At 39.9% G+C, this 144,179-nt stretch overlaps 1 protein-coding gene across 1 annotated transcript; it reads right to left on the reverse strand.

The window, feature by feature from the left end:
• Positions 1-7,138: 7,138 nt before the first annotated feature.
• Positions 7,139-107,040, reverse strand: LOC149323141 (sodium/potassium/calcium exchanger 2-like). The gene is made up of 12 exons (XM_089487835.1): positions 107,005-107,040; positions 105,542-105,565; positions 102,642-103,709; positions 60,230-60,259; positions 56,101-56,209; positions 45,224-45,274; positions 32,136-32,231; positions 30,640-30,719; positions 21,615-21,743; positions 15,108-15,197; positions 13,579-13,745; positions 7,139-11,810 (listed from the first exon to the last, which is right to left on the reverse strand). Exons 3-12 carry the CDS (start codon positions 103,569-103,571, stop codon positions 11,561-11,563), a joined length of 1,932 nt encoding a protein of 643 aa, XP_089343961.1. The 5' UTR covers positions 103,572-103,709; positions 105,542-105,565; positions 107,005-107,040; the 3' UTR covers positions 7,139-11,560.
• Between the last annotated feature and the right edge of the window lie 37,139 nt (positions 107,041-144,179).

The raw sequence follows: 144,179 nt of genomic DNA on the forward strand, positions 1-144,179 counted from the left end.
GCTTGCACTTTTGTGAGCAAATACAAAAAGTGGGGCTAAAAAGACTCCAAGACAGTTTGTAAGACAAGGCACATTTGCCTGTGTAAAATATAATACTTTGCTTTTGCAGAAGTTGTTGATGAAGTGGGTGAATTAATACTCTTAGGCCAGTGGTGGGCAACTATTGTGGGTGCAGGGGCCGATTTTATTTCCCTGGAATTCTCCAGGGACCACAAGGAATGGCAAAAATGCCTCCATCCAAAGTTGCCCAAAATCATTTTTAGAAGCAGATCCTTTTCATATTAAACAGCACAGGGGGTCCTGCAACTTATGTAAAAAGGGAATTGCTGATTTTGGAGACCTCCAGAGAGACCATTCATTATTTTTTCACCGGAAAAAGGATAGTGTATGTATGTGTGTGGGAATTTGGAGGGACTGAGAATCACAGCTGAGAGGTCCTGCATGCAGACCCAGGGCAATATGGGTTTTAGCATCTTCACCTCCATAATATTTGTTGCTGTAATTGCTGTAACTGAGGTAGGACAAAACTGGATGGAACGTCAATTAAACTGTACAGTTCTCATAAGAAAATAAGAAAGAGATGCTACTCTAGCTTTCTATTGCTCACCTTCCCCGTTTTTGAACTACTTTTGGAAAACTATGGTTCCTACAGACACCTCGCTGCCTATCGAGTCCCCCACAAAAAAATTATCACCTGCAGGAAAAGTTCTTCAGACAGAGTGTATGTCATGGGGTAAGCTTAATAATGGCAGATGCCAAACCAAGGTCAATGAGAGGTTTTGGTGACAAGGACAACCTCTTCTTTTCATTGATCGAAAACAAAGTCAACATAGGTCAAGCATTCCCTTTATGCATGGAAACCTCCCTGGCTTTGAGGTCCATATGTTGCAAGATATTTGATTGTTGTCCATCAATTCAGAGGAGACTGCAGGACCACTTGAATAAAAAAGCAGAGGACATTTCACTAAGAGGGCATTTCAGCCTGTAACTTCTTTGTGGCTAAGCAGCTTTAAATCTAAAAATAACCAGGGCCAAATTTGCAGCGGAGAGAATTGGAATGGTACCAGTTTAAATCTAGTGATGCATTCTGTCTGATGACTAAAAGTAATACATAAAAAAACACACACAAAGTAATACATAAAAAAGTAATACATAAAAAACAAATGACGTCTGTCCAGAACACCAGCCTGATGCTAAATTCCTTCCCCACCAAAGTTACAAATAAGTACTTCGGGAAGTGGATAAAAGAAAAACAAAGGCTTGTTGAAATATTTCACTTTTTAAAATGTGTTCATTTATTTTTAATATTTAGAAGATGTAGGTTACACAGAGTGCCTTAAAGGGAGACGTGGGTGCCATTAATACAGAGTAACTGTGTGGAAATGTGTACACAAAGCACAAATATAATTCAGTACTTATAATGAAGAACACATTCGAAAGATTATTTCTGCAACGATTATGTACAAACAGAGCTTTTGCGCTATATACAAACTTGTATTCACAGAGAAAATAGAGATTCAAAATTTATCCCATTTTCATTCCTTGTACAGCATTCAATAAATACACAAAATTAAATTATTATTTGGGGATTGCATATATTAACTTCTTCAAAAACATTATTGAATATAAATAAAATATTAGCAGCTCAAAATAAAAACATTCACCTTAAATCTGAAATAAAGGGATTTTAATTCATTTGGGATTTTTAAAAAAATAATCTATAAAAATAATACGTGGTTGTCATTCATAATTCTTTATCAACATTTTCACCATTAGTGCTTGAACTTCCAAATTTTACTGGCCAAAGTTTACAATAAGTGTGTATGTGCTCAGACAAGATACTAGCTCAAGAGGGGTTTTATTGACTTAGGTGGGTCTACTTTTTAGCAAGTCATTGGTGAAGTACAGCAATGGAATAGAACATATGCAATTTCCCAGATTGTTCCTACAATGAATAAATGTGATACTTAAAACCTTCCTAATACTTTTGTTTGAAGTCAACTTCAAAATTTCAGCTAACTTATAATGTGCTCATCTGAATTCCGAGAACCAAATTGTTAGTACAGTATATGTATCATATAGGTACCTGTCTGTACTTATATTTCCTGGTGCACCCCTGCCATCAGCTTGCAAACAGTGACTTTAGAGACTAGGTTTTGAATCCCTGCTCAGTCATACTGTCTCAGCCTCAGAGGAAACCAAAGGCAAACCCACTCTGAACAAATCAGGCCAAGCAAGCTTTAAGATTGCCATAAGTCAGAAACGACTTGAAGGCACACAACAACAACAACAACCACAACAACAAGAACAACAACAACAGTAATAGCAACAGGGCTGCCTCCACAAAATGGTCAATTCTGTGCTTTTGGGAAAGATTAATGAAGGCTAAGTTTTTAGCAGGCCGCCACTGAAAAGCCCAGTGCTGATGACCACTGGCTCACTCCAAGATGTTCAGTTTATTGGAATTTAAGTTAAGAGCCCTGGTGGCATAGTGGTTAAATGCCTGTACTGCAGCCACTCACTCAAAACCACAAGGTTGCGAGTTCAAGACCAGCAAAAGGGCTCAAGCTCGACTCAGGCTTGCATCCTTCCGAAGTCACTAAAATGAGTACCCAGATTGCTGGGGGCAAATTAGCTTACAGCTGTAAACTGCTTAGACACTGCTTAGGTGGTATGAAGCGGTATATAAATGAAGCTTGTTTGTTTGTTTTATTCACTGATTCATAAAGTAGTCACGTTTGAGTGTACCACTTGCAAATTCCCCACTAGTCTTTTGACAAGAAATGTTCAAGTACAGTGGACCCTCCACATTTGCTGGGGTTAGGGGCACAGGACTCCCATGAAAGTGGAAAAAATGCAAACCCACTATTATTATTTTTTTACCTGAGAGAAAATCTCTTTAGGAATCTCTAGGTCCTTTATGGTCAACATCTGTCAGAAGCTAAACTGCACTAGAGGACCTACAAATGCCAGAAAATTGTTCTCTCTAGGAACCTCTAGGTTCTCCAGTGTGACTTTTGGCCAAAGTTGACCATAGAGTTGCGTTGGAAGACCTAGAGATCCCTACAGAGAGCAAATCAATCAAATCCGTGAATAATCAAATCTCCATGAATAATCAAACCTGCAAAAGTCAAAGTCACAAATCTGGAGGGCCGACTATATAGTCCCCCTTACTAAGTTGGACTAACACCCTTGGCATGTAGAAGAAGGGTTCATGGTTCATTATTGGATTTCCAGTTACAGGGATCTCAGACAGCAAGGCTAGAAGACAAGTTGCACAGCTTTCCAGAGTGGCTGCCTCAATGAGTAAACCAGAAATGGCAACGTGTGGCCCTCTAGATGTCATTGGACTGCAACTCCCATCAATCCTAGCCAGCTGGACTAATGAGGAATGATAGGAGCTGCAATCTAAAACCATCTGGCTGGCCATATGTTGCTTGATCTGCAGTCATCCTCGTTGCAAAAACAGGCCAGATGAAACAATGATATGTCTCAATATAAACCTTTGTTACCTGTTCTTTTTCTCTTGCACAAGCCACTTTTGATACATACTATTGTTGAGTTATCTGCAAACCTACTATTACATAGGAAGTGTTTTTAATGGCTAAATTGCTCAATTTCATACATAGTAATGCATTCAGGTTTTAGATTACTGAAATGTAATTCTCAGCCTAATGGAAGACGGTTGTTCTTTTATAAAATGGCAGGTCACACTATTAAAAACCCCACTCACACACAACTTTAAGCACCTTTTATAGAATGTCTTTCAATGCAAGCACCTGTTTAAAAAATTTTTAAACCTCCATACCTTAAAATATAGTAGTCATGTTTGTTAAAAGATGTAGTTGTTTATGGAAATGCAGGTTGTACATGCTATAATTTACTAGTAATTCATAAATTTTATTAAAATTTGATTCCTTTCCTTGTTAAATAGAAACCAATTAAGCATCCAGTTATTTACAGGATACTGTAATTTTTTTAGTGTTACTCCACACTGCTGCATTAACTACTCTCCTCATCTCAACACAACGTACCTTTTGGGGGATCAACATTGGTAAAGAACAGCACTAGACCTCACCTTCTTGCTAGGCCTGGTGTGGTTGTCTCTATCACAACAACTTCCAACTATCCTGGATTAAACACTACTTCACTTCCTCAGGTGTCAAGCTCTGATAAAACGTCATAACGTATATCTTTTAGTAGTTTCAATAGGAGTTGTATGAGCTTGCATGAAGAACAACAGTGACATATAAGACTTGAAGTTGTTGTGATAAAGGCAATTCTCTGTGAAGTTGGTTTGTTTATTATTCCACTACTAGAGCTTGACACCTTAGGAAGTGGGTTTAATCCAGGATAAAAGATGTGTTTGTGTGATAGACAATTCTTTTCATGGATTTTCATTTTGCAGTTTAGCACTGGTATGTGCTAAGTACTGTTTGTCAGCAAAGTCTATTTTACAGAATCCTGTTTATTACTTTCTGTATATAGAATCATAGACTTGGAAGAGAGCACAAGGGCCATCCAGTCCAACCCCCTGCCATGCAGGAACTCTCAATCAAAACATTCCCAACAAATGGCCATCCAACCTCTGCTTAAAGACCTCCATGATTATTTAAATTGTTAGTTACTTTCTTGATCTCTGAATAGACTTTAGTTACTTTTTTTGTTTAATTTTATATTATATTTGGTACCTTGCAGGGTTTCCCTCACGTTTGTTAGCCACAGTTGTCTTGTTGAGACCCTTCTGTGTTTCTTTTGTGACATTAGAATCAGTTTCTTTTATGTTTTATTTTCTAGAGTAATAATGGATTAGTTTGCACTATACAACCTTTTGAGAAACATGCTTTAAAATGATTAATGAAATTAACATTAACATATTACAATTTGATTTCTGAATAAAGTTTACACTTGGAAACTGGAGTGTAATTTTATTTTGCCTTACAACAAAGTTCTTTGGGGTATTCTTTGTGTAGTCTTAGGAGTAAATCATCCCCATCCCTATTTAATGCCAGATGGATACCTGATGGAGGCAAAAAGGCAGCATGCAAATAGATTCAACAAAGAAAAACCCATCTTTTAATTTTGTATTTGGTTACAACTGTGCTTGCAGATCTGTGTGTGCATATGCACTGGAAACAGCTGTATTTAAAGCTAGCATCCAGACTCAAAATTCAAAATCACCATTTGTTTCTATGCTGAAGATACAACAGGCCAGGAAACTGAAGTTCTGTGCCAATAAAACCTGAATTCTGCAGTTGGGTGTAAGTATATGTATTTGCATAATCACTCACACTACACAATCGGTGCTGATGTTATTAAACCAGGAGGGGAATGAAGAACTACACTAGGAATAGAAACCACACTTTTCACTGTAGGAAATTCAGCCAGCTCTTTGGTTTCTGAGGTTTCCAAAGGCTGAAACACTTTCAAAGATATCTTCACAGCTGTAAAGGCTAGAAAGTTGCTTAAATAAAGTAAGCCACAGCTGAAAGCCAAATTCTGTGCTCAGCATCATCATGCTCTTGTAGAATCACAGAACACACAAAACATTAAATATTGTGAGCTTTGTTATCACATGTCCAGGCTGAGGATTTGAAGAAGCCCAGGAAATAAGGAACCAAAGGTCCTGAAGGGAAGGTGATGAATAAAAAATGGACTGAAGGATGAAAGATGCATGAACTGAAAGAAGGATAAATGCTGTTGTAAGAGCCTGTGTACTATTGTAAGGTATGGAGAAAGCAGAGCTGGTTGTACCATTAGACAGAGTGAGATGACATCCTTAGTTAGTAAATGCAGGGTGTCATGAAAGGGAATTGATTTTTTGGCTATTTACTTTGTGCTTATTGTATTTTTTATTCTCAGGGCTGGGGGAGGACAATTATGGGACTTTATACCAAAATATATTGGCATTATTATGGAATGTTCTGCCCAAATAAGTTGGTATAATTTTAGAAAATTTTACATTTTGACTTTGGTGAGTGGAAGACTCCATTTTCTGCTCTCCCTCAGGCAGCTGACCCAGAGAAGCAAAACTAGTCAAATGTCAGGGTGACATAGGGCCTGAACAGATGGGCTGAAAAAGCCAGCTTCCTCGCAACTTGGGGCCGTGGTGATTAGATGACGAACGCCCCCAAGCCGAAGCTGCACCCAGGTTGCAGAAACCTGGCCTAAACAGGAGCATGTTTCCCTGCTCCAAGTTGGGTCCATGGTGGAGGGTGCTCTTGGAACCACAGCATGTGTTTGTCGTGATCCCGTGGTATCTTGGACAGGAGTGGCTTCAAGCCGCCCCTTCGTGCCAGTCTGTTTCCCCCCCTTAGGTCCAAAACACACTGCAGAAATAATCAAGTTTGAGACTTCTTTAACTGCCCTGGCTCAGTGCAAGGGCATCCTGGATATTGTACTTTGTTCTGGCACCAGAACTCTCTGACAGAGAAAATTAAATGTCTCACAAAACTATAGTTCCCAGAATTCCCTAGCATTGAGCCAGGGCAGTTGAAGTGGTCTCAAACTGGATTATTTCTCCAGTGTGTTTTGGACCTAAATGATTCAAAGTAGGCTGAGGCCTGATACGCAGGAACTTGAGGAAACAGTGGCTTGTGAAGTGTTGGACTTGAAGAAAGGAGCCAAGTACAAAGTGAGCTTGGGACAGAGCATCCACAGGCTGGGTGTCATGGGGGCTGTGCATGGTTCTGATGGGGGAGAAATGGGGGAGAAGAAAGACAGGCAAATGATGCTAGTTGTAATTTTAAACATGGCTTGGAAAAGCTACCTTGGATAAGGGATATTCAACCTGTAGAGGTAAGTTCTGCTGAATGTAGACACTTCTAATATACTTCAAGCATCAGGCTGCAAATTTCTGAATGAAGTTGCACAGAATCAGGCAGCACTGAACTGATTCTGGATGACAACCCTACCCCCAAAGTATACTGCAGTTTAAAGAAATAATGGCAGGTATCTCGTACAGTAATTACAATGTTGTAAACCTGATTTATTATTCCAGTTCCCATTTATGGTCATTTCACGACTGCAACAACCAAACCTAACAGTACCTCTCCAACGTACCATTTCTGAGGCACTGAAATATACAACCATGACAGATTTTTGACAGGACCCTTTTCAGCTGCCTGCGTTGGACTGCACTGTGACCAGGAGAGAGCTACATATGCCCCTCTTCACTGCCCCACCGTCCAGTGTCTCAGAAATGGCTGTGGGGTGGAGATGCTTTGAAACTACAATGGTAGGATTTTGGAGGGTAGTTTTAGAAGATAGCATAGCTATGGCTCCCAATGCAGATCTCAACCAACATATCCATCATTCATGGTTTCAGTTAACTAGCCTGTTATTTGGCTAAAGGTTTCCAGTAACCCAAGAATACAGTGTTATGTTTGAAACAGTGAAGAATTTTGGAGCCATGGAAACCAAGCAGTGGAAAGCACACAGTTTAATGAAGAACACCTCAGTCAAATGGAAGCTCTAGCAATTTGTTGGAACTGTTTGTTCTCGTAAAAGTTCTCCATCCCTTCCAAATGTCATTGTTCCCATTCTGAAGAGCCACCCACCTCCACTGCTTCCTGCACAGCTGTCTCCCCAAATGGTGTTTTTGCAAAGCTAGTCTATTTATTTCTCCATTAAGGGCTAAGCCTGGTTGTTCCTTCAGCCTTTCTTTGCATGACATGCATTCCAAACCTCAATCATCATCATCTTTTGGAACATCTCCAAATTTTACTGGGAATTTTGATCTATACAAAGTAATGTGTGGTGATTTCTTGCCACATAGGCAGAATATATTTTGCATATTCTTATTGCTGGGATGAGTTCGTACCAAAGGCCATGACTTTTACTGGATAACATGTACCATCAAGTAGCTCATCTCAGCCATTTAATGCATATTGCTTTGGTGACCAGGAAATGTGCCTGCCTCCTTTGGTACCTTCAGTAATGGCAGTACTATATACTTTTCAGAAGTAAAGCTACTGCGCTGCAAAGTAAGATTTTAAAACATTTGCTCTGCTAGTTCTGCAACCACTTTCTGCCATTAGACACTATGCAAAATTCTGTACAGGCTTACTAAATAATAAACTCCACCTAGCCCAATGGGATTTCTCCCCAATCCTGTGTTTAGGATTGTAGTCCAAATTACCATACTGCATAGAAAACAACCATGTTCTCAAGTGTTCTTGTGCATTCTTTTATTTAAACTACAAATTGTTGAAAGAGAAATTAGATTTTACTGCCTTCAAAACAGATTGGAAGAAGCCTCTATGGGTTTGAATAAATCATGCCATGAACATAAATCTAAGCATGCCCAGGAACTTGGATGTACTCAAACCACTTTCAACCCTGCTAGTTCCACAGCCAACCATGATTTTTAACACAATTTATAAGAATTTTGTCATGTGGCATGACTATTTGAGAAACATAAATGTAAATGTTGGGTGCATTCTCATTCTTAGGATCCTGGTCCAGATATTTGAACATGGATGTTACTTACATATATAATATGGACTTTACTTATGGCTGCAATCCTATCATATTTAGATAATACAGGTTGAGTATCCCTTATCTGGAATTACGAAATCCAAAATACTCCGAAATCCAAAACTTTTTGAGCTACATATCTTTACTGTATTTGTGAGGCTGGACAGAGATACAAGGATCTGTGAACTGGTGGGAAGCATGGGCTTGTGTCAAATACTATGCTTGGATTCCTGCCATTTCACACATTCTCAGTCTCTCTCCTCATTATGTCTCATTATGTACATGCAAATACAGGAATTCCAAAATCTGAAAATTCGATACAGAACACTTGTGGGCCAAGCATTCTGAATAAGAGATACCCAATAGTAGTAAGTTCTGCTGAATTTAGGGGCTTCAGGTATACTTCAAGAATCAGGCTTTAAATTTCTGAACGAACATGCACAGAATCAGGCTGCATTGACCAACACACTGGCTAATAAAGGGAAGGTGTGTGAGATGGTGTATGCTCACCCCTAATCTCACTGCTTAGTAAAATCCTAAGTGTCCTCAACAGTGTGCCGCTTCCTCATAGCAATGGGCATTATAGAGAACAACCAGAAGATGGGTTGGTGGTTCCCATGACAGAGATTGGTGAATCCACTACAGTATGAACTGTAAATCGGTTACCTAAGGTACTATTTTGGGGACAGTATTTGGCACCTTGGTTAGCTCCAGAGCATTCAATGACATGAAAACCACCAGCTGCCATTGCAACTATGAGCAAACGTCAAACCAGCGAGATGCTGATGAACAAAAATTACTTGCAGAGAGACTATTAGAACAGCAAGGGTGATACAGTGGGCCATTGGTATACATTAGGGATCCAGAACGGATTCTCCCACAGATGTAAAAAAACACAGGATCTCAGCTCCCATTGTTTTTTATTGCTGCGCGTTCCTGCATGCGCACCATTTTAACATCAGAGGGTTGTCATCCGTGCAAGCTTCAATCTGTGGATGGCAGGCCCATGTACACTGCTGGCGCACTGTAGTTTGCTGGTTTTCCTTATTACCACACTTTCCACATCTTCTAAAGAGACATGTTTTGTTTCTGCTGGGGTTGCTTTTATGAGTTCTGTGATTTACTTGGATATAGCTATATAAATTCAGCCATGGACAGATACACTGCATAGAATGAAAGCAGGAGACAAACAAGGAAACTCAGCAATAGCACAATTAACACCAGAGCCACAGCAAAGTTTGTTGAATTCCCTGTTACGCAGTCCTAGATATCCAATTTCCATTTAGCACAGGTATCTTAATACATAAAAAACCGCTGGTAATGAGTCACTCATGGAAACAACATTGCATGAGTTTGAACAGGAGAGAAAATAGAAAACATACAAGTACTGATTAGTGCCAAATAAACCAGAACTGTTGTTTTCCGCAGATCTATTTCATGCTGTGACTTAGCAAATACAAAACCTCTTTCAGTTTTATTCCTTTGATACCAAGCTGCCTGTCTTCCTGTGGTTTGCATATGAACAGGAAGGAACTGTCTTTGTCCATACGCAAGTGAGGAGAGCATTCAACATTTCTTATCAATTTCAGAAATGCCCAATTCAATTTTTCAGGCCCATCATTCCATTTTTGCAGGAATATTTTTCCTTCCCATATCTTCCCAAAGATTTAGCAGACAAAGCAACATGAGAACTGTGAAGCTTTGTAGTACTGCCTATAAAAATGAAATAACATACAAAATGCTTCTCTCTTTTGTCTATGTCTCCTTCATGCAGCAGTTTTGAAATTCTATTTTAAAAGTTATGTGGAAGCTACTCCAGCCTCTCATACGACCAGGCAAATACGCCAATGGATGCAACATTAAAATGATTTAATATTCTTACATTATTGCTGCACTAGTAAAAGGAGTTTAGTTGGTACCTGCATTTTCTACTTGGTTGATAAAGGGACAGCGGAACAGAGTTCAAATCTTTAGTGTGGGTTTTATCTGTAGCTATCTCAGACAGCCTTCTAAGAGCGAGTCAGTTTATATAGAGAACAAAAATGCCTAATCTCTCCTAAGAAGCCAGAGTAGGTCAAGCAGAGCAAGTCAAGCAGTATTATCACTGGACAATGTGGTAGGATCACACATGCATGGATGTTGCTTGCTTACTCATCATCTTTAAATGTGCAGCTGAAAATGTAGACTCTCCATGGATGATACTGTTAATGAAGCAATATAAAGCCCCTCTCTGTGGCATCTGATATCTAATGATACTACCACACATGCAAGGAATCATTTGATGCTGTGATAATGCAATGATCAACATGCATCTGCAAGCTGGTCTAAATTTTGAAACTACAGAATGCAAGATAATCTGAATTGCATATTTTTTGAAAATGTATCTGGATCCATAAATGTTATCACCTCACTTGTTGGGGGAATCAATGCCCCTTGTGATAGTCTGATCCCCAAAACTGCAGGCTTCCAAAACCTGTAGCCTTGGCATCTACACTGTGTGCAAGCTGCACTGGAATAGCACTTTGTCCACAGGCAGAACACCATCCTTCTCTTCTCTGTCATGCTACTTGTGCTGATGATATTGGATAATACCTTCCCCATCAGCATGTACAAACAGGTAAAATCCTGTTCATATAAGGACCTGGGAGATTTGGGCCTCCCAAAATCCAATATTAACATTTCCCCTGTATCCTGATAGATATGGCGCTTCTCCTCTCTTTGAGTGTCATGTGTATATTAATATATAGGTATAGAGAGAAAAATATATGGAAACAGATTCTATGTGTAGCATACATAATAAGCAGAACATCGGTTATACAATACATGCACAATACCTCCAACAGACAAGCAGTGGAACCATCCCAGGAGCATGTTCTGAAGCAGCAGTATTGTTTGTCATTTCTTCAGCAGCAGTAAATGTATCAGCTGAACATGTTCACATCTGACTTCAGACCCTCTTGTCCCCAATGTTTTAAATTACAGGGTTCTAAAGCCACTGCTCATTTTGGGTTGAATGAGATGTTTTCTGTTCTTGTCTGTTCCTGATTTGCTGTGTTGTTCAAGAAACAGAACCTCCAACTTATTAGATGGACACAGGGCATACAATGATTCTGTCTTCTAGCATGACGCTGACGATCAGGAACACAAAATAAAGCCCAAACATGGTGAATCCGAGGATTTTGTTCATTTTCCACTTGCAGGCCGCAATAGAGAGGATGACAAAGAGCAGCATGATGAAGAGCAGGACAATAGCACAGAATAGCCCATTGCTGCTAACTGCCACTGGGGCAAGGTTGTTGATTGAAGCAAAGAGGAGCCACGGGAGAGGAAGGCTGTAGGGAAAAGAAACCATTAGCAATACTGAAGAAGGCAGGCTTGGTAAATGAATGAAAGACTGTGGGTTAAATCCAACATTAGTCCTACCTAGAGAAGGACAACATAGGCTATTCTTTCCTAAATTTGTTCTTGAAAGAAATAATTAGTAATTTCAGCAGTTTTCTTCCTGCTATGAGAAAGTTTTCAAACACAGCAGTTTTCAAAAGCTATTTACAGTTCAGAAATTATTCTGTATAAAATTTGCATATGGTTTTCTGCACAAAAACAGTGTTTCCTGCACCAAAAATAATATTTTTGAATATAAATATTGCTTCATGCACAGGAGATGATATTTTCTGTGCAAAATATGCATATTTTGTGCAGAATAAGTCCCAGACTGCATGGATTCTTGTCAGTGCAGGATCTCCATGTCAGAATTTTCCAACAGTTGAGGAATATGTTTTTCATCCATCTCTGAATATTCTTTCCATCCCCAGTCAAGTCCACTAAAATGAATGGGACTAAAGTTAGTTGTGACTAAAAGGTCCCATTCCAGGTAGGACTACCATTGAATCTGGCCCTTTGTATTTTAAATTCTAGGCAACTATTTGAAAGAATATCACCTGGAACCACTGAAACATTCCTGTTTAAATAAATGGTGCTGATTTCTCTGAATTAGTGGGGACAAGGCAGGAAGCATAGCTAAAACCTTCCAAAGATGGCAATAACAGGAAAACTGGAGTTGAAGTCTATTGCAAGGATGACCAGCTTCTGCAGTTTTGGGGGTCACCCTATTCCAGACAGTGGAAAAAGAAGTGCATTTTGCTAAACAATTGATATTTTCAGTTGTAATTAGGCTACCTGTAGCCAATATTATATAGCACAATGATTATTTGATTTTCTATACAGATAATTTTCCTGCTTCCTACTCACCATTGTTTCTTAGCACACTTGATCTATTACAATATGCCATACAAAACAACTGAGTACTGTCAGACAACAGGTACCTTCTCTGTAGTGTCCACTGAAAATGTTGAAGACTGCTGTGGGCTGATCATGGCGAATTAGTTGCCACCCCTCACTCTCAGCACCAAAGGGACAAAAAGGCTGAAATCTACTGCAGTTGTAGCTTGTATACTTATCCTCCTTGATTCATCCCTTTTATCTGTTAGAATGGGTGAGTAGCAAGACTGCTTGCAGTTGCCCTTGGGTCAGATTCTTCCACAGAGCTGTCAGTTGTTTACCAATGTCTGCCTCCTTTTCTTGAGATTTAATGGTCACAATCCTGTATGTGAGTTATGTCTTCGTATGTAGGAATTAGAATTGGCCAATTTTTTAAAATATCAATTTTTATTTTATTTTATTGGCTTTATTTATATGCCACCTTTCTCCTTCTTTTAACAAATTAAAAACGGTTTAAAAAAACCTCAAAACCAATTTAAAAACACCACATCAAAACAGTATAAAACTGATTAAAACATATCTGGTAGAGGGCTGCTGTTACATTACTATATAGCAGAGCTGGCAAAATGCCTGATGTGTATGGTGTATAAATCAGGCCATCTTGCTGGTGTCCTGATATGCATCTTCACAATTCACTAACCTAGTTTCTTGGTGCCTCTGCTATGTATACTTAAAGTATATGTTTATATGTTAGCTAAGCAAACATAATGTTACATCAAGTAAAAGGTGATATAGGATTCCAGCTATCATTTCTAATCATAGTGTCTTCAGGTTCCATATGGTGCCTTAATTATAGCAGTGTTCTTTAATGTCTGTACTTACCCCACTGTGATGTCAAAGATGTTACTTCCCACAGAGCTGGACACTGCCATGTCCCCTAGCCCTTTCCTTGCCACAATAACACTGGTAATTAGGTCAGGGATAGATGTGCCAGCAGCTAAGATGGTCAAGCCCATGATTTCTTCACTGATGCCAATGGTTTCTCCCACCTAAATACAAAAGAATGCACTGAAATCAGAATAAGCAAGAGTCTTCCTTGCAAACCACCCTTAACTTCTTGGCTGGGGAGGGGACAGGGACTTCCATGCAGAGCTTCTTTTTGCTTTGATACACAAGTTTTCCTTGCTTATTTACTTCTATCAATTTACTTGTATTTATATAAAAAAAAACTATCTTATTTCAAAGGGTCTATTTCTTAGCTGTTCCCCTCAAACAACAAGTTCTCCCACATTAATCTCCCTCTGTGCAAAGATGGTTCTCAGAGGTCTTTCTCCCAGGTGTTTACATTTTTGAGATGAAGGGGATATTTTTGTACTGCTGTATACTGCTTCTTTGCTGTTTTTAGCTATGTTTAATAGTTCTGTTGGGGCTTTAGAATACAGCATTAAACAACAACAAAAATAGTTCCAACTCCCAGTCTTTATCCCAAGCCTGTGCCCTACCTTTCTACACTTGCCAGATTGCCAAGATAGAATCTCAAAGAGCCAATAAGCCCTTTAAAATGCTTAACTATAAAATGAAATGCATAAGTATAAAGACTAGAATTTATCATGGGATTTGCATCTTCATAAGTAATCTTATGTGCATGGGAAATAGAATTGAGTAGTTTTACAATGTCTGTATTTATCTGGGGCTGCCATGACATTAAAATGTATGGCTATCCATTGCACAATGGTAGTAGAGGAATGACTAATGTGCTACGGCCCCAATTTGCAACTGGCATCAGTACCTATTGGGGTGCTCCCAATGAGCGTCAGAGCACAAAAGGATAATGCAATGAGCATAAGATGTGCCCAAAGCAAACCAGAACTGCCCAATACACATTGGAAGCATCCAATTCACATTAGAAGACAGACATGAACATCCCCTTAACTGGGTTTTGTTGCATTCCTGTAACTAATAATTTGTAAATAAGGATGCAATGAAAGCTCGTTGCTGTTCATTAAATATACAGGATTTTGTGGTTTCACCATACTTGGTATTTACAAGCTTTGAAATTTGGCACCTGGTCTGGTGTGAAAATTTGCAGATACATCTTTAAAAAAAGAAGTAACAGGGCACATCAATGAGAAATTCGATGTTCAGGACTCCCCTCCCCCTTAAGTAATAAAAAGTTCTCTTTAGGTTCTCTTTTAAATACATCACTCTCCACAGAGCAGCAAGAACAGTAATAACATTTTGTGCACCTCTTCAGGGATGGAAAAATTAAAGAGAGAAATTTACATCACTATTTGTAAAGTTACAAAATGTAGACTATGATGCAGACTCTTGGCCAAAATAAACATGTAATACAATGCAATGTTCAGACTGAAATCAATGAACACAAGAGGGAAAATCCACCACTAACTTACCTGATGTGCCCACCAGACCATTAGGTATGAAAATACTGCTATCCAAGAGATTGATCCAAAAAATGTGAAAGGAAAAAACTTCCTTGATGACTGAAAAACAGAAAAAATGAAGAAAAAAGTGAGTGCTGTTGTTTGTCAAAAGCTTACAAAATGAAGAATAATATTTGGATGTAGCACGTTCTTAGCACTAGGCTCATTTGTGTTTTGCTCAGAAATTCTAATATGAGCATCAAGGGTTGGCAGCTTTGGTTGATTTGGGGCCAACGTCAGTTCCCCAGATCTTGCTGCAGGTTATGACTCCCAAATATTTTATTAAATTCATTGTGACAAGAATAACTATAATTTTATGATAGTTTATCAGCTCTTTTCAATGTAAGGCTCAGTATTTCAGATTTTCTTCGGTTAACTGACAAGTCTGAGCCAATACTATATACACAGTAACACCTGGAAACTGAGGAGCTATACAGATTGCCCCTAAGGGGCAGCATGTAGCTGCTCCTTCCCTGGCCGGATTGGGGCCATGGCAACCTCACATCTGGGTCCCAATATGATCCGGCCTCTGGAGCTCCTTTTTTCACCCTCCAAGGGGTGCCATAGATGCTTTATGATGCCCTTTTGGCACTGCATCATGTGGATGCAGTGCCAGAGATGCATCATGATGGTGCGTGCATCTAGACCATTGTGTACCAAAATGGCACCATGGGGCGGAGTTAGGACGTCTAGCATCAAGACGCTGCACCTTGACTCCACCCACAGGCTGGCGCTTTCTGCCGGTCTGTATAGGGTCTGAGACATTTTAAAAAGGGGTTGGGAACTGATTCTGCTACATCATCCACAGGCGATTCAGCAGTCATTTATGGCTGTTAATAGCAACTCTTTTGGAGTAATACCGGGTCTCCTCTCGTCAAATTGGGCAATGGCTCCATCACTAGAGCAAACTGTGAAAGGGTAAGTGGACATTCTCGCTTCCTACCCATATTTCTGCCAACAGCGAGAGAATCTGCACTGTATAGGACACAAAGGTTACTATATAAACACAAGTAAAACAAACACAAGTAAAACTAACTGAAAGGTTTTATCCAGATGTTCACAGACCCTTAGAAAGAATTCGATTCAGGTCTACCTGAAAGCTTTAGCATCCAAAGGGTGCTACGACCAAAGGTTGGGATGCATATAAGTTACTGTGATTTTCTAATCGAATCTGACAATTATCTGTTCTTCATAAGCTCATACTGGTCATTGCCTACATAGGAGCTAGCAATATACCCCATTCTTTTCGCTAATATGCTTGTCAACAACTTTGCATCCTGGTTAATTAAATGCTGTACTGGAATAGTAGGATTTAATGTCCTCGGGATCTTTAGTTAGTTTATCTAAGTAATTCTAATTGACCTATGTTTGGGATCACTCCCCCTCCCAGTGGTTGAAACGTTCCATCAGTAATGGAGAAAGTGATCTTACAAATGTTTTATATTAACCACCACTAAAACATCATCAAGACGAGGGAACATCTAATGCAAATTAAATACACATTTAATGTTTCTGCAAATATGGGCTAGCATCCTGTTGGCTACTCCCATCTAGAGTAGACCCATTTAATCAATCATTGAATGGTGAGTCATTACGTAGATAAATCCCACTGATTTAATGAGTCTTCTCTAGTCAGGACTTAAGCCATGATGATCATACAAAGGAAATTCAATTCACAAAAAAAGTTAGAACTTTTCAGCTTATACAAAGAGCAATAGCTGTGTCCTTCATTGCATACTTGACCTTTTAAATAATGTAGTTTCACTAAATTCCCACTGCATCGCACAAAAAAACCAACATGTATACAGTACTTTAGATGGAACGGCAGACTAATTTGCCCTAAATGAAGTCCTGTCTTTCTAAATCTCTTAAAGCAGCCAGAAATAATTACAACAAATGTTCCTGTAATAATCTCCCCCCACCACCATAATTTAATCCTTAATATATCTGAGAACTGGTCCTTGAATTTTACTGAAGGTTGTCCTCTGTCCTTTTGAAACAATGTCCCTGGACCATTTGGACACTGGATAATTTACAAGATGTTATAACTATGTAGTAAGAGAGAAAGTGACAAAACTGTTCTTAAAATGGTCCTGGAAAGATTAGTTGACACTATCAGTCAGCAATTTTCCTCGTGAACATTTCCTTCCAGGAGACATATATGGTTTTTGTAATAGGGCTTTTGTATTAAGTGCATTGGAAAGAATCTAGCATCTCTGTTTTTATGAGCAAGCTGGGCTGTGGTCATGGAAACAAGACATGCTGACAATATTTTTTGTATTGCAAATATCCAATTTCCACCTTGCCAACACCACTTGGATTTGGCTCAAGAGTACATGGGCTCAGTACAGCTGATAAACAATGCTGTATCTGAACAATTAAAATTAGCTTGATGCATTCTGGGCTTTAAATTTCAGAGTATATTAAATTATAACTAACACTTCCACATTTAACTAACAGATTAATCAATTAAAAAGGTCCCTAATAAATTGGGCAGCACATTTTTTTTTAAAAAATTAATCTACAAAATTAAAGGGAAGAGCTTAAAAAATCATGTGAGAAACACACCCAAAGATGAGACATTTGTCTTTCAAAAGTAAAAGAGTTTCTTCTAAAATGGAATGTGCTTTATGCCACCTAAAATCAAAGAAAGATTCTTTCTCTTCCACCAAATGTTTGTTTCTGTTATATAGAAACTGATTTAGATTTAAATTGAATTATTGTTCAAAACTAATTTGATAATTTACCAAATTTAAAAATATACATAAATAATTTCAATTCTTTAAAAGCACACATAAAGAATTTCAACCCTGTAGCCCAAATTATAACTTGTACCTAAATAATGTCAAAACTGCAAACTAGTTGATTCTTAGTGCATATTACTATACTGATCAAAATGAATTAAACACTACCCATGTGGAAATCTATACATGCCATGTTTTTGATGTTATCAGTCAGGACAAAGAGCTTGGTACAAAAACACATGGTCGTCAGTTGATATTAGCATTATAGTGTAGTGGCCATGAAGACTGTAAGGCATTGGAGCCAGAATCTGTTGATGCACTAGGCGAACAGGGTCACACAACAGTTCAAGAAAAGGCAGGAGAATTCTGTCAGCTCCAAGCAGCCTATTTCTCCAAAGCCTTACAACCTTCATTGTCACTGTGCCCAGCTGGGTCACATATGTGGGAAAAACAAACAAACAAACAAAAAGATATATAGACGCCTCATTTCCTGCAACTATTCTCACTTCATTGGCTATTATTGACACCAGTGATGCTCTATACATGCCACATTCCAATTCACCTGTTCTGCCCTATCGCTAGGAACCCTTGGCAAGGTCCAAAATGCATTGCAGAAATAATCCAGTTTGAGACTGCTTTAACTGCTTTAACTGCCCTAGGTCAATGCTAGGAAATTCTCAGAATTGCAGTTTTGTGAGACATTTAGCCTTCTCTGTCAGAGAGCTCACATGCTACAATAAATTACAATTCCCAAGATTCCCTAGCACTAAACCAGGGCAATTAAAGTGGTCTCAAACTGGATTATTTCCACAGTGTGTTATCGACCCTAGTTGTTCCAGGCTCCATGAAAGGATGCATTGTGCTCTAGGTCTGTAACATAACAATCACTGAATCCTGAACATGGATATGAAGAGAGAGCAAATGTGCTCATCTTCATTGGCTTCTACAGATGTGCAATTCTAACAGTGATATTGCTTTATTCCCCAAAGACGTGACTGTTAGAGAATCTCCAAATAATGTATGAAAATGAAGACTTAGAAGACTTTACATGGGCACTGCTGTTTTTATGTGGGGCCAAAGAGTTAGTTTATTACTTGTCCCAGATGGCTTGTACTAGCCCTAACTTGCTGAGAAGAAAAGTTCTCTATAACTGCTTAATCTATCTTGCATGTGCTGAGCTGTACAGTGACTGTGCTGTGCTGTGATCCCGTCTGCTCTTGGAAGACAAACAGGGTCATGTAAGCTAAACTAGCTCAAGCTTGGTCAGCAGTCCTGTGTGGAGGAAAGGGGTAGGTTGGAAGGAACAATCTGAGAAAACAATCCAGGTACTTTTAAGAGGTTCAACCTGCAGCCATATTTTAAAAAATCTGTATCAACTTTATGTTATTATGTGGGGGACTAGCAGCAGTCATCATGTATGCAAATAGCTACTTCAAATATTGCTGTGGGTAGATTAATACATGATGAGAGATATCAGTCCTGTTCCTTACAAGGAGAAACTTCTGTTCTGGCATGTAAGCTGCTATAGTATTTTCCCAGAGCATGAAGTCGAAGGCTTTCATGGCTGGCATCCATAGTTTTTTGTGGGTTTTTCAGGCTATGTGGCCAGGAAGAAACTCTTCTAGAACATGGCCACATAGCCCAGAAAACCCACAAAAACTATTTTCCCAGAGCCTCCCAGTGTTCCTTTGGGAGTGTGTGCTTATCCATTGGGTGTTTCTGAATGGTGGGCTTCTAGCACTACAATTCAAAAAGCGTTGTACAGCCATTCCATCTTTGCATCTGTAGTGGATTTTATTTCGTTTTTGGTAAGAAAAAAGATTTAGGATGTAATAGGAAAACATGGTGCTATTCAACATCTTTATCAACGACTTGGAGGAAAGAATAGGGGCATGCTTATCAAATTTGCAGATGACACCAAATTAGGAGTAGCAGCTAATACCCCAGAGGAGAGGATCAGAATTCAGAATGACCTTAAGAGATTAGAAAGCTAGGCCAAAACTTAACAAATGAACGTCAACAGGGAAAAATGTAAGGTACTGTACTTAGGCAGAAAAAAAAAATGAAATGCATAGATATAGGATGGGGGACACCTGGCTTAACAACAGTGCATGTGAAAGGGATCTAAGGTGTTCTAGTAGACCACAACTGAACAGGAGTCAACAGTGTGATGCAGCAGCTAAAAAGGCCAATGCAATTCTAGGCTGCATCAATAGAAGTATAGTGTCTTGATCAAGGGAGGTAATAGTGCCACTCTATTCTGCTTTGGTCAGGCCTCTCCTGGAATATTGTATCCAGTTTTGGGCACAGTTCAAAAAGGACATTGACAAGCTGGAACATATCCAGAGGAGGGAGATCAAATTGGTGAAGGGTTTGGAAACCATGCCCTATGAGGAGAGACTTAGGGAGCTGGGAATGTTTAGCCTGGAGAAGAGAAGGTTACGAGGTGATATGATAGCCCTGTTTAAGTATTTGAAGGGATGTCATACTGAGGATGGAGCAAGCTTGTTTTCTGCTGCTCTAGAGAACAGGACCTGGAACAATGGATGCAAGGTACAGGAAAAGAGATTCCATCTCAACATTAGGAGGAACTTCCTTACAGTAAGAACTGTTCAACAATGCTGCCTTGGAGTGTGGTGGACGTTTTTAAACAAAGGCTGGATGTTCATCTGTCAGGGGTGCTTTGACTGTGTCTTCCTGCATGGCAGGGGGTTGGACTGGATGGCCCTTGTGGTCTCTTCCAACTCTATGATTCTGTAATTCTATAGGAGGATTAAAAATGACCTGACCCCCTAAAAATTCTGTGAATGACACAGAGTGACTGAACAACAAAAGTCTCTTCTGAAAGTAGAAACAGTCACTTCCTTATCCTTGACTTCTCTGTCAGTTATTGTCACCTTTTCTGCAGAGACCGTGGGTGTGATCTGACCAAAGATTATACACTTAAGGTCTTAAGTGGAGATAGCTAAGCACATGCACCAGCTGAAATCAGTGCGACTTAAAAGTGTTTAGCTCTGGCTGTAATATATCTTGCATTAACTCTTTGTGTAGCACATAGCATCCTCTGGAAACACACAAAAATGTTAAATTGTAGTAACAACACAGATGCTACACTTCAGACAAAACAAAATAAAGTCAGTAAACAAAAAGAGCAGCACTTTAATGGTCAGCCTGCTTGTCTGTGTAATGATATAAAACATATACATTATTAAAGCTGTGATTTGCATGGAGGAAAGCCCAAATGACATTTTAAAATGTGCTTTTTCTAAGAAAGTACTGAGATGGTGTTTGCTTTTTTATGGAAGATACAAAAGCACTTTTCAAAATAAGAACAGAAAAGAATGTGGATGATGGGAGTGAAAGTTAAACAACTCACTGGGTGCCTGAGGAATCTTATGTAAACAGACATCTAAAGAAGCAGCTGCAGGGATCAACATGAAATAACTACGAACACCACAATTTATACACTTCCATTAAATATTTATACAGGTAAATGGCAATGTATTCAGAGCTATTGTCACCAGCCAAGATCTCCAATGGCCCAAACCAAATGTCATTTGCCACGGCACCCATGTCAAGTATTTGATCCACAAAGCTATTTAGTGGGGGCTGAGAAATGAAGAATTTATTATTAATGGATACCAAACCATTTAATACATCTTGAGGAGAACTAAGCAAGATCTGCTCGTTAAAAGAAACAAAGAATACTTGCAGCATATGTTGCTTTACTTACTGGTTTCCTGACATCGGGCAAGGTGACCCATAATGGAAAAACAATAGGAAAAATGACCAGGTAGATGAGCTGCTTGCGTGGGGTGTCAGGCCAGGCCAGGCTGAGTGGCTGCTCTTCATCTTCCTCTTCCTGCAGCAAAAGAAAAAGAAAAAGAAAAGGAAGACTGTTTCAATCACATCCAGGTCAATTCAATTCAAATGTTATTGTATCATGCCAAAGGACACAAAAACAATGTAGTGTGGTGTTGTGGTTTGAGTATGGGACCAGGATTCTGGGGACCAGGCTACAGAAACCCACTGGGTGGCTTTAGACAAGTCACATACTCTCAGCTCCAGAGGAAGGCAAAGGCAAAGCCTCTCTGAGCAAATCTTGTCAAAAAGATCCCATGGTAGGTTCGCCTTAGAATCGCTGTAAGTCAGAAATGACTTGAAGACATACAACAACAAAATGGTCACTGCAATTATAACAAATACAATACTGTACAATACATTCCAGCAGGCATAATCCACCATAAAAGCTTACTAGGGCTAATACTAAAACAATCTTATTTCTAAACTATCTAAAATGTAGCTGTGATACCAATAAAATAAAATAAAAATATGCAAATAATATAGTTAAAAGCCTTTAAAATGAAAATAAGATTGTCAGTACCAAAAAACACTAATACCAATGTAAATTAATGCTTCTTAGTCAAGCTCAAAATGGAGGACATTTTGAAGTTCCTCCTAGATAAAAGGCTGAAATGTGGGGCATGTCCTGGAAAAGAAGGATGTCTGGTTACCCTGGTCACTAGGCATGCAGGGTAAATTATTTGCCACAACACAACTGATGTATTCTGTTGAGAGTGGCAGAGGTGGAATAGAACATACATCACTATTGCACACTTGGGGGCACACTGAGAATTACAATTGCATGTTATGCATTGCATACAGATTTTTCAGCAATTCTGGTTTATTTAGCACACAAATGGATGGATTTATCCTGCACACATTACGACATAAATAAAAAGGAAATAGTGGCAGTAGAGACCACCATAGTGTGATTCAAGAGAGATGACTAAAAAGCCCAGAGATCTTGTAGCACCTTTGAGACTAACTGTGTGAAAGAAGTTGCAACATAAGCTTTTGTAGACTTGGTCTACTTCTTTAGATGCATAGAGGCTTTTGATGAGGCTTGCTTCCTGCATGTGAGGAAGTAGATCAAGTCTATGAAAGCTTAGACTTAGACATCTTTCACTCAGTCTCAAATGTGCTAAGATCCCTTTGTATACTGATATTCTAGACAAACATGGCTGTGTTTCTAAAAAGCCCAGGATAGGTGCCTGTATTTATTCTATTAAATCAGAACTGTCTGTTGTTGCAACTTCTTCAGAGAAAAGGTGCCCTTGCCCCTTTGGTTGGCATTACACGTGCGTGATTGTTCTTTCTCTCTAACCTCCTGTCTTGTCTGACATTGTAAACTTAAAAAAAAACAACCATGGTTGTAATGCCTCCGACAGAGATGTGACACATTCTACAAGTATGATCACAACCCACTAGTTGGAAACTAATTATTTCCAGAACCTCTAAGCACATATTCTCACTTCCTCAGCAATAAACTGTGTCCACTGAAATTCAATATGCCCATGGAATTAGACGATATGGGGGAAATGGCCTGCTATTCAGAGGTGAAGTGCAGGCTACTTTGATAAAGAGGTCACATAGTCATGAAAAGAGACAAATGCTGGAGACATTTCCCCCCTGAAATAAACTAACCATGTGTTGCTCCTCTAATATATTAATCTAAACCTTCTTTGCCACAGTTGTTCACTAAGCTGTTTAGTAATCACATAGAAAACAATAAGGGTTTAGGATTCCTTCTTTATTGGATCTAAGGTGCTTTTTCTTTTCACTTAAGATTATCTTTGCCATGGTAGGCACAAATAATTCTTTTCTGATTTGGTTTCCATAGAAACTGGTAAAAAAGGAGCATGCCTGAGTAGGAGGTGATGTTAATGTGAAACTGAATGTTATTTTTAGGAAAGCCATGGGTTAGAACAACTACAGTTGAACTTGGTTAATTGCCTACCTAACCAAGGAATGATTATTTTTCAAAATGTATATACAGTATAAAGGTTCTGGAAGATCAACCTAAAAAATATTCACAGAGAATCTCCTGTAGTCCTCCTAGTCTATCTGTCATTCTTCCTCTTTTATTGACTCCATTCACTGCCAAGCTGTAAATATGCAATATTATAGAACAGGACAGTCTAATACCAGCAAGAATAAAATACATGTCTAGGAATGAGTGGCAACCTTTGGAAAAATACAGCTAACCTCACATTCCCTTCACTGTTTGAAAAAAATATAAGTCTGTAGTATTATACTCAGACCCAAGAGAAAGGTCCACAGAATTAAAAGGGCTCCCCATTAAAATTCAAAACATTCCCCAGTCAGACTATTGTCCAGGATCACTAAGGATTCTGAGGACTGTAGCCTAAAAGTAAGGCTTCCAAGCTTTGGAGTTTACTCCTGCGTAGACATGAATATGATGATACTAAGGCGCTTTCCAGACTGCCCAAAAGGGTGGTCTGCAAAGCGCCTTCATTTGCTGCGTGGAGGAGCCAAATCCATGCCAGAATATATGAGTTCTGTGAAATGACCTGTACCCCCCTCCATACCAGTCCCACTTGCCCACACACAGCATGTATGCAAGACAGCCTTTGGGTTTTTTCCTTTGTGTGGTGCCTTTTGCTGTAGAATTGCTATAGTAAAAAAAGCATCCCATTCATATAATGCTTTCAATGAACTAAAAAACCCATCATATCAAAAATTTCATGGCCAGAAAGCATGTCTGTGGTGGTTCCAAAACCTGGCTTTCCAGGTGTTTTTGGACTACAGCTCTGAGAACCCCAGTCCAGAACAACAAGAGGCGAGTGCTCCTGAGCATTGAAATACAACAACATCTGGGGTCTGATGGCTGGGAACCACATATGTACACCATTCCCTCAGATAACAGAATTCCATAGAGAGTCCACTACAAAGAGGCTCTGGAATAGAATGCATGTCACAGAAAACATAACTGATTATTTGTTGATACAAAAAGACATAATTTGTCTCTGAAAGGACTGAATTTGATTTGTACATTCTGCTTCCAGCCCAAAAATGAAACTTGCTTTGTTTAATATGTGTGAAATAAGACCCTTAGAATGATGGCAAACCAGGGACAAAGTTCTCAGGATTCAATGACATGACATCTCTATATGGTTACACTAGGAAAATGAGCCAGCATGATGTAATGGTTTGAGTGTTGGACTATGACTCCAAAGTTTGTCATTAACACCAGTAAACATGAATCCTAAAAGTTATGAGATCAAGTCTGGCTTACAATCTTGCATATACTGAACAGACACAGCGCCAGGGGACCGTTGTGATGCCACACACCGTGTGTTGAGGCATGCGGTGTCACGCCGGCCTGGGAGTGGAGCTGGGGTGTGTGTCATATGGACGCCACACCCCTACTCCGCCCCTAACCCAGCTTTTCCTGCTGGTATGCACAGCCCCTAAGACTTCTAGATCTATTTGACATGAACTGTCGTCTAGCCAGGTGTCTCCTATCCTATATCTGTGAATTTCCTATCCTGTATCTGTGAATTTAATTTTTTCTGCCTAAGTGTAGGACCTTACATTTCTCCCTGCTGAAGTTCATCTTGTTAGCTTTAGCCCAGCCCTCTAATCTGTCAAGGTCATTTTGAATTTTAATCCTGTTCTCTGGGGAATTAGTAACCTCTCCCAGTTCAGTATCATCTGCAAATTTAATCAGCATGCTTTCTAGTCTTTCATTCAAGTCACTGATAAAGGTGTTGAACAGCACAGGGCCCAGCACAGATCCACTAGTCACTTCCCTCCAGGATGAAGAGAAGCCGTTGGTGAGCACACTTTGGATTTGGTCAGTCAACCAATTATGAATCCACCTAACAATAGTACTGTCTAGGCCTCATTTTACTAGCCTATTTGCAAGAGGATCATCGGGAACTTACAAATGGTTTGGTTAATGATCTGCTCTAAATCTTTCCAGATACTGATGTCAGGCTGACTGGGTGATAATTATTTGGGCCCTCTTTTTTTCCCTTTTTGAAGATGGGGACAACATTTGCCCTCCTACAATTTGTGGGGATTTTTCCTGTTCTCCAAGAATTCTAAAAAATTATTGTCAGTGGTTCTGAAATTACTTCTGCCAGTTCTTTCAATCTCCTTGGATGTAGCTCATCTGGCCCTGGAGACCTGAATTCATTTAGAGTAGTGAGGTATTCCTGTACTACTTCTCTACTTATTCTGGGCGGCATTCCCCCCACTACACCAAATGATCCTCACTCCTCAGGTTGCGCACTATTTTCCTTTTTAGAGAAAGCTGAGGCAAAGAAGGTGTTGAATAGTTTTGCCTTTTCTTTATCCCTAGTTAGTACTTGGCCATCTTCTCCACACAGCGACCCTGTCATTTCCTTATTCTTCCTTTTTCTGCAGACATAACTAAAAAAATGACTTTTGATTGTTTTTTATTTGTCTGGCAAGCCTAAATTCATTCTGTGTTTTAGCTTTTTTAACCTCCCCACTACATATACTGACAATATGCTTGAAATGCTCTTTGGTGCTTTGCCCATTTTTCCATTTCTCGTACATGTTTTTATTAAACACTTAACTCAGTTGAAAGTTCTTTAGTTAACCATTCTGTTTTCTTTAGACACCTCCTATTTTTCCTTCTTACTGGAACAGTTTTAGTTTCTGCCTTTAATATCTCACTTTAAGAAACTCTCACCCATCCTGAACTTCCTTCTTTTTCAGTATCCTTTGCATAACTCAAGAGGAGTGTTGGCAACTGTCTGATAACTTTCTTTTGTCACTTGGACCTCAAATTTTGAATTAACATCAGCAAAATAATAAAAAAAAGAAGGGGAGAGGAGAAGCGTAACGATAATTCTGCAAATTAACTAGCATACTGTGTAAAGGAGTTATAAAATATTCTTTTTTTTTAAAAAAATGCAAAATACATTATTCTCACGTTTCGACTGACGTAGGACTGGCAGTTGGCAGCATGGTCTAGTTATATAAGTTTAGTGTAGACTTATGAACTTTCAGTGATTGAGGATCCTTCTTAGTACAGATTATTTGAAAGAAATCAATCTCAACACTGTACAAAGATTAGAATTTCTGACTCTGCAGGTGTTTCCAGTAGGCTTTGAAAACACACCAGCCTGAATATTTTATGAGACGCAATTGTATTTCCTTTTGCCTCTCTTCTTCCTGAATAATTTCTGAGGTATAAGCAACAGGAAGGACAGACCACATCAATTTATTCAATACTAGGCTCTACTGTGTTTCCTGTATTTATTTATTTATTTAAAAAAATCCTTGTTAGATTAAGGGCAAATTCCAGACAACATTAAGCCTTCTTAAATCCCATTGAGTCAATGGTAATTCTAAGTGCTGAATTCAAATTAAAATGCTTGATTAGTCTCAATTTAGAACAAAAATAATAGAATAACATTCAGATTAAAAACTGAACAGTTATATCCTCTTCACTCTCTTTTTTATGCTTTGAAGATAGTCTTGAATTGGTCTGAAAACAAATGCAAGCTACTGGGACACATCAAAAGGAGAAACAACCTCATGTTAGCTTTAATTATTAGTTCCCTTGCTATTTATAGACTCACAGGTAGGAACCTGATTTTCAAAAATCACTCTGGATCAAACATAACTGGCCAAGATCATGGATCATCAGATGCAGCTTCAATTATGGAGTTTTGTCGCTTTAGGCACTTCTGCTGATGCCACCCCTTCCCACAAAAACTAACTCTTAAGACAGACAGCATCACATTCAAAGAGTTTCTGAAATGCTGCAGATTGAGGTGCTGGGAAATGATGACTGCAGCATTTTCCCAATGTAAGGGCACACTGAGATGGGCAGCTAATAGACCCCTCGGTGTTCTGCCGAAACTGCTAGTCTCAAGGTACCTTGCACCTGGGAGACTGCTACAGTTGTCTCCCTACAACAAACTACAATTCCCAGAATTCTATAGTACTAAGCCATGTCAGTTAAAGTGGTGTCAAACTGGATTATTTCTCTAGTACGGATCCTCTGCAGTGCCTTGGAAACTTTTCAGTTGCGGTGCTAACTGGGTTAAAAGTTATGTTTTTGGGGTCATGTTTGTCATTAACAACAGTAAACATGAATCCTAAAAGTTATGAGATCAAGTCTGGCTTACCATCTTGCATATACTGAACAGAATACTAGCCAGTTTTGTGTGTAATTGCTCTTCCAAGCAGACACCTATCTCATATTTCTTCATTTGCTGTAGGTCCTCAAGACCACCTAGAAATTGAGGGTTCTTTTGGCGTCCCCAGCCTACACAGCAGCTCATCAAACAAAATTTCATCCTTCAAAAGGGAAGATTAACCATTTCAAGGAAGGTCTCTCTGTCTCTCCCCCTCAACTAACCACTGGGACAAATAATTCCCAGCTCCGTTCGCTTAACCCACATCCTAATATTTCCCATTTTCACACAATGGGGAGAACGCCAATTTTCTTTATTCCAGATGCAGAGAAAGAAAAAAGCCCAGGGACTCCCAGGAATGTGGTAAAGTCTTCCGTCCGAGCAAAATGGCGTTTCTCAGCACTGAATGGGAATGGCTTGGTGCCGGGCGACAGAATGGGGCCATTTTGAGGACACTTTGGTGTGCGGTAAAATGCATTTTTTTCTCAGCCTCATGTGTCCCCGAGCATCCCCTTCCCATGCCCATAATGGGAGAAAATGTGTGTGATAAGGTGCCAAGTTAATGTTTAAATCTGAGCCTCTCCTTTCCTAGACTTAAACCACAGTAAATTTGTTAGTTTCATGACATTTTTTTTGTTGTAATTAATCTTTAAAGCTGCAGTCAGCTTTAAAGTCCATGAAATCTCACAGAAAGAGTTGGCTTACAATGATTTCAACTCCTGTTGTATCTGTCAATACATCTTCACAAGAATATATTCTTGAGGTATGTTCGCCTAATGGATTCTGCTTGTTCTTCATCTAATGATGTTAGCCACTAGAGAGTAAACTATCCAAACAAAGCAGGAAGCATATGAGTAAGAGCACTTCCATGATCCTTTTGTCTGACATGTAATGTTCACTTCAGAAAGAAGATCCCAAGGGAAAACCTTTCTCCAAATATGTGTAATTTACATCTACAGAAAAGCATGAGTAGGATTTTCTATCTGTTCCTATCTCTGCATTTCTCTACACTCTATTCTTACGAACTTCCTCCTCTGGCCTCCTGATAACATGTCAGAGCAAACCCACTGCTAGAATGTCTAGAAGTAAGGAATGTAGGTTAAATGGCAGAACTTGCAAGAATATCCTTTTATCCACCCTGTTAATCACAGTTGACAGGCTGTGGCCCTAGGAGACAACATTTTTCTCAGTACAACCAAAAACAGTTGCTATTAATGGTGCCGGGGGTGTGCATGTAATTCCCTAGGCAACATGCTAGAAATATATCTTGGAAGGAAACATTGCTGACTTCGCCCTTGCCTAGGATAAAGTGATAATTCAAGAGATAGTATATGTTTATTTCCATATGCTATAATCACAATGCATTGTTTTATGAGTTTATGTGAAATCATAATTTCTCTTTAATCTCCAAGGCAAATGGACTTGTGGACAGATTTTTCCTCTTTTAGTAATAAGAAAAGATTTTCATAGACTCAAATCATCAGAGAAACAGAGTTGGAAGCAATCATAGTAATCCAGTCCAGCTTCCTGGCATGTGGCCATCTAACTTCTGTTTAAAAACCTCCAATGCAGAAGAGTCCACTACCTTTTTATGTAGTTTATTCTGTTACTGAGCAACTTTTACCATTTGGAAGATCTTTTTAATGTTTAGTTGCAATCTTCTTTCTTGTTATCTGAATTCATTTGTCCTACTTTCTGGAACAGCAGCAAACAAGTTCACTCCATCTTCCACATGCCAACCCTTCCTTTTTTCCTTCTCTCCCTCTCTTTTTAAAGAAGTAGTTGTAAACATCGGAGCTTGGCAGTTATCTTTTTAGCTACAACCCCCACAATCCCCAAGCCAGCATGGCCCATGGCTGTGGGGTTCTGGGAGCTATTTAAAATAAAGGAAATTTTTCAAAGATCCTGTGACCTTAAATTGGAAACCACGGCATTAAATATCTATCTAAACTTGTGATCGATACCCAATTTGAGGTAGTGAATTGCTACAACTATCATGAACTGTATGGTAAACACACTGGCCCCTTGGTATCTGCTGAGGTTTGGTTCCAGGATCTCCCATGGATACCAAAACCCATGGATGTTCAAGTTCCTTTATATACAATGGCTTAGTAAAATGATGTCCCTTCTACAAATGGCAAAATCAAGGTTTGTTTTTTGTTGTTGTGGTTGAATATTTTCAAATCATGGCTGGTGGAATCCATGAATACAGAATCTGTGAATACCGAAGGCCAAGTGTATACCACCAATGGATGACTCTGAGTCCTAATATTGAAATAAGGACCAGAGTTTCTCTCTTGCCTAATTGTTCACAATTTTATGCACCCCTACTGTGTGGGTTGAATCTCCCTTATCTGAAATGCTTGGGACCAGAAGTATTTTGGATTTTGCAGTTTTTCAGGTTTGGGAATATTTGCATATACATAAAAAGATATCTTGGGGATGATATCCAAGTCTAAACATGGAATTCATTTATGGTTTTTATATACCTTATACACATTGTATATACCTTATAGAAATAATTTAATACACAATATTTTAAAAATATGTTTGTGCATGAAACAAAGTTTGTGTACAATGAACCATGAGAAAGCAAAGGTGTCAGTATCTCAACCACCCAAGTGGACAATTGAGTTCAGAGTATTTTGAATTTTAGAATTCCAGATAAGGGATACTCAACTTGCACTCCTTTGTGGAACTTTTTGGATAACATGGAATCAAGCATAAACACAATTAACAGAAGTGGAGTGGGGTAAAAGGATATAAATAAGTAACCTCTTCTGCTCCAACAGCAGCTCCATTCTGCACAGGTCCAGGACCATCATTTGGAGGTGTCACAGCCACTTCAATTTTTTCTGAAGCATAACCCAGAAAGAATCAAAAATAGAAAAGAAAAAAAATCTGAGAGCAAATCATTAATTTAACCTCATTTGTACTACAACACCAGCAAACATATCAGTTTAGATATTTTTAATTAACTCATTTAAAAGTTAGTTTCAGATAAAAACTAGCCCATCTTAAGTTGACTAGAGTCAAAAGATTTTAAACATTACAGACAAATCAAGAACAACATTTTTCTAATCAATTATTTATGCCAATATCATGGCAATGAATTTATGTTTCTTGTTCCCATAGCTGCTGACTCAGAAATAATAATAATTTTTGGTCTTGCATCTACCTAGACCTGAAAATTATTATTTCAGACTAAAACTCCTAGGACTTTCCAAATAGTATAGCCAGTGATTATGGAGGCTGAAGACCTTTCCAAATTCTAAACAAACAATGTTTCCCAAAACGCATCAGATTCTTTCTGATTTTGGAAGCTAAGCATGGTCAGCTCTGGTTAGTTCTTGCACGGGAGACTGCCAATGAATACCAGGTGCTGTAGTTATATTTCAGAGGAGGAACTGGCAAAACTACCACTGAGGATTACTTGCCTAGGAGAAACTAATGAAATTCATGGGGTTGCAATAAGTTGTCAAGTAAACTACACATGTGTGCATATGTGCGCGCATACACACTGTTTCCAAGCTCTGCCTTTTCCTTGGAAATTTATCATGCAAGGTACACATATGGCCATCCTCTTGAAGCTTGGGAGAAAATTGTCAGGAGGCAGGGTCCCCATGGCCATTAAATAAAACAAGACAGACTATTTCCCCTAATTGGGCATTGGAACTTTTGGATCACTCTCCTTGGCAATTCCATTACACTGTTTGGTGCAAAGATATCCCAGTAATGATATTAATAAATGGCTGAAAGCAAGAAAATTAACAATTAACAGCGGTCTTTCTTCTGCAGGGTGTCCTTGACTACCAACACATTTGTTAGAAGCCATTATGGACGGCTGGGAGTGTGACTCCTGTTCTTTATGGGCGATACACACCAATACAAATCAAATAGATAAGCTGCAAATGAGCCAATAGATTAGCTTTCCTCGATCTATGAGACTGACTAAGCTTAATAAATTGAAAAAGAGCCTGGCAAATGAACACTGGTTATTTCTATTTATTTCCATTGTTGGGTTGTGATCTAGAGACCGAGATATTTGGGACACCAAGATGCCTAATTCACACTGTGCTGTATATGTAAAAATTTCAGCCAAAACAGTATGTACCACAAAGAGGTGTGCTTATTTTTATAACGTATGTATAAAACTGTCATGGATAATCTTAAATGTCTTTTATTCAGTAAAGCATAACACAGTATATATACAAATATATCAGAAAAAAATCTCGTATGGAAGAAAGAATATTATACTCTCTTATACATACCGGCGTGATTAGCAGTTCCATTCCGCTTTTCACCATCCTCCACCTGGCACTTTTTTGCCATCTTATGAAGAATTGATGCCTTTTCTTTGAACTTTCCTAGGAGGAAAAGCATCCATGTTAAAACACAGCTATTTCTGGGCCATTGCGTCAACTTCTTATTTCACTCCATAAAAGTATGCCATACTGAATTGTTCTACGTCAAAGAGATTGTGCCCCTCTCTTACTCTGCTCTTCTAACCCCTTTTTAGAAAAAAATAACAGCTTGGGAATTTCTGTGTCTCACAGAATTTCTGTAACTTTGAGGGACAGTACTTGTGGGTTAAGGAAGCATACTGATTTAGATCTAATTAACTCTGAACAAAGTGAAGCATCAGAATTAAACCATCTTTCAAATTAAACTAACATTTTATTTTCCTATTCTTCAGAGCCCAATTTTAGAGAAGATTTTTTGTTTCTGTTGTTCTGAAAAAGCAACCTAGGGCTTAGTGATGTATATGTATTCAAAATAAGTCCCACTGAATGCAATGTGCTGAAGGCTAAAGTGGCACCCTAAAGTCTAAAAAAATAGCATTGAGTGTTTGCATGCTGGCAGGAACTGCTTTCAGAAGCTTGAAAATACAAATTCCCTTTGCACTTAAAAAAGCCTCCAGTCAAGTACTTGTTAACCCTGTAGGGCCTTTATGTAATTTGGAGTATTATCAACATATGTGTATGATCTCAGTATGAGTCTTCTTCAGTTTATTTTCTCTTTTTAAATTCCAAATAGTCATCTTGGGCTATAATGCCATAACCAAATGCCCCAATTAAGACTTAATGGCAAGTCATGCTTTGCAGGCCTGGGAAAGAGATTTTGGTTCACACTTCCTATCAACCCCTTTCCTCTTTTTTATCAGAATATGGAAAAGGATAGCTAACCCAAACAGCCTCACCTATAAAATAAGGATCCATTCCATGTTGGATACACATAGATTTGTACTCTCATTTCCCTCTTACCTTTGGTCAAACTGGTTTTGTACACTTCTGAAACAATGCAAAAACCAAAGTTGGTCCATAACAGGTGAAAATCAAATGAATGTATGAACCCTAAGTGGCTACACTTTTGTCAGACTTTCTCATTGACTACAGGGTTGTCATCAATTAATACCCCCCAACAACAGAATGGCTTCAATCAGTAAATGAGAATGGGGGAATTATAGCCTCTCTTTCACGCAACTCTCTGTATACATTTATTTATTTATTTACTTATATTCCACTTTTCTCCCTATATAGGGACTCAAGGTAGCTAATAACAAATTTAAAACAGTACAAATTAAAAACAATGCAAAAACATTAAAATATAAATATAAAGTTTAAAAGAATTAAATAATTTATAAAGTGAAAAACCACACACACCAAAAATATTAAAATTCATTAAAAACTATATACAAACCTTGACATCTGAATTGCACAGCATTTAAAAGCCTCATCAGTCTGAAAAAGGCTGATGGCATGAGAGCAAGGACGGGGCCATCCTGGCCTCTATAGAGAGGAAGTTCCAGAGTCTGGGAGCAGCCACTGAGAAGGCCCTCTCTACCTTGTCCCCACCAAACAAGCTTGAGAAGGTGGTGGGACAGAGAGGAGGGCCTCTCCAGATTATCCTAGTAATGAGTTCCTAACATCTGCTCTACAAGGTTGGAGGACCTTCCAGAGGAAACAGAAAAAAAGGAATGGGTACCTGAATGGGAAGAAGAGCACCTGCTGTTCATGACAGAGTCACACTATTGGCTTCCATCCACCATTATGACCTGCACATTGCCTAACTCTCTGTTCTTGGGCTAACCTTACTTTTACAATTATTTGAGAAATGGGTAAGAGAAACAGTCAATTATAACAATAGTCCGACAGCAATGGGGGACAGCTGCTCATCCCAATACCTGGTGGAAATATGACTTCCATTTCCATTTTCCCTTTCTTTATGTTTCTGAGCTACAGGTTACCTAATTGTTTCCCTGAGATAAATCAAGTCACAAAATATTAAAAAATCAGATTGCAGCAATTTATGAAAATGTATTATTTTTAGTTTTCTGAGAAACTACCTGGGTGCAATAAGGCAAAGCATACTGGGAACAGAAGCACCCACCTATGAGAGCATAGACCTTAGACACAAGCATTTTATGAAATAAAGGGACCTTAAAACAGAACATCCACCAATAACTTTTGTCATATCGTTGGAAGCTGGATCATGAACGCATTCAGAATTGCCCTTATTTTACTATTAAAGTTTCAGAGTAATTTTTAAAAAATCTATCACTTTTGTGGCCTAAATAGCTTAAAGGTACCCAATTCCACCTGATCTTAGAAGCTAAGCAGGATCAGACATAGTTAACACTTGGATGTGAGACTGCCAAAGAATACCAGATACTATAATTCAGAGGGAGGATTTTGCAAAACCACCTCTGAGTATTTGTTGCCTAAGAAAACCCTAGGAAATTCATAGGGTTGCCATAATTCAACATGCAACTTGACACACACACAACTCAATAGGCAATTCAACACACACACACACACACACAAGTTGTACAAACAACAATGTATTTGGTATACACAATAATGTGAAAGTATGAGCACTGTTCACAAGAGAATGCAACAGCAGTTCACATGGAAAACAAACATCAAAAATTAAATTGAAAGAAAGACTGTTTAAGGAACCATTACAAGGAAGAGGGGTGATGAAAGAAGCAATTAATGAAACAATAGTTCATACATTGGCTTATCTTAATGCAGCACAAAACTTAAAACTGAAATAATTCATATCCTTTCATATTGAAGATAGTCAAATAAGCACATGAGCAGAAAAACAGGCACCTGTCTTGTATGGAGACAGAGATAGATGTACACAAGTCATTTGTTCATGTTGTAGCAAAGTAGATTTACAATCTTATCCTATAGTTAACCAAAGATGGAGAATCAGACATGTTGTTCTTGCAGATACTGAGGGAGGTGTACAGACAGCTGCTCCCTTCCCCCCAACATGTCTTAGGGCCCATTCACATTACAAAAAAAATCGGTTCTGAAACCGATTCAATCACGTGAAGTTCCTACTTACCCCGAATCTCACACAAGCGAATCCGGGGCTTGCACACCCGTTCCGTGTTAAATGGCCCCTAGCGCGGTGTTTTTGAAATCGGCGCAAATACCGTTTCTTTTGGAAAACCCCGGGTCCTGGGAATGAGAACTTGGCCTCGATCACGATCGAGGCAAATTGAGGGAGGGATTTAGGTCAGAGGGTGGGCAAAGGGCAAGGCATTTCCTCCCCTCATCGGAGGGGAGAGGGAGGAGGAAAGAGCCCTGGGAAGAAGGGAGCAAGGGAAGGCATTCTTTAGGAGCCTCTTTTCCCTGCATCCCCTGCCCAAAGCCCTCTGTCGCTGGGCATTCCTTCCCTTGCAGGAGGAAAAAATTCAGGTCACGAACGGAGCTCACGTCAGGCAACCCCCCCCCCCCTTTTCAAATTCAAACAATTTTTTTGGAGCAAATATGCGCATTGAATACATTATGTTTGTATTCCAGAGGCAGATGGAGCTGGGCTTGCACTTTATATCCTTGGATATAAATATGCGCATGGTTTGTCTTCTTGAGCAGATACAGCAAGGGAAGCAAAGGGAAAGCTAATGTTGCTTTTAAAAGCATAAAAAAAATGCATGGCAATCCCATCCTTTGCCTGGGACAGGGGCAGATCTGACCCAAAAGCCCACAGGTTTATAAAAAGAGAGAGAGAGAGAGAGGCCTCTCTCTCCCTGCTTCAGCCGCTGAAACCCCTGTGCCTGGCTCTTTAAAAAGGGAGGACACTTTCCCCGATGCCCTGCAAACGTCACCATGACGATAGCTTGATTGGCAGCGGCCACCTCGCCAGCAGACACAGAATGCATTCGATTTCTAATTTGCAGGTCAAAATGCATTCGATTTCAAATTTGTAGTGGGCACTTGCTAACGGAGCGATTCGGGGGAGGGGCATCCGGATCAGCCCAGTTCCTTCCAGGTCTTTTAGACCAGTATGAATGGGGCCTTAATGAGACTGGCACTGCCAGGGCCATAGTGGGCACAGGGGAGAAGAAAAGTGATGAGAGTTACAGGCCTACATTCTTTATGTTGTCAGTTAAGATAGGCTAGAGGGATATCAATGTAGGGTACTCCTCTTCTTGATTATATGGGGACTGAGTAGAAAGTGCAGTAAAGGACATGCAATAAAATTTTATATCTATTAACAGCAACAAAGAAACTTCCACTGAGGTCCAGGCAATATTCTGCTCTGTGCAGGGCTAACTACTCATTTCTTAGGCAGAGAACATTTAATTGCTAAACAAGTCTATGTATTGTTACTTCTGTAGGCTTGCCATATCCCGCCTGGGGGCGGGACTTTCCCGGTTTGGGGCGGGGCCACACGGTCCCGCCCCAGTTTAGCCCCTCCCCCAGGACCTCCCCCCCCCCAGCAAGGCCCTGGAGGCAGCTCCAGCCCTTCCTCCCCATGGCTGTGTGCCACGCTCCCTGCCTGCCTGCCTGTCTTAAGCCTAGAGAGCAGGTCTTAAAGACATCTGCCACTCAGAGCTATTGCCAGCCCACTTGGTATATATACCCTGCAAAAGGCATTACTTTCAGGTTACAGTGAGCAAAGAAAAAAAGGCCATCAATCGTTCCTGTTTCCCTGGGAGTCTAAATGCCTCCTCATCTTTTAAATGTCTAGCACTCAGTATTGTTGTAATTCTTTATCACAGGGTCGTTTTTGAGGCCCTAAACACCTTTCCTTGTAATATGCAAATTTCTCCGGAAGCTGACCAATGGGAAAGAAGCAATCAGCCCCCCCCCCCCTTGGGTTGGTTTTCAAGGGCTTGGAAGGAAGAGATTTTGCCTTGCAAGTTGCTGGTAAATAATAGAAGGCTTTGGGGTAGCAAAGGCTGCAGAAATAGTTTGACCCCCCCTTAAACATCCATGGCTCAGTGCTATGGGATTCTGGGAATTGTAGTTTCTTGTGGCACCAGAGTTCTTTTGACAAAAGGAGACTGAATGGAGGCGTTGCCTGGCTGGGGGCAGAGCCTCTTGCCAGCAGTGAGAAGGCTGCGATGATGAGGAAAAGCAGGGGCTCCTCTGGTGGTCCTGGCCACTTCCCTTGGCTCCCTCCCTCCCTCCTCCTCCTCCTCCTCCTCCTCCTCCTCCTCCTCCTCCTCCTCCTCCTCCTCCTCCTCCTCCTCTCAGAGCTCATTCACACTCCCTGGCTTTTCTCTCTCCCCCCCCCCCCTCTGCACTTTGAGACCCCTTTAACTGCCAAAGCTCAATGCTCTGGAATTCTGGGGTCTGTGAGGCATTTGGCCTTCTCTGTCAGAGAGCTCTGGTGCCACAATCAACTACAATTCCCAGGATTCCATAGCACTGAGCCCTGGCAGTCCAAGCAGTGTGTTTTGGACACAGAGATCCTCCAAATGAATCCAGTCCCTAACTTTTATATCTCTCTCACACACTGCAAGAATAATAACCCACTTTGAGACTGCTTTAACTCAGTGCTAGGGAATCCTGGGAATGCGAGTGTTTGGGAGACATTGAGACTTCTCTGTCAGTGATGGCTCTGAGGCCACAATAGACTACAATTCCCAGGATTCCCCAGCACTGAGCAGTCTCAAACTGGACCATTTCCTCAGTGTGGATGCACCTGGGGAGGAATTCTGGGCACTGCAGTTCAACTACGTTTGGAGGGTTATGGGACTCCCTGTCAGAGATAGCTCTGGGGCCACAATGTACTACAATTCCCAGCATTCCCCAGCACTAACCCAGGACAGTTAAGTCACTCTCAAACTGGATTATTTCCTCAGTGTGGATGCAGCTTTGGTGAGGAACTCTGGGCATTTCAGTCCAGCATTGTTTTATTTCTGCAGTGTGTTTTGGACCAGAGACAAGGTGACCAGGCATCCTCCTCCTTTTCCAGGACATGTCCTCCATTTGGATCATGGCTAAGAAGCATGGATTTATAATTACATGGGTGTTTTTAGCTTTTATTTACATTTTTTTGCTTGGGTGCCCTACATTTTGGGGTGAGGGCATTGGTCACCTTGGTCAGAGAGCTTTCCAGGGGTTAACTGCCATTCTGCTGTGGTGCTGAAACAAACCACCATTCCCAGAATTCCATAGCATTCAGGCAAGACAGTTAAAGTGGTCTCAAACCAGATTATTTCTCCAGTGTAGATGCAGCCCAAGCCTTTTGCCTCTCTTATGCCTGAGATTTCAAAGCCCAGCGTTGGCACCACAACAAACTACAAATCCCAGGATTCCATAGGATGGAGTGATGAGAGTGAAAGCAGTGTGGCAGCAGCCTAAGTGTGCTTAATGCAGTTCTTAACATGGTTCACCTCTTGCCTACAGAGTCTCACAAGACTTTTTTGTTGAACAACTCGTACCCATTAACTCCATTTCATGTCTCCTTTATTTAGTGGGGAGGAATACGGACAAAACAAGTCAAAATGAAGAAAAACCAAAGTCCCTTGACCAAAGGGTTTGGTTGTGGAATAAGCCTCTGAAATATGCAAGAGGCAATGTTAAAATAAAGCCATGTTCAATGCCCAAATGTGCTGTTTGGAATGGGGAGAGGGGGGTGGCCAGAAAAGGAAGTACATTTCTGTGATCTGTCTACGAATAATGTCAAAATGTCCTCCATTTTGATCATGCCTAAGAAACATGGATTTATATTAACATTTCTAAAAAAGCCTCAATTTTTTTGCGTGTCCTCCATTTTTAAAAATGTGTCCTACATTTGAAAATGTTGTCCTGCATTTGTCCTACATTTGTCCCGGTTTGGAGGTCCTCACTTATGGCAACCCTATATTTCTGGAAAAATGTTCAAGTGTTGCATAGGTAAAATTAGACTGGCATAGTGGCTAAATGCCTGTACTGCAAGCCACAAAGTTGTGAGTTTGATCCCAGGGGTCCAAGGTCCACTCAGGCTTGCATCCTTCTGTAGGTCGCTAAAATGAGTACCTAGCTTGTTGGGGACAATTAGCTTACACATTATAAACTGCTTAGGAAGTGCTTAGTTCATTGATAAGCGGTATATAAATGTACTTGCTATTGTTATTACTATTGCTAGTGCTGAATTATAACTGTGGAGACCAGGGTTCAATTTCCCTTTAGGGCCTGAACCCACTGGGTGACCTTGGACAAGTCACATGCTCTCAGCATCAGAAGAAACCAGTGGCAACCCCCCTCTGAATAAATCTTGCCAAGAAAACCCCAACATAGATTCATTCATGCTGTAAGTTGGAAAATACTTGAAGACACAACTAAAGGAATGGGCACAGAGTTCATTTCAGTGCCCAGGACACATGAGATTCAAGTGATTTTTTTTAGTGCTCTGGCAGGTTGTAGGCTTATAAGTTATGCAACCTGAACACAGCCTGATGGAAAATCAGGGGTAGGACAACTTTGCCAGGAAGACAGACTTCTTCATTCTTCTCCAGGGATACTGCTGCAGTGCTTCTGTTCCCAAAGCAAACCTTTGAGTCCACAAAAACCAAGGAGGGAGGTGTAATTCTATGCATTCTAATGATTTTGTGTAGCTAACAAAATACTAACAGGAAGGTTTACCCTACATGGCATGGGCATTTTGAATAACTGTGATTGGACAGAGTCAGGGGAAGCAGATACACCTTTTAAGCTTATAGGTTATCCATGGACTTGGCACATATTAAATGAGGTAGCATGGAAATACCACCATGTACTCTTTAAAATGCTATATATAAAAATCTAAAGGAAATATGAGATATAAGTATAGAAGTTATGCGCAAATATTACAAAGACTATGGTACATTGCTACACTGCATCTCGCCATGGCTTACAGGAAATGGGAGTCACACTTTGTAGCTTTGTCACTTTCCTTTTCTATTTCATATCTATTCAACACCAAATAATATCACCTAACATGAATGTGTAAGGAAGCCTCCCCCCCTTAAAAGGGTCATATACCACTTGTCCTTTCCAAGAGTGGAATTCCATGTTGTACAGGTTGACTATCTCTTATCTGGAATTCTGAAATTCAAAATACTGTACTTCAAAATTGTCTATATGAGCAACTGAGATAGTGACACATTTGCTTTCTGATAGTTCCGTGTACACAAACTTTGTTCCATACACAAAATTATTAAAATTATTATGTATAAAATTATCTTCAGACTATGTGAATAAGGTGTATGTGAAACATGGGCGGGATACAGATGGGCAAAAAGGGGTGTGTTCATGACGTCATGAAGGTATAGCCTTCAGACGGCCCTTACCTGAACGCCGCCATGAACACGCCGCCCGCACGCCCCAAGCGGGAAGAAGCGGCATTAAAAAGGTGCTGCTTTCCCCCGCTTCTTTTCTATATACTGCGCAGCTGCGCATCTCCGTCTGTAAGCTGCTGCACCGGTACGCCAGAATTGTTACGCCGCTAATTTAAGTTGCCCATTTAAAGGCTCCGTGTCTGCTGCGTCGCATAATGAGTCGGGGTCCTGGAACATGCGCAGTTTGCACCAAGGCTAATTAGAGCGTCAGATGCCATGCAGATGTGGAAGCTGCAGTACAGCTGCACTCTATTTTAATGCTCGTAACCCTAACCCTAACCCTAGAGCAACATGTACACATGCGCTGCTAGAATTGGGGAAAGTTTGGAATGTAAAGTGAACCTCTACACACATACCTGTGCCATTTTCACCTAACAATAAAAACCCCTAAAACTTTAAATATTTACATATGTACAAGGGAGGTGATGGGGGATGGCAGGGGGACAGCGGTGGCAGCGGCGACAGCTGTGGCTGTGCATTGCAGATTCAGCAAGAGCGTGGGGACCAAAGGAGAGGAGGCATCCATGATGCTGGTGACACTACCAACGTGCAAGCGGACAAGGATGCCAACACCAGCTGATCACCAGCTGGCAGGAGACCACCACTGTTCTTGGGCAGGGCGAGGGAAAAAGTTTAAAGGGGCCTGGGTGCTTTAAATGTGCACATAGGCTTTCTGCTGCCGGTGCTGAGCGCCGCAGCTGCGCAGCTGCGCATCCGCCAGCCGGCAAAAGAAAAAAAAAGCCCCGTTTTTGGCCGCCCGTGCAGAAGCTGCCTCTCTCTTTGCAGCGTCCTCCGAGGCGGCGGTATGGAAACTGCGGGTCAGAAACGGCCCCAGGTGAGGCGTCTTCACTGCCCCCCATGTGGAAGCCCCATCACCTGAGCCATGCCCCCGGGGCGGGCGGTCTGGAGGCTCTGTATTCAGCAGAATACACCTCCAAGACGTCTTCCCCTGCCCGTCTGTATCCCGCCATAAATTGATTTAATGATTAGACTTGAGTCCCATCGCTAAGATCTCTCACTGTGTATATGCAAAATCCAAAACACTTCTGGTTCCAAGCCTTTTGGATAAGGGAGATTCAATCTGTATCAGCAAACAAGTGTTTTCCAAACCTACATTAGTTAAGATAGAATAGGATCAGCTGTTTTTTTCTCATCTGTACAGCCTGAAACTGCAGATTTAGAAAAGCACTAATGAGAGATGCAGCATCAGTGCTATGGAAACTGATTCATTCTGGTTCACTAATGGCTAGAAACATGGCATGGCCAAGACTGAGGCTTGCTCACGATGACACTGGAGAAATCAACTTGCTACATTATACCCTCTTTCTGTTTCCATTGGAATGTGGTCAAGAACAGGGTTATGGGAAACGAACATTCTGATCACCGAGTTAAATATACTTCTCATTCCTCAGTTTTCCATTACTTCAAATGCTTGTACAGTGGACCCTTGGTATCTGCTTGGGTTTGGTTCCAGGACCTCCTGTGAATTCTAAAGTATATGGATGCTCATGTCCCATTATATACAATGGCATAGTAAAATGGTGTCCCTTATATAAAATAACAAAATCAAGGTTTGCTTTTTGGAATTTTTTGTGGGTGTGTGTGATATTTTCAAGCTGTAGATGGATGCATCCAGAGGGCTAGCTGTACAGCAAAAAGGGGTACGCATGTTCAAGGAGACAATTTACTGCCCATGAAGACCAATCCTTCCTAAAATTGCAAAAGAGAAATAAAAGACTAGTCCACATTTGGTTCCTTATAAAACACCTTTTTTTGTGGACTGTTGGAGGAAAAAGCGAAGAGCAGGGAGACTTGCTTTTCCCTCCAACATGTTTTTAATGTAAGACCACTCCTGGGAGTTTGCAAGAAAGGTTTTCGCCCCAGCAAGAGACACTTGTCATGCCTCCTGCAAGTGGGTGGCAGTACTACAAAAATGGCCTTCAAGGCTACATGTAAGCCATGGAATTCTGACCCCCTCTTCTAAAGTGTGTGGCCTGGGTCAATCTCCTCAGAACTACTCCATTGCCAGCCATGGAAGATGTGGACTAATTTCTACTATCTTTCTCAATAAATTTTATGTCATAATACAGCTGCAAAGAGTATTTGAAAACTAATCCAGTCCTTCAACTATCAGGTGCTACTTTCTTTCCTGCTATTAAATAGAATTTAAGGAAGCAATGTGAAAAAAAATCAAAAAGGTCATTCTTAATGTTCCCATTTGGGCTGACCTTCAGGCCTGAGTCCTATTAGTTAGTCCCAGCCAAAGTAGACTGACTGAACCAATTGTTGAATGCTGGGTCAATACTTGTATAAATCCCACTGATCCAAGATCTGTTCTACTGTGGGGATGACAATCCATGTTTCTATTGCCATTCAGGCAAAGAAACTGAAAATATTGATTACATGACCACTACCACTTTGTTAATATGAAAAAAAATTAATCAGGAGGAAGCAACAGATGGTGTGTGGGTAGGACATACTGACTCCCCTGCAACAACTTTAAAGAAAACTGCCAAACTTGTTGCTACACCCATTTTTGTACATTTTATTTTACATCAAAATGTGCTTTCTCCCCTAGCATAAAGTACTACAATAATACAGTCATTAGCATATCTGCAAGAATTACTTTAGGGTTTTTTAATACGTCATTAGCCATCCACACACCAAACAGTAATTTCATTTGACACATGACAATGTGGCTGATGAATTCAACCACAAGCACAACTAAAGCCAAACCTATTGCCAAAACATAAACCCAAAAGGCTGTCAGCAGAATGACTTGGCATACGCTCAGCAATTTACATGCATTTACAACAGTAGGGTTGGGCAAACGGTGGTGTTCCAGATGTCGGACTGCAATTCCCAGCAACCTTAGCCAGCATGCCAATGCTGAGAGAGTATGAGAATTTGTCCAACAACATCTGGAAGGCTGTACAAGTCCCACCTTGTGCTACAGAATCCCACAATGTTGTAGAAGATCCTTAGATTCTATTATCATTCATGGTCAGGGTATAGAAGACAATAGGCAGACTTGGAAGACCACACCATGTCTTTACATGAACTGAAAATACTGTTAATGAAATAACCTGGTATTTTTTTCAGTGCAGATTATAACTGATCTCATTGAATAAATCCTGATAGGCTTTCACAGAACTCAAAGGATTCTTTGAATACAGTTTGAGTTTACTTAGCCTTTTTACTGATTTTACTTAGCCTATCAAGATGACTAAACTGACACCGTCATACTTTGGCCAGATCATGACAAGGCATGACTCACTAGAAAAGACAATAATGCTTGGCAAGAAAGAAGGCAGTAGGAAATGAGGAGGACTGCATTACAGTTGGACAGACTGAACCAAGGAAGCCATGGTGCCAAGTGTACAAGATCTGAGCAGGAGTATCGATGGCAGGGTGTCTTGGAAGTCTCTTATTCATTCACGGGGTTGCCAAAAGTCTAAGTTGACTTTATGGCACTTGACAACAAAAACTAACAAAACAAGTGTTTTCCAGAATATTTGGGATACTTCCACTGAAATTAAACTGAACCTTATTTTAACTACATGTGTGTATTATACACTGTTATCAATCATTTTAGCAAAATCCTTCAAGTGATGCTTTTGGGTATGTAGATGAAATGGCAAATAGTTACACATACATGTTTGCAGAATCAAAGTGTCAACTGATTTTAATAGGGTTTTAATTTTTATTGTCAGGTTTTAGATGATTCTGTTCTTACTTTTTGTGAGCCACCTTGAGAACCATATCAACAGAAAAGTGGCATATACACTTTGCCCTGCAGATTCGTGACTTCGACACTCACAGTTTTGATTATTTGCGAGGTCAGGGTTGCTATGTGCGTGCACTCCTGCTCCTCCTCCCTCCTCCCGGGCTTTTCTCCTTAGGGAAAAAGCCCAGGAGGGACAAGCCAGGGAGGGTGCGTACACCAACCCCACCCCTTTCTCGGTCCGATAGCTGCTTTCCCCAGGCACCGATCTGCCCAGGAAAAGTGAGGGGATGGATCCATCCCTCCAAGCTCTTTTCCTAGGCAGATGGCTGCCTGCCTTACCCAGGCAGCCATCCACTGCAAAAGGGGTTTGGAGGGATGGATCCATTCTCCCTCCCAACCTTCTTCCCAGGTAAATGGGTCTCTGGGCAAGAAGGTAGCCATCTGCCCAGGCAAAAAGTTGGGAAGCCAGTTAAAGGGACAGGAGGGCTGGGGAAGAAAAGGAGCATGTGCACCTGCTCCTCTTCCCCCCTCCCTTTAACTGGCATCTTTATGGGGGGTTATTTGCTATTTTTCACATGCGTGGGGGTCTTGTGCTCCTAACCTCCATGAATTTGGAGGGCCGAGTGTGAAAGTAATAACTAACTAAATAAATAGCTCAGAGAGGAAACCAGCATTTATGATTTTTCTTGAAACTTAGTGTTAATAATTAAAAAAAATTGAATTAAAAATTATTATTTAAAAATTTGTGTACAGTATATCTGTGTTATTAGTCAAAATGTGGGCCATGTTAAAGGAAAAAAACTGTATTTGCTGTACGACAATAAAAAGAAAAAAAAATGGGGAATGCATGTTAATAAAAAAATTCAAAAGTACTTAAAATGTTCATATGGTAACACAGCACAGTATGTCAGTGAAATCATGCAGAGAGGAACCGAAAAACCTCAAAAAGAAGAAAAGCATAACAATAGATTTGTTTAAAAAGTAAAAAAAAAATGATTATACAAAAATTCTAAAGTATTTCTTACCTTCTTCAGTCATTGTGTCATAATATTTTAGCTTTCCATATGATCCAAGCTCTACAACATCATAGTAAAAGACACAAAGATAAGGAACCAGCAGACATTCAAGGTAACTGACATCCTTTCACATATTTGGAATAAATTCACAGCAACGATCAGTAGACCAACACAAGTTGTCAAAATTTGAATTTCATAAGAATCACTTCAATAATTAATATATACATCATATCCAGAAAGATCTGAATACAAATTATTGTTATCTGCACCAGCAGATAGTAATATTTGGATGGACTTCGGGAATTATCTCTTCATCTGTTTCAGTCCTTTTTATGTTAAAAATGTGCACAATTTTATTGTTGCATATTACAATGAACCTAATGCAAATAGAGGTATATTTTGTTTCTGTGACATGGCAATGGAAGTACCACATAGGCAAATGCAGTGTAAGTGGTTCTTCTCCACCTACATGTTTCTCAGCCAGGAGAGCAAGGCTTGTACAGGAGGCAACTAAAATATTGGTGGCTGCTATTATTCTGATACACATACAGGCATACCTCAGTTAACAGGACCTCTGGCAAAGAAACTCCTTCAGCTAGCAAGCCTTTTCTTCCCATCTTCTGTCTAACTGGAAGGTGTTTTTTTAAAAGCAGCAATGGCAAGGGGAGGGGAAGAAGAAGTGCTGGAGAAACACAAGACTTTCAGTACTGGGATGCAGGCATGCAAATAAACTTGAAATGGGAAAAAGTAGAATTCTACTCTAGCCAGTCCCAATGTAGTTATGTACACCTGCCTACAACAGGCAAGATAAACAGCAGCTACTTCCAGAATCCCTCCCCGAACATGCATGGATAGCAAAACAGAGAGAAAGTGGGAAAACGGATAAGCCTGCCTCACAAACTACACCCAACATACTTTTTAAAAATGTAGATCTATGATTGGCCATCAAAATGGAAATCATAAGAAACATGGAGGCTGCTGAAAGGACAAAAAACACTGTGCATTTCAGAAGAAGTCTTCAAAATGTTTTTGTCTGTTTAACCAAGGCCTACCTGACCTGGTTGTTTAATTTCACATGTACATACTGTTAATTCTGAAGCAAATGTTTGCTGAAATATGTTGAGCTGTTCTTTTTTGTGATGTAGGAACCTACCCCTTTGCTTTTCATGCTATTTCTGCCTCAAGTGTGCCCCACTGTTAAACAGCTCTTACTGTCAGGAAGGTTCTTTCTAATGTTGGGGTGGAATCCCTTTTTCTGAAGTTTGAATCCACTGCTCCCAGTCCTATTCTCTGGAGGTGCAGAAAACAAACTTGCTCCATCTTCAGTACGACATCCTTTGAAATATTTAAACAAGGCTATCATACCACCTCCAACCTTCTCTTCTTCAAGAAACATACCCAGCTCCCTATGTCACTCCTCATAAGGCATGGTTTCCAAACCCTTCACCATTTCAGTCACCCCCCCCTCCCCTCAACATCCTTTTTGAATTATATTGATGCAGCCTAGAATCACGTTGGCTTTTTTAGCTGCTGCATCAGATTGTTAACTCATGCTCAGCTTTTAATTACTGTCTTAAAATCTCCAAAATGGACTCAAGAAGATTCCCTAAACTCTGCAAGCAAGAACAACTAGCTATTGGGAATTCTAATTTTTGGGTTAGTCAACTATCCATAATTTTTTTCCAATTAGGATTTGGGCACACAATCCAGGAATCTATAAAACAAAGGATCTGGGATATCAGACATAGCATCATTGGCTGGTTGCAAATCCTTAAATTGGTTAGCTAAGAATAAAACTGTATTTGGCCTAGAAAAATATCTTAGGTTACTCATAACACAGAGCTAGGGAACAGCCTTCACCAGAACTAGATTTGAGCAATTAAACTCAATGGTAAGAACAGGACGGTTCCAAAAAAATACCTTATCAAGAAAGAACATGCATTTCTGGTGTTCCTGCCATCAAGGACATTACACACATCCTGTTTGATTGTTGCTTATATGATAATGAGAGAGCCCTCCTTTTACAACCATTTTTGGTTAGACTGACCTACTGGGACACTACTGTCAAACTGTCCTATTTCCTTTCCGGTGAGAATTTACATCTAGTGTGCTGTGTAGCAAAATTTATTATAAAAGCTGCTTGACTGACAGATAAATTTATCATGCAAAACAGGGTTCCATGCCACGGTGATGAGTTCATTTAAACATTTCCAACTATCCCTTCCTTCCTTGTTTCCCACTCTGATATAGATTGTTATAGACTATAGTTTGTTTTACATAATTTGTTTTTATTTAACTTTTACTTGTATTTGTTTTAATTTTTTAGTTAATTTTATACGAGTTTTTAGGTGTGATTAATTTTTTATCCTTGTATGTATTTTGATATTCTAACATTTAGATTTTGCATTATGTATCTTGTACTTTGTCTTCTATTGATACGGTCAGCTGACTAATCAATACAATTTTTTGTTGTTGTTGCTCAGCTTGTGGTCTACTAGGACTACTGTTGCATGGCAGTTGTGAACTTGGCTGTCTTACATGAATTCACCCTATTCTTTTCCAAGCCATCAGACTGATTACCAATTACTGATATGATCTATGAATCACTCCTTGTCAGATCTAATCCCACACTGTTCTAATAGTGTCCAAGGAGCTACATCCAGTTCCTGGTTAGGTCACTGCAACATATGATACATGCAGCTGCCTTTGAAACCATTTCAGTTACTTCTATATAGAGCTATAAAGTTCCTAACTAATCAAATGTGGCTTCAGTCCTTTCCTAGCTGCCCTGAATTTTAGTCAGTTTCCAAGTTTGAGCTAGAAGTCTTTCCAGATGCTGTTTTTCAGATCCCCCAGCTGAAGGATGTTCAGTGGATAGCTATAATCAAGACAGATCTCTCAATCATGTGGCTTAGAATGCCAATCCAAAGGGGGCTGAAAAGCCAGCTTTCTGGTAGCAGGACAAAAAACTTTTTTCCCCTCAGGTATTTTACATTCCATGAATGGCTGTTTTTATGTATTTTCCAGTGTCATATTAAGTGTGTTACATTTTACTGTGCAGTGCACCTGTGTTATATGTGGGTGCAGCTTACACGGCTTCCAGCATATGCTGCAAGCCTGTGGCAGAAGAAGCCTTGGTGTGCCAGGAAGAAGTAAAGGGGCGTGCGCCCGCAGTGCACACCCTGCCGCGTGCATGAGCCCCATTACTTTTAATGGGGCATGAGCATACATGGTTTTTCCCCTTACACAGGGAGTGGGGGTGGTTCCGGAATGGATTCCCGTGTAAGGGAAGGGCGCACTGTATTACATTGTGTTCTTTTAACTTGTTGCAATCTGCCCAGAGAATCCCTTTGTTAGTGGGCAAATAAATAAATAAATAAATAAAGTTGTTCGCAGGAACCCTACTGACTACTTAGCCTGGCACAGTAAGATACTATATAATTTGCCATTCCAGCATGGTTCTTCCATACGTACTAGACCTACTGATTTTGTGTCACTTTCCCTCTCTTTTCAGTTCTTTCAGTATGCTTAGCATGTGACAAAACAGTGCCTCATGTAGCCCACTGAATAATATCAGTGCCTCCATCCATGCTTCCAAACCAGTGTAAACAGGAGTGTGCAAATAAAGAAGAGGCTTAGATAAACTGATTTTCTGCCAGTTTATTTAGCAAACAAGACTGTCCATCCTGCCAGTTTTCAATATGGTTCTCTTATAGAATGTCAGTGAAGTAACTACTACAGCACATTCCTTTACATACAAGTGGGATGGGAATAAAACATTACCTATTCCTACTCTTGACAATAAGACCTCTGTACAGTAACGCTTCTTCTCAAATTCTTTTCATACTGCAAAACTTTCACAGAAATAATATGAAGTTTCATATTATTATTTATTGTTACTGTTGCAGTTCATAAGTGAGATAAAGATGTCTGTGTCAAGGAGCACCATCCATTTGTGAAACCGACAGAAAAATCTTCTGTAAAGTTAAGCAATATCCTCTTAACAACAATGTACTAAAAGCAATGCATTATGTAACCAACACTATCCACTATTCAATTAAAAGAAAACTATCCACTATTTAACTAAAATGTTCACCCAAACTGGGAATGTGATCTTGTTTCATACTTTTGTTCTGAATGATTAAAAGAACTCTCACATGGAAACACAGGGAAGTTAAATAATTAGAAATTAAGAATACATGTTAAATGTTCATATAGACACTTCCCCATCTCTAGCTTCTAGTAGTCTTTCACTAGAGCATTTGCCAGTGACTATCAAAACAGAGAATTTAGGGACTAATAACTGAACAGTAGAATTGTCGAAGTTATTTCTCTCCCTAGTAATGGAAGCACTTCAAAAGTAATTATAGAAGCACTCATCAATCATTTTGCTCTGAGTCTATTGTTTCAATAGTTCTTGCCTGCTCTCTTTAAAGAAATGTTCCTATTTCAGGAACATTTCCAGATCACTCTCTTTTTTGCTTGTGCATGTAACAATAACAATAACAACATGGGTGTGACATTTGTTCATGTTTTGTGGCTCTTACCTTAAGTATGTTTGGCCACCCTTGGTCTACCTGCAGTACATCTATTCAATCAGAGATAACTTGATAAATCAACATTTATATAGGTTCCATTGGTTCAGTAGGGTTTATTCTATGTGGGACTACCTGTAAGTTTTTCCCCAACACCATTAAATACAGTTCTAGATTCAACCCATGATTATTACAGCACATTGGTTAAATCTACTTGTTTGTTCCAAGTAAAGCAGCCACATTAAATTGACTGGATGTCAAGTTCACATTGATTTAATAGGCCTGCAGTAGTTAGAACTAACAATTCGATTCAGTCATCCAATGCAATAGCATTTTTGCATTTGGCTGGGCAAATTAAACATCCTGATGAGATTTTGTACAAAGTGTTGGTTATTACCTTTAAAGCTCTACATGGCCCTACACAATCCACCCCGCACTCTCAGAATAACTGGGAAGAATCTATTGGATTATCCAAAGACCAGACTAAGATCTACTTCCCATAGGGCATTTACTGCTATGGCTCCCAAATTGTGGAATGGCTTGCCGGAGGAGATCCATTTTATTACCACTTTAGATGCCTTCAAGAAGGCACTCAAGATGGATCTCTTCGGGCGAGCCTACCCCCCAGATCTGCTATAACAGCTTTAAGATGACACTTCATTCGGAACATGTATGGGAAATTAGATGCTGATTGTTTTAAGATTTTATATCATGAGAATGTATTTTAACTAACTGCAATTTTAAAACTGTGCTGTACTCCCACCTCGATCCGCAGGGATAGGCGGAATATATATAAATAAAAATTATTATTATTATTATTTATTACACACATTTCTGTTTCATTTATTTTATCATGAAACCATACTATAAACAATATAAATTATCACCCCACCTAGTACTCAGGTTATTTTAACACTGAGGTCATAATTAACAGGTGCATTGTGGCTGCAACTTAAAATTGACAAGCACATCTTGCTGTTGTGCCTCACTGCAACATACTGTCTGTGGAAAAGCTACTACTGTATGTAAGTTATTTTTAGCCCCAAATTGCTAGTCATTTTGTCCTTCCCAGCATCAACAGCAGTAAATCAGGCAAACACCCCACACGCTGGATCTTGTATCATTCAGCATTTGTGACGTTCAGAAATAGGCACAAAATTTGACATTCATGACCATTCACTAGCAGTCCATCATAAATTGACAGTTTTATTAACTGGATAATGCAACATTTCAGCTTTCTCTGATTTCAAAGCACTTGGAAAAATCAAATCAGAGGATCAGCGAACTATGGCATATTTTAAATCACCATGAAATACAAATTGGAAAGTTAATAACATCCAAAGAACCAGTTTCTGTCCCTCTAGGAGGGCACACATACTTTATCTGCATAGTGATTTAAATAGAGGTACTGGTGAAAAATGTTAGGATATTAAGTTTTTCCCCTTTAATATATTCCAAGGGACATTGTGGCAATTGTCAATATCACACTTAATCTAAACCAGGAATGGGAAACGTCCAAGGATAATAGTTTGCATTATAGGCACACAAAACACTATCCCTGCAGGTGATTCTCACTCCTGCTGCGGATTCTGCTACAGTGGTAAAATAGCCACATAGCAACCATCATCCAAGTATGTGAAACACTTCAGCATGCCAACAGATTTTGACATACAACTAGATGTACAAATTAAGCATACAAGTTTCCACTACTCGTCCTGAACAGATTAATTAATTTCTAACCTTATATTTGTGTTGGCTCCTTTTCTTTTTCTTTTCTTTTCTTTTTCTTTTTTGCAAACAAGGGGGGACTGACAGGTACTCAAAACAAGCATTTCAGTTCACGTGAATGTCTGTTTGGGTACCCAGGAATACCCTTGATTTAGGTCAATTCCCTCCCACCCCAAAAAACCCTGAGTCATCTTATCCATGGGTCAATTTAGGTACTGTACTTTAACTCTTATATAAAAAAGAAACCATCCTCTCATGAAAGACAAGAGTGTAATCTTTCTTGGAAGTACTCATCCCCCTCTATTCTCATCCATCCTGCCTCAGTTATGCCTGCTGGAATTTGTATGTTCTTTGACATTGTGTTCCTTTGCTTTGTCCCTTACATCCTTTGATACATGCCTCTGGGTTTACCCTTGACCTATCCATAGGTCATATCAAAATCCATAATTTTGGCCCCAAACCTGACCTCATTTTATACATGAGGTCAACTTATAGTCGAGTATGCAATCTGCCCTCTACATTTGTGGGGGTTAGGGGCACAAGACCCCCTCAAAAGTGGAAAAAACACAGATATGTGGGGGAAGTTGTGAGGTGAATGTACATGTGCTCCTCTTTCCCTGGTGATTTGGCTGGCTTCCCCCAGCTGGCCAAAGCATGGGGGGAGGCAAGAGGGGCAGGTGCATGTCTGTCCCTACTACTCTCTCCTGGGCTTTTTTCCCTGAGGGGAAAAGCTTGAGGGGGGGGAGGAGCATGGGTGCATTTTTCATAGCCATATCATGGGGAAAAACTCCCAAATAATCAAATCCACGAATGTTAAACCCGCGAAAGTGGAGGGCCGACTGTTTATGCTTTTTAAATTGGTATTTTCAATCAACTGTAGCCACTGTTGTTTTTAAATGTTTGCATTAAAAAAAAATGAAATATATGCTTCTGTATCATACTGAAGTGGTATACCTTAATATAGTTCTAACAAAAATACGTTGGTACTGAAACACAGAGAATGGTGCAAAGACAAGAACAGATATACTAAGTTCTCCTTGACAAGAGCTGAGGTGGGAAGGTTTTTAATTTCCTTCTGAAGAACGGATGAACTTGCAAATATCTGAGGGACTATTTAGCTGCAGTGGCAGCTTTTCTTCCTGCAGGTGTATCTATTTCTGAAACTGTAGGTGTTGTATCTTTCTCAAACAGGGTCTACAGTTTCTATATATCGAAGGACATGTTTTTAAAAACCAGCACTGTGAAATAAGTCAACAATCACACTTGAGGAGAAATAACCTGTAGTATCTACCCTTGAGAATCTGCATTACACTTACAGAATTGATTAGCCAAGTTTATTGGTTTACTCTTTTACTGTGAACTGGTTGTGTAGTATGGTCTGTTTCCAAATACAACTGACAGTACTGCTGGAGACCTCTAAAGGTCCGGGCTGTTGGAAGAACCATATCTTACCATACGAGCTCTAAGATCTTCAGATGAGTTACTTCTCTTTATCCCATTGCCTTTACAGGCATATTTGATGGGAATGTGGGCAGTACGTTCTCTTGGGCTGCTACCAGACTTTGGACTCCCTCCTTAAGGAGGTTAGGATAATTTCTCCTTTACTGTCTCTTTGGCTGCAGGTGAAATCCTTTGTGTTTCAGGAAGCCTTTAGGAACTGATTGTTAACAAAAGGAGAGCTTTTATAGTGCTGCTGTTTTAGTAATAGTAGTAGTAGTAATTGTAATAGTAGTTATTGTGTGCCTTCAAGTTCTGACTTAAGGTAACCCTAAGGCTCCTCCTTTACAATCTCATGCCAGGTGAAATATTTTGTGTTCTTTGTTGTTTGATTTATATTTAAGAATTAGTTCCGCTGGACTACTAATTGTGCTTTCTTACTTCTACCTCTCTTATTGCTATCTTATCACCAAAATTGTTTCATGCATATTTCCTGTGTGTGTATAACTTTCAGTCATTTATTTTCAGTGGGTGGGTGGATGAAAAATGGGGCTTTCTTTTTTCTAGAGCTTAAAAGGGGAAAAACAGGGAGGAGATATAAAATATGGATTGGATTTTTCATCATTTTAGTAAGGCTTTTAGTGCAATAATGTAATGTACATTTAAACATCAAAGTATAATTAATCTTAGTGAAATAAGCATCCAATTTTCAATGTAGACATACTCAATATTAGAATGTATATTTAGGCTATTTAGTTCAAAAGTGTCACAGTGGCACCTTTTCATTAATTTTCTCTGTTGCCATATTTCGTATTCAATTATTAATTCACTCACAATATTTACAGGTTGCTCCATAAGTGAATTCACTGTGAGCACACCAAGAAAGAGCCAACTTGGTCTAGTGATTTGAGCACTGGACTAGGATTCAGGGGACCAGGGTTCAAATCCTCACTCAACCATGGAAACTCAGTGGATGAGCTTGAGTAAGTCATATTCCCTCACTCTCAGACAAAGGCAAACCCCCTTTGAATAAATTGAGTCAAGGAAACCCTGTGGTAGGGCTGCCATAAGTCGGAAATGACACAACACAACAACACACAACAGCAACAAGAATAGCAGCAAGTGCAGATGATTTTTACCCTGAGGTTAACACTGGTGGTTCAAAAATCTGCAATACACTCACATACTAGCAGTGTTTTTCTGATTGTAGGGCTGAAAATATCAAGGGCCTGTCAGGGGCAGATTAGAACCCCAGGATTCAAAACCTCATTCAATATTTTTGTTATGTACCTATATATTTTAGGTGCTGAATTACATCAGATAAGCTGGCATGGTTATTTTCCTTCCCATTGCTCTCAAACAATGGGGGCAGGATTGAAGCTGACAGGGAAAGTGACCCCCACTGCCTTCACCATACTGAGCAAGCAGTTCTGTGGAAATGGTGCTTCCTTTGCTACAGAATTTGAACCACTACTGGCATCTGATTTGATAATCTGGTTAACGTGCACCATGTGTTTGTTACTATACATATATTCAAGATCAGAAGGAACTCACTGCATGAGTAACCAAGCTGGCAATAGGCAGGCTGAGGTCTCCAGGGTCTACTGACGCAAGTACTGTGAAAACCAAATGTATACTCACAGAATTAGGTGCTATCTACATGTTACTTAAATTGGAAACTAGGCAATAACTTTAAACTAACTTCCTCCCCTTTACGTCTTTGTCTTTCTTTCACTCTTTCACTCTTGTCTTCTTTTCTTTTTATGTATACTTTACAAAAAGATAGTGGCATTTTCACAACTAACTTGAAGAAAAATCTTTCTGTATTAGTCATGAGTAGTAAAACTACTTGAGCCTTAATGCTGGAACTGAATTTCTGAAATTTCCATCTAAATCTTTTTATAACAACATAGAAATTGAAAAGTGTGCCTATGTAATAAACTATGTAATTAATAAAAGCTACTCCAACAATACACTGCATTTACTCTGAGTGTTGCTTTAGTGCTGATAGAGACTGAATGCTCAGATATGCCTTGAACAATGGAATAAGAATGAGGCTGCAAGTCATAAAACCAGGTCAGATGTCTTGCTACTCATTTAAGATGTCAGGATACTGTTCAGTCACTTGTAATTCATTAAAATTTTATAAAAACAACAACATTCGAATGACAAAGTTGTTATTATTGGCACATTCAATACCAGCTGTGTATGGATGTTCAGTGACTGCAGCACAACTTTGAAAACACAAAGGCATCTAAATTTGTTTCTGATAATATATCAATAGATGTGCTTCTTTGAGCACAGACATGGTGATAGAACATAGAACACAGAACACAGAGGACAACAGAATAGCACACTCACTTTTTACTCTGAGTATTGGGCCTGAATAGACAGGCCAAAATAAAGCTGCTTTGGGCCATTTTGGAGGTATGCTGTTTAAATGACACATGCATCTTAAGAGGCCAGAAGCCGCACCAAAGCTGTGCTTAGGACTGGAGCGTGGCTTTGGTGCAGCTTCCAGCCTCTTAGGATGCATGCATAATTTAAACAGCATACCTCCAAAGTGGCCTGAAGCAGCTTTATTTTGGCCTGTCTGTTTGAGCCCTAATGTTAACTTTTTAAATTCAAAGTAAAACTGATAAATAAGATGTTAGTTTCAGAGTGCTGTGGCACTCTTACATTTTAATAAGAAAATTTAAAAGTTTATAGATGGAACCTGATTCCCTTCTGCTTCTAGTAAAACAGCAATTTTTGGAATAATTTCAATCAATGTTATCTGTAGTACACAGACACTTCAGTTTTGTTGAGAAATGCAACGTTTACAAAGGCAAGCCTTATTCCAAGAAGACATATTTTAACTGTAAGAAAGCTCAGGTATTACCTCATAAGAACCCCCCTTCCCCATGCACAGAAATTATACATGGCTACATTTACATATTTAAACCTAGCTGAAGGGAAAGGAATGATTTCAGCACGAACTATATTAAAACAGACATTTAAACAAATATTCACAAATGAGGTTTTATAGATGTGCACGCCTAACTTGAGATTTAAGAGGAAATATGCATTTATGAAGTGTGTCCTCAGAGAACAGAAGAGAAGAAGCACTAGCTGCAGAAGGTAATTTGAAACAGCATCAACACACAGAAAAAACCAAACAGGAAACCATTATCTTTATAGTGATACCTTCAGCAAGTGGGTCAAGTGTGTGAATCATAAGTTGGAAGATGCTGTTTCTCATGAGACTGTTGTGCAGAGATGCAGAACTTCCACCCCGCTGGAGACATGGTTTAGTCTAATGCAGTGAGAGAAAAAAAGACTATTTGAGTCCTTTTTAGGAAATATATTTCATTGCATTATAAAGCCATGACACCTCTCATCCACGTTTCCTTCATATTTGAGGCCAAAGGATTTCAGTTAGATGAAGATTTGTGTAGTCCCACCATCTGGCTCCATCCTATCCCCCTGCTTTTAAACATCCAAATGAAGCTGCTGGGTTGCATTCATTTGTGTTGTTGGAACAAAGGAGATTATCAAACGGAGAAAAAGAACGGGAGAGAAATGGCATGTTTCCATCCTTATCGCATGATTGCATGAAGATCATCACGCGATGTCCCGCAACATCCTGTTCATCCCATCCTTTTCCTGTCAATGAAGAGGAATGGTCCTGTAACTTTTTATTCAAGAGAAACTTCCATGAATAAGTTATGGGACCATTCCACTTCACTGACGGGAGAAGATTGGAATCAGTGGGCTGTCACAGGACATCATGGTCTGCCCTGGCCCTGGCCCTGATTTAGAGGCATAGTCAGAAGACTCAGACTCTGGGGCTGCTTGGATCAGAAGTCCCAGACCAAGCTCAGGACATTGCTGAGGGAGAAACAGTGAGAAACAGGTATTGTGTGACTCTTGGACTGAACTCTGGACTACTCCTTGGTATATTCCCCTGCTGTGCTGCCCTCAATAGAGGTGAGCAGGACAGTGCAATAGTGTGATAAAGACAAGAGCTTCCTGTTTCTCTCCTATCCTTTTTCTCCATTTGATAATCTCCGTGGTGCCATCTGTATGCTGACAACCCAAATCTGTTATTGCTCTTGGTAAGGCAAGGCTGTTGAGGTGTTGAACAAGAGCTTGGAAAAGCTGCTTCCTGGATCACAACTCCTAGAATCCCCTAGCCAGAACTGCTACTAGAGGATTCTGGGAGCAGTAGTTAAAAATAATGTTCCCAAGATGATTTCTGCATTTGTTAGATGTGATAAAAGATTGGTAGAAGGCCAATAAACTGAAGCTAAATCCTGGAAAGAGTGTGGAACTGTGAAAGAGATGGTTGTCGAATAGAACAAATTAGTGTACAACTTTTTAAAACAGGAGGTTTGTACTTCTAAAAACAGCAGGATTTGTTGGGAAGTATCCTTGGACCCACCTAAGTGGCCGAGGAGGAGGGGGCTGGGACGCATGCCCAGCCTCCTCCTCCTCCCGGCTTGCCTTCGCTCGCCGAGAAAGGGCTCCATGGAGCCCTTTCGTGGCGAGCGAAGGAAGGGCGAGGGCCCTTTTGCCGGCCTCTGACAGCCCCAGGAGGGACCCTCAGGGGCTGGCAAAGGCCGGAGGACAGCGCACCGTCCTCCACGGCCCTTTTGCTGGCCTCTGACGGCCCCAGGAGGGACCCTCAGGGGCCGGCAAACGCCGGGGGAGGAGCCAGAGGCTCCCTCCCTCTGAAAAGGGGGCGGAAGCCATGCCACACCCTGGCACCCAGCCCCCATCCTGGGGGTAGAAGCCCCGCCCCTGGCACGCAACCTTAAAAAGGTTTGCCATCACTGCCCTAGACATTTCAAATATATTGAGAAACAGAGTGATTTTATTTGTGTTTTATTGTTACTTTAATTATTTTTATTTATACACTTGTCTCTCCACATTTGCAGCTCTGACTTTTGTGGATTTGATTATTCATGGATTTTATTAATATGTTCTCTCTAGGAATATCTAGGTCATCCAGCACAACTCTATGGTCAACTTTAATCAAAAGTCACACTGAAAGACCTAGAGATTCCTAGAGAGGACACTCCACTAGGCATTTGCAACTCCTTCAGTGCAATTCAGTGGTCTATGTCTGGCAGATGTTGACCACAGAGCTGCACTGGAGGACCCAGACATTCCTAGAGAGGTGTTATCTTGGGTAAAAACATAGTGTTTTGTCATTTGTGGTTTTTCCACATTTATGGGGGTCTTGTGCCCCTAACCCCAGCTAATGTGGAAAGACGAGCGTATATAACATAGCCATGATAACAGGGGAAAGGGTGATCTGAATAAGGAGGTAAACACAAATTTGGTAATTCTGTGTCTCATAATATGTAGTACAATTCTTTGAAACTGGGGAAAATACACTAAATATTAAAAGTATTAAAGTAATTGGCTACATAATATTTGGTGGTTTTTGTCACAAAGCTCTCATATAGACCTAAATCCCACTTAGTCAGAGACAAATAAGTACAGCGATCCCTTCTCTTATGCGGGGGATCCATTCCAGACCCACTCTCCCAGCTTAAGGGAAATTCCATGCATGTTCAAGCCTCATTAAAAGTAATGGGGCTTGTGCTTGTGGCGGCAGAGCACGCGCCATTGCTCTTTCCGGCGCACAGTGCCACTTATTCCGGTGCAGCTTTCAGCATATGCTGAAAGCCGCGTATATCACACCCGCGTATGACATGGGCACACTGTAATGATTCATTGCAGAAAACCTAAAGACTGAATAAATATATGTGGGGGAAAGATGTATAAAAAGAGTCTTTTGTTCTTTCTTTCTTTCTTTTTTGAAGCTTATACAAGGCCACTGTTCCCAAGTAATCAGAGAGGTAGTTCAGGTTTATTCGGGTATCACAGGCCTGGTACAAACCGGCCTTTCCGATGCCCTCATCACATGCTAGGGTTGCCTGGGGACGGAGCGCCCACACGCCCCACAACCCTGGCACGTGATGAGGGCGTAACAATGGTGTTTCCCTGCATACATGCGCCGTGATATTTGTTACACCACCGCCACAGCTTGAGAGGAACCTACTTTTTGTGGGTTTTTTCCCACTGGCAGGAAGCTGCATGATTTGGCGGCTGTGGCTTTCCTCAGGTGTAAAAACAGGTGCCGAGAAGCAACCCTTTTTGGGCAGTCTGTCCCATGCCACTGTTAATCAGTAAGGCCTGGAAGCTTCTTCCATAAGAATAAATTAAAGAACAGAGCAACAGTTAGAGTTTACAAAACAGCTGTAGTGTATTTATCAATAGAAAATAACTTCTGGCCAGCACAAAATGGGTTGACAGCAGATCTTTGTTCAGTGTTAGGAAGCTAGATTCATCTGATTTGGAGACACCTAAATGTATTAAAAAATGAAGAAAAGTAAGGTCTACTTATTGTAGTTTATTCTCCCACCTATACCAAATATTTTAAAAGAAAAGGCTGTAATGAATGGGCCATTCAGAACTATAAAGAAAAGCACCAAGTCATCTGTACTTGAGTATCAAAGCTATGGTAGGCTTAAATCTCTTAGCATTGACAAAAATAGACCCACTGAACTTCAAGTCATTTCCAATTTATGGCGAACCTATCATGGGGTTTTCGTGGCAATATTTTTTCCAGAGGAGGTTTCTTGACTTCCCCTAGGCTGAGTCGATATGACTTGCCCAAGGTCATCCAGTGGTTTTCACAGCTGAGTAGGCTGTGGTGGTATTCACCACTGGTCAGATGAAGCAGTTGGGGCTTCTTGGCTGAATAGTAATTCCATGAGTCTCCCTTCCACATCACTTGCAGAATTTCCTTTCCAAAGATCAGGTTTCCTTTTCTCATTGCAAGCGAGATAAGAGAGGCTTCTTGGATACTATTCAAGTAGAGATCTTGGGAAAGTTACTTTTTGGATTACAGCTTTCAAAATTGTTCAACCAGCATGGGCATGCTAACACAGATTGTGAGAAATGAGGTAAAAAAATAACAACTTTCCTAAGGTCTGTTCAGAGGAAGGGGCCAAAGGGGCCAAGACACATAACCTGCAGGAAGAGGGCCATGGAGAATCTCTTGGGTACAAACTGAGAAAGGGGAATATAGGGACAAGTGTCCTTTTTTGGCTTGGTGACTATGACCAGCCTGACATTAAAGACCTTGAGTATACACATTCATTTCCTATTAAAATAAATATATTTTTAAAAAAGGAAAATTTGAGAATTAAATCTGGGACTGAAATTTCCAGATTTGCAATTATATCACTACACACGAACACATTTTAGAAGCAAGTTATCTCTAGATTTCTCACAAAATAAAAAACTAGTTGCTGCCTACCGTAAGTGTCTGCTCTTCCCCAAGGTTTGACTGCATGAATGGAGAGGAAGGTAAAGACAGAAAAAACAAAACAGTAAAATTGGTGATGAAGCACAAAAACATTTTGATTAAAAAATAATCAAAACCAAAATGTTAAGACACAACAGTAGTAATTTTTGCACATTCTCTCTAAATAAGATGCTACAGGTTGAGTTCCCTTATTTGAAATGCTTCAGACAAGAAGTGTTTTGGATTTCAGATTTATTTATTTATTTGGATTTTGGAATATTTGCATATACATAATGAGATACCCTGGAGATGGGATCCAAGTATGAACATGAAATTCATTTATGTTTTGCATACACCTTATATACATAGCCAGAAGGTAATTTTATATTTTTAATAATTTTGTGGATGGAACAAAGTTTGTGTATACTGAACTAACAGAAAGCAAAGGTATCAGTATCTCAGCCACCCATGAAAAAAGTTTTGGTTAAAGGAGACTCAACTTGTGTTTCACAACTTTAGAAATACATGTTAGTGCAAGAAAAGATTCCTATTTGAACGTCATGAAACTCTTGGCTATATCTGAGTCATTTTTTTTTTAAAAAAGAAAGTCTATGTAAAATTAAAAATCTCAGAGTAGGCTGCAATAAGTGGAATGGTTTGAAAGAATTATGATTATATTGAAAGCCTGAAAAATAAGGCTGATATATCATTGATATTCAGGGTCTCAGGAAACTCCCTTGAAATGGGACAGAGCTTCAGAGGCACAGTTATTTGTCATGAGCCTGGACAGCGAATTATAGTGTTGTTGAACTCTCCCTCTCCAGCATCCAGAACCTGCTCACGCTGCTGCCCTTACCACATCCTTTTACCAAACTAAATGAGTTTGGCCTTTAGAGTTTAAATTGTTACAGGAAGCTACATTCCCACGCCTTACTAAAAGTTCTGTAACTGGCCAACCACTGTGTGCCTGATCCAGTAAAAAATGTTACTTGGTCAATCTTGATTCTTCCTCTTTTTGTGGAACCAGTCAAGTCAACCTGAAATCAGTTTAGTTTACTGAGTTGCTGTTTTGCAAACAAGAACAGAAATAATGGATGGTTTTGTACCAGTTGACAATAATTAGTATGATCCTTATGAAATCCCATATCAGTACATCCTAGTTCATCTGGACTAAATGTTGATATAGAAAATTGCAAGGATTCATGTGTGTTTTCAAATTAACCAAGGTAAAGTATCAACAGTTAGGATTTAACAGTGGTGAATGGTCCTCTACATGCAGAACTGGTTAAAAATAGATTGCATACATCATACCATGCTACTGACAAACAACTGTGAGACTCACTGTAACCATATACTATTCCACTTTTAAAACAAATTTGAGCATGACAGTTAAAGTGATATCGAGCCAGATGATTTTTACAGTGCTGATCACCTTTCAGTACCTTACAATAGCTCATAAAGTACAGCATAAAACTGACTTCATAAAACTACAGTGGAACCTCGGGATACGAAATACCCGGGTTACGAATTTTTCGGGACCCGAAAAAATCCAATTGGAAATTATTGATCCGGGTTACGAACGTTTTTTCGGGTCCCGAAAAAACTTTTGGTGCTTTTTGCCGCGATTTTACACCAAATCGCGGCTTTTCCCCATTAGCGGCTATGGGGATTCGGCTTGCGAAAGCCGTTCGGGTTACGAAAGCGGCCGCGGAACGGATTATTTTCGTAACCCGAGGCTCCACTGTATATTCAAAAGTAACACTTGCACAAAAGCTACATGCATGCAATGTTCTAGTACAATAAGGCCTACTTAATTACTCTGTTTCCTACTCTGGAACAACAAATGATATATACTTGACAGTACAATTCCCATAATAAAGCATATGCCTCATCCTTTTGTTATAGATCAAGAATAAATATCTAAAAACATTCTTTAGGTAAGTAAATTTAATCATTAAGGTTAAGGAGATGAAAGAGGAATATGAACATAAACAAGACCATGAAACAGGTCATTCCTTTCCCACAGAAAATAATGAGTAAGTTTAAGTTTGTGTCTTTATCTGCTCAATTCTATCGAGTTTTGAACTTCAATACAATTTAAAAAAAAAAAACACTTGTCTTTATCTATCAAAGAGAGACGTGACGAGAATGGTCCCAAAGAAGCCAGGAAGGGAACGGAATGAGTGGGGGGCGCGTTTTACTGCACACAGAGTCCCTCACTCATTTTGTTCCCTGCCCTTCCGTTCCCTGTCCGTTCCAGAGAGGAGGAGATTTTTGAGAACTCATCCCTCACTCATTCCAGGCCCCTTCCGTTCCAAGAGCAGTTCCTGGGAGCCCTGGGAGATAAAGTTCTACATTGAGTCAATCATGGACTGCACATGGAAGCCTCAGTTAATAATGCATCTGACATAGAGGCTTCTTTTTACAAAGTGTTTACAAATGCCCATGAGTCCTTTCACAGCATACAGCCAGCTGATGAGTCTGCCTCATCCATCCTAACCTCCCTTAGTTGGTTAGGATGGATGAGGCAAATTCAGAACTGGCCTTTCATGAGAGCTTAGATTGCTCTTATGATTCTATTGATTGGCTGGTTCAGTTTGAAGTGATACTCCTGTTTTAATAGTTTCTGGGCTTCATTCAAGTTTGATGCCTGCAATCCACTGCTTCATTTCTGTAAATTGTTTTTATATCAACAGAGGAGCACAATAAGTATTTGAGTATACTTGAAATAGAGTGAGATAATATGTGAGCTTTGTTTTTCTTTGGAACAGCTTTGTTTCCTTGAAACAGTGAAAATAGTTTTTTGTGGGTTTTTCGGGCTATGTGGCCATGTTCTAGAAGAGTTTGTTCCTCTTTTAGAACATGGCCACATAGCCTGAAAAACCCACAAAAACGATGGATGCCGACCATGAAAACCTTCGACTTCACAGTGAAAATAGTGTTGGGTTATGAATCTGGGAAATCAGGGAATCAAATCCCTGCTTGACATGGAAATGGATGAAATGAACATCTCTCCTCACCTACATCCATCACAGTTTGGAAAAGTTATGTTTTTGGATGATGGCTCCCTAATTCCTCAGCTACTGTACCATGCTCACTGAGCAGTTCTGGAAGTTGTGATTCAAAAAAGTAACTTTTCCAAGTCCTGATGTCAAGCGGCATGCATGGAGTGACCTGGGGGAGAAAAAGGGGGAAAAAGAACTGGGATTTTAAGAAATGGTTGTATTCCTTCCTGTTGTTCAGAGGGAATCCTGTTTTTTAACTGCTCAAAACACTCAGAGAAAGGCAATGGCAAACACCTTCTGAACAAATCATGCCAATAAAACCCCATGATGGGTTGACCTTAAGGTTACCATAGGTCAGAAAGGACATGAAGGGAAACAACAACACAAGGACTGAGAAACAAAACAAATTAAGTTGTATGGGCTACAAACTGACTTGCTGAACACAATGTTTAGCACTATCTAATTCAGTACAGTACTAACTCATCACATCCCCTTGTGACATTTATTCAGGAAGATAACTTTCCTTAGCATTGCCATGGGAATGCACTATAATGTTAACTTGGTTGCCAGTTAATCAGAATGAAGCTGCACAAAGCCTGAACAGCAAGTTCCTCATTATAGATAAAGTGTTTCACTCCTACTGGGGACTGCAGCTTTGTCTCACCTAATTACTTCTGGCACTTTATCTATCAAACAGAAACGGGAGGGGGAGCCTCTTTATTTCCTCCTCAGGCATCATGCTATTCTGCATTAATCAGAACATGACAAAGAGATCTGATGGGAAGACAATACATGCTTCTTTCCAGAAATGTTACATTTTTGAACTACAACTCCCAGAATTATGTAGTCAACATGGTCAAAATATAACTTTTCCAAGCTTGCCTGCCTACCTTCCCATCCACCTCCCTCTCTTCTTCCCATCCTCCCTCTCTCACAAAACGGAAATAATGCAAAGTATGATATAAAGCAATGCGTAGTCATGCTGTGAATTACTTCACAAATGGATGAAATAATGTCTCTTGCTAAACCCCAGTTGTCCCTACAAAACATGCTATACACATATCCCAAGAGCAATAATTAGAAGAGCCTGAAAACAGGATATGTAATTGCTTTGTCTCAAAACTGGAAACATGAAACCTGACTCAACATTGGTCATCAAGTTGCTAAAAAACAGGCCAGGCCACATAGTTAAATTCAAAGATGCTGAGGTTTCTGATTACTCAGTTGAAACAGGTCCTAGATGTATGAGGGTGGGATTTTAGGTGAGAGTCTGATATGCTATGAATGTAAATTGTCTTCACTAATGTATAATTGTTTGGGGTTTACACAGCTTGTGATTTTACAACATGATATCTGGAATAAATACTGAGATTTTGTCATGGGTGAGAGGATGTATGGATCAAGTCCAATGTTGCATGAGCAGACTTCTACTTGCAAGGCAGGTCTTTCCCCTATTTCGTCTGCTGTCCCCTTCACCACTCAAAATCTAGAGGATCTGGACTTTGTAGGATAGAATATAAGGGAGTGGCAGCCTAGGAAATGGACAAGAATAAATTTCCCACTCTCTTCCACTAACAAGACCCTTCTATAAGCAGAATAAAATGATTGGATGCAAAGCTATGTCTGCAGTGGCATGTCAACCTTTGAGCTAGTCTGAATTCTAGGTGTACACAATGGGGTTATTCTTCCACTGGCTCGCCAGTATCATTTCAGTGTCTGATTTATTTTTTAAAAACTGTATTTAAATACAGTACAAAACAGGCTACCTTTACATTCAAATAAATTAATGTTGGATACATGGATGTTATTTCAAGTTATCCTATGTAATCTTCCATAATTTGCACTAAGTCTATAAGTGAAGTTCGAAAACAATTTCAAACTTCACTTCACGTTCTCCAGCTCATTCTAGAATTAAAAATATACATAAGTGACAGAACTAATTCAAAGAGTTTAATTATCAAGTTCTCAACTTCCAGTACTAACTGATCACTATATCAATAAAAATTCAAGGGCTGCAGCTACACTGCAGAATTAATGTAGTTTGACACTTCTTTAACTATCATGGCTCCATCCTATGGAATCCTGGGATTTCATTCTGCGGTGTAGATGCAGATTAGGCTTAATTTACTCCCCCCCACACTAAACCCTGCCTTGTAAGGTTTCTGTGTAGACACCAAAGTTCCACTTTCCACAGCAAGGGAAGCTTGCTGGTTATGCTTTTTTCTCCATCAGGCAGACATGCAACTTGCTGCTGCACAACAGTTTAGTAGTTTTCAATAAACATGCTTATGACTAAATCTAGTTAAATATTTTAGTATAACTGTTGTTAAACGCCTTAACTAAAAGTTGCTAATTCCCTTAACTATTATTGCAAAATATGACTTTATAAAATTATGCAGGACCTCTTGCCTAAATCTGACAGAAATTAGCAAACCACATAGACATGGATTATTTCTATATGGGAAGGTTTGGTAGCTCAGGTCTAAAGTTTTTGAGAGCAAATGCATTATAAGCTCAAAAAGGCTTGTAAGAGTAGCAATCCTTAAACCCTATTATAACCTATTAAGGGAACCAAATAAAGCACCCTGCATTTTGGTACGGGTCCAAAAGAGCTATTAGATTTATGCACTTGTCTCTTGTACAAGCTGGGATCACATTTCTCTAGTCACTCCAAACATTACAGAAATAAGAGATGACGACTCTAAATAAATAATCAGCTCAATATCAATGTGCTTTCTTTTCTTTTTTAAAATGTTATATGGCATGACTAATACGTTTTATTTTTACATCTAAAGGATGAAATTGATATCAAGCCTCCTATGGTCTTTGTGACTTATTCCCAACCTGCACTCTGTCCAAAATGGCTTCCCATATATAGTCCATATTGACTGCCCTAGGACTCTCTGAAGTCCAACAAAATAGTTTGCATCTTGTTCATGAGTTTGTAAGCCTGCCAGTTGTACGATCTTATTGAACAGTGTAACAGATGCCACATCCAAACAATTGTTATTGCTCAGGTTGATTCTCTGATACAAAATACATGCTGTAAGCTAATTTATTCTTACTCAGATATCTCAAATATATGTGGGGTTCACTGCGTGCCTAAAAATCATGTTTAAGAATAGTTTTTATTTGTAATCTCCGATTACATCTCTGAATAAAGAAACATTTCTACACAAAGGATAACAATTCAGTGAATGATACAGAAGAACAGTGTGATGCTACGTGTTATTCTGACTCAGTGGAAAGCCATCCTAAACAGCAGGGATTGAAACAATATTTTAAGATCCTAGAAAAAATAGTCAAAAATGTGTTTTTCAAGTGTAAAGAATCTTGCTCCAAAAATGGCATCATTTGAAGGGCTACTGCATAGAAGGATGATGCCTTTTGCCCTTCTGGCAGGAAGGAGAGATACACAATGATATCAACACTTTTTGATGAGACATAAGGAGGGCTACAACAGAACAAGGGGTGTATAAATCCCTGCTATGTATCAGTTTGATTTTCTTTCCATGTTTATTGACCTTAGAGTTTAGTAGAGGGTTTGACTGCTCACCTTTTTGGGACAGGATAGGAATTTTAATTCTCCCTTTGTATTTACAGGGGGAAAGGTCTTTTGCCTACCTTGTACATAATTCACCATGGGATTATGGGGAAATTTGCTTTGGGTGGTGCTTTAAATATTTAAATATGTTTGGGCCTTTTACCACCGATGGTGAACATGTAAAAGAGTAAGAAAATATTAGTTAAAAATTAGGATGAAAAATAAGTTTCTGAAAATTTTGAACATTTTACACTTTTTGAAAACATTCTTGACATGAGAAGAAAATTGCTAAAACTTTTGACTTCAAATGAAAAAAACTACCAAAGAATTATATCCCTACTATATAGATTTACATAACATTAATTAACAATTGTCATAAATGTTTGACTTGAAGAATGCATCTATTAAAAAAATTGCATAATGAACCAAACTATTTCTCTCATACATGAGCATCAACTGGCCATCAACTATATAAAACATTAATTCATTTCAACCTTGCGACTTCTCTCTTCCAGACCAAGCAAAAATATTCTAATTAGTTCGAAAGGTGAAGATAATAATTGCATCCCCACTGAATGAAACAGTAATATTTTGTCATTTTTGCAGTTAGAAGCAAATAAAGGGTCTGTTTCCATGGCAAAACATAACATGAATGGTTCAATGTCGATAATGATGGCTCATGTTGCAAAGAAAACTAAAAACAAAACCTGTTACCTTTTGGTAAAAATTAATTTCAGGCTAGTATTCTATCCAACTGCTATTTTCTTCACTTCCTTGCTTGGCCTGATTTGTGACCAAATCAAGTCAATTTAATTAGAAAGCACAACAAACTACAGAACTTTCTAACTTTTTTTTTTAAAGAGCAAAAATCAAGTTATTAATATTTTTTTCTTATGGGTAAGTTTTAAAATGCTAAAAATTTCAACATCCTGGATCATTAAGCAACCAGAAACAAAAATAGACTTCTGTATCTTGCATCACTATTGAAAAAATATACAATTTTTATGGACCTCTAAAAAAGAAAAAAAAAGCTCTTAAATCCAGAACCAATCATAAAAAAAAAAACAACAAACCTTCCCCTATACAGCATTAAAAGTCTAACAACATTTATGTTGGGTCTTTAACTGATCACAGCAATTGCCAGAGTGAGAGAGGAAAACAGAGTAATGAACTCAGTTACACTTAAAATGGTTCAGGATTCATAAGTCAAAACCAATCTATACTTCAGCTACATTCATTGCAGCTGAAGGCATGAAAACCAGCTGATGAAAAGCATTACTGTGAGACACGGCTGCTAGAACAGATCTAGAAGTATTGTACACATCCTTAAGCATATGCAGAATGACTTGCTGGCTGGTGCCAGAATTTATCTCTGATACTTAGAACAGATCCTTCATCTGGCTACTAAATATGAATTAAACTCACATACTATAATAAGTAAATTAATAACTAACGAGATCAGACACAAACAACTGGAATAAATATGTGTCACTTTATTGAACTATTTAAGTGGGTTGAATTTGGGAATAAGCAGAAGAGAGGAGTAACCTGATCCCGGTCCAGCTGAGACCAAGTGTCAACCTATGACCACCTCCTTATCTTTCCCTTGGGCAAAACACCTGACCCTGAGGGCAATCCAATATTACAAGTTGCACCCTAGCCAGTATTGGAGGGCAAACTCAGGGCATCTGCTCAAGTGCCAGGACCTTATACAAGAGAACAAACTCAGGTAAACTCCATCCCCAGATCCCAGGACCTTTATTCGCTGTTCCAGAGCCCAACCCTTCATAAAAGGGGTGCCAGAGTGTACACTGAACTCTTACATTCTCCCCATGCTACCTGCAAGTGAGAACATATTTACATACATCACACATAGCCAAGTTCCATAGATACAGTATGTGGTGGGCAAAACAAACAAACAACAACAAAAACAGGTAAAGGGGAAGAAAATTCCTGCCCCATCCCAAAGTGACCAGCAAAGCTCACACTATGTTGAGGGTAGGTCACAGAACACAAATTTTAAGAGGATGTGTGAAGGAGTGCCATGGCCTTAAATGCCCTCTGGCTCTATCCCCATCACATCCGGTCTCTGATTGTGGAGGCCCTCAAAGTGCACCCTTCCCCACAGAGTAGTTTGCCACATAGCTTTAGGTACATATTATCTCAAGCTCACAGGAATGGGAATTATGTGGCCCTCCTGATGTTCCTGAGTTGCTACTTCCAGCACTTCTCATCTTTGGCTAGTGGACAGGGCCAATGGCAGTCCAACAAAATCTGGAGGGACACATAATTCCTACAGGACAAAAAGGGAGTGGTTATTCCAGATTATGGGAGATCATTGGTTCTTTCATTAAGAGTCTGAGGATCACTAGTGACCCTGGTGGTTTTCCTGGTAGTCCTTGGGCTCCCTGTGCATCCCAATGAGCTGGCTCTTTGTCCACTTGCTACATCTATGTGTCCATTAACGATACCTCCTTGAAAAATATATTCACCATCAGCTATGTGTTTACTTTGAATCATTTATATGTAACTTGATCATCTCAGCTTTCCAACGTTGTGGATGGCTTGGAAGGTATTCAGTTGCTTGTAAAACAGATTTCTGTCTGTTTACCTTGGCTTATTTCCATTTCTGGATGGCCCTTGTGGTCTCTTCCAACTCTATGATTCTTTTGAAAGGATGTAAATTTGTGGACATATTCCAAATGTCAGGCTTAATACTACAAATCAGTTTAATAGATATGTGAAAAGCACTACTGGGTGTACCAGATCTTGAAATATGCAAAAATGTAATATAGCAGCTGCAACAGATTTACAGATGTAACAGCAGCTGTACAATATCTAAAAATAGACCAAATCTCAGGCTCTCTCTCTTCATTAAGAACAGTCCTGAATCCACTCCCATATATGATTGTAGTCAACATTACAACAGCCCTGCAGGGAATGTTACTTGTGGGGCTTAAAAGCAGAGCTACCCAGAAGATCCTTGGTTAGAGTGAGAGGTGAGCCAAGGACTTCAACCAGCTCACAGCTAGTTATCTCATTCACTAGGCTACAACCTTATGCAAGGATGCATCACCAAATAACTTTCTTTACATCCATCTGTATAAACATTCTAGAATGAATGAATTTTTTAAATGCTGCCAAGCAAACATCATACAGGTTGAGCTTTCCTTACCTGAAATGCTTGAGACCAGAAGTGTTTTGTATTTTGGCTCTGCCTGGACTTTTAAAAACACAGTTTGAAATTGCTTAAAACTATCTTGAATAGCATAACTATAAAGCATGTGCAGCTTGCATAAAATTACTTTAGCCAGAAGGCTTTGATAAAAAGCCAGGTTTTAACTTGGTGCCAAAATGATTCCAATATTGGTGCCAACCAGGCCTCCAGAGGGCCTGGAGTGGGGTGCCACCACAGAAATTCTACAAGTAGGGTGCCACCATAGAAAAGGCCCTCTCCCATGTCCACCTACATGTATTACCCTACTGATGGGACATAGACAAGAGCCCTTCCAATAGATCTCAATTCTTAGGCAAGCATATATACAGATAGGCATATATACAGAATGTATTCTGTATGTATTAAGGTCCCTGATGTATTAAAGTCACAAGCCATTTAGAGATTTAAATGTTATTGGCAGTAGCTTGAATTCAGTATGGAAATGTATTGGCAGCCAGTGAAGTTTCTTCAGAACAGGTGTTATATGATATCTGAATAGATTGAGAATAGCTGCTGCATTTTGCACTAGCTGCAATTTCCAAGTCATCTTTTGAGTGCATTGTACTGTCTAATTGGGAAGTTACCAGTACATTATTACTATGGCTCAGTCATCCCTGTCCAGGAAACAGCTGTAGCTGACAGACTACTTAAAGCTGCCCCCAAGCACTGCAAGCTACCAGATTCTTGGCCTCCAGTGACAAAGATAGATCTAGGATTACAACCAGGCTATGCACCTACACCATCAGGGGCAGTGCAACCCCAGCCAGGGCAGGCTACTCAATTCCCAGACTCAAAATCACCAATACACAGTCTCTGTCTTATCAGGATTCAACCTCAGTTTATTCATCCTCATCCTGCCCATTACAGCATTGAGGCAGTGCCCCAGCACCTCTACAGCTCCATCCAAGGTGATAACTAGGAAAAGTAGAGCTGGGTCATCATCACCATACTGATGGTACTAATCCCAAAACTCCTAATGACTTCTTCCAGTAGCCTCATATAGGTGCTGAATAGCAAGGGAGATAAGCACAATGACAAAGGGGCTGGGCAGAAGTCCCCCAATGCCATGCTCTGGAACTGACCACCCAGATAGGAGCAAAACCACTCTAAAACAGTGTCCCCTATGTCCATCTGCCAGTCAGTCCAGCAGGATGCAATGATCAATGGTGTCAAAAGATACTGAGAGATCTTTCCATCTTATTCTTGTTTATATTACTTATGAGCCCTGAACACTGTCTTGTGAAAATGCTTACATTTTGCACTGATATCTCCCCCTTCAGGTGTAAGACCTTTGGCACTAATTAGTAAAAATGAAGAATATCACTACTTTCAGTTATAACAGGCTGTGATGCCAGTCCCAGAGCAAGCAACCTTTGGCTCATGCTTTGTATGGTTAACACATCTATGCGATACAAACAATAGCAATAGCATAGCAGTTACATTAATATACTGGTAGAATTCAAAGATATACAGTAGTTGTGTTAGTCTGTAGAATCAGTATGTAGAAATATCTTATAGCACCTTTGCAACTAACTGAAAGAAAGAAATTACCGCTTCATTGTGAATTACGCACGCTCTAAGTAGTTTACAATGTGTAAGCCAGTAACAAAGCCAGAAAGGTTACATGCAAAAGCAGTGTTGCCATTGCAAGCACTGTGCCATTTTGCAATGACATCAGTAACAACATTCCCATGATCAGAAAGTCTGGCAAGTAAGGAAGTACATACATTAAGGAGTTCTCTTGCATCTAAAAATATAAAAAATGAGACGCAGTGACTCTTTTATATAGTTTAAAGTAGATAAATGTTTTTCCTTCTAAAAGACACAGAGGGCTTACTTGAGAGCATTGGATGTCAAGATCAGCTTCTGTACAATTGGAAATAATTTGAAGTCTCTTCTGTATTGAGAAAAGACCTCTTTCATTGTCCTGATGACAAAGAATACTGATTGCAACCTTTTCTTAGTATGAAATGGCAGCGTGTACAGTTCATTTCTGAGTAAAGTGGAGAAGAATGACGGTACACAGATTTTATACAGGCTGGTGCCTGTATGTATGTATGTATGTATGTATGTATTTATTTATTTATTTATAAAAACCCAGCTATTTATTTATTGCTTATTTACTGCCAGTAAACATATAAAAATTCAACCAGAAAACTGTATTTTCATTTTCAGCTTCTTGATCTTCTGACATCTCCTATTGATACCAATAGTGATTTTACCTGAAGCAGGTAATCTGGCAAATGAGTTTTTAAAAGGAGGAGGTAAAAGTAATGTGCGTCTGAACATATGGTTCAGATTTCTAAAATAACAACTATTGTTTCTTGGGATAATTACAAACGGATCTTGTAGTACCCTTGAGCTCTTGTAGACTTGGTCTAGTTCCTCAGATGCACTGATAGGCTTGCTCTGGATGCTGTACTATTAGCTGATTCATTGGCACATGACATTATAATTAATGTGCTACACTGGGAAGCATACTTTGATAATTACTTAGGAAAAAGCAAAAAGTGATGAGCTTAGTCAAAAAGTGTTATGCTATTAGTAACAACAACTTTGAGACTGAAATCCTGATTCAAACACAACTTTGGACAGAAACTTTTTTAGTGAGTGACATTTTTGGCCTTAGTTCCCATAGCCCAATCTGTGAAGCATGCTGAGAAGGCAATCATAAGGACTGTCAAGGAAATAAATTTCCAGGGTTCATATATTATGAGGACAAACTTTGTCTATTTCATTGCTCTGATAACAAGTTTTTCCCTCTTTTTTTGACTCTACTGAGTAAATCACAGGATAATATGTTCAAGAGATAATGCAATCTAAATTTAAAGCCATCGTCCCACACTGTCTGCTATCTGATTTAGAGCAGGAAATTATCTGCACAATACCATGCTAACACAAAAATAATTGGTAGCCATTCAACTGATGATGTATTTGTAAAGTTTCATGTAAATCTACAACAAAATGTAATTGACTTAGAGATATAGTTGGTTGATAATGGATGCTGAGCATTTAAGATAAACTATGGCCCTCTTCAGACTGGCCTAAAAGGGCGGCCTGGAGGCAGAGCCGGGACATTGCGTCCAGATGATGCATACCCCGACTCTGTCCCTCTGGGTGCCCTGACGCCATGCACCGCTCCACACAGTGCACAGCATCATGGCACTCCTCTGGCACTGCGCCCATATGACACAGCACCGAAGGGGTGCCATACAGCTGTGGCAACGGCGCCCTCAGAAGGCCAGATCGGGACCGTGGTGTGAGGTTGCCGTTGATTTGTTAAAAAGCCAAAGCACAAGAAATATATCACCTGAATTGCATTTATGATTTAAGATTTTCCAAGAAAAATGTTAATCACTGAATATGTCAGTTTACATTTTCAAAAACAGCATATGATGTTTAAATACCCTGAACAGATAGCATAGCTTAACAGCAATGAACATATCATAGATTCTTTCCCAGACAGCCATTTTCAGTTACAAAACAGAACTGGGCCATGATAGATGGGGAAAATCAACTGAAGTTTTGCTTTTGTTATATAGTATAGTCTTCTGCATCTGTCTTACATAAATCCTTTGGCTTGGCAGGGATTTCCACAGCAGCAGCAGCAGACTGCTGCTCTCCGTGGTACTGAAGCAACTGTTGTCATCCAGTTTTAAACAAAATATTGGCAGAAAGAATGCACTTTTATTTTTATATTTCATTTTTTCCACCTTGCTTGCTTCTTTCCAGCAAATATTTGTGGTAGTATTGAAAAGCTTCCATCAGCATTTTGGAAACAGTTAACAAATGTGTCAAAAAGGAATACAAGTGTTCACTTTGTCTTGTTGCCCTCAAGTGACATCAGCATGTAGCCAAACCTGACTGGCTACTTAACATAATGCTGTTATTCAGATTCTTATAAGATTCCTGATAGGCCAGGATCATCTCTCAAGAAGCACTGCTGTTGCTTTGGCTATGTAGCATTTTGATAACATTCCTACATGAGCTCTTATTGACTAGTCTAACCATGTGGTCAAATTAAGGAAAGACATACAGTAATCAGGTGAAAATTCAAATGAACAACAGAGAAGCGAAACAGGTTTGTAAAATGGCAAATATCCTCACAGTTATTGTTCAAGAAATATTTTGCCTCACTTAAAAACAACTGCAGATAATTTGCTTCTCTTACTTATGCAACCTAACTAGTATTGTATGCCACCCACAAGCATGGCATATTTGTGCAAACTGCTTAACTTGCATTAAACCATCTGTACAACAATAAAGTAACCAATCTCAGCCCTTACTAAAGAATTGTTTCATTCCACATTCAAGATAGGGGGGAGGAAACCCAAATGCTTCATGCTGAAGGACTATAAAGAAGGCAACAAGAACAACCTTGTTCCCTTTCTGGGAGAAAGGCAGCAGAGAAATGAAATGCTGTTGTTGTTCTTCCTTCACGTCATTTCCAACTTATGGTGATCCTATGACGGGGTTTTCATGGGAAGATTTGTTAAGAGGTTTGCCACTGATTTCCCCTGAGGCTGAGAAATAAACAAACAAAATAAACAAATATACCTCCCAGCTTCAATTGACTGATGGGAGGCTTGTGGGGGGTGGGGGGTGGCAGGAGGTGATCTGTCATACCCAACTCACCCACACATTTTGTAGCATGAGAGATAAGGTTAAGCATCTACAACCCCTGGGGCAAGTCCACTCTTCCACACTTTAAGCTCTGGTAATCAAAACAGATGCTCCAAGGACATTGCTGAAACTTCACCCAACGTGACAGCATGGTGGTGGTGAGAAACAAAATTCTTCTCATGTATGAAGAACAGAGGCAATTTCAAGAAAATACTTATTTTATCACTAGTGAAGCACGAAACAGCTGCCTCAGATGATGATCATTAGTCCCTACTTATTCAGTAATCAGTCACTATCTGATTCACATTTTGGAACTGCCTCAGTTTACTCCGGCAGAACGATGCATTTCCAGCTAGCATTCTCAGGTTCCAAGCTTCCATTTTAACTAGTACAGTATACACACTGCCCCAAACCCTTGTTTGAAGTGAAGGATTATAAGGATTGATGTCACACTGTAAAAACACAACAATCCACCATCTAATAGCAACTTGAATGATCTTAACAAATACAGACTCTGGCATCATAAGTAGAGATGTGAAGGCCTGTGGAAGGCCCATTTTTGACTGGGTTTTTCCTGAATCATGCTAAAATAAAATATTCCATAATTGAATTTCTTCCTTTTTTTCAATTTTTCCTGTTGTCAACCTACTTTTGGTTGATTGAGGTAAATCTCCCATACAGGACCTCAGTGTACCAGCAGATTATACAGGAGGAGGCAATATACAGTTTCAAAGAATATTTAACTGGGGCCAAAACCGTAAGTAGCAAGATGTTTAAGTGTAGTAGTAAAACAGAGCCAGCACCAACATAATGATAAATATCTGCTCAATAACTTTCATAAATTTACCTACAAATCACTTGCACAATTTACTGTAATCCAGCACAAAAGGGTATATGTAGTCTGTAGGCTGGGTAATCTCTAGTTACACAAATAACCCTGAAATGAATCAGATCTCCAGCACTGGCACATGGAATCTGACCTAAATGTTTAGTCATCGTTAGAACTGACCTAATGCATCTGAAAATACTACTTTGAATGCATCATTCTGCAGCTTGTTCTCTCTAACACAATGATCCTGACATTCATATCATAACAATTAGTTCATTACGGTTAGATACAAAGATAGACCCACATAGAATAGATCCACTGAAATGAATGATACTTGCTGATCATTCTCAAAGTAGACCCACTGAAATCAAGGGGACTTGTAGGCATCATTGATTTCAATTTGGGGCAAACACCAGATTTGAACAATAGTCTGTAAGGAGATCTAGAATTTTAAATATTACTATTGGGTATATAGTAGTATAGATGCCATTTAACTAATGTCATAAAACTGATTTTCTCCAAATCGGTATATGCCCATTTTTTAAAAAACTGTTTTTAGCTTATTGTTTAAATTAATTTTTTCTACACTGTTCTGAGATCCTTGGATATAAAATGAAAATATTTTAATTAGCAGCAGCAGCAGTAGCAGTAGCATTCCCATCATTAATGTTACTGTCATTGTCATTATCATTGTCAGAATAATAGATGTATTTCAAACTGGAACATCACAGACATTTCTGCACTTACATCATACAAATAACTAGTTGCACATATCTGTTAAAGATAAAAATTAACACCACTCTGAAAAGCTAAAAGGGCTTCTGAACATCCTCATGAAATTAAATATTAACCCCAAAGATAAAGTTGTATTTGTTATAATAAGTGCATATATGGTATTAAATCCATTAAGATTCCAGTCAGAAATAGCATTATAGCATTTGTGTAGAGCAAACAGACTAAACATTACTTGGATCAAAAAAGCAAAGACAGCTCTTTTCTCGGATATGTTATTATTCATACAAGTCTATAAAACTTGTTGAAGATATATATGTTTTTAATACTATTGTCAATAAAACATATTAGTTTGCAAGCTTTCCTAAGCTCCTGGGGAGGGGGGGAACACCCACTTTATCTTCCATAATTACAAAATTCAGTGTCAGCTCTTAACCTTCTCTTCCCTGGGCTAAACATACTCAGCTCCCTAAGGCGTTCCTCATAGGGCATGGTTTCCAGGCTCTTCACCATTCTGGTCACCCTTCTCTGGACATGCTCCAGCTTGTCAATATCACTCTTGAATTGTGGTCCTGCAACTGGACACAATACTACTATCAGCAGAAAGCCCAATTTTAGCCATAACTGTTATGCATGTTGTCCAGTCATAATCTATTGAGATTACCATTTGTCTTTCCCATTAGTTGATCTTGGCCTTGAGCCAGATTTGTAGTGGAAGGAAGCCTTGAAGTTACCAGTCACCTTCTACATTTTCCCAACCTTTGTTAATGGTGCTAAACAGGAAAACGAGCTTCCCTTCGAAATCATCATTTCCTTTGGGTTTCCTCACTTTCTAGTTGAGGGAAGACACTCCGAACGGGGCTTCCCAATGCTGGTACCAAGACTCTGGAACTACCTCTGAAGGTCTGTTCATTCTGTCTCATTCTATTGTCTTTTCAGTGCCAGAAAATGCAAGAGCCTTACACTCTACTTGAGAAACTCATGTCTTTGATTTTGCAAGTTGCTACAGTCAGTTTAAATTTTAGGCAGTGCCCAGATGCACAGTGTTTTGCTTTGGCTTTCTGGTGGCTGACTACTCCTTAAGCTGGATTGTAATAATAACTACTGTTTCTTTAAATAACGAAATCTGTTGTGCGACTGCATAATGGTGCTTCCTTAACACCAGCCATGCATTAGGCTGAGCAGCTTTTCCTACCTAGCCAGAGAGTGACTTAAGGTTGGAGGTTAGAGAGGTCAATCCAGCATTAGGAACATTAGTATTTTTATGGGAACAGCTTGCAGCAAAATATGTAAAAAATTATTATATTTTGATCTCTGCAAAGGAAGGTAATGAGATAAAGATTGCAGACCTCCAGTCCACAAGCTATTGAACTATAGTAACAGGTCTAGATAGATACCATATATACTCATGTATAAGTCAACCTCATGTATAAGTTGAGGGCAGTTTTTGGATCCAAAATCATGGATTTTGATATGACCTGTGGATAAGTCGAGGGGCAAACACTGGAGGATGTTACAAAAGATCTAAAGGGGGTGGGGTAAACAAAGCACAACTTCCCTCCCTATATCTCACTCTCTGGACCTCTCCCAAGCATCAGTCTCAGCATGGAAAAGGGGAAACAAACCTCAACATGCATGTGCACGTGCGCACACACACACTCTTCCCCTTACCAAAAGCATCTCCAAGGCACATGGCTTGCGAAAAGGAGGACAGACCCCACTGTCTCTCTGCTTTTCACCCCCAAGACTCCCAAGGCTCATAGCTTGCAGAAATAGAGGATAGGCTTTTCTCTCTCTCTGCTATTCACCCCTAGGACTCTAAGCTCATAGCTAGCAGAAATGGAGGACAGGCCTTTCTCTCTCTCTTCTATTCTCCCCTAGGATTCCTAAGCTCATAGCTAGCAGAAATGGAGGACAGGCCTTTCTCTCTCGCTGCTATTCACCCCTAGGACTCTAAGCTCATAGCTAGCAGAAATGGAGGACAGGCTTTTCTCTCTCTCTCTGCTATTCTCCCCTAGGACTCCTAAGCTCAGAATTAGCAGAAATGGAGGACAGTCCTTTCTCTCTCTCTCTGCTATTCACCCCTAGAACTCCTAAGCTCATAGCTAGCAGAAATGGAGGACAGGCTTTTCTCTCTCTCTCTCTGCTATTCACCCCTAGGACTCCTAAGCTCATAGCTAGCAGAAATGGAGGACAAACCTTTCTCTCTCTCTACCTTTCACCCACAGGGCTTCCAGGCAAAACGGGGTACAAGCCAGGGCGTGTTCCTTTCCTTAGCAGCAACTTGTTAGGTCTGGCTGCGCGGAAAGCAGAGAGGGAAACACACACACACACACAGGGGGAGAGGAAGAGAGTGGCGCCGGGGCTTCAAACAGGGAGCCGTTACAAGGCTACAGAGAAAGGTGGGCACTTCTTCTTTCACAAAATTTATTAGCATTAACTCATTGACCCTTCCATAAGTCTACCCAGGATTTTGGAGTTCATTTTGGGGCATAAATTTTTTGACTTACAGTTGAGTATATATGGTACCCTTCCTGGAGAGCCAAACTAGGCAGCATAATATTCATGAAAGCAGCAACTATGTAAATAACTAAATGGGAGCTTTACTTCCTAAACATCTAAGTAGCTTCTAAGCCTTCATAATTTAGTTTGCTTATTCCCAATGTGCTGCTATTTTTCCCCATTTCTTTTTGAATTGTTGAGTTGTTTTTCCATTGATTATCATCGTTAATTCGTCCATTATTGCATATTCATTTTATTTAATTTCCCATTCTTCCTGGCTGAGAATTCTAAATGCCCTCCTTAAACTGCAAATCCCAGAAAGCAACAGAAGGCAGTCAGAGCAGTTAAACTGGAATAGCACCACTATAAGAGTGTAGTGCGGTAATCTAGCTAGCTCTACCCTCTGTGGTAGCAGAGAACAAGCTGTGCCCTCCTCTTCATGGCAGCTCTTGAGGTATTAAAAAAGTCCAATCAAATTTTCCCTCAATGTTTTCTTCACCAAGCTGAACATACTCAGCTCCTTTAACCTCTTCTCATATGTTTTGCCATACCTCTTTTCATCCTAATTGCCTTTCTCTAAACTTACTCTAACTTGTTGCTATCCTTCTTAAAATGAGGCACTCAGAACTGAGCACAGTACTCCAGATGAGCAGAATATAGGGGGACTATTATAGTCAACCCTTGGTATCCGCAGGGGATCCCTTCCAGACCTCCCGCAGAAACGAAAATCCATGGATGCTCAAGTCCTATTGATTCCAATGGTGGTGCGGCGACACAGCCATGCCATCATTGGGGACAATGGAACTGAAGTCTTCCTTCCTTCCCTCATCCTCCAAGGCTTCTGCCCTGGAGTTGGTTTTGGGAGCAAAGGTTGAAGCCCCATTGGCCGAAGATAGCATTTCTGCCTTTTTATTGTAATCTATTAGCATTTTACCATCCTTGCTGAGTAGCGGTCATCATTTCCTTAGTCACTGTCTTACTTCAAGCATATTTGAAAAATCCTTTTTTGTGGTTCCTTGCTTATCTAGCCAGTCTTAGTTCATTTTAAACTATAACTTTTCTTACACTATTCCTGCAAGCTTGGTCTACATATCTGTATTGTTTCTTGGTGTTTCGTCCTACCTTCTATTCTTTATACATGCTATTTTTTTTCTTTTCACTTCCTCCTCAAATTTACTGGCTTTTTCAGATTAGTTCCTTCTTCCTGAAATCCCACTCATGTTAAATGTCTTTTTCCTTTAGCATCTCCCCCAAGGTGGCCTTGGGAAAGAAGACTTTGTGTGTGTGTGTCTCCTCAAATGGCAAAAGTATCAAATGAACAGAATTCCAGTCAGTAGATGAGTCTTCCAAAGTGTTAGGATCCAGTTTTTGTTTGCTTTTTATCTATACACTCTAAAACATTCAGGAGATATTCACAGATCTGCATTTGGTTAGAAATTATGGCCTCTTTCAGAGTCCCACAATTATAGAGCTGGGATCTGGAATCTAGGGAGGGGGATTTAAAATTCTCAGACAAAATGCTTCTCTAGTACCTCACCCAACTGTATCAATTCCATAGGATGCAGCCATGGCTGTTGTCACAGCTCTATAATGTGTAGTGTGGAATGGCTGAGTATTAATTCATGGTTTTGAAGTAATTAATAATCTAATTCATTTTCATCTCTTCCTTTGTTTATTTTTATCAAGTGAAAAAAGAGATATTCTCAAGCAGACTGTTTACTATAAACGGCTGCAGTTTGCGATAGTACAAAAGTGATTTATTCAACAAGCATATATTTTCCTTTTCTTATTTTATCCTAAGTGTTTTATATGCATGGAAAACAAACTTTTGAAAATACTGTATGAGGAAATTATCCCTGCTTCTGACTCATGGGCACAGACTCCCATTTTCTCCTTCTACACTCATGCAGCAATTCAGGAAGAACAGAACCAAGTGGCATTTATATCTCCTAAAATGATATGGCATGGGAAAATTATAACAAGATACAGTTGTTGACTGATAAAGCACCTGAATATTATTATGGACTGATATTTTACATCAGCTACAGTGGGCCCTCTCTATCAGTGGGAGTTTGGTTCCAGGGGGGCCTTCACACACACCAAAAAACACAGACAATTATGCCCCATATTATCTGATGGCAGTGACGTGAATGCACTCATTCTGAAGCATACAAATTTACATTACCACCACTGAATAATATGGGGTGTCATGATATGCAGGTAGTCAGATTAGCAGATCTGAAGCCTTCTAATATGAAGGGCCCACTGTACTTACCTATGTATGTATAAGCACTATCTCCTGACTTCCCAACTCCACCTTAACAGCCAGCAGGTGCACTGGGCAGAGGATCTATTCAGCTGTTGAGTGGGGTGAAAGGAAGATGATGTTTCCAGTACCCTCTCACCAGTGAAAGAAAGGGGAATTGAGATAGGACTCCTGCTTCTGATTGTCTTGGCCTTGGTTACTGATGGGAGGGGGGCTGGAAGCATCATCCTCCTTGCTTCTGATCAGCAACTGAACAAGCTTCCTTCACCCTCCCTAAACTCCCAAAGTGGCTAGCTGTTACAGAGGCATTTACAATCATGAAAATAGCACCATGGTCATGACTATATAGTCTATTACTGCAGTACAGAATTACAGTCTGTTGTTGTTATTATTTTTATTGCTACTTCTGTTATCACTTGAATATGATAACAAGATATAACTGTCAAATTTACATTCTAAAAACATTTGAGCTCAATTTGTGTGATCTGAAGAGTAAACAAAATATCTGAGTACTTTACTTTAGTACAAAACCAAGTGGAAATAATCTTCAGAGACTATCATATGTATACCAGCCTAACTTCAGAATCAAATGCAGTAAGTTGCTGCTGTAGACGCAGGTTGGTTGCATGGTAGGAATATAACAAAGTAAAAGAGTTCCGGAGGAAGTCAGTCAGGCACTTCTCAGGACTGTCAGAACAACCACCAGGGAGGCGTGGGTGGGAATTATATGCATTTTTACAAGAAGAGAAGAAGGGTGGCTTAAGGAGACTTGAAGTGGAGCAACATGAGGAGGGAAGAGGGAAAGCTTAAGAAACAGGTATTCGTCTAAGCAAACTTTAATATGATTGCTGCTTGTCAGTCAGGAGAAGAGAAGAGCAAGCACAACACTTTTTAAAAGCTATCTGAGCTAAAATTACCAATGATTACCAAGGACAAAGAAAAAGGGTTTCTGGATCCCATCACACACATAGGCCACAGTTCAACATCCCCTCAGTGTAGCATCAAGAGCCACATGTGGACCTTATGCTTCACTTATGCAAATTCCACCCTTTGACTTACTTTTAAGCCCTGCAGCTGCCTGACACAGGCATTCCATGCTGTAACATGTTCAGCAAGGATCAGAGATGGCCTGACTACACCCCCCTTCAACAGCCGATGCACTACGATGACATCAGGGCTGAGATTCAGGGGAGGGGCATTCGGAGTTCTCAATGCTTCTATAATCATTGTGTTTCTGGCTTGGGGGCACCATTGCCAGAAACTTCTCCAGTCCTGCATGCTCATGATGAAGCATGGAATGTTTGTATGAGGCAGCTTTGGAGCTTCAAAGGAGGTCAGAAGGGGGGCTTGGAGGTTACATGGCAAGAATGGGAATTATTGTCATTAACTGCCTTTGAGTCAACCCTGACTCATGGCGACTCTGTGGATAAGACATCAAGTCCCCCTGACTTCAGTTTTGCTTAGGTCCTGCAAATACATACTTATGACCCCCTTCATTGAATCTATCCATCCAGCTGGAGGTCTTCCTCTCTTTCTGCTTCCCTCCACCTTTCATAGCATAATTTCATTTTCTAATTAATCATGCCTTTACATGATGTAACCGAAGTATCACAGTCTCAATTTGATCATCTTGGCTTCCAGGGAGATTTCACGCTTGATCTTTTGTTTGTTTGCTTTTTGGCTGTCCACAGTATTTTCAGCATTCTTCTCCAGCACTAGATCCCAAATGAATTGATTTTTTTCCCTGTCCATGGTCTTCATTGTCCAGCTCTGGCAATTGATAGATAAAGAGACCAGGGTTTGAATCCCACCTTATCCACAATCACCCACTGGGTTATCTTGGTCTTGTCACACTCTCTTAGCCTCACAGGAAGGCAATGTCAACCTTCTCTAGAGAAATCTTGCCTAGAACAATAGGGTTGCCATAAGTTAGAGTTGATTTGAAAGTGTGTAACAACAGCAAAGTAATGTAAAAGATTTTGTATTCTAATTTTAAAAATGTGTGCTGGAGGACAAACATAATTCATGAAGGTAGATGAGGGAGATTTTTTAAAGAAAGCATACTGGAATAAAGGCCCAGTGGTGGAGACAGAATACTAGTGATTGAAAAACAGCTAGAAAACAGCTTTAAAAAATAAAAAAGAATCTCCTCACAAAATCACTGAACTTGCTGAGCTCAGTGGCTTTGCCTTCAACTTGCTTATTCATACAGCTTGTTGAACTCCAGTGGGAATTTCCTTACATGGCCATTGGTCACCTCCTCCCATCTCTGCTTTTTTGGACACTTCAGCAATGATAGGGAGTTTAGTGAGACATGGATCTTTCTGGAGATCGTTTTTTGTGGGGTTTTCGGGCTATGTGGCCATGTTCTAGAAGAGTTTCTTTCTGATGTTTCACCAGCATCTGTGGCTGGCAAAACATCAGGAAGAAACTCTTCTAGAACATGGCCACATAGCCTGAAAAACCCACAAAAAACTATGGATGCCGGCCATGAAAGCCTTCGACTTTCTGGAGATCATTCTAAAAGGCCCTCTCTAAAGTGCAAACCCCAGAATTCCATAGAATCATAGAATCGTAGAGTTGGAAGAGACCACAAAGGCCATCCAGTCCAACCCCCTGCCATGCAAGAAATCCAAATCAAAGCAATAGGATGGAACCATGGTAGTTCAATTTAATGACATAACCATTAGTCTGGAAAATCAGCATACAAAGGGATCTTCTAGTAGCACCTTTGAGACTAACTGAAAGAAAGAAGCTGGTAACATAAGTTTTCGTAGACTTGAATTTACTTCCTCAGATGCAAGTCTACGAAAGCTCATGCTACCGGCTTCTTTATTTCATTTAGTCTCAAAGGTACTACTCCTTTTGCATGCCAGTCCAAGTGGAATCATGATGCTACACTGGTGGAATCTGAATTCCTCTGGTCTTCAAATTATGTTTTAAATCAAGTTGCAAATGGTATCCACATATGTCATCCAGTGCCATAATGCATGGGCCCTTCTGGCATAATGCTTTCCATCTTTTTCCATCTCTTCTTCATCCTTTTTTAATCAGAAGTACCAAAAATGTATTGAGGATGGATTCTATCTTTTTTTTAAAAAAAAAGAATCTTGTCACAACAAGCCTGTGCATTAGTTTCCTGTGGGTAATGATAGCTCTGGCAAATGATTTCTTGCTTCAACAACAAAATCTCTCATGGGTATACAGTTGGTTTTCCATACCCATGGATTCTTTGTGCACATATTCAACCATCCATGGCTTGAAAATATTTTTAAAATATATAGTTCCAAAAAGCGAACCTTAATTTTGAATCTTATATAAGACACTATTTCACTACACCACTGCAGTTAATGAGATTTGAGTATCTGTGGATTTTAGTATCCATGGGACAAGCTGGAACCAAACCCCAGTGGCTACCAATGGCCCACTGTATGTAAATCAAGATGAAGGGAAATTATGTGAGGCTCTACTTTTGAATCTAGCAGAGTGAAAATAAACTCTTATAAAACAGCTAAAGTAATTTAAGTATCAGATATCTCTAGCCTACTGAAAAAATTCATTTCACAGGCTTGATTTAGTAGTACAGCTTCCTCCATGGTGCCTCCTTCCATGCTGTTACCTACATGTATAATACATACGACAACTTCCCCTGAAGAACCTAAAATATTTATTGTGAGGTATAAATCTACAAATGAGAGAAATGCCTAATCCACCACTAGGAGACTGTAATCTATAGTCACTTGCTAGTCTCAACCAGTTTAGATCCAATAAATCAATTGCTCGATGGTAAATCAACATTTACATAAATCTCATTTATTTAATAGGTCAATAGTCTACTCTTAGCAATTGGATTTAAGCTAGTAATGCTAGAGAAAGTCCACTCCTATGACCCATTGTGTAAACATATGAAACATAATGGCTTTTCTGACTATAATGCAACTTGACCTATTATGCATGTACTACAACTTGGGATATGCATTAGAGCCACATGATACATTTATGTAACTCTGCCTAGAAGAATTTCTTACTAGATACATTACTAGTATTTTGCTTCAGACAGAAATTATACCTTGAATGACAGAGCATATAATTGAAACTGAATCTTCTTTAACTGCATAGTACATCACACAGAGAAAATCTACTGGAAGCAGCAAATACTGTCATCAATTCAAAAACCAAGTATGTGTGTGTGTGTGTGTGTGTGTGTGTGTGTGTGTGTGTATAATATTTATATCTATATCTATACATTATAGATGAAGTATGTGATATTGGCGGGGTACAGACCGCCAGAAAGAGGCAGCCAGGAGCCGCCTCTCTTTTCTGCGTAGCCATGCTGCAGTAACCAAATCGCCTGGTGCGGTTGTGCGAAAAACAAAGGAGAGCTGAAAAACTGCTGGCAGCAGCGCGAGCACGTCACTGCTGCGTGAGTCCAACTGGACAGTGTGCAGCAGTGACGTCATAGCTATGCACGCAGTCTGGATGGTGCCACACAGCTATGGCGTCATGGCGACGTGCTAGAGTTGCGGGGCGTATGCACGCACCACCCTGAGGCAACCCTAGCACGTCACGATGACACCGCAAAGGGCCCATCTGTCCAGGGCCAAAATTTCTATAATCATTGACATCACGAAAGGGGAATGAGTAAGACCCTTGGTCCATCTAGTCCAGTTAACCTATGTGTTTTTATTTGTTGGACATACCCTTTGGAATATTTGTGGGCTGAGTGGCAATAAACAACTCTAAGGAGCTGCTTATTGCCTCTCAGCCCACAAGTATTCCAAAGGCTATGTCCAACAAATCAAAACACGTAAGTTAACCATTATATGTGGATCAACCCAGCAGCCCAACCTCAATCTCCTGTGAATGATTATAGAAATAATATCACCTACTTCTTTTATATGTCCTGCATAGCATTATTAAATGGAACTGTCTTATCAGTATCAAAATGTATACTTGAGAAATTATAATAAATTGCTTCACTTCTGTTGGACGAAAGCAAGCAAACATTGTTGGGCAGACCTGGGTTAATAATAATGATATTCCATATCATCACTTCTTCTAACAATATCCTCCAGTAGTGAGTGACAATAGGTTTACAACTAATGAATAAACAAATCTGGGATTTGCAGAAATGTGAAACATTAAATAAATAAATAAAAACACCTTAAGAGAACCATTCCACTTCAGAATCCAACCCAAGGTATCTACTGATGTAGCTTCTGAACAGGAGAAAGACCTGTTGATATTTTGAACTGTTAGGACACTGGTTCTCAACTATTGGTCTTCCAGACATTTTAGGATTCAGTTCCCAGAATCCATGATCTCTGGCAGTTAAAGTCCAAAATGTAAGGGGGATCAATATTTAAGAAACACAGTGCTAAGGGGTGAGAACTGAAAATAACATCTGTTGTACATCAAACACAAGACTAGAAAATAATCTTTTCTGAAATTCAAGACAGCCATTGCTGGTTATAGCTTATGGCACTGGGCTAGATGGACAAAGAGTCTGACTCAGTACAAGGCAGCTTTCTATGCTCAATATGGTGTTTGCTACACAGCAGAATTAATGCAGTTTAAACCACGTTAACTGTTGCGGCTCCATTCTGTGGAATCCTGGAATCTGTAGTTTGTTGTGGCAACAGAGCTCTCTGACAAACAAGGCTAAATAGCTCACAAAACTAGATATCCCAAAATTCCACATCATTGAGCCATGGCAGTTAAAGCGATGTCAAATTGTGTTAATTCTACTGTGTAGATGCAGTCTATATTATATATAATTTTAAAAACTGTTCCAACGATAAAGTTAAATCTAGTGACTAACCTTTTAAATAGCAGAGGAGGCAGGGGAGGAACCACAATATCCATGTATTCCATCAATCAATGGCATCATTTGCTAACCAGAAAATAACAGTATGAAATGGTAAGCCAGCAAAACAAGGAGATAAGGGGGGGAAAAGATCAGAGCCTGCCATGGTGTACCAGTTTGGCTGATCAGACAAACTGGTACACCATGAGCTATCTGGAGTAACAAAATGAATATACAAATTTGGGGTGATTAGGCCTGCCTTCCAGACATAATAAAGAGTAGGCAAGGAGTCAATCAGATCATCACATATCTGGTAACCACAAATGAAATTGGGAACTGTTACACATTGGCCAACAGATTACACATTCTTCCTCCACACTTGAAGATACTATGATACTATTGATGAAATCCAACCGTATACAGGCAAGCTTCTATTCACATCCTAAGACTATACTTAGCAGCCTCCCATCTGCTCCAGAAAAAATTACAATTTTACAGAGTAAATTTTCTAGAGCTGTGTAAAGGGAAAAGGGAATCTTAAACTGACTCAAACAACAACAAGCTCCCTATAACTTAGCATTTCTGACAGCTTCCCAAGAGACCAACTGATTGATGGTAATGTATCACCACTATACTCAGGCCCACAGAAAGCAGACATTTTGTTTGATATACTCTTCTATTTGACTTTCTGCAAGTCTCTTGTCCCTTCTCTGTACATTAACCAGCAGGTCACAATATTCACCAAAAGTTTATAGCATCCCTGTATGCCCCCCAAATTCATCAGCATCCTACCCACTTTTGGCTGTGGCCCAACTGATCAACTAGACTATGGGGGTGGGCCCATGGCTGGAATTGCTGCTTATCTAGTAGAAATGGGCAAACAACTATCTTAGAAGTGATGGGGAGGTGAATGGGAATAATGTGAGATGTGTGTGTATAAGAAGAATTTGTGGTCTCTACATATTTGCTTGTATGTCCCTATATGCATACACAGACTTGCCCCCTACTACTGCAACACATCTGTTAAAGCTGGAAAAGTTGTACACTTCTGGTAAATAAGACTTGTAAAACCTGTAAAATGCTAAAATTCCACATTTGACCTTTGATTTTAAGAAACACCAAAAATCCATTAGTGATGACTGCGTAAAGTGATTGTCTAGATCTGGGCAAAACATACTCAAATCACCACACGACCAGTAAAAAGCTACTGTTTGGCCTTTAAAAAGTCTCAGTCTCTTGTTGTCACCCTAGACTATTGTGATTTGTGGCCATATTGTACACATATTGAAGAAGTGTAGTAATGTTAGACAATGGCATTCATGCCTTCATTTCCTTTTCTAATATTTATAATTTTGCTCATGCCATTGCTTCTGGGTATAAAAATAATATTCTGAGCCTCAATCTGAATGGTAAGTGCTAGATTGTTTCCATCCATTCAAAAATATCATTTGGGGTTTGGAGCCTGGAGGGAGGAATCTGACCATGATGTTTAATGTGATGTAACTACATGCTGGGGTAGCCCAGAAGTCCACTGATATGGTTCTTATCGGGAAAGTGCAAATTCTGTTCTCTTTAGAGAGCCTTCCTCTGGGGCTCAGAGAGTATGAGTTGTCCAAGGGTTTCCATGGCTGAGCGGGGATTCAAACCAAGGTCTCTAGAGTCATCGTGCAATGCTCAAACCACTACACAATGCTGGCATTCGTGACAGTTCATAAATTTGATGAATACACACCACACACACACACACACACACTGAAGGGTTATCAAAATTAAGTCCTGTATTTCTTTAGTCCAACACAAGCAGATAATGTAGACATAAATGTCTCTTTGAAATTTCAACCAAGCTGAATGAATCTCCAGTTTATGAAACCTTACATTCAGGCAGACTACACAGATTATTATGTCACCTATCATCTGCAGTTTGTTACTTTGCTACTTATTCGAGCTCAGCAGTTACTCTGCAGTTGCAAAACTCTATGAAGCATTTAAGAGCCATCTGGTAGGTATCTTCAGCCCTTATATATGACAGCTCATCAAATATATCATAATATTCTCCTCCAGCCAGAAGCCACAGCATATTAGCCACAGCATTTAGGGCCTGAAAATCTAACATGTGGCCTTGCTTAGCTTATCTTCCTGCCAAAACATTTAGACTTAAGGTCAGAGCTTAGAAATTTCATTTTAAGAAGAATGAATATAATGGCATAATGAAACCACCCATAATTGACAATAGGAGAATAATGCTCTGGAATCAAAAACATCCAACATACCACTGTTTGCTGTTGGATGGCTTCAGCCTTCTTGTCACTTAATGGTACTTGAGAATAGTCATTTTTCTTGAAAGGAACTTTCCAAACTCTACTTATGTAGAAGGTTTAAGAGAGAGTTATACACAGGGACAAAACCATATGCCTGTACCTCAAAAAGTTTAGTTTGTGCCTCTATAGTTCTAGTGCAGAAAAACTCCACTAAGATGTGTCAAGATTTTATAAGCCAATGATCTTTCTATTGGTTTCCTTAGGTGCACTAATCCTTTTAGAAGCTGATGGCTTTCAAGCCTGGAAGACCACATTCTTGCTAAACTCTGTGAAGCTTGCTTTCTCACTGCCTGATTAGAATCAATAAAGGAGAACCATTAGTCTCATAAATCCTGAACTATCACATGTATATGGAATGTATTTCTTGCTTATTAGAAGTGGGTTTCCTTTTCTAGTTCCAGTGATCTGTTGTTTAAAGCCAGAAGTGGTTCATTTAGTTTTACAAATCCAATTTTCCTTCATTACTTGAAAGAACTTTGCCACTTCAGTTATGTGGGAAAGCTCCAGCACTCAACCCTCTAAAAAAACTAAACACAATAACCCCCAAAATGTATAAATGCACAAATATAAGAGTCTACGCTTGTTTAGCACTCCCCATGAGTAGTAACAAACTTTCCGTGCATCTATGCCACTGAGAGTGGTAATTGTAAAATTCACAGAGCAGAAAAACTACATGCAGGCTTAGAAGCATGGAAAAATTCATTATTATTTATGAGGAGTGCTAAACATGTGTAGTCCTTGTGGCTGACAAAAAGGATTAATACAATATATGAAGGATACAGGATAAAGACCAAATGAGTTGAAATATCTTGTTAAAATCTCAGGAATGGACATTGTCATTTATTTCTGTCAACAAACCATTTGAGTTTTTTTTACATCATCATTGGTTATCTTCATCCATCTGAGCCTTGAGTATGTTAGTTTGGTCTTTATACAAGATCTTTATAATGATCTTATACATTATAGTTCTGATAACTAGTGACATTGTGGAATTATTTATTCTATGTTTGTAATTATGCATAATCCCAATGTGAATTGTATGTTCCTTTTCATGATAGCATCACCTGGTCAATTTATAGTGTATTAAAGCTTTTCTTATATTTGTGCATTTATAAATTTATGATTATTCTATAAACACTCTACTATACTTTCTGTGGGTTATGATGTTTAGTTAATTTAGGCCTGTTACAGACTGCCAAAATAAAGCTGCTTTGGGTCTCTTTGGAGATATGCTATTTAAATGATGCATGGGTCCTAAGAGTTCAGAGGTCGCGCCAAAGCCATACTCCATTCCTAAACACTGGAGTGCAGCTTTGATGCAGCTTCCGGATTCTTGGGATGCATGCATCATTTAAACAGCATACCTCCAAAGAGACCCGAAGCAGCTTTATTTTGGCGGTCTGTAACGGGCCTTAGTATCTTTCATTTAATGTTTTTTAAACCTCACTTCCTTCTTCCCTGAAATATACTCAAAGTAGCTTTTGGACACTTTTACCAGCATTGAACCCCTTCATATCTCCACTTCTTACTGTACGTTTCCTACCAGATATTACAGTAGAAACGTCAATGAGGTATACATATGCTCTCAAGTCTGCAGCTTTTCTCCATGTGGTTGCCATCTTTTCATTTGGCGTATCATACAGACTGCCCAGTCATTCACTGATTCCTGATCTGACTCCTTAGAGTTCTGCCAAACTTCAGTTAATGTGTTGATGCCATTGTTTTAAAATCTTCTGGTTGTTTTGGTCATAAGGAAAATGAGCTAGAAAATTATTTAATTTTTGCTTGTACATCAGCAGCAAAACTACTGCTACCAAATCTTCAGTTCTGTGCTTTGATCTCTTTGAATTTGTTGGTGTGTGTGTGTGTGTGTGTGTGTGCCCCTTGGGCATATTTTTCACAGTTGTGATAGTAATATACAGAACTATGGTATGCCTCAGTCACAAATACCAGACTTCAGTCTTGTATGATTTTTTTTAAAATCAGAATCCTCCAAATCCATTGATGTTTTCTAAATTTACAAGCTGTAGTACATACTTAGAATCCTTTGAACAGTAAGGCATAGCTTTGTTAAGTGATCCTTAGTATGTATGCATGCTCTTTTGATTAATGTAAGAAATGTCTTGCTGGGCTGTACCATGTTCCATCTAGACCTGGTCTCCTTTTTCACTACACAAATACAGCACTATTTTACCTGCCATGGCAATGTCCTATGGAATCCTGGGTTTTGCAGTTTAGAGAAGGGCATTCAGGATTCTTAGCTCCTCTGTGCCTCTGATCAAACTACAAATCCCAGGAATCCACCAGATTCCACCATGGCAGTCAAAATGGAACCACAGTGCTATATTAGCATTGTGTGAAAAGATCCCAATTTTTTTGTGGGTGTGTGCAAGAATCCAAGAAATAAATAGTCATTAGTTTTTTGTGGGTTTTTCGGGCTACGTGACCATGTTCAAGAAGTTTCTTCTTGATGTTTCACCAGCATCTGTGGCTGACATCTTCAGAGAATAGTCATTAGATTGTCAACCAGGAATACAAGTCTTTCACGACCCAGATTTTGGCCATATCTGACTCAGACTGCTGATTTGAAATGTCCAGGTATGTTAACTGGGGATACTTAGAGTGTGAGACTCAATTAGGAATATGACATGAAAGTGTTGCTTATTGCTGGGGCATGCAATTTTGATGGCTTTGAGATCCAGCTGTATTCCTGCCTCTAAACATCTTTAAATTAGTATTTCTTTAATCAGTAACATGTTGAAGGCACACAATGACTTGAAGACACACAACAACAATGAATGAGAGACCTCTATGAGGATATGTCTTACAAAGTTAAGAGTGGTGGCATCATTTATTCAATTAATCCATCTGTAATGCATTCTTCCACTTTTCCTACTGCTTTCCACTTTACCTTTTCCAGTAATTGAAAAAGCTGGACTATTTGTTGTTATGCGTTATTTCATGGATTGCATTTGTCATTAAAGCATCAGATATTACCATAATCTCTAAAAACACAAAAAATGATTTGTGTGTGTGCTTCTTCTTTCTTCTCTTTTTGAAAAAGACCTTTGCAAGTACTCCTTGAAATATACATCTGTTTCTTCAGTGGAAAACTAGTTTGTCTTTCTTCTTTCTCTACCACTTCTAAATGTAAGCATCTATCCTTCATAGAAGCTGTTAATGCTACAAAGCCTATGTCTTTAAGCCTATTCCAACACTCACCTTAAAAGAGTTATTCAAGGTCACAGCTATTTATGGCTTCACTGCTTAAGAAAATAAACATTTAAAAGTGAAGAACAGAGTGAAAGAAACTGACTAGGAAATGATCAATAAAAACAACTATTTCTTACCAATGAAAATGGGGAGGAAATAGTTCTTAATTTGTCAGCATTTGAGATGCCTGTAAAATTGCCAGAGTACACTTTCAGTTGCAGCTGGCTCAGGCTGGAGCAGAGAGATATTTTTAAGCTGCTTTGCAAGCAATGTGACTCCTGAACCTTGAACCACTTCAGAATCAAACAGAATCAGAAAGGGCATGTCTCTCTGACCTTAAAATAGGGTGGAGAATATTTGTCTTTTCCAGATGCTGTTGGACTGCAGTTCTCATGGTCCCTCACTACTGGCTATTCAAACTAATACTGATGGGAAAGACAGTCAACAACATCTGAAGGGTCATACATTTCCCACCTCTGAGCTTGGAAGTAATGCACTGTAAGGAATGTAGTTACCTATAACAAGTTCTTTCTTTCAGTAATCAGGGAATATCAAGGGCAGATTCTAACAGTAGCATAACGAATGGGAACATGATATAATGTAATAACTTTATTATGTTTTATGCCATTGTTTTATTAATCTAAGGTTTCCCCCATTTAAAAAAAGCAATAGAAAGTAATAAGCAATGCCATGAGTAGCTTTTTAAACACCACAGTGAATAAAACACTAAATTATTTTTAGACACCATAAAAAGTAATGGGGATGAATTACTTTAAGATACATTTCTAGGCTATGTCCCACCCTGCCTTAGAAGATTTCATTTCATTTTATTTATATCCCATCTTTCTCCCAATGTAAGACTAAATTATAAGATGCAGGCATTGGTACTGCTCTCAGGGGAATCAGTGAGTAGTTTTACAGCAACTTTCAGAAGAGCAAGACTCAACTCATCTAAGATTTACTGTATATCATGCTCTTTAATGTTGGGTTTTTACTGGCAACCATGAAATCTTTCCATCAAACACCACAAAAAGTGCCAGAACAATGAAAACCCCCACTCTTTTCAGTGATACCTGCACAAAAGCTTTGCTTACAGGGCGGCAGACATCCATTGCAGTCAAGAAACGACAAGCATAGCTGAAAGCTTCAGTTCATGGATGTCCAGACCTGTCCATACTGGCAGATATAGGGATATTTCTCCCATCCTTCCCAAAGTTGTTTGGTTTCTTGCTACAGAAACCTACACAGAGAATCTAATTTCCTCACTCGCTCAAAGGGGTACGGATATAGAAATTCTTAATATCTGCCAATGGAAACATTAAGTCTGCATCTGCTTCAAATGTCATAGCTCAATGCGATGAAATTCTGAGATTTATAGTTTTGTGAACTATTTAGCCTTCTATATCAGAGAGCTCTGTTGCCTCACCAAACTACAAATCCCATGATTCCATAGGATGGAGCCATGGCAGTTATAGTGTTGTCAAACTGCATTATTTCTGCAGTACAGATGCAGCCTAAGACCCCTTTGTTTGGGCTATCTTAGAAAAGTGCTTGCATATTTTTTTTGACTGCACAGACCCTTCCTCCAAAAAAAATATGCTGCCATTGCTAAAACAATACCCAGCCTGTGTCTTCCTCCTTAGCAGATAAGAGTTAAAGGCTTTCTGATAGCAAGCAGTCTGGAAGAAATCTGTGGAATGTCAGTTCTGTTACCTAGTCTGAGAAGATAATGTTAACATTTGGTCAGAATGTTAGTTCAATGGAAAGCTACTATGGCACACATGCAATGTAAGGTGACCTGGCATCTCCTATATTAGACTGTACAGGTTCTGAACTCAAGGATCCCATTCTGTTCAGATTCTAATCTGTTGGAAGTGTGGAACAAAAATGCATTCCATTCAGTAAAGTTGGATCTTTGATTCACCAGCATCAAGCATCATAATTTCTCCTGGAATCACCAAGGAAAGAAATTCTCCTTCAGAATAATTTCCTAGAAATATTTACTTCTGCCATACTTGTATGAAATAGAAAACTGAACTGTGATGTGAATTGGTGTTATTCAGAAGAAATTATTTACTTATCAATATGTTTGTTGAAAAGTCATTTTGAAGATCAGAAGCATTTTAGAAATAGGCGCATTTCCCAAACCAATCCTGAAAGTCCATTATCCCATGCAGTTGTGACAGTCTCCAGTATCTGGCACACAAGAGCAAAGTTCCCATCTGCTTGGTTTCTCAACTGTCACAGATCGTTAGACAGACAGAGAGTATTCAAAGAGACAGCCATGTTAGTCTGTTTTAGCATGAATATACATCAAGGCATCCAGCAGCACCTTTGGGACTAACTGGGGACATGTCAAAGCCAGATGCCAGCTATCTTTCTAAATCTACTCTGGCAGTAACATTACGGATCCTAATAACATCATGCATGCCATCAGAGATACCAGGCTATGTGCCATTTTACGCCAACAATGTCCCTATGCTTTCTGCACGGTACAAGTGGACATTATCTACACTGAAGGATAAATGGTCAGAAATCTGATATTACAAAATGGGAATACCAAAAAATAGCCTTCTTGGATATTCTCTTTATTATTATTAACCTTTATTTATAAAGCGCTGTAAATTTACACAGCCTTCAAATAGTAGTTCCTGAACAAAACAATAAACAAACACAAAATTAAAGAAGATTAGAAATAAAAATGGCTGAATTAGGATATTCACAAATTCTAATCCATTAGTAGTAGTGTGAACACACACAATGAATGCCAAATTCTTCTCAGATAGTCTCAAAGGTGCTCCTGGATTCTTATGTATTTTTTTAACAGACAAAAGAGGATATTAGCATACACTCTGCACTAAATACAAAAATGACACTTGCAAACTAGCTTAGACTCCAAGGAACATGAATCATTACTCAAACACTATTGTCTCTAAAGCAACTCTCACTAATAATTGCAACAGCACTTTTCCAGAGTAAAAAAATTGCAAAGAAGCAATTAAGAAAAGGATTTCATATTGGAATAGGGTAAAGTTACAGTTAAGCATAATTCCTCCCTGGCTTTATGCTTAATAGTAACTGGATTTCTGTAACTGTAGCAGGGTTTCATACAATTGTGTATGAAGTAATGTAGCTATGTTACTATAGTCCAGCTTTGTTCAGAACTTCTGACACCTGCCAGTTACCCTGAATTCCTGTTTCTAGAGTCAAACGTATCTTTCTATTTCTAAACTTCAAATTCTTTTTGAAGAAGGACCCCTTCTCACACTAATGTTCCTTTTATTCTTACCCTTTGGGGATTTACTCACAATTTAAGCCCTGAACTCAGCCTCAAGTAAAGCTTGTATAAATACAGTCATCCCTCCACATTTGCAGCTTTGACTCTTGCGGATTTGATTATTCACATATTTGAGTAATATGTTCGCTTTAGGAATCTCGAAGTCCTCCAGCATGACTGCCAGAAGTTGACTACAAAGTCATGATGAAGGACCTAGCAATTCTTAGAGAAAACACTTGTCTATGCATTTGTAGATCCTCCAGTGCAATTCTATGGTCAACTTTCAGTCATTTAATTACAAGAATCCTTTGGGAGAAAATGCTGCATGCTGATCAAGGCTTCCAGAGTCATAACCCAATGTTCAAACTAGTATACTAAGCTAGTTCTTAAAGTTATGCCTATACATATGTAGATGTTAGTTCTATGGAATACCAAGGGGCTTACTTCTGAGTAAGTATATTTAGGATGCACTGTGAACTACATCTAATCAATTAATACTCTGAGGCCATCACTTTAACTGCCATGGCTCAATGCTATGGAATTCTAAGAATGGTAGTTTGGTGGGACAACACTGCTTTGCTCTGAACTACCATTCCCAGAATTCCACAGCATTAAGCCAAGGCAGTTAAAGTGGCATCAAATAACTAAGTATTAGGATTCCATACTAAATGCTACACTTCTTGAAAAACATATGAAATGGATACACACATGTACACATGCAGGTAATTTTCACTATGACTTTTCATAGAGTGCCTTATGTAAACGGCCAAGTATTCCTACCACTATTCAGTCCAGTAGAAATCAAACTGAAGTATAGTGCACTGTCCACATATTTAATCAAGACATATAAATTAATTCTATCTTTATGGTTCATCTTTTCTGTTTACTTGGGGCTGGACAGATGGGCAGAAAGGGATGGCAAGACGCTGCCCCTTTCTGCCCCGGATGGAGGCCGCAGCAACCAAACGCTGCAGCCTCTGGGAGGCCTAAAAAGAACCCACTCCCAATGTTCCATTATGAGTTCCATTTTGGTCGCCAAATTTACAGATCTATACTTTTAAAATTGTATCTCTCTGCTTTGCTGTTCACATATGCTCAGTAAGGAATTCCGGAGGCAACTGCTGTTTACCATGCCTGTTGTGGACAGACAAATATGGCAAGGATCAGTTAGAGATGAAATCTGCTCTTTCCCAGCTCAAGCTTTATTGCAATGTTTATGGCAGACAAGTTGCTCATAACCACTAGTGAAAGGTGATCTTTTGTCAGAGGTTTAAGGTGCATTTACATTATTGAAACAATGCAGTTTGACACCACTTTAACTGTCATGGCTCCATACTACAGAATACTGGTATTTGTAGTTTTCTGAAGCATGCACACTCTTTGGCAGAGACGGCTGAAGACTTCGTAAAACTACAAATCCCAGGATTCCATAGGATTGAGCTACAGCACTTAAAATGGTGTCAAACTGCATTATTTCTACAGAGTAGATGCACCCTTGGTTAACTAAGATATGGCAGTATTTACAAGGAGTTGTATCTAATTGATGTCATTCTGCTAACAAAATGCTCTTTGCTCCAGTAAAGGCTTCTCTCAGTAGAAAGAAAAAACATTTTTCTCTCTTTCTCTTGTAACCTCCCCCCCCCCCAATACTTCCTCCCATGACGCACTCACCAATAATCCAGAGCAGATTTTGGGTTTGTGGGGGGGGGGGATTAAGTGGGAGAGAAATCAACAAAAGTTCTTTCTTTACTTATTGCCTTTTCCATGCAACATTCAGTTGTCTATTCAAAGCTGCAGGTAAAACATGTTTGAGCAGCAGCAAAGGGGAGGGCTCAAATATCCACTTACAGTGGACCATAGTCCATTTACTCTGGAAGAAGGTTTTCAATTGAGTAGCTACAATAACCAGTCTTATTATTCAGATACCTCAAATACCGTTTTTTGTTTTTGTTTTGTAATCTATAAAGGAATTACTGAGATTTAGAAGAATATCACACCACACTGTCATAGCACTATTATTCCACTTTAACGGCTATGGCTGCACCTGTGGAATCCTGGGATTTGCAGTTTAGGAAAGGGCATTTAGAATTCTCAGCCAGGCAGCTCTTGGGTCTCCCTAAACTACAAACTCCAGACTTCTACAGGAGGCAGCCACAGCAATTAAAGTGGAATAACAGCACTATAACAGTGTAGTATGATATTGACCACTGTGGAGATACCTAGTATTTAGCTGAAAGTTTTAACCCAGAGAAATGTGTCATCTGCTCAAGAATATCCTGGCTATAAAGGTTCTGTTCAACTATGGATTTAAGCATTTTTCTTATGAAAAACATGTTCTTTAATTTTATGTAAATAATGAACTGTCCAAAGATATCTTAAAGGCTAACTTCTTAACTTCATGTCAGAAACAATGTAATACTTTCACCACTTTGCCACGGCAGGTATATTTTCTTATTTCTCTTTACCTCGAAGAACATATTTCCCAAAATTAACATATATGATTCTCCAATCCAAAAACATTAAGCTGAGCAAGCAAGAGCATTTTGGGCCATCTTACCCTGAACTTATGTTCCAAAAACGCAAGCTTCCACAAAGCATCATAAATTATTTGACAAATTACTACAGCATAATTTATCACAAATACCAGTCAAAACACAACAGTGAGCTTGCAATCTTTTGGCAACAGTGAAACTGCAGACATGTCAACTTTGCCAGCGCATGTTAACATTTAGGAAGGTATATCAGAACTTCCAATATAAAGCTACTCTACATTCCTATCTTTTGAAATGTAACCAGTAACTTTCCTGTTTGCTTCTGCTCTAGTCATGTGTGTTGGACTGGTTTTCCTTCTCCCTTTTCCTCTGTTTCTATAAACTACTTTAAGGCTATTTTTGCAAAATCTGTGTCTGACAGATGAGAAGAGATCATGTTGCAATAAACTAGCTCTTATGAAAAGCAGTATTCTTATTGCTAGAGCAAAGCTGAGCATTATAAAATACCATTTCCCCCCACTATACAGAACACCATAGATTACCCAAACTTGAATCCTACCGTACAAATCCTGAGGGGGGAGGGAGGAATCATGCAACTGTCCAAATGTTGTTGAACTGCACTTCACTGCATTTTCACCATTGCTGAATTGGGCTGCTTGGTAGTTGCAGTCCAACAACCTCTGGAGGGCCACCCAATTCCCATTACTCTTATAGATGCTTTTCTGGGAGCAATTCTCATTTAAGAAACCCCCAACAAGGTTTACTTTTGAGTAGATACACATGGAGCCAAACTGTTGTGACAGGTGGGAATTGTGTGACCCTCCAGATCTTATCAGACTTCCACTCACAACAGCACTCACACACAACACACAATTCCCACCCCTGTGTTAAAATACATCAGGGCCAGGGTTCTACTAAATGAAAAGTCTATTTTGCCACATAAACTTATTCTTCATGCATTTAATGAAGAAACATCTTTATAATCATGTTTCTTGTACCCATAGTTTGGTGCAACAACACTCATGTCTTGTCCTCTGGCCAATGTTCAGAGCCACTGTAGAAATGTTCAGATTCAAAAGGGCTTTTAAATAAAAGTTAACTAGGACTGTGTACATTTCACTGTTTGGGACTGGGGATTTGTTGCTAGGATAACCCTTTAGCCCTCCAGTTCTTTATTTAGGTCTCTCAGAACTCCCTTGACCTGCTGTCAGATTACAACACAAAGTCTTAAAGATAAAGAGGAGGGACAACAGTTTCCTTGACTGACCACTTTCCAGCTTAACAATATTAAAGCTTATTTTGCATACCTGAAGGTAATCAAGACAGAGACGGGAGTGAGAATTTTTCTAATTAGTCTTGCATATTGTTAATGCCTAGAACAACTATTGCTGAGAAAACTGTTTTATTTCTATGATGCACTTAATGCATTCACACTAATGTTGTCTTATTAAGCACTCCAACAGGGAAAGAGAAAAATACCTTGCCCTAAAAAGCAATCATCTTTGGCTCTCCATTAGAATATTGCCCTTTGGCTATGGTACCTTTTTTGCAATAGAGGGACAAAACCTTCTGCAAATTATAGGTGCTATAACAAGAGGCTTCTCATTGAATGCAGACCAAGAATACCGCCTCTGCAATGCTTCTAATCTCTATTGCTTTTGAGAAGCCAGTGTCCATGTGCCATTAGGATTAGTCATTTAATGCTTGCTACAGATGACAGAAGAATCTTGCAAAGTGCTTTATGAAACCATTCTACGAATACAGCCAAACTCTCAACACATTTCCCTAGAGGTAACAAAAGTAGCCTAAGGTTGCAGTCCTAACAAACATCTACACGGGAGTAAATCCTACTGGATTTTAGAGTATTTGTATAGGCGTATATGGGATTGCAATAAAAAGGTCTTTCATTTCAACAAGTAAAACAAAGTTATCGTCTCGCCACATACACACCTGATGAAATGACTCACATATTGTATGAAAGCATCATAAGAAGGAAGCAAAGTGCATTGTTGTAGCAAATTCAGTTCTCAGATCACCTTTCCTTATGTAACCAGTGCCATCACCCATTCTCAAAACTGAGGAATCAGAAGACGTGGTGAAACCCCAAGGTGCAGAGGACTTAATACAAACCAAAAAACAGCATTGCATGTAGTGGGACAAGCATTCTGGATTCCTACAGCTAGGATATCACTAATTATTATTACCAGTCTCCACATCATTTTGTGAACTGTACGCTTCACTTAATTTTGAATTCTTCATATATCCCATAGAGTCCCCTTGTCCTGTGCTCATGCACATTTAACCAGCTTTTTGGGGTAGGGGTTAAGAAGCAAATAAACAGCATCACGATGATAAGGACATTTCCAAAGGTTTGTCTTTTCCACCAAGACTCCTGTGGGACTTTAAATATTAACCAATTAATTGGTGTCTATAAATATCACCATGGCATAGAGCTGAAATTCATTAATTTGTTAGTATTTAATTGATAGTTTTTAAATATTTGGCTCTCTGAAATCATCCTGCTGAGATTGGTGGGATTCTTACACATCGTGGTTGCTGGCACAGGGAAGTTCATAGGCTTTTCGTCCGCAATAATTCCTTCTTTCTAATACTGTGATCACGATCACCTCTATGAATTAGAATTTTCTATACTAGGAATTTTACAAGGGCTTGCACAGATGTAGCATAGACCATCCCTTAAACATGGCAAAGGAATGGGGTAATGGGCCGCAGAAATGTGTGTTCCATCTCAGCAGTTCCTCTTCTTTCTGATATAAATTTGCCTCTACTGCCTTGCTATCCTTAACCACAGTTAACACTAAGTATGGTCTGCAGTGAGGCAATGGCCCCATACAGACAGGCCAAAATAAAGCTGCTTCGGGACACTTTGGAGGTGTGCTGTTTAAATGTTGCATGCGTCCTTAGAATCCAGAAGTCACACCAAAGCCATGATCTAGTCCTACGGACTGGAGCACAGCTTTGGCGCAGCTTCCAGACTCTTAGGACGCATGCAAAATTTAAACAGCATACTTCCAAAGTGTCTTGAAGCAGCTTTATTTGGTCAGTCTGTATGGGTACAGCGTTTTCTATGTTAAGGCTTACAAGGCACTACTCTTAACCATGGTTAAAGGTGACTTATGAATTCACAGGAAATGAAATACAGGGTAGTGAATGGAAATTCACACCCATCTCTTGTGTTTTAAATATAAGGGATATATTATAACCATCTTAGCTCAGAGTGGAAGAATTCTACCCAAATGCCATTATAATTCTGACAATAAATACAGATGTAACATACAGTATGGCATTTCCAAATTGCATGAAATGATCGTGAGTAGCTAACCTAAACATAAAGGAAGAACCCCTTAAACAACTACTAGAGGATTGGGCATTGGACAAATAATCATGTTACACTGACTTACTAGATGCATTTCTATGCCTTTCCAACAAATAATAACTGAATTAAGTCAGTATTGAGAAAATAAGCAAGATATATGCATAAGTTAATCAACTCTGTAACTCCAAGTATAATTGCAATAATTTGTTCATTGGTGAACCTACACATTTACAGCAGCCCTCAAGAAAGCATTTCTAGACTAATGCACATGACTAAGACCAAACTAGTGGTTCCTTCACACAGGCACTTAGGTTGCCAGTGCAATTTATACCATCATAAAAGCTAAAAAAAAAAAGTTAAATCCCAGAATTATAGAAATTGTAGAAACCACATATGCAGTGCCCTGTAACAATACTAGTTCACATTTCTGATATCACCTATGAGCCTGAATGATAAGCACACTTCAGAGACACAATGTTTTGACCTTTAAAGTTCATATTCTTCTTGTATCTCCCTTACCCCTACTCTAAGTTGCTATCTCAAATCCTGCATTTTGTTTCATTGCTATCCAGAATGTAGCAGTTTTGTCACAGAAGTTAATGACTTTTTAAAAACAATTTCATTTTAAACAATTTCATTTGTCATTTTAAACAACATTGAAGCCTCCATATACATGAAGAAAAAAATAATAAGTCCAGATAAAAATTATTAAAAGAAAATAGTGGACTGTCAGCAAATATAAAGCCCTATATGCCCCAGGTCTGGGTTAGTTTAAGGATTATATCTTCCCACAGGAGCCTGACATCTTTGGGGAAGGCACCTCTCTTGGTCTTGCTATCCTCACAGGTGCATTTTGTGAGAACATGAGAGAGGCCTTCTTGGTGGCTGCTCCTATGCTTGGGGTTTCCTTTCTAGGGAGTTTAGGCTGGCTCATTTCTTGCTGTCTTTTTATTAACCAGTGTAGACATTTTTATTTGAATAACTGGCTATTTTACAAGAAATGAGTGTGCCATTTACTTTTATCCTTTGCCTTTAAATAAATGTTTTAATTCTATAGCCAGTTTAATGCCAGTTTTTGTATGTTTTTATCTCCATGTGTTTTACTCATAGTTCTTTCTATTTTGCATGCCACTCTGAGATTTGCAAAAAATTGACAGGGTATAAATAAAGCAATACCATACAAATCAAGAACAGATTCAAAAGCATTAATGACCCAGCACAATTTCATATGTGATATAATTGTTTCTTTATATAGTAACTAACCTTTCCTTCAGGTTCTGGTGCTACTTTCTCCACCTTTTTCTTGCTTAATACGCCTTTCACCCATTCTTCCACTTGCACATTGAACTTCATGAAAGTCACATAGGTCATATAAGCAGTCAGCAGGGTTAAACTCTCCCACCACATAATGAAGTTATCCAAAAAGAAGATTATTAGCAATATCAAGTCCATGATGTAAAAAGACACATCCCGAAAAAGTGGCCACCAAGTAAGGTGCAAAATTTCTTTAGAAAATAAAGCACACATCCCGATCACAAACAGGATATTGAATACTGCAGATCCAACTATTGTTCCAATGCCAACATTGCTGTGAGATATAAAGACTCCTATTAAAGAAGTAAAAAGTTCTGGGGCAGAGCCACCAGCAGCCATGAATGTTGCCCCAGCCACATCATCAGAAATTGCCAGTTTTTCTGTGATGACTGTCAATGAAGGGACAAAGAACTCATCACAGACAATGGCTAAGGCTATGAACATGTAAACCATACCAAGAATATGAAGGATTACAGCACCCTTTCTTCTTTCCTCAAGAGAAAAAAGATCTTCTGGATACTCCCCTTTGTGTTCCTCAGTGTGGTTTTCCCCTTCAGCTCCATGTTTCATAGAAACAGATGAACCTGAAGTGCCATTTTGATTCTGTTCCTTAAAGTCCAACAGAGTCCTTTGCTGTGTGTGTGCAAACTTTGGGCTACCTAGGCTGCTGGCTGTCTCTGAGCTATAAGGTTCCAGCTGGGAAAAGGCACTAATGGAAAGAGAGAGAGTGCTCACAGCCGTAATACCTAAGAAAAGTCCCAGTATTCGTATGAGTCGCTGTTTTTTCCTGACATTTCGGTGTTTCTTACAGCGGAGGGGTAGATCCTGCCGACACCATTCTTCGAGAAAATGAACAGCAATGTTTTTACACTGGGCCATCTTGAGCTCTTTTCTGTGGTCCAGCAGCTTAGTGTCAGATAGATTGTTTGGTCATTCTTCTTTCACTGTTCAGGTAAGTGGTGGTGTTATGGAATCAAGGATTTTTATGCTTCATTTGGAGTTCACACCTTGGTTGTGCTTTTAAAAAGACAGAGAAATACATTCAGGAGTTTAGTTATAGTGCTGAGTACTGAATGTATAAAATTTAAAAAGAAATAAACAAAACTTTATACCCATGAGTACCTGGAGAAATACCCTCTGCAGCAACAACATACTCAATTACTGTAAGTGTTGGAAAATCTGGATTCACCTACACATATACACCCAAGAGACAGCCATTTTGTGATTCATCTGAACCAACAGGCTATATCTAATATTTAAATCTGTGCACCTGTTTACCATTTTCTTCAAGGTAAAGTCAAATCTGGCTACTTCATGATCTCAGCACAGTTTTCATTTGTGAACACCTGCATTCCTTATCCTAGGATGCTTGATCAAATTTACTCAGATGTATACAAGATGTGTGGAAGTGCGCAAATTCATTATTAGGTATTAAATAATGGGATTGAAATTTGAGGAAAATGAGCACTTAAGCAAACAAAAATTGAAAATTAGTCATGGTAAAGTGAAAAGAGGGATATTCTGTCAAAGAGCTCTCCACCTCCACTGTCGTGCTAAGGTGAAACATTAAGTTTAAGCCACTTTAGTGAGTTAATACCCAGTGCAGTGAGCTGGCTTAAATCCAGGTGCTTCCGCTTAACTAAACTGTGCATCTATCAACAATTTAGTATATTAAAACATTCAACTGCAATATACCTTTTGTACTGCCAAAATGCATAAAACAAGCAAGCAAGCAAACAAAAAACCCTACCAGCAAAACCTTAATCTTTTCCTTTAGAAGAATATTCAGATGTTTAATGATGTTGCACTTCGTAACTGCAAAAACACTATTTATTTCTACTCTAACAGAGCAAAGGGGGGTATCGTTGAGATGTAAAAGCATCATTTTTTTATTAAAAAAGAAAGAAAAGAAGGTAAAAACCTTCCCACCCTGACTTTTGACTTTCTCCATCCTACTGTAGCACCTGGTCTGCCTGGTAAAGACAAAATATGTACAAAGAATATAGCTGTTCTTTTCCCTAATGGACACCCCATCTTGTAAGCAGTCATGATATACTTATGGCTGAGAAATTAATTATGCCCTAAGCTTCTCCTTGCTCAAGACACACTGCTGTGCACTTTTCCTAGCAAACTGATCTTATTACAGTCCAGACTGAGGGTTCCTTATCTTGCCCTATATTTTCCTTTCTACTGCTCATTATGGTGAAGCTGGAAGTCTTTCTCCGTAAACACACTTCCTAAACTCGGGGACAGGCTGCGTATGAAGTGTGGCTACTTTTGCCCCTCGGATTTTGTTTGGCATTATCACATCTCTCTCTGAATATTTTAAAACACTTAAACAAAATGCACTGCAGATCCCTCAACTTGAAAGGATGCAGAAGAAGCACACTGCTAAATTGTGGTTGCATTCCAGCATACGCCTAGCTGAGAGAAATCCCCACTGAATTCAATCGCAGTATTTCTCAGCAGCCACTATAAGACTCTACTGTACTCGATTTCTGCATTAGAGGGCATACTTTTTTTTTAAAAGGAAACTAATAAGCATCATCTGAATATCTGCCATATTTTAAGAGAATGCTTCCTTGCTGTGTGCATTTTACTTCTCACTTGATGTTAGGAGCATGGAAACCTTTGTGAAAGGTGGTGATTATCCTTTCAAAACAATCAGTTTTAAACTTTCCTAATAACCCCCTTTCTTCTTCCCTACCAAACAAGGTACAGGGCAAACCTGAGGTGTAGATATGTGAAGGGGTTAAGGAAATTCTTCCTTCCTCCCAATTTAAGATTTTAAACCAAAGGTAGTAAGGCTAACTAGTGATCCTGGCAGAATTTCCAAGGCAATAGCCTACCTCCATGGAGCAGTTGTCCTTGTTCTTCCATTTGAATAAGAAGGAGGAGAAGGAGGAAGAGGAGAAGGAGAAGGTGGTTAGGAGGAACAATAATAACGAGGTTAGTTTGGGAGAAATGAAGATTTTCCTTCATGCCATTGCATCCCATCACTTCTGCCTTACATATATACATATTGTAGAGTTCTTGTAGCACCTTTGAGACTAACTGAAAGAAAGAAGTGGGCAGCATGAGCTTTCCTAGACTGAAGTCTATTTCCTCAGATGCTTTTGCAAAAGCATCTGAAGAAGTAGACTGAAGTCTAGGAAAGCTCATGCTGCCCACTTCTTTCTTTCAGTTAGTCTCAAAGGCGCAACAAGATCTTTCTACATACTGATTCTACAGACTAACCCGGCTATATCCTTAATATGGACACGTTATTGGGGTGGTTGTGTGGCTTCAAGTTGTTTCTGACTTATGATGACTCTAAGGCAAACCTATCCTGGGGTTTTCTTGGCAAGACTTGTTCAGAGGAGGTTTGCCCTTGCCTTCCCCTGAGGCTGGGAGTATATTACTTGTCCAAGGTCATCCAGTGGGTTTCACAGCTGTGTGCAGAACTGAACCCTGGTCTAACACTCCAACACTCAAACCACTATGGCACACTGACTCTCCCACGCACATATACACACACTTTATATATTGTATATAAAAAGCATACTTAGATTTATAAATACAGGAGAAGACAATGGTAACCCCCCCCCCCCCGTGAACAAACCCTGCCAAGAAAACCCCATGACAGGGTCGACAGTTAGAAATTGAGCCGCTGGCGTAGTGGTTTCAGTGTTGGACTGAGACTCTGAAGACCAGGGTTCAAATTCCTAATTGGCCATGGAAACCCACTGGGTGACCTTGGGCGAGTCACACTCTCTCAGCCTCAGGGGAAGCCAGGGGCAAAACTCCATTGAGCGAACCTTGCCAAGAAAACCCCAGGATAGCTTCACCTTAGAGTTACCGTAAGTTGGAAATGAAGACACACAACAGCAATATACATTATGATGATGATGATAATGATGATGACTGAGCCAGCATGGGGTTATGGTCTGAGTCTTGGGCTAGGACTCTGGAGACCTGGGTCTGAATTCTAGCACAACCTCTGGGTGACCTTGGCTGAGTCACATTCTCTCAGCCTCAGAGGGTGGCCAGGGCAAACCCTCCTCTGAAGAAACTTGCCAAGGAAATTTCCTGAGAGGTTTGCCTTAGGGTCTCCCTAAGTGGGGAACGACGTGAAGAGCTTGGGCGAGTCACACTCTCTCAGCCTCAGAGAGGATGGCCAGGGCAAACCCGCCTCTGAGCCAGCCTGGCTAAGAAACCTCCATCCATAAGGCGCACAGCCACCCCAGTCATTTTCTTTCTTCCTATCCCACGCCTAGAACTGGGTCTCCAAGGAATGAGGGGGAAATGGGGGGAAAGAAAAGAGAAAGAATACCTTGATGGCAGAAAGGGAGGCTGCCCAGAAGAGCTGCCCCCTTCCCCAAAGGCTGAGTCCAAAGGCTGCAGACGCATCAGGGACAGAAGCCACCCTCTCCTCTCTCTCTCTTTCAGGCTCAGCCAGGCTTTGCTCCGGTGGAAGGGAAGGGAAGCCTCTCTCTCAGCTGCTCCTCCTTCCTTCCTTCCTTCCCTCCCTGCCTCCCTCCATGGAAGGGCTGGGCGTGGAAGGGGCCACGTGAGGAAGAAGAAGGAGGGAAGGAAAGAAGGAGGGAGGGAAAGAAGGGCTGCAGTCCAAGGGACTGCCCTCCCTGCGCCCCTGGGCTGCCCAGGACTCAGGGAGAGAACCAAGCCCTGAGAGGAGGAGGAAAGACAGAGCTCAGGCAGGAAAGTGGGGCAAGCTGGGAGGAACCAGGGTGGCCAGAGAGCAAAGGGCACTGCCAACTGGAGGGTATTCAAGGGGGAAAGGGGATGTTAGTAAGGCAGGGCCAAAGAGAAGCTCATGGAAACTCAGGCCAGGCTCAGATTGAAAGACCTTCAAGGAAACAGGGAGGGCATGGCCAAAGAAAAGCTCCTCCAAACACGAAATGTAAACTCAGGCTTCTAGTCAGGGTCAGAATGGAGGACCTGGAAGGAAACATGGAGGGCACAGCCAAAGAAAAGCTCCAAACACTACTATAAAGGTAAATCCATGCTGGAAGTGGAGGACCTTCAAAAAAACATGGAGGGCATGACTGAAGAAACGGCAAATTCAGGCTAAGTCAGGCTCACAATGGAGGACCTTCAAGGAAACAGAGAGGCCATGGCCAAAGAAAAGCTAAGAACAATAAATGTAAAGTCAGGCTAAGTTAGGCTCAGAATGGAGGGCCTTTAAGAAAACGTGGAGGGCATGGCCAAAGAAAAGCTAAGAACAGTAAATGTAAATTCAGGTTAAGTTAGGCTCAGAATGGAGGACCTTCAAGGAAACATTGAGGGCATGGCCAAAGAAAAGGTGAGAACACTCACAGGAAGCTAAACTCAGGCTTCTTAGTCAGGCTCGCAATGGAGGACCTTGAAGGGAAACAGAGGGCACGACCAAAGAAAAGCTCCAAACATTACTTTAAAGGTAAATCCATGCTTGAAGTGGAGGACCTTCAAGAAAACATGGAGGGCATGACAAAAGAATAAAGGTATATCCGTGCTCAAAGTGGAGGACCTGACCAAAACATGGAGGGTATGACCAAAGAAAAGTTCCAAATAGTCACAGAAATGTAAACTCAGGCTTCTTAGGTTCAGAATGGAGGACCTTCAAGGAAACACAGACGGCGTAACCAAAGAAAATCTAAGAACCGTAAATGTAAAGTCAAGCTCAGAATGGAGGACATTCATGAAAACATGGAGGACATTACCAAATAAAAGCTCTAATCACTCATAGAAATATAAATTCATGCTTCTTAGGCTCAGAATGGAGGGCATTCAAGAAAAATGGAGGGTGTTCACCAAATGAAAGATAAGTTGTAATACAATGTAGAAAATATACATATGGAATTATGTACTGTATAAAATTCATTCTATGAACTTTAGTTTCAATAAAAATTGTTAAAAATAAATTTTAAAAAAGCTTGTGCTCAAACTCTGTGGAGCTTACTCTTGTAAAAGCCTGCATATTGTTTATTCAGAAATACGTGTGTTGCTTCAAAACCAGAACTACTTACTTCTTGTTTGAGAAACACACTTTCACTACCTCTGCAATTTCCTCCTTTGCCCCTGAATGCTGAAAATCCCTGCCCTTCTAAAGGGGATGAACTAAGAAGCGCAGAGCCAAGCAGCAAAATATCCCACTAGCATTGCTCAGCATCCACTGCCATTGCTCAGCACCTCACTTTCTTGCCCTTGCACAGGTCAAAAGGATTGAAATCTCAAGGAGGAGAGGAAGAAGCTTGCAGCAAGAACATCCAGCTGTGGGGGGAAGTGGGAAAAAAAATGAGCAAAGTTGTAATCCCTTAAATAAGAACTGGGATGGCGACAATATGTTTTGGAGGCTGCAGAAATGGACCTAATGAGACTTATATTTTATTGTTTTGTGTAAATTGCCTTGGGGATCCTATTGAACTGAAAGGGAAGACAAAAATCAAACTGGTTCATGTTGTGTGGTAAATACATTTGAATAGCAACCCAATGTGAGCTTCAGCATTCTGCACATTAAGATGCAGCTAATGACTTCAGAGCATCCCAGGCATTTGGTCAGCTGGAAGCCTTTTCATCAATAAAAGGATCCCAGAGCAGCTTATGATTATTATTATTTTTAAAGAGAAAAGAAGTTAAAGGAGAAAGTATATGGCTCATGAATACTGCAAAAACTCATAAACAGAAAAGCAACCTTAATAAACCTGTGTGGAGGGGTTAATAATAAGTACATAGATAATGAACAACAGGCCTACCATAACTTTGAAAGTAATTTTCACTGAACTCACAAAAATATAGTGGCCTCTGAACTCACAATGTCCATGAAAGCACACTGCATATCCCATGTTATTTTGGGGTATAAGCATTTTGTCATATTTTGTTATAAGAGAGGCCAAAAAGCATGAACCTGGACAGGTCTTCATGACCTTTAAGAGAACTTCTCATGTGTGGTCACATATACCTGACAGTATGTGTAAAGGACCTGTGTAACTTAATGGCTGTGAGGATGCTGCTGCCCAACCCCCTGCCATGTGCATTTTCTCTTGAAGGTCAACAATAAAGAAGTCTGTCAGCCTAAAGTGGTAAGCCAAACTGACTCAAAACACTGTTTGTCCCATAAATACTCCTGATTGGACACCCTCAATTTAGTCCAGTTTGGAATCAAGCAGAAATTCTGTGTGATTCAAGTTTGACTCCTCAGTACTGTTGTCACTTTGCAGTACACACAACAGCAAACTTGGGGCCGGAACAGACTGGCTGGTAAAGCTGGCTTCCATGCGGCTTGAGGGGCAGTGGCATTTAGATGCCACCCCCCAAGATATCTGGAAGCTACCCTGGCTGACCAGACGTGGGTGGATTCAAGACGCTCCAGGGGCGAGGTGTTTAATGCTGTCAAAGCAGCTTGAATCCACCCTGGGGTTACGGCTGGGCCACCTAAGGCGGCTTTTTACCTGCCCAAATAGGAATTGATTTTTTTCACTCCAATTTGGGCCAGCTCCAGAGTGGATTGTGGCCATATGGTTGCCACAGCACTAGGCTGAGCGGTGCCAGGGCAGCCCTAATCTGCCCTTTTGTGATGGTCTGTTCCGCCTGTAGTCACATTCAATTCCCAGTTTTCCCCTAAACTGGACCCTGGCTTCTGGAACTGGTAAGCACTGCCCACTGCAATCTTTTAATTTGCTATCCACTCCCACTTGTTAGTTCTTGTGTGTGTGTGTATAAGTGCTTTGTGTGAATGTTGTTATCCCTCCTGTTCAAATAACAGAACTGAGTTGTTCTTAGCACTTTGGAGTTCTAGTGTTTCAGAACCTGTAAACATAGGCCTATGTTCTGACTAGAGTTATCCTGGCCCTCTCATTGCTAAACTGTTGAGCTAAATTTATTTTCCAATTGAATTCAGTTTGTGGGTACCCTCCTGGGACCCTAGGTTTTTCGGTAACAATCGGCTATTGGTTGCAAGGTGTTACAAGCCTCTTCCTGTTCTAACTAGAACTGGAGGAAAGGTGTTATAAGATTATCTTCCTGTTCTTTGAAAAATTGTTTTAAGGAGAGTTAGCCATTTTAGTCTGTTGCAACATAAACAAGAGTGTTGTGGCACCTTAAAGACTTATACATATTATTATTATTATTATTATTATTATTATTATTATTATTTCTTCTATCGTGTCCCAGATTGCAGTTCAAAGTGGCTTACAACAATTAAAAACATTGTTAAAATCCATAAAATACAAAAGTTAAAACACAATTAAACAATCAGAAAATACAAAAGTTAAAACACAATTAAACAATCAGAAAAACATTAAAACCAGGTTTAAACATGCATCATTAAAACCCACACTCCAGTTTAACAATTTTACCTAGTATAACATCTTCAGATCCGCAAATGTGTATGCCAACCTCCCAAAAGCTTGTTAATCTTTCAGGAAGCATAAGACTCTCATTGCGTTTGGAAAATAATAACTAAATGACATCTGTCCTTATCACATAAATATGCACAGAAAAGCAGAGTGTGTTGTTTTTTCAGTTTGAATGAATGAAACTAGGTACTAAAATCACAAAGGAATGTTGTTCATATTTTCATTTCTTCCAAAAGCCTCTTCCAGTGGTATTAATCAGAGCATTATTATATTTTTAGATAGTTTCTATGATTGTTTTGTTTTGGAGGTACATGTGCATAAGCATCTTAGCATACGAGATGGGAAAGAGAATCATGAGGACACCTGAAGGAGTGAGAAGCAGCAAATTCTAAAACTGGAACATGTTGGTGAGGAAAATTACCATGACTACAAAGGCGGCATATTTAAATACAAATTGGTACTAGGCTTTTAAATGCTAATTGCAATAGGAAAAAGAGGAAATGGTTGAAATTGCAATCATTTTTCTAGCACTTCAAAACTTGTGCTCTATTTTAAGAAGGAGGCCTTTAAGAAGAAGGAGACTGGAGAAAACTAAATGCAAACTTTTTTTAAAAAAACAGATTCCTATTGCAATCAGTTCTCAGCTCATAATAGGGAAAATACAGCATCTTGTACTTGTTCAGCATATCAAAATATATATCCGTTTGTTATACGCAATACAGAAAGCACAAATAATTGGAATCCGTTGCTGAAAACGTTGTATTCTTATAAAACTCTGTCAAATTCACCTTGTTGAATGTCTTTCTTAGATAAAATAGGATGCTTTAGCTTTTGAATTTACCATATCCAATGTAGAACTGACAAGGTTGCAGCCACACTGCAATTAATACAATTTCACACTGCTTTAACTGCCATAGCTTCATGGGATTTGAAGTTTTCTCAATTATATCATATAATTTCATTACCCATTCTTCCCCAATAGGGTATCTTTCAATTTCCACTTTTGAGCAAAAGTAATCATAAATTACTTTATGATAATACAAGGTGTTGGTTAATGCAAGCCCTTTATGGCTTGGGCCCGAGTTACTTGAGGGACCGCATCCCCCCCATATAATCCGCCCCGCACACTCGGAACATCCGGGAAGAATCTGTTGGAAGTCCCTTCATCCAAATATGTCTCCACTTCCCAAAAGGCCTTTTCAGTGGCGGCCCCACGGATGTTGGGGGCTCCGTCTGACGACCCCCCCTAGAAACATTTAAAAAGAGATTGAAAACCCTTCTCTTTTGTCAAGCCTTCCCCCCTGAAGAATGAAGCTGTGTATTCTGTTGCCATTGATTCTCTGCTTTACCCTTTGAATGATTGTGTTGGAGATTTTAGTGTTATATATTGTATATTTGTAATATGGATTTTTCTGAGATGTGTTGTTCTTGGTTTTATCGACTGTAAACCGCTTTGATCTTTGGAAAAGTGGTATACAAATAAAATTTATTATTATTATTAATCCTGGCTATAGTAATCATATAAAATAAAGTTTTCCAAATTTTTCCTCAACATTGTCTTCAAACATCCCAGGTAGGGAAAGTTCTGGTTTCATCTCTAATTTGATATTCAAAATATTACTAATTATAGTGTTAATTGTTTGCCAGTACCATCTAGCATATTTACATGTCCACCAGCAGTGGAAGAAGGTCCCTGTTTCGCTGCACTTCCAACATCTGTTTTCCACCTTTTTATAAATTTTGGCTATCTAGTCCAGGGTTAAGGGTCTTGGAGTTTTCTGAGATATTTAGCCTTCTCTGTCAGAGAGCTTTGGTGCCACAACAAAATATAAATCCCAGGATTCCATAGGATGGAGCCATGACATTTAAAATGATGTCAAACTACATTAATTCTGCAGTGTGGCAATAAGTCTTGAAGGCTACATACAATCATTTCCAAAGAACAGTGTAGGTTAGAAAGCCATATTCCTATCTGCAGCTGCTTTCTCGAATCAATGGAGTAAGTGATATTAACTACACTATATTGGCCAGTATGATACCCAAAAGATCTGTAGTTTGCCTTTCAAAATTTTGAAGGTTAAGGGAAAGAAGTGCATAGGCAGAAGCATCCACCTGTGACAATACCGAAAGGAGCTCTACCAGGCAAAATGGAAGTAAGTGGCACTTTCAGTGGCTTATAACCATTTTGGAATCAATATATTTTTATTTATTTTTAGGGATCGAAAATGATTCTGAAAGATGCAGTGCAATTCTGTATCTGAATACTTAAACATAAGTGCAACTATTAAGACTTCCTTCTGGCCTACTGTTGATGGGATTGCAATCTTAGATCTTACTGAAATAAAAACCTCTTCCTACTTCATCTTGAGAACAGTGTTTGGAAGAAGACCAGATTATTTTTAATGTAGCTGCTAATCTTGGAAGTTGCATATCTAAGCATAATGAGAAAGGGAAGGAGCGAGGTTTTTGAGTGGATTGATGGTGCTGAGATTGTATGAGGAAACAGTGAATCTTTTGCACTGATGTATGTAATTAGATGACTATGCAGCTGCCTCCATCTTCGCCAGATCAGGGCCACAGAGCAGTATTACTGTATTGACCCATATATAAGTTGACTTAGGGTCACTTTTTGGGCATAAATTTTTGGACTTATAGTCAAGTATATACAATATTTGTGGGTTTGATTAATATGTTCTCTCTTGGAATCTCTAGGTCATCCAGCACCATTCTGCTGGAAGTTGACCATAGAGTTATGCTGGAGAAGCTAGAGGTTCCTAGAGAAAACACTTCTCTAGGCATGATTCTAAGATCAACTTCTGGCAGATGTTGACCACAGAGTTGCACTGGAGGACCTGGAGATTCCTAGAGGGATGCTCTCTTAGATAAAAAGAATATATATTTTTTTAATTTGCCATTTTTCTACATTCACGGGGCTCCTTCACCCCTAATCCCAGCGAATATGGAGCGTCCACTGTACAAAATAAGCACAAAGCAGGTTGTGTAATTCCCTGACAATGTCCACCGCAACCTTTACTCAGGTTAGAAAGGGTAATAGTTAATGTTTCAAAATAATCTGTTTTTGAATTGGCACATCTTAGCTCTGTACCTCAGCAAGTTCACAAACAAGCAAATTAAGGCCTTTGGGAGAGATGACTCTATTAGTTCAAAGGCATTGCACTCAACTATGACAAGTTTATTACGTTAGCAGTAATTTAGGCAGGTATAATATAATTATCAGAGTACCACTGTTCTGTGTATTATATAAAAGTGGCCCATTCTTGTAGCCGAAGAACCATAGCATTATGGTTGGAAGCCAGACCGGTACTTTAGATCCCCTTTAGATTTTCCTTTGTTTAATTTTTGTCTTTAAGCAATGATGATAACAATGGTAAGAACTAGCCAAAGATAAAACATTTCAAATTCCCACTGTGTAATAAGAAAAAATTCTATAATATGCTAAAGTCTCTCCCACTGTATTCAGTCAAAACCACTGAGCTCTGTACCACCTTCAAAACTGACACACTGATTATAGCATAAATCTTTGTGGATTAAACACAAGTTATTAGGCTGCATTCTGCCACAATAAATAAGTCAGACTGTAAACATCCCCATAGAAAAGACACTTTAGTCCCCCACAGTCACATTTTGTTGTAGAATTCACACATAACTAGATTTGCATGGAAGGTGTTGTATGATATCCCCCCCCCCCAAAGAGTTATTAAAAATGTTCCCATGTTTCAGCCACTTGTCAAGTACAGTCCCCTCTCTAAAATCTATTTCTTTTTACCATTGGAGTATTTTTGTGTCCGAGACAATGTGATGTATGAGAGGGGGGGGAAGGAGCACCCAATACTGTTTTCTGGAAAGCCATGATGGTTCTAAGAAGCAGAAGCCACATATTTTGGGTTTCACTAGGTTGCCCTATGCAGTTCATGGGGATGCCATAAGTAGACAGGAAACTTCACAGACATGTGTGCACACACACACACACATACACATTTCCAGGAAAGGCAGAAGATTGGAAATTTCCATGAGTTCAGAAAATACATAATGTCTAAAGTTGATTCGGAAAAAGAAACGTTTAATTTATAATTCTATAAACACTTTTTGGCCCTAATCATACATGTTTAGCAGCAGTTTGATGCTCTAAAACTTCTGCAGGTTAAACTCTTCCTGGTAAGGGTTCACATACACACACACACACACACACACAGAGAGAGAAAGAGAAAGAGAAAGAGAAAGAGAAAGAGAAAGAGAGAGAGAGAGAGAGAGAGAGAGAGACAAAACAAATTTGATCTGCTAAAAAATTTTGTCCAACAATATTTTCATAAAAGCACAGGAGCAAGACCAATAAAAAGGTGGCAACCTGTTTTTATCTCCAACTCATAAGGGAGAATCATTTTAGAAGAGCTAAAGAGTTTTTAAAAATCAACAAAATCAAATCAGAAGAAACCTGCTTGAAAGCCAGTAGCTTTAGGGTTAGATGTCTGAGCTTCTGTTCTACAAAGTTTACATAATACATTAAGGGTAATCCCCAGGAAACAAAAACGTGGTACTTTAAAATATTGACAACTCAATGGAATGTATTACAATAGCTTTTAGTGATTTGCAGAGCATGCAAGCCCAATGCATTTGGGGATAATCTACATTGTGTCAGAATGATTCCAGAAATGCCTGTGTCAGGTTCACTTTGATGCGGTTGTTTTCAGCCTGTGGCCTGGTTAGGTTAGAAAACCGAATGGACGAAACAGCCATGGATTTTATACAAGCTGCTCAATTGTCTATTGAAAAGTTCCTGATCAAATGACACAGCAACTTGATGTCACAGCAGCTTTTCAACAGTTTTTTTTTAATTTTATGCATGTTTTTGGCATTTAATTATTATGCTATTAATTAGAAAACAGAACTCCAGATTCAGTGACACAAACAGAAATGGTTTTTATAATATAATCACCAATTATTGATAGGATTTTTTTTAAAAAAAGAATTATTAAATACTGTTGCAGTTGTTATGTGCCTTCAAGTCAACTCTGACTTATGACAACCCTATCATTGGCTTTTGTTGGCAAGAAATATTCAGAGGAGGTTTGCAATTGCCATCCTCTAAGGCTGAGAGTGTGTGACTTGCCCAGGGGTTTCCATGACTGAGTAGTCAAGGTGGCGCAGTGGTTAAATGCCTGTACTGCAGCCATTCACTCAAAACCACAAGGTTGCGAGTTCAAGACCAGCAAAAGGGCCCAAGCTCGACTCAGGCTTGCATCCTTCCGAGGTCGCTAAAATGAGTACCCAGACTTTTGGGGTCAAATTAGCTTACTTGCTGTTCACCGCTATGATCTTTGGAATAGCGGTATATAAATAAAATAAATTATTATTATTATTATTATTATTATTATTATTAGTGATTTGAACCCTGGTCTCTTGGAGTCTTAATTCAACACTCAGACCACTATACTTGATTCCTTAAAGATATGCCAAATGAGTGTGTATTGGGCATATAATGTGTTGTAGATGCCTGGGCTATGTAGTTTTAATCCTTTTTGTGTGTGTGTGTGTGATTACTGTAATACACTTGACACTCTGGGCTAAGTTAAGCTGATCTATGTACAATTCAGGTACAGAAGATGTACATTTTTTTGCTAGCAAAGAGCATGTAAGCACATATAATAGTTATACACCAGGGTCTAAATGCAATTGCTAGTCCCAGTAGAGTAAACCAAATGAATCAACTGAGTCTACTCTAGTTGGGTCCAGCAATTGGACTGTGGCCCTCCAGATGTTTTGACCCACCTCTCCTGCCAGCCCGAACTAGTTAAACCAACAATAAGGAATTATAGGGGTTACAATAAAAAAATACCAACAGGGTATAAGGAATTATAGGGGTTACAATAAAAAATACCAACAGGGCCACAGTTACCTCTTGCTGCTGTACACCTTAGATGGCAGAGCATGTCAGTCTTCCCTCCAAGTAGCAGCTCTTGAACAATTTTTAAAGGAAAATTGGAAAGAATAATTAATGAATTAGGATATATCCACAAATTCCAATCAGTTGATAGAGGTCTGAAAAGAAACAATGGTTTCTTGGCACACTGTATATGTTAAAAAACTAGTTTTCAACAGAGGTACACACACAAAAGAATTCTTCCCAAGCCTGCTCTATGACAATAATTTACTGGTTCTATGCACATACCAAAAGATTGCACAAAAGTTGTTTCTACATTGCAGAATTAATACAGTTTGGCACCACTTTAACTGCCATGGCTCAATGCTATGGAATTCTGGGATCTGTAGTTTTGCCTTGAATCCCATTTTGGGAGCAAGTTGGGATATAAATCCAATAAATAATTAAATAATAAATATTTAGCTTTCTCTATCAGAGAGCTCTGCTATCATAACAAACTACAAATCCCTGGATTCCATAGGATGAAGCCATGACAGTTAAAGCAGTGTCAAACTGCATTAATTCTACAGTGTGGCAGCAGCCATAGAATTTCCTCCATTATACATGTTTACCTGCTTATTTGAGCTTATATCCAGAACCTGTGTCCCATCTTTGTCCTTTTAAATATTTATCACCACTCCAATATGTTTTCCATTTCCACTACTTTTCACACTCTCCTCCCCTTAGTATATATGTCTGTTCAGAAAGGCTCCATTTCATGGATCTGGTAAAGTTGATTGGGTTCACAAAACTTATGCCAGAATTTTTCTTCCTGGTTAGTCTTGAAGTGCTAATGGTTTCCTTTTATGTCTTTTTAAATTAAAACAGACTGATGCAGTTCTTTAAATCCTTAACATTGTTAGAGGAATCTGCTGGATTCTAGCCCTAAACCTTGCTGCAGGGCTGACCCAAGACATTTTAGAGCAGGTGCCTGGCAGCAGGGCAGAAATGTTTGTTCTCTGTCACTAAATCAAGGTACAAACTGCCCCTATCACTTAAAGCAGAAAGCTTTACAAGCATCTTTCCTTCATCTTTATATAAGTGCAATGATAATAAACTATATGTCAATATCCAGCTCTTACATGATACCCTAAACTTGCTCCCTACGGTGGTTGTGTACTTCTGCCAAATGATGAGGCTGGCCCTACTGTCAAAAGCCTCCAAGCCAATTAGGGTGATCAGATGAAACAAACATCTGTGTCCCGATTCCTTTCAAAGTCATACAGAACAGAGATTTTAAAAGTGCACATTGCAATACTGTAGTGTCACATGCTTTCAAAATCCACCCTCCCCAAGCTGAGAATGTTACTTTTTGAAATGAGGAACGTCCTTTATTCATTACTCCGATCACCCAGTAGGTCATTACTGTGGTTTAGAATGACAACTCACTGATTTCTAACAAGTTAGTATTATTGTTATGTTGTGCTATTAGAAAATAACAGAAAATGCTCTCTGGCCCCCAAAAGTGGCCAGTTCAGATACTGACGCCTGGAATTTCTAACAAAAATGCAAAAGCCATTACAAGGAATTCTTCCTAGCTGCAGCAAAGGTCAGACAACCCATTCTTTATTAACTTCAGTGAATAATCCAAAGTATTTAAACATTATTGTAAAATAAGTTACAAAGAATGACTTGTACTCATGGCCATTTACTCCATGTCTGTACTTATCACTATAAAGAGGTATTAGCTACTTCCTAACTCTGAATCCCCCTTCAACAAGTTCTGTGGTCTTTTCCTCTGCTTTTACATATATTGTGATTTATCCAGCTCATAATCACACTTCAAAAATCTACACTGGATTTTAGTTCAGATGTTAGATTTTCATATGTATTCTTCTGCAGTAGGGATAGGAACACCCCTCCCCCCCCCCATCACTGGTTGTGTTGGCTATGGAGTTACAGTCTAATAGCATCTGTATGGCCCTTCCTGCGTTATTGCAATTTTATCAAAATTACCCCGTGAAGAAAAATGCTATCTCACTCCTTCAGAACAGGGGGCTAATCACACTCTTTTTTCATAGCCAAGTGTTTAGTTGCATTAGTAATACCAAATTGAATATATATATCTCCTGGGGTAGGGCAAATTCAAAGGAAGTTATAACCATGACATTGAAGATTAGTAATGAAATTACTGTAGCAAGCTCTGGACCCATTTTCTGCCATTAAGGGTAGGTCATGAGCTAATCAATGCTCATTTAGCAAAATGTCAGCAAGGTGGAGAATAAATGTGGCATAATGTGACAGCAAAACCTGACAAGGCCTGAAATTCATTAACAGGGATGTCTGCAAATTGTACTCACAAAGGGAACCCAATAAAGAATCATTACCCTACAGTGACACTTGCTGTTCAGTAAAATATATTTGGTATTATCAACCAAAAACCCTAATGGATATATAATTCCAGTCTAATGGAGTAGGTCAAAGGGGTGGGTGGGAAGCAGATCAGAATAGAATGAGAGCATTTTTTCTGGTAGTGGAACAGAAATGACAATGAACCAACCATCTTATGACCTTTTCAAACACAAGGCGAGTTTATGCCTCGGTAATTAGCAATATGACCAACCTTAGGAAATGCAGAGGCATGCAAAACATTTTGGAGGTTTGTCTGTGTGTGGGGAAATGCTGCCACAATTTTCTCTGAAATAATGAAACAATGCTGGAGCAATAGGAATGTTCAAACTACATCCCATACATTACCCCAATAATGGTCACAACAACCCAGACAGGTAGATAGTTTTATTTTGCAGACAAGAGATGAGGTAGGGTTCAGAGAGTGGTGCTTGACTAAAGTGACTGTGTCAAAATGACAAAATAAGATCAGAGCTTAAAGGGTTGTCAACTGACAGAGGCGAGAAGGCAAAATCCTGGCCTATTCCTGTGATTATTTTTTAACAGTTTCATCAGCAGAAAGCAACAAAGAGTATCCAAAGCATTATCATCTGATAATCTTTATAAATAACAATCACATTTCTGTTAATGTTTGTGGAGTCACTCAGTGGGGCCACTACGGGTGTGTGGGGGTTATGGACCACACCAGGGTGACACCCTAAGTGGGGTGACAACACTGGTCCTCAAACACCCATCTTTTGGTAGAAACGGGCTGTGGCATTCATCTGCTTCCCTTTAAAATGCTTTAAAAGATGGTGATAATGGGGTGAAGCTCAGGGGGAGGAGAAAGGAGAGGCCCCGGAATTTTTTAAATTGAAAACTTCAAATTTCAAAATTTTTAATTTTTTAAAAAAGATTACAAAAATATATTTTTATTCTTTGCAATTTTTCTTTTAAAAACACCACATTTTAACCAAATGTTCACTATGTATAAGTAAATACATTTAGATTGTGCATATGATATTGCAATTTGAAGGTATGATTTTAATGTTGCTATTTGTTTCTGTCACAACTATATTAGCATTACATTCAGTGGTATAAGGGAATTACGATTTATGAGTAATATTAGTGCAAAAAAGCATTACTAAAGATTCTGTATGGTGTGAAACGGGAGGGGGTCAATTGGTGTGTGTGTGTGTGACACCATGAGTTACATCACTAATAATGTCACTGGAGTCACTTTATAAGCCAGCATGGTGTATTGGTTTGAATGTTGGACTAGGACTCTGGGAGATGTGGACTCAGCCATGAAAACCCACTGGGTGACCTTGGGCAAATGACACTCTTTCAGCCAAAGAGGAAGGCAATGGGCAAGCCTCCTCTGAACAAATCTTGCCAAAAAAATCTGCTATGATAGGTTCACGATAAGTCAGAATCATCTTGAAAACACGTAACACCAATAAGGCAATTGTACGCTCCAAATGTTACTGCAGTTCCCATTGATTTAGCTCCATTGCTCAAACTGGCTAGGACTGATGGGAACTGTAATACAGTACAACCACATCTGGAGGGCTGCATGATTCCTGGCCCCGGGCTTTAATCAAGAAGAGAATCTCAACCAGAGGATTCAATGTCACATCTCTTTAATCCAAAGGCTCCAGTTAGCTACAGCAGCCAAAAGTTGATAACCTAATTAGGAGGACAAGTGAAGTCAAGGGAGCTATTTGAGGTCATATTTGCACGTTTGTCACCTTCAGTTGGGAGGCAGACATATGCAATCGTGCAACAATCTGAGATGGGAAAGCTGTGTTTAAAATATCTTTGGAAAATGGTTTGGATCCCTCCTCTTTATGGGAAGCCTCTGAGTTCCCACCAAAATTTGCAAAAGAGCTGTGCGGGAGGGTGAATTCTTTCGTGCTCAGAAGTGATCCTCGCCAAGGCTTCAGCTCTAATCCCATTTTAATCTCAGTGGGCTATATTAAACAAAAGCAGAAGGTCTGATTAGCCTGACCTCAGAGATCAGACTGAGTAATCAGGTGTACTTAGACAGCTGCTGGGAACAGTTTCGCCTTATGCCTTGTAGGATACATTCACTGGTGAAAAAATAAATAAAGCCGAAACCTCTGTCAGCATAACAGAATATGTATAAATAGTTAAACAGGTAACTAGAGCACTCTAAGGCAGGCTTCCTTAACATAGCACTTACCAAATGTGTGGGTCTGCAACACCCATCATTCCAAAGAGCTCATATCATATTGGCTGAAGATGATAGGCACTGCAGTCAAACATCCCTGGAGGGTGCAGGGTTGGAGAATACCACTGTATACATAAAGCATCTAGTTCCAACACTTGATCTGGAGACTATCAAGGAGATAGGCTTTCTGCTGTTTTATTAATCTAATGCTCAGTCTTAGCCTTGAAAAAGGGACTGGTGACTGAATGGAATAGCAAAATCATCAGCGGTTGGGTTTTTTTTATGAATGGTTTGATCTAGTTGTGTTTTAAAAAGCAGACATTAACACAGGGGATGGGCAGTTTTAGGTCCTGGGGCTGAATTTTGCTGTCTTGGGGTCCTAATCTGGCCTACTTGAAATGGCCATACTCCCTTTTCCACTGTCCTGTTCTCTGGTAATTTCCCAGTTTCTGTATGAGCTTTTCCTCATGTGCAAGAAGCTGAAATGCCTCTCAACCTCTTAGAAAGGAGGAAAAGCCCTTATAAAAATGGGGAAGTACCAGAAAATAGGGGGCTATTTGCAAGGTGAAAATAATCTGGGGTGAATTTGGGTTGAATCCCTGTTCATAAAAACCCTGAATGCACCCAAATCAGTTGGGGGGGGGGGGCTACCAAAAAAATCCACTTAACTCGGGATAATCAATACCAGGTTTTTAAATGATTTACATTGTCAGCAGTGTGAATAACAATGTGAAGAGATTAAACTCAGCATACCTGATTGCAATTCGAATATACATTGCTGACTCCTGGGGGGGGGGGTGAAGCTCCTCCTGGCCAGCCTTACAAGGAGATCCTCCTTCCTTGTCCTCCTTTCCTCCAGACCCGTTGCTCCAGGCTGGCTTTCAGTGGCTTCCAGTGGGAGGAAAGCGTCATCTCCCCCCCACCCAGACCCCTGTCCTGCCTCAGACATTGGCTCTTGCAAAAAACCCGAAGACATGCGGATCGATGCCATTTCACAGTGAGTAACAAAACCAGAATGCATGAGTGTGGCTATTTGTACCATTCTGCTACAATAAACAACATGTGAATTAACATATTGAGACATTACTAACCAAACACAAGTACGTTTCTGTCTCAGCCACCCTAAACTGAGATTGGAATCATGCAGTGTTCCTGCTGCGGTAGGACTGCAGTTCCTAGCAGCTCTAGCCAGCATATTCAGTGGCAGTCCAATCAAATCACTGGCCTGCATGTATTTCGAGCTTTTTGGTCCTGTTCTTCTTATGAGTAGCTGGTGGCCCTGACATCCGTGCAGTGCTGTACCTGCTCCAGCTTTTAGCATACCTTAAAGAGGCCTGGGTTATCCTTTGCATTTAGGGAAGAGGTGAAGGCACCACCATACTTTCTGGCTAGAGCCACACCATCACTATCACCCTTTCTGGTAGGTGATAAACAAGCAACCTGTGGGTCACATGAGGCCCACAGGGATATTTGAGTAGCCTGTTTTGGGGGCCTAATCTGCCATTGCAGACATCCCCATGCAATTCCTTTCATCATCTTCCCTGCAAGAATCAAAAAACAATTTAGTGAGATGAAGGGAGTGCAGTCTAAATGGGTAATCACAAGACACATGGACCCTGATGCAAGTCACCTCATCTCAACAGGTAGAGATAGAGAAAAGGAAGAAGATCTGTATGCACATGACTCTGCATTTGGACACATATATATGAGTGTATGCCTGAATATGTAGGTACACATGTACATGAGTGGACAACTCTGCATATAAAATGGCTATCAGCATAACAGTACAGTCCTTTGGCGTAAATCCCAATTTGTGAAAGGTTCATTAAAAAAAATGACACCTTATTTACTTAGCTGTTTTGTCTCCAGATCAAGTGTTGGAACTAGATGCTTTCAAAAATGTGTTCTGATCTAAGTTTAAAACAGTTTGGATCTAGTTTCTAGCAATATCTGGAAGAACTACAGCTGTAAGACTGAACAGGAACATGTACAGATTCTAAATGGAGCAAGCATTAAGACTGTGTTCTTCTGTATAAGGTTAAAATAATTTGAAGATTTCAGAAAATGTAATGCAATCATTCCTCATCCTATAACAGGTGTATGGGCCCTTCCACACTACCTAATTATAGTGCTATGATTCCACTTTAATTGCCATGGCTGTATCCCATGGAATACTGGAGCTTGTAGTTTGGTAGGTCCTTAGAGCTGTCTGACTGAGAATTCTATATAGCCCTCCCTAATCTGCAAATCCCAGGATTCCATAAAATGTGGTAGTTAAGGTGGAATCATAATGCTACAACTGTGTGCTTGAAAGGGGGCTAGATGATTTAATACAGATTAGAAAAATATGCTAAAATGAAATAGAAAGGCATAAAATACTTAAATCACCTAAGATGACATCTTTTACTGACTCATTTGATTGGGGGAAGTACAATATAGGCATATTTTGTTATATCTTCTCTATATTGGCCAGCATTTTATATCAGATATTTAACTAAGGATACCTTACTAAATAACCTCTTCTGGTGCAATACCCTCCCCAGACCTAATGAAAACATCATTCACTTGTGCTCCAGTCTCAGGGTAGTAGTTGGAGGGAGAGTTACAGTCATGGCAATCGTGCCACAATTGTGAGTAAGGTCTAATCTGCACTGTAGAAATAATGCAGTTTGACATCATTTTAACTGCCATGGTTCCATCTTCTGTTTCTTTTTAAAAACACCAACCATTTTAAAATAGAATAAACTCATTTTGTAAAATGAACCTATGAATGAATATATTCAATAGATATGTGTCTGTTTTTGAAATGGAACCAGTTTGGAAAGCCAGTCATTACACTAATACACAGTCCTTTAATTGACTGCAGCACTGTTTGCTACACTGCCTTATTGCACCTGGGCAGAATTTGTTTTACTAGTTAAAAGAAGTGTTTAAGCCAGCTGCAATAGTCTTGTGCTACCACCTAGTGGACACATGTTAAATTATCAAAATAATTCACTTTACTCAATATTCATTTCCCCCAAACTTAAGCCTGCACAATTTCCTACGATTCAAAGATATAACCGTGTTAGTCTGTAGAATAAGTATGTAGAGAGATCTTGTAGCAACTTTGAGACTAACTGAAAGAAAGAAATTGGCAGCATGAGCTTTTGTAGACTTCAGTCTACTTCCTCAGATGCATTTTCCTAAGAGTGATCCCAGCTGAACACAATTGCATTAGCTTCTGAGTAGATAAGCACAGGACTGCACAGCAATTCACTTTTCAAGGCAGCTTTTTAAAATTAATACCTTCAGTGCAGCAAGGCAGCAGCTGTAATGGTCTGAGCATTGAACAAAGACTCTGGAAACCAAGATTCGAATCCCTGCTCAGTTATGGAAACCCAACAAGTGACCCTGGGAGAAGTCACACTCTCTTAGCTTTAGAGGGAGGCACTGGCAAACGTGAACAAATCTTGCCAAGAAAACCCCATGAAGGCATAGAACAGCAACAACAAACCTTCAAAGCAATCCTCTGTCAAACACCAACCAAAGAAAAAATGATTGTACATTAATTTGTACAGCGCTGTGTAAATTTACAGCGCTTCATAAATAAAGGATGATAATAATAATAATAATAATAATAATAATAAATTTAAAAGTTGTTTGGTCTTCAAGCTTGAAGTGGTTAGTTTGGTCACACTCATATTTATTTATGTATGACAGACAGAAACAACTGCTTTGAACATCCTTTTTTCATTACAGACATGTATGAGCGAAGTGTTGGACTGCAACTTCTATCAGCCCCAGTCAACATAGCCAGTTACAAGGAATTCAACAATGGTGTAGTGGTTTGAGCGCTGGACTAGAACTCTGGAGACCAGGGTTCGATTCACTGCTTGGCCACGAAATCCATTGGGTGACCTTGGTCAAGTCACTTGCTCTCAGTCTCAGGGGGAATGCAATGGCAAACCTCTTCTGAAAAAAATCTTGCCAAGAAAACCCCATGATAAGATTAGCATTAGTTGGGAACAACTTGAAGATACACAATGACAACAATCCTAAGTTTAACATGTGGAATTTTTTCACCCAAGTCCTTTGTAAAGATTTAAACAACAACAAACCATCTGCATGCATGTGGATGAGGAACAATTTGAAAATGCCTTTCACAAACACTAGGCTAAGTCTGTGTTTTTAAAAACATTAGCATGGACTGCTGCCACACTGCAGAAATAAAGCAGTCTGATACCAGTGTAAATTCTGTTGCTCAACGCTGCAAAATTCTGGGATTTGTAGTTTGTTGTGGCACCGGAGCTCTCTGTCAGGGAAATATAAATATCTCACAAAACTACAAACCCCAGAATTCCATTACGTAAATAAATCTGGCCAAGAAAACCCTAGGATCAGGTCACAGTCACTATAAGAGCCAACCTGTTATGTGCCGTGTGGCACATAACAACAACAAATTATCAGATCAATTTTGCCATGTACATATATTTGACGTAATTTTGATGTAATTCACTCCTTGCGATCCTGTCATTAAAGCCAATTTGTAGGGTTATACCATTAAAATTGCTGTCTTTTTCCTCCTTTAGTTAATAAATTACAGTAGTTGTGTGGTTTTTCAAAGTGTTTTTGTTGTTTCTCATCAAGTATTAAATAATGTAGATGTTCAATTACTTTTTAACTTTTGTAAATTAATGTTTGTACCGTTCCAAAATCATTAGAGGCAGTTTGTAAACAAACATGAACATAACAACAGGTGAGTCACAACAGCATTTTTATCTTGTACATCACATTTTCAAAGCAAGCTAGGTCAATTTCATTCTTTATTGGTGAGGGCTGAAGTGCAGTCCCTTTTTGTTTTATTCTTGTTTTCATTTTATCAAAATAAAGTCATCTGACTCCACAGAATGAACAGCAGAACTCCCACCTTTGAGTTTTGATATCTGGTCAGCTTGGCTAAAGGAAATTTACATGGATATATTACAATATAATACAAGCAATGGTAGTATTTGAAAGGCAATGTCACTGAAGACCGCATTATGCCTTAAAATGATTAGTATTTATAGCGGGTTACAGACCGGCCATTTGGGGCGGGCTGTACCCGCCCCTTTCCCCAGTGTATCGGGGCCTCAGCTGTTTGAACGGCAGCCGCTGAGGCCCCGATCCGCCGCTTTTCAGGCTGCGGGGAAGCGGCAAAACGCTGCTTCCCCGCAGCCTGAAAAGGGGTGTCCTTGGGGCTTCAAGCCCCAAGGACACCCCGCGGTGACGGGGAGGAGGAGAAAGGGGCCGTATAGAGGCGGCGCGGCCGTGACGTCCTCATGGTGGCGGCCGTCTGGAACGGCTGCCGTCATTTTTTACGTGCAGAGCGTGTATTACAGTTAGGGAGGTGTGGAAGCACCGCACCTCCCTAACCCTAGTACGCACTCCGCGCGTACTTTAATGGTGGTGTGTAACCTGCCTATATGTCTGACTTCTAAATTTAATTTAATAATGCAGTTTAATTTTTTGTTCAACCAAGAAAGCTTTATTGGTCTTCATCTTGCAAAGCTTAAGAAAGTTATATTTTGGACTACAGCTCCCATAAGCCCCAACCAAAAAAGCAGAACATCTCAAATAAGTGATCCCCTTACTCTACCTAGGTACACATACACTCACACGTCCAACATATGCTGTTCTAGCTCACTTATTTGGCCATTGAGTATTCTCTTCTAAACATGCAATAACCAAAAACCCAATCCTAAAGCCCCCCCTGTAAGCCACAAGCTCCCCTCTCCAAATTTTCCAGGTTATCAGGCAGATGATCAGTGGCAACATGTCCAATTATTCACCTTTAGTTGGACACACTGCAAGGACATCATCTACAGGGAATCACAAAGCTCACCAGAGGTCCCTGCAGGTGCCTGTTGCCTGTTGCTGACCATCCAACCAAAAACAATAGCTGGATATGTTGTTGCTGATCCCCTCCTCCTCTGACAACCTGAAAATGGTTGTGTTGGTGGGGTGGGATGGGTGCTGTGTGGCTTACAAGAGTCGTAAGCAGAAACATGTCTATATCAGATTCGTACATTTCCCAATGCAGGAATTTTGACCTATATGTTTCTGGGCCTATAGCATGGTCAGGGGTTTGAGGATCATCTGTGGGGCTGCCACTTTCAGACCATTGTCTTCTTTGGGCAGACAGTGACAGAATTAGCAACAAAGGGGGCAGATTCATGAGTGGCAGTTGTTGTCTCTAATGTCAATGGCTGATAGTGGTGAATCTAGTTTGGATTTTAGTCTGAATTTTGAAGGAACTATCCAAGATGCTGAACCTATTCAAGCCTGTATTGGCATGGCAGCCTCCAGCTGCCTGTGGTATCTGCCCTTCACTTCACATATGTCTATTGAACACTCTCTGCATGAAAAAGGTTACCACTACTGGTTTATAACATTTAAAGCAGCCAAGAGCAGCACGAGACAATACACTCAAATCAGGCTAATCTGTTGCTGAAAAATCATTGTTATTCCCCCCCCTCTCCAAATCAGCGGATTGCAACAGAGTTGTGGCAGCATTATATGAAGTATCTCATAAGACTGATTGGATGTTTTGATTACCTTCTGGGATACTTTCCATAATGGCAGCTTTAATAGGCCATCTTTCACCTGCAGTTGATTAGGAGATATAAAACTGGGGCCCAACATGTTATCATATTAACAATATGTTTGTGGGATTTGCAGAAGCTGTAAGTGAAATAATTATATGAGCCACATAAAACAGGGACTGTCACAACATTCAAAATGGTGGCCGAAGAAAAACAGTGAGGGCTAAAAGGAAGGTTGTGGAGAGAAATAAACCCATCCCCATCCTCTCGAAAAAAGAATTGCACACTCTTGGAAAACCCATTTCACTGAAATCAGACAGATACTGAATTTGATAATAAAACCACCCTAATGCTGCACAAAGGGTCACACATAGTGCAAGCCACATATACTGGGCCATAATTCCAATTGTCACAATTCTCAAAATGAAAGCAATAAATTGTATGATCTCTTCTCTCCTGGAAAAAAAAAATCAATGGGGTCGCTTCCTCACCCTAGCCCCCGAGGGGATTCCCCTCCCCTCTTTTTTCTTTACTTCTCCGTCTTAAAATTTAAGTTAGTGGAAATAAAATATTATAGGGGTGGAATATCTGAAAATTAGCAACGCAATTGAGAGATGCCATATTGGCACTTTTAATTGTTCCTTTTCCCATGTGATATAGCAGTTCTCTGGAGCATCTCCTAAAGACCTTCTAAGGCCTGTTACAGACAGGCCAAAATAAAGCTGCTTCGAGTCACTTTGGAGGTATGGTATTTCAATTATGCATGCATCCTAAGAGGCCAAAAGCCGCACCAAAGCCATGCGCCAGTTCTAAGGACTGGAGTGCAGCTTTGGTGCGGCTTTTGGACTCTTAGGACGCATGCATCATTGAAATACCATATCTCCAAAGTGACTCGAAGCAGCTTTATTTTGGCCTGTCTGTAACAGGCCTAAGTCTCTGCCTCTTTTAACATTTTATTCACTTGGATGCAATTTTCCCTGCATGGAATGCAGACATTTTGAGCAGCAGTGGATTATCCACCAATTGTTTCAAAGAGAGTCTGGCCTTCTTCTTCAAAAGTACAAGAAACTGGAATAGAATCCAGAGACATAGCCATATTAGTCTGGAATATCAGTATGCAAAGGGATCTTGCAGCACCTTAGAGACTAGCTGAGCAAAAGAAGTTATAACATAAGCTTTCACAGACTTGGTCTATTTCCGCAGATGCATGGAGTAAAATGGTTCTCAGGAAGGATCTTTATAATCAGACTGTGTGAATACCCATGGAAATGGAAATGTAAAACTTATGGTGATGAGGTGACAAATTCAGTTTTAACTATGGACATTGAGGGGCTAAAGCAGGAGGAAAGATGTTGTCTAAGGCCAGGGTGGGTGAATGACTATATCAATTTTGGAGGGAGTTTTGGAATGTGGTGTGTCCAGGCTGGGAACCAGGAGGGAGATTTGATAAACAGGCCAAGAACATCCTCATAAGGTGGGGATGTTAACCAATGTTATAATACATCTAGTGTGCCAGGAAGCCATAGTCTCTGTTCAACCTACTGTTTATGAATTGCAATTTGTGGAACCTTGCTGTCTCTGTTCAGAGACTTGAAATAACATTGGATTCTTTGCATGGGAATCCATGTTTTCTCTTGACCTCTGATTGTAGGAACCTCTTGTTTTACTGTTATGTGATATTTGCAGAAACTGACTAAGTCCCATGTCTGGGATCTCCTAGGAGTACTGTCACAAAGTGAAGTGCTCTCCTCCACTTTTCCCATGTGGGTGGAAAGTAAGGAAGTGACCTTGACACCTCTTGATCTGTGTACACAAGAATCTCCTGCAAGGACTAATTAGGAATAGACCATTCTCTCGCCATGCCTCCGATGTCATCTGGCATGCAAAAGGTTTAGGAAGTAGACAATTCAAACCCTCCCCCCCCCCCCATCCCATTCTGCATCCCAATGTACTGTAATTAAAGTAATTTATCAAGTAATGGGCTGAATCCTATTGGTTAGTACCAAGCAGAGCAGAGTTTTAAATTATATGCTTTACAGATTACAGGAAAGTCTTAGTATGTAGATTAGTGATTCCCAAACTTTGGTCCTCAAAATGTTTTGGACTTCAGCTCCTAGAAGCCTCAGCCAGCTTGTTAAGTCAGGAATTCTGGGATCTGAAGGCCAAAACATCTGTAAAACCAAAGTTTGGAAATCACTTGTGTAGATCATGAGACATCAAGGAATGGGAGAATTACAACATCTAAATGAAATGGGGGAGTCACAACATCTGATTGTCCTGATGTGTAATCCATATTCTGGACAAGAGGCCACTGTCAGGATGCAATATGGAGAAACGGAATGGTTTCCCATTGGCAAGAGGTCAGATAAGGCTGCATTTTATCACCATATCTGTTTAATTTACGTGCAGAACATATCATATTGAACAGAACTAAAATGAATGAACAAGATAAGGAAATGGTAAACTAAGAAGTGAGCAAAGAAGCAAGTCTGTCCAAAAGCTGTCTGTATGCAATTAAGCGAGCAAGAGGATAACATAGAAGAATAGCTGATGATGGGAAGCATAAAAGGAATAAAGAAATGTGATAAATGAAAAAGGAATTCCAAAAGTATACATGTTAATGAGCAAGTAAGCATGCCAGCAAGAGAGTACTACATGTATTCTGAACGGTGGATGCCAGAAATTGTGTTGGTCCTAGAAATCTGGAATAACTAAGTGCTTGCTCAAAGGTTACTATAGGTTACGACTGATGGATATACACCCTCTATTGGTCTGCTATTGATTAACCATAAACAGACATCACTAGTTTGGTTAATTACATGTTACAAACCACACAGGTCTTCAGGGGGAGCTGTGGGGAGCTGTTCCCAAATGTGCTGTGAAAAGGTTGAGTATGCAGTTTCTCTTCTCTTTCTATGATGGTCAGACCTCCTCCACTCAAAGAAAAAAGGGAGAGATAGGTCTTGTCTTTATTACTGTCTTCCTGGTCATTTGGTAAGCCATTTCCTTTTCTTTCAGGAAGATAAAAGGAGACAGATGCTATGTGGGGGCTGGGGATGCTGTGTTCTGGTCAATAAGACAGGCCACAAAGGTCAATGGCTTTAAGCCAACCCTGTCTGAGAGCTGCCATAAATGTTGGTAGATGGGGAGAAGGAAGATTTAAAGACTGACATGTGCTGTCTGAGCAGGAGGAATGGGAAGAAGGTATTCTCCAAAGGAAAGCACTATCTCGAGCCAATATCATTATAGGCTATCCCTAAGAAAACCCTATGAAATTCATGGGGTTGCCATAAGTTGACAGATGACTTATACACACACACACACACACACACACACACACACACACACACGCTGCCCTTTTCACAAGGAGTGGATTTTAACCAGTCAAGTATATTAGTATTTTTCCTGAATGGCCTAGAGCTGGAGAAGCAGGGCTCATTCCCTATCCTATGACAAATCCAGATCATTTAATGCCAATGAGATAAGGGTCCTAAAACAAAATATAAAAGCATAAAATGCTTCAAAAAACAAAAACAAAACCAGGTTGATATCTTTCACACAGCTTGTTTGATTGAGGGGAAGTCCAATATGTCTAAATAGGTACATTTTATTATTTGTGTGTGTTTGTATCTTCAACTTGTCTGTTCACTTATGGCGACCCCATGAACTTCATAGGGTTTTCTTAGGCAAGGTATACTCAGAGGTGGTTTTGCTAGTTTCTTCCTCTAAAATACAGCTTGCAGCACCTGGTATTCATTGGCCATCTCTCATCCAAGTACTAATCAGGGCTGACCCTGCTTAGCTTCATAAGATCAGAAGGGATCTGGTGCCATTAGGGTATTAGGCCCTGCATTTTGGTAAACCTTTTCTTTTATATACCATGTCTGTGGTCGAGGAATGGTGACAAAGAGCAGCCTGGAAGCTGTCTGAAGCCTCCCAGGCTACCTCTCAGGTTTTCCTGGACCATTGTTAAATAGTCTGTATTTTTCAAAGCCAGAAGTAGACTTCCAACCACGTACAGTCTGAGATTTCTTTTTCCTTTTCAAAAGCCTTGTTGGCAGTCTATGTGACCCCTCCTGAGAATTGTCTTACTGTGGTTACCCATCTCTGCAAAAAGGTATTGATGTGTTTGTATTTATATAATTTATGTCCTGACTTTCTTAGCCAAGGCCAGTCAGTAGTGAGGCAAGTATGGGAAGCCCAAGAAAAGGCCAGAAAGACTGAAAGGTGAAAGCAGTGAAGTCAGTTCTGAGACTCAACCATGAAAATGTGATATTCTCCCTCTCCCTCTTCCATATTCCACATCTTTTCTTTGAAATGACTGCTTGTGTTACAGCAGAAAATCTGTGTGGACTTGAGTCTCAAAGACTTGCTTAAACAAACCTGCCCACACAGGTCATTGTTTGTCATTATTATGCTTCTGTTATGGCAACCGATATCTTCTAGGAACCAAATGCAAAAAGTTGTGGATATAACCTGTTGTCCTAATCTTCAGTACTTTGATTTCAGTGCAGTCACCTTGGACATAAATCTATCTCACACCACAGCTTGCTCAAGACTGGTTTAAATCGGGGCTTATTTACAGAGGCGGGTTACAGACCGCCGAAAAGCAGCGGCCTGCACCCGCCCCTTCCCCAGCCAGATCGGGGCCTCAGCGGCCAGAGCGGCAGCCGCTGAGGCCCCGATCCGCTGCTTTCCAGGCTGCGGGGAAGCGGCAAAAGGCCCCTTCCCCGCAGCATGGAAAGGGGTGTCCTTGGGGCGTCTAGCCCCAAGGACACCCCACGGCGGCGGGGAGGAGGAGAAAGGGGCCGCTTGGCCCCTTTCTCCTCTGCGTCGCTGGGCGCAGCCGTCTGAAGGCTGTGCCCAGCGATGCAAACGGCAAAAGGAGCTCCGTTTCAGAGCTCCTTTTGCGGCCGGGGAAGGGGTGCACTATGCACCCTGGCGCGGCGTGACAACGTCATGTTCGCGCCGCCCCGTATAGAGGTGGAGCGGTCGTGACGTTGTAATGGCGGCGGCCGTGTGGAATGGCCACCGCCATTTTGTTCACACTCCACACGTGCTAGGGTTGGGGGCGTCCAGAAAGGACGCCCCTTTCTAACCCTAGCACGTGCGGAGCGCACACTTTTAGGCCCGTTTGTAACGGGCCTAAATCAGCTACTACAGTGGGTCTCAAACTTTTTACCATTGTGACCATCTTTACATCTATAGGGGGATGTTGTGCCCCCTCTGCTTGATATAGTATATGAATAAAAATATATTGTTTGTTTAGTGTGCATATTTTTGTTCGCACATTTATGTATATACATATTTTAACATTTTATAAAGAAATAGGTCTTCCCCTTCTCCTCCTTCAGGCAGAGGCTCCAAGCACCCTACAAAAAGGTGTAGGAGGTGGAGGAAGAGGGAGGGATCACTGCCTCCAAGTCTTGTGCCCCTCCAGGGGTCCTGCCCTGCACTTTGGGAACTTCTGTACTATTAGATTCCTGTTGTTGTTGTTGTTTATCATCAGGTTGTTTCTGATTTATAGCAATCCTAAGGCAAACCTATCATGGAGGTTTCTTGGCGAGTTTCTTCAGAGGGGGTTTGCCATTGTCCTCCTCTGAAGCTGAGAATGTGACATATCCAATGTTACTCAGTGGGTTTCATGGCCAAAGAGGGAATCAAACTCTGGTCCCCAGAGTCCTAGTCCAACACTCAAACTACTACACCATGCCAGCTCTCTAGAGTCTCTCTGGATTAGATTCCTATACAGCCCTTAAATAGAGAAATGAGCAGGGTGGTTTATAGTGAAAAGTAAGGCAATAAAGTTATGTAGACCCTTGGAAATGGCTACCTAACTTGTACACAGGCTTTGGTTGCTCTAGATCAGTGGTTCCCAACCTGTGGGTCGGGACCCCTTTGGGGGTCGAATGACCCTTTCATGAGGGTCGCCTAAGGCCATTGGAAAACACCTATTTAATTATAGTTATGAAGTAGCAATGAAAATAATTTCATATGTTTGAGTCACCACAACACGAGGAACTGTATTAAAGGGTTGCAGCATTAGGAAGGTTGGGAATCACTGCTCTAGATGTAATACCTCTCAAATGGATAAATGTTATTCAGGTTGAGTCTCCCTTATCTGAAATGCTTGGGACCAGAGATGTTTTGGATTTAGGATTTTTTAAAAAAGATTTTAGTACATTTGCATATACGTACATAATGAGATATCTTGAAGATGGGACCCAAGTGTAAACACAAAATTCATTTGTTTCATATCCTCCTAAAGGTAATTTTTTGCAATATTTTAAAAATAACTTGCTGCATTGAACCTCTAAAAGCAAAGAGGTCACTATCTCAGCTACCCATGAAAAAACAGTTTTAGTTTTTGGAATATTTTGGATTTTGGAATTCCGGATAAGGGAGAGTCAGCCTTTACTAATCAGTACACTAAATACTGTAAAGTCACCAGATCCCATCTGTTCTTGAAAGCTAAGTATGGTCAGCCCTGGCTAATACTTGGGTAAGAAACAACCCGTGAATACTAAGTGCTGTAAACTATACTTAAAAGGAAGGAATTGGCTAAACGAATATTCCTTGCCTTAAAAATCCTGATGAAATTCATGGGGTCGCCATAAGTTGACAAACATTTTGAAGGCACATATATAGGCACACACAAACAATAGCTTCCCTTCTCCCTACCATTCAAGATGAATGATCACCCATCTTGCTGGTTACATAGTCAGAAACAGGCATAATGATAAACAATGTGCCAAGTGCGGTTCAATCACTAATGTTCGTAATTTCAAGAAATAGCTGCCAAAATACCTTTCCTTTACACAAAGAACTCAACAATGGCCAGAGTTCTAATAAAACAACAACAACAACCAGAGAAGACCAGACTATAACTCTGTGTGTGTGTGTGTGTGTGTGTGTGTGTGTGTGTGTGTGTGTCTTGAATGCTGGCCATAAATAAGAACCATAAATCACCCAGTCTCTGTGCCTCTTCCAGGTGCTACTATCAGACTGCAGGCACTTTCAGTCTTGTAATCTTATTCAGAGTCAAGCTTAACAAAAGTCTCACCAAACCTGGTTTAAGGTCCTTTTATTATTTTATTAGTTCTCTTTATGGACCTCCTCTCGTTATCTATTCATTTGTCATTTGCTACTGATTTTTTTTTTTAACAAACCAGACCAAAAATGTACAAAAAAGAACTATGGTAAATCACAACTTAGAAAGCAATTTTAAAAAATACATTGTACTAGTTGTAGTTTTATGGCTACAAAAAAAGAGTTGGTAGCCGCTACATTGCATTTTGTCTTTTAAAATGTCATTTTGTAATAATCTAGGTTCAAAATAGGACAAGCATAAGGAGATCCTCACCCTGGTGTACCACCAGGGGGCAGTGCTCCATTTGCTTAAGTGCGCAATGGCCAATGGCAATCACAGAAACAATTTGCCTTTGGTATGCACAAGAGATTTGCAATGTAAAACTTAATGTAAAGAATACTAGTGTCCCTATTGAACAGTGGTTACCAATTTTTTCTATGTCCTACACTCCTCAGAAATGTTTGGCGGTAAACCCCTACGAAATGTTCGCTTAATGTTCGTACCACCTACAAAAAATAATATCACATTTAATGTTCGTACCACCTACAAAAAATAATATCACATTTGAAGACGAAGAAGTCTAATTTCTAATTTTTAAACCACAAATTGAATCACACGCAATACTGTGGGTGAACAAATTGAATTTTAAAAAGGCTTTTAACTCAGTGCACAAAATCCCATTCTATGGCCCATTACAGACGGGCATCCTAGGACGGACTCAGTCCGTGCTAGGGTTAGAAAGGGGCATCTCTTCCAGATGCCCCTAACCCTAGCACGGACTGAGTCCGTACGAAATGGCGGCGGCCGTTCCACACGGCCGCCATGATCTTGATGTAGCAGATGCGCTGCGTCTGCACATCGCACCCCGTAAATGACACCGCAAGTGCGCGCTTCAGCACTTGCGGTGTCTCTTCCGGGGCGCAGGAAGGAGCGCGATTTTTGCGCTCCTTCTTTGCAGCGTCCGGGAACTGCGCCGTTTGGCTACTGCGGTTTCTGGACACTGCAACCGGCAGCGGCGTGAGACTGCCCCTTCTGGGCGGTCTGTAACGCGCCTAAGATGAACAATTAGATTCTAATTCAGAAAAAAGCTGTAAACTATTGTAAATTATAAAATTTTCTCCTTTTGATTAAATAAACACGAGACCACAGTACTATCTATGCAACACAACTGCCTACCATCACTTCCCAAGGCACACAAGGCGCTATCTGACAGATGACTTGTGACTGGTCTTCAAGAACAAACCACTCTTTGTCATACCCCCTAAAATTACATCTCATACCTCCCCCAAAGCGTGCAGGCTCCTCAGGTTGGGAACCCCTGCTATAGAATTTCTCTTTGACATTTCATCAAGCAAATGCATTCTTACTGATCTGTAGAAAAGCAAACATGCAAGAAAGAAAAACAAGGGTGCAACCAGGTTTTTTGGGATGCTGATGAAGGTTTACACTGGAGATGGAATTAACTCTCAGCTATGGGCTTTTCACATATCACTGAAAATAGCTCATTTTGTATGTTTTCCTTTTGGGGCTTGTTCCCACTATGAAATACAGCGAGTGCCATTCACTGTAAATGACCCTAGTTCCCTGATCGTGATGAAGCGAGGCAAAGGCAAAAAACCCAGTGTTTCCAAAGTGTATTTCAAAAGAGGTTCTTTTGAGAAGAATTGATTCTGAAGTGAGTTCCATAAATGGGAACAAAACCCTATTGTCCTCCCCTTCATCCTCCTGCCTCATTCCCTGGCCCAGCCTCTGTTCTGCCCCCCGCATTTCTCCACTGCCATCCCCCTCACTTCCAGTGGCAGCCTGCGTCCGGCAGCCTGAGTCCGGCAGGGACCCCCCGGGGTCCCCCTTGCCCCTGGGCTACCATGTTCACCCCCAGTGATCCAAGCGTGCTGGCCTGGGCCCGGCAGGGACCATTTTGCATGATGTCCTGTTGTGCATCATCACATTTCACCAGCATGGTTGCATAATATGTTGGCAATGTAGCTCCGTCATTGTTTAGTTACATACAGTAGCCTCTCATGCAGCATCCAAAGAAAAGAAGCAAGCACAATGACCAAGGGAATGCAAGAACAGCAAATGTAAGAGCTCTCATTGTAAATGATTTTCATTGTGTCCCAGTTTGCAATGCTAGAAATTTGGGAAATGAAGGAAAATTTCATGGGAGATGCAGAGTTCTTATTTTGGGGGAAATGCTCTCTTTTTTGCTCCCCCTGGACTGCCCCTTCTAATAGCATCACCAGGGTTCATCTCCTGTGACATCATAAGCAGTTGTCCCTAAGACATCCTATCCTGGCAACCCAGACAGTAATTTCAAGTACAGTAGATTCAGCAGCCCTCCAATTCACTTGATCAGTTTTCTTCACTCAGATGAGATGTGTTATAATTTAATTTGATAAAAGTCATTTTCAGTTAATGAATTAGCACATGCACTTTTATGCAAATTGGGATTCCTTTTGTCTTCTCTTTTGGTAAAGTGTGAGGGTGTATCTACACTGTAAAATTAATGCAGTTTGGCACTGCTTTAACTGCCATGGCTCCATCCTACAGAATTCTGGGATTTGCAGTTTTGTGAGGCACTAGCACTCTTTGGCCGAGAAGGCTAAGGACCCCTGTAAAGCTATAAACCCCAGAGTTCCATAGGGCGTTACTACAGCACTTAAAGTGGTGCCAAACTGCATTATTTGTACAGTGTAGATGCATCCTAAGAGACCACCCTAAAAGCAGGTAACAGATTTTAATGATTACAAATCTTGAATGAACCAAAAACAGGCAGTTGGACAAAAGATTTCAATTAACAGATGTACTTGAATCTGTTACCACCTATATCCTAATGTAAGCTGATATATATCTATACCCATAAGTTTTCTCTCTCTCTCTCTATATATATATGTGTGTGTGTGTGTGTGAATAATAATAATAATAATAATAATAATAATAATAATAATAATAATAATTTTACCCATCAAGTTGTACAGCAAAGAAACTGTGGTGCGGCTAATAGGGAGAAATGCTTGGGTGCAAGATGGGCATTCTAATGAAGCTTAAAAATAGAATGCAGATAGGCAACATCCATCCTTCTATGCATGTGTTAGTGGGACATTTATTTTACACCTGTGATGCTTGTGTACAAGTAATGAGTATTGCTTTATCTGAACTGAAGTGGCTGCGCTTGCTGCTGCAAGAGCTTCATCCTCCATAAACAACAAATTAGATCATGTCAGATTGTTTGATGTGCCTCATCAAAGCTGCCTCCCTCCACCACCACTTTGTTCAACAAAGATACCAATTAGATATAACAGCAGCATAGGAGGGGATATTCATCCTCTGGGAAATGTAGTGAAACCAAACTCTTTCCCCATTAGGGAATGATACAAGAATCAAAGGAGAACAATGATGGTCTTTCCACTGCATAAAACTGAAAAGGAAAGACCCTCTTTTCTCTGTTTTAGACTTTAAATCATTTGCATGGAGGAAACATGTAGGCAAAGCAGAGGAAAGATGGGCTTTTAGACAGTATGTTAGGGGAAATTACACACATAAACACACACAGGTTTTTGCTCATGCATTCTGCAGTGTCTATCCCTTTGCTTAAATGCATTAATATTTCCTGCATTTGATCAGTTAAGGAGATTACAGTCAAGTCCCATATTTAATATACCAGATTCAACCTGATTTTCTTAATTTTCACTTAATTATATCAACTGTATTTGCTTTTCTTTTATCTGTGGATTGACATGGAGTCACAGCATCAGAAAAGCAGGGATGTAATTCTTCACTTCTTGAAGATAGCAATAAGTAATTTCAGTAATTTTCTTGTCATTGGGAGAAAGTCTTTTGAAACCACACTTTTCTAAGGCTATTTGCAATTCAGGATTTATTGTGTGCAAAATTCACAGGCGGATGTTTTGTGCAGGAAACAACTTTTTCTTGGTGGAAAATAATATTTTAGTACTGAGTTTAATTCCTGTGTAGAAAATGCTGTTTCCTGCACAAAATAACCATGTGTAAAATCTGCACAAAATAAGTCCCAAATAGTGAAGATTTTTGTCAATTCAAGATTCTTTTCATCAGAGTTTTTCAAGACTCAAAAAATATGTTTTCCAACCATACACATTTTTTTCAATATTATTTTCATCCATACTGGGTAGTCATAATGCTTTTTAAAAAGAAAGTATACATCTCATCCAGGCCAGTAATGGCCTGAATCCTATTGGTTTGTTGTTGTTGTTAGCTGCCCCCCGAGTTGGTTCTCACTAATGGCGACCATACGGATAAGAGAACTCCAAGAATCCCTATCCTGCACTGCCCTGCCCAGATCCTGCAAGCCCTTGCCCATAACCTCCCTAATTGAGTCTATCCATCTGTCTTCCTCTCTTTCTTCTACCCTCTACCTTTCTTAGCATTACTGTTTTTTCTAGTGATCTGTGCCTGATCATCTTTGCTTCCAAGGAGAGCCCTGGTCTGATCTGTTCAAGAACCCATTTGTTTGTCTTCTTGGATGTCCATGGTATCCTAAGTACTCTTCTCCAGCACCACATTTCAAATGAGTTGATTTTCTTTCTGTCTGCTTCCTTCACTGTCCAGCTCTCACATCTGTACATGGTAACTGGGAATACAGTGACCTGGACAATTCTGACTTTAGTGCTCAGTTGTATATCTTTGCTCTTCAGTATCTTTTCCGGTTCTTTGGTAGCTGCTCTTCCCATTCCTAGTCTTCTTATTTCTTGACTGCAGTCTTCATTCTGGTCAATGTTTGATGCTAGATATGGACATTCTTTAGCTATTTCTATTTCCTCATTGTCTAGATTAAATTTGTGTATTACTTCTGTGTTTCTTATTTTTGTTTTTTTTATGTTCAGCATCAGACCTGCCTTTGCACTTTCATCTTTGACCTTCCTTATTAACTGTTCCAATTCCTGAATGTCTTCTGCTAATATTATGGTGTCATCTGTATATTTTAGGTTGTTAATGTTTCCCCGAATTTTTTTCTGATGGTGGCCTCTATTCCTTGGCATGGATTTCTATTAGTAATTCCTACTGATAATCCTACCTAAAGTAGACCTATTAAATTTATTCTTTGAATCACCTTCAACAATTGATTCAATGGGTCTCCTCTTGTTGGAATTACCAGCAGGATTCAGGCTATGAAGTACAGGACACGACACATATGCCTTCCATTTTCATTTACATCATTTATTCCATCATATCTGAAGCACTGCTGAGAAGTTGAACAGATTCATCACCATGGACAACAGTGGCCAGATGTGATTAAGAACAGCCTGGTAATTCTTATTTATCCTGAGGCCAAAGCCATGTGGTTACACTTGGCTAAGAATTAGACACAAGGAAGTAGAACTAGATTTGGGGGGGGGGGGGGGAGAGACAGAGACAGAGAGGGAAAGATGATGATGATAAGGAGGAGGAGGAGGAGGATCATGAGGATAATGAAGATGACTGCTTTGAAACACTGGAAGGAACAAGGAGAGATGAATATGGGTAGTTAGCTTCAAAGCTTCCATGGTGCACAGGGCTTCCTCCGTAGGCAAGGTGGTTTGGAAAGCTATAAATAATGGTTCTGCAAAAGCTATAGCTTTCCAGTCTAGTTTGAGCCCAATATTCCTGTCAATCCTTTTTGCACAATTGATTCTGTTGTATTGTTTTCTTTCCTCTTCTCATAAGCAGTGTGTGTGTGTGGAGGGTGTGTGCATACTGCACCAGGGTGGTACACCCGACATGGCTGCTGGGCAAGCAAGCAAGAGTGCCACATCCCTGTCTCGCTTGCCCAGCAACCATAGCAGTCCCTTCTGTTTGGGCTTCAGTGTAGTTGCAGCCATGTCAGAGGGATTGGCACTGCCTCCTCCAGTGGCTGCCGTGTGTGTGTGTGTGTGCTTTGGTGTGGTTGCAGCCACAGCAGAGCTCAAACAGACCTCCAGAGGCCAAGCCAGTCTGCCCCGCCCCTCACATCAGGTGACACCAATCCCTGGTATGCCACTGACCATAAGCAATAGCCCATGCAGTTGAATCCAGTGGTAGTGAATGTTTTGTAGTTGCAGACATTAATAAGAAAGAAAACAGATCAGAAAACAGGACACTGTTTTGGGGATAGCTCCCATCAACATCTAGTTAAGCTCTGAGACTCTGACTGCCCTTTGTGCAAAAATGGGGGTGCATGTGCATGTTTGCATGTGTGCATGAATGTGCAACTATCCCTGGTCATATCTTCCATTTGCTAAAAAGATTGCAACTGATTATTTAGGAGGTAGTGGTGTTTTTTTTCAGTGGGAGGAGAGGCTATGGGGATGTCAAAGTTTTTCGTGTTAGTGGTGTCATTCAGCTTATTTGCACTGGTTCACATAAACCAATTGTAAAAAATTGTTGGGTTGATTGAACCACTTGTTGTGGGGACAAAAAATGAAAAGTTTTCCTGCACCCTCTGCTTCCAACCACCACATGATTTTATCAATTCCCAGTCATCATTTCTATCAAAAGCAGCAGAAAGCCAGCATCTTTCCTAGTCAGCATAAGATCTGCTGCAATGGTGTGCACTGCCAGGAAGGTGAAGGAAGAGGAGAAAAGGGAGTCAGTCCCTAGTAGTCAACGACCATCATGGAAGGAAAGGCAGGCAGGAAAGAAGAAAAGAGTGAGAGAGAATGAAAGAGAGAGAGGAATAGCAGTGGATCTTTCTCAGAAGGTCTGGCCCTGAGCCTTCCCATACCCTCTGCTACAGGCAAGTGCATACCTATCCACATTTCTCCCATGATGGACCAGAAATGAAAATCTTTTGGTTTATATGTACATATTTTAGCAAAAACTTTTTTTTAGACAGAACTGGTTATTTTGTATGACACCACTGCCCACACCCAACTGAAACTAAAGATTTTGTGGTTGATCTAATATTTTTGTCTATGAGAAAAAATGGAGTATGAGAGAGAAATGCTGTAAGAGAGAGCTGTGCTGAGAAGTGTAGGGCAGAAAACACTTGGCAGATGTAGATTCCTGTCTCTCCCTCAGGCTCTGATATGGTGTAGCAGATCTGAGATGCATGCTGCTTCCCTTTACTTGAGCTTCACTTGTGGGTCTAAAGACAAATCAAATATTTCAGAAACGCTGCACATTTTCAGTAATCTCTCTATGAAAGGTAGCCAAATCTTTATAGTGCTTTTCTTGAATTTCTTGGTGTTCAACAAAATGGGGAGCATATAACAATTCTCTTTTCCTTCTGGTTATTTGAAAAGGCTGTAATCGACATGACCTATCATTTGTGTGCTAATGCACTAGCGAGTGTTGCAAATAAGCCTGATATTTCCACAATGGAATATAGTGGAAGTCTTACAGGTTAATTGGCTTTCTGCTTCTCTTGAACTTGAACCATCCTGTGTTTGAAAGCTGAACAAAACCAGTTTGCAATTATACCCTTGTAGGCAAAGTAGAGAGAACAATTTTAAACTCCAGGAGCCTTTTAGCTACTGCTGGATGTTCAAGGAATAGACTTTTCTGACAAATGATTTACAGTAAGTGCTTCAGAGAAGGAAAATTGTGTTAAAATATATATTTTGTTTTACTGGCTGTGAGCTTCAAAGAGCTTCATATTTTAAATCAACAGGTGGTTCGGTGGTTGACATAGACTGGTATGTTTCAATAGTGCTTAGTTATAATCAGAAAAGTTTCACTGTCATCACAGTTTGTGAATGGTAGCTACATTGACTGGCCCAGCCACATTTTTGAAATGTATCCAGATGTTATGCTACCTCATAACATTTCTGTGCAGAGCATTATGATTTCCAGACCTGCAGAGTAGATCAGGAATATCCATGTAGGTCAGGAATATTCAACTTGTAAAGTGATTCATGAATAAGATCGTCATTTGCCATCTGCAAGCAACTCATGCCTTGAAACAAGTGCGGCCCATGTAAAACATCATAGTCACAAAATGTGGACAACAAAAATGAACTTGTACGTTCTAATTGTTATGGCACTGACTCTGAGCTTGAAGGAGTCACCATTTGTCAATCAATCTTAAGCAATTCACCATCTTCCAAGTTCTTAATTTTAATATGAAGATCGTATTGGCTGGCTGTTGGGAAACTGACTAACGCTTGATTTGCAAGTCATACTAAACTGAGGCTAAAGAATCTTCAATCAGCCCTTCAAACATTTTGAACTTCAGCTCCCAGATGCACCAGGTAGTGTGACTATGGGCTTGTCTACATGAGTTATTTACTTCAAATCCCCCCTGGGTTTACTTTGTCATGATACAGGGTCGAAACCCCAAACTGGGTGTGGACTGTCTTCACAGCATCTGCAACTGATGATTTGGCCTTTCCTCTCCATAACCTGAATTTTAAAACCTTATTTTTTACTCTGTGTTTTTGGCTCTCTCTGCAACAATTATGGGTGACTGCCTTCCCACATGGCCCCTGCAAGCCACCCAGTGGTGCCATGGTGGGCACAAGTCACTTTGAGGTCAGAACAAGGAGCTCAGTGTCTAGGATGCATCAACAGGAACATCAAAGGAAGTTGCTGTGCCACTCTATTCTGCTTTGGTTCGACCTTCCCTGGAATAGGGTGTCCAGTTCTTGGCACCATGGTTCAAAAGGATATTGACAAGCAGAAACATGTGGATGGGGGCAAAGATAATCAAAGATCTGGAAACCAAGCCACATGAGGAACAACTTAGTAGTAGCTGGGAAATTGAGCTTGGAGAAAGCAAGACTTGACAGGTGACATGATAGCTATCTTTAAGTGTGTGAAGGGATGACATGTGTTGCATAGAGCAAGCTTATTTTCTGCTGCTCCAGAGATGAAAATATAAACCATTGGATTCAAATTACAATAAAAGATATTCCACCTAAACATTAGGAAGAACTTTTTCTCCCTAAGAACTCTTTGACAATGGAGTAGACTGCCTTGGGGTGGGATGGACTTTCCTTTTTTGGAAATCTTTAAACAGAGGTTGAAAGGGCTTCTTTCAGGAATGCTGTAGTTATGTGTTCCTGCATGGCAGGGGGTTGGACTAGATGACCCTTCCAACTCTAAGA

The sequence above is a fragment of the Sceloporus occidentalis genome, unplaced genomic scaffold (genome assembly GCF_023333645.1).
Source record: "Sceloporus occidentalis isolate IW3139 unplaced genomic scaffold, rSceOcc1.0.p SCAF_1, whole genome shotgun sequence".
Lineage (NCBI taxonomy): Eukaryota > Metazoa > Chordata > Lepidosauria > Squamata > Phrynosomatidae > Sceloporus > Sceloporus occidentalis.

Excerpts from the sequence above, each read along its gene's own strand:
- LOC149323141 (XM_089487835.1), bottom strand. The coding sequence starts at position 103,571 with ATGGCCCAGTGTAAAAACATTGCTGTTCATTTTCTCGAAGAATGGTGT. Across the intron at positions 30,720-32,135 it reads TGGAACTGCTAATCACGCCG|AAAAAATTGAAGTGGCTGTG; the intron begins GTATGTATAAGA and ends GTTATGCTTCAG. Across the intron at positions 13,746-15,107 it reads TGGTCTGGTGGGCACATCAG|GTGGGAGAAACCATTGGCAT; the intron begins GTAAGTTAGTGG and ends TTTTGTATTTAG.